Source organism: Acartia tonsa, chromosome 12 (genome assembly GCF_053477335.1).
Source record: "Acartia tonsa isolate MP-2025a chromosome 12, ASM5347733v1, whole genome shotgun sequence".
Taxonomy (NCBI): domain Eukaryota; kingdom Metazoa; phylum Arthropoda; class Copepoda; order Calanoida; family Acartiidae; genus Acartia; species Acartia tonsa.
Window position 1 is genome coordinate 46,124,230 of NC_137271.1, and position 144,179 is coordinate 46,268,408.

The following is a 144,179-nucleotide window of genomic DNA, read 5'->3' on the forward strand; positions in this document are numbered from 1 at the left end:
TCCTTCTCATTCTGCTTCACTCGCTCTGCCAGTCTCCTAGCAGCACGAAGCTCTTTCTTAATAGCACTGGCATCATAGGGAACTTTAAAAGGATTTTCCAATTCATTGCTATCATACTCATACTCTTGAGTCTTGAAAGTACTTTTGAATATTTCATCACTCAGCCACTGTGCAGGGGCACAGACAGCAGAGAGGAATTTTGTGAACAGGTTGTCAGGGATAGGATCCACTGACTTTCCCCAAGACTCAAAGATGTGATGTGCAGGTAGGCTTTCTACATGGTGGCTTATGCTATACATGGTATTACGGTTATAATTCCTTAATAACCTTGCACACCCAATTTGATCATTAGTAGGACTATCCAGAAGATTCAGCCTACTAACCTCTTCATTGAATAGGTATAGCAGATTGCACCATACAACTGCATCCTTAATATGTTTGATATGTTTGAGGCATTGGAGTTGGGAGCGGAGCTTCTTATATTCATCATACATGCGTGCATAGGGCGCCATCTCAGTGGTTAGCTGGTCCCAGTTAAACTTGGATAGTTTATATGGAGATTCTTCATAAGTGAGACTGCTATTCCAGTGGTCTTTAAAATGAGGTGACTGTCTATGATCTGCATTCTCATGAGACCATAGTTGCTGTCTGCTGTGTTGATAATCTTGAGTAGAACTTTTGTAAGTAGAAAGCTGGTGTTGAGAATTCTTCTTGCTACCCATGATAGTAATAATCTCAATGAGAAAATTAAAAATTTGAAGTTAACCAAACGGCAGGAGAGCTAAACTACATCTGATGTGTAGTAGGAAATAGGCCTAGATTATATAATCCTGACAAGATAAATTCTCAATCCTGATTGGTCCAATTGTCCAGTGAATTGTAGAGATTAAGAAACCCTAGTAATCTCTATATCAGCAGTTAACCTATTTTTGTGCTTATATAAGCCTTTTTGTCCCATTTAAGTAGAACGTGCTCACATTGGGAAAGTCCGCAATTTACAACATAAGTATCTTACTTAAATCGGAAATGTCGGACTATTTTCGTAGGTTAATTGCTTACTTTAAGAACTATTTTTTCCCTATAAACCCTTTAAAAAAAAAAAATTAAGGGTGGCTGATAAGAATCAGCAAAATCGGACACTTTTGAGGTAAATGTCTTATGGATTAAGATTTTAATTCGGATTATTTTTCCTTAAAATTTAATCCCTTCTCAGCCATTTAGGTTATATTTGTGGTTGATTGCTTACTTATATCTTTTAATTTTTGCTATAAAATTCTTACTCAATCAAGCCATTTATATGATTAATTTCCTACTTATATCTTATTTGTGGTTGATTGCTTACTTATATCTTTTAATTTTTGCTATAAAAATCTTACTTAAGTAAGCAATTTTTATGATTAATTTCCTACTTATATCTTCCATTTTTGCTATAAAATCCTTACTTAACCCTTAAAGGTCGTTTTTTTTCTATCTTATTTGCTGTGTGTGAAAGATAAAGAGCTTATATAGTCTTAAAAAGTATGTATTTGGAATGTCCATTGAATACAGATAGTTTGAGGCACATTAACTGTCCAATTTGGTCTATTTAGAGCAATATAACAGAGATTTAGATGAAGATACATGCAATTTTCTCTAAAATATCTAATTTTATGTTTCACCTTTTTGCTGTGTAAAAGATTATTTTTCAACAATTCTTTGAAATAAGATATCTCAAAAAGTATTGGAGCTAGAAAAATGTTAGAGACCTTTTTTAGAAAGCTCCAATATTTGTCAATTCAACCATAATGTGAACGAATTTACTTGATGAATATGAAAGACAATATAAGACAATAAAGGAGGTTAGGTGAAGGTACTCCATAAATAAAAGTAAAATTTGATCACCAAAAGTAATTTTAAAATTTTCTACTATGGGAAACTACTAATTCAATTTAGGGAAAGCATGTTCTGAACTCACCATAAGGTCCCAGTACATCCTGTGTAAACCGTTTCCACGGTTGTTTTTTTGTAAACTAACAAACCTTTGGGTGGGGTGTGTATAACCCCCCCCCCCCCACCCAAATAAATGAATTTTTCTATACTTTTTCTTATATTTTTTCTGTACTTTTGTTTAACCTTTTCAAATTTTTTTACAAAATTCAAAAATATTCAGAAATCTCCAATTTCCTGTAGGACGACACCCAAGAGGCTACAGACAAAGAAATGTTTAGAACATTAAAAAGGAAATATTACAATGATTACATTATCCATAAGTAGTGAAGCTCAAAATTAAGGATGGCCATCCCAAAAAAATGAATTATTAAGCAGTGTCATAAAAAAATATATATTAAATATCCCTAAAAATTTTTACCATATATCTTGAATAGGAGTCAAGAAAATAAAAAAAATCTGGGAATCGTTGCCCCACCCCTCCAGCTGGGAGTTTGTAGGGGGCCACCCACAATAAAATTGGATCAATACACTGATAATAAACGCCATGTGATAAGAAAATCCTGATTAATCAGCTTAGTTGAAGTCTAAAAATAGTGCCAGAGAAAGGGTTCAAATTGTATTGTTATCTCTCTCTTCCCTCCCTCTCTCTCTCTACCCAAGCTAGTATACTCACTCTGTAATGGGAGCGGAGCTCAGCGCCACCACTGACCGATGCAAGAAGAAAGCATGGATAGAGGAGAATTAAGCCTCAGCCTATCAGAGCGCATAGATTTAGGGCTGGCCAATTAGAGTGGGAGATGATGAAAGCTTATAGACAATTTCCTCTGTGAGAAAGGAAAAACTGTCCGTGCTATCGTGTGTGTGTGTCTACCTCCTCAATGATATTTGTCAAGAATGTTGATTTTTTAAATTTTCTTTTTTAAAAAGTCAAAACTTATAATTGTAGTTTCAACAACCTTTGTCTGCCTGTCTTTTCTTATGTATGATTTTCTCAAAATTGTAAGAGATCTCAAGCTACACTCTAATGGTTTGTTATTCATTTTTAAAATTTAGGATGATGGAAAATAATCTTAAATCTGTGGCACCTTATTTACAGTTTGAAAGAGAGATAATAGTAAAAACCTAAAGATGTAAAATTAGCATAATTTGTTAATATTTTCTTAAAGTTTCTCAATTTACCATCTTTCTAGTAACTGTCCAATATCATAGACATGTATATTGCAAGAAGGGAGAGAACATTAGGTTATTCATTACACTAGTCCCCAAGGTTTAATGATAAGGTTTTCTTATTTGTTGGCTCAGCAACTTTGGGAACATTTATTGAATTTTGATTTGTTGTTTCATTAAGTTGTGTGTCCACATGTTTCAACCAATAATTGTAATCTACAAAAGCTGCATCAATAGGGATGTACATCAATTTATTGCCTATTGTCTTATCCATTAAGATCTCTGGTATATTGGCAACAACAAAAAATTATTTTTTTATTGTCATAGGATAAGTTTTGTGATTTTATTCTAATATCTTACAATTTGATAATAGAGATGCCAATACTAATAACTTATATAGATGCATTTAATCCTTTGTTATTGCTTTCAAAAGGTCTTGACACATTGTGATATTTGTAGGCGTTCCGTTGTCAACAATTTGTAAAGATTCTGAGATATAAGACGTAAATAAACAGATGTTTTATTAAGAACAATTCTTTTGTTGTTGGTTTCATAAGGAATTGACACGTATTTTTAGTACACTTGTTTTGCTATTTTCAGAGTAAGGTTTTGTGATTTTTATCACAATTCTAGCTTTTACACTTATTAAGGGCAGAAAATAGCCTAAAACAATCCAAAGACTGGGAATTTAACTAAAATTTTAGAAAAACTTTCCTAATACCTATTTATAGAAAGTTTCCCTAGGAATTATAGTTGAACTTTACATAAGGGGCGATTTGTCGTATTTTAAAAATGGCTTTTTATAGGTTATTTTAGGTTAGGTTAGGTTATATTGGGTTAGGTGATTGTCCTACAGGGTTAGGTGATTGGCCACGCAGGGGCTAGAAATAGGAGAAAAGCTACTGTAAAAAATATGAAGAATCACCCCATAAGGTGAGATATTACGAAAGGGACTATACCCATTAATTCTTACGTGCGTTGAGCTTCTGTAAATCTTTCTCCAGTATGGATTTAAATACTTTGGGTACCTCAGTAATTTACAGTCCCCAATGTCTAATAAGATGTTGTTATAATACTTTGAACACAGTAATAGTGTCTGACTGATTATGACGTAACAAAAAAAATTAGCCAATGAGAGGCCACTTTAAATTTTACCATTGGTCAATAACGGCCTCTCATTGGCTAATTATTTTTGTTACGTCATAATCAGTCAGACACTATTACTGTGTTCTAATACTTTCTGTACCACAGTAATTCCCAGTCCCCAATGTCCAATAGGATGCTATTTTAATTTTTTGGGTACCACAGTAATTTACAGTCCCCAATGTCTAATTATATGCTGTTATAATACTTTCTGTACCACAGTAATTTTCAGTCTCAAATTTCCAATAAGATGCTATTATAATACTTTGGGTACCACCGAAATTTACAGTCCCCAATGTCTAAAAAGATGCTGTTATAATACTTTGGTAACCACATTAATTTACAGTCCCCAATGTATAATTAGATGCTGTTATAATACTTTGGGTACCACAGTAATTTTTAGTCCCAAATGTCCAATAAGATGCTATTATAATACTTTAGGTACCACCGAAATTTACAGTCCCCAATGTCTAAAAAGATGCTGTTATAATACTTTGGTAACCACATTAATTTACAGTCCCCAATGTCTAATTAGATGCTGTTATAATACTTTAGGTACCAAAGTAATTTTCAGTCCCAAATGTCCAATAAGATGCCGTTATAATACTTTGGGTACCACCGAAATTTACAGTCCCCAATGTCTAAAAAGATGCTGTTATAATACTTTGGTAACCACATTAATTTACAGTCACCAATGTCCAGTAAGATGCTGTTCAAATACTTTGGGTACCACTGTAATTTACAGTCCCCAATGTCTAATAAGATGCTGTTATAATACTTTGGGTACCGCGGAATTTTACAGTCCCCAATGTCTAGAAGCCAACGAATAAGAAAATGTTATTATAAAACTTTGTGGAAATCCATGTTTCAATTCTTTGTGTCTTATTAAAGATTTTTAAAGCATGCAATTTCAAGTTAATAATAGTTGAAATAAATTAAAGTAAAACAAGGGTGACAACATCTATAAATTCAAAGCAGATGGACAAACGAACAGTAACACTTGTAGAGTGTCAGAACTGAATAATCAGAATATAAATGTATGAGTCTAAACAAAATTGTAAGTAATTCTTTTGAAAAACTGCTTGATACAGGATAATGTTTATGGATGTACTTACATTCTTAGGATTTAATTTTACAGGTGCTTAGCTTATAACATTATACCTTGATGTAATAAGAATAATTATTACGATGCTCATTTGTATAGGGAATTCCATGCAAAAAATCATTAATAACAGCTGACAAAATTACATTTCCCCCGTAGCGTTTTGGATGGACGGACTGACAGACAGACAGACAGATTGAGATAAAGAGTAGCACAGCTCGAAGAGACAATATTCTTTCATCAAAAGACTGTATTACACTAGTCCCCAAAGTCTTAGAACATTTTCTTATTCATTGGCCTAACAACCTTGAGGACTTTTATTCAATTTTGATTAGTTGCTTCATTTAGTTGAGTATCCAAACGTTTAAACTACTAAATTTAATATACATACTATATTGGATAAATTTGTTTATCATAATTTATATCAATTCATCGCCCTTTGTCCTATCCCTTTAGCTCCATGGTTTTAAGTAGCAATATAATTCTTCAAGAATCACAAAACCCTGCATGCTCATCCTTATATAAAAGTAGCTAGATCTATGTGTGTTTGTCTGCCTTGTAAAAAAGATCTCGCTAACCGGTGAACCTATATGGCTCTCCTGTACAATGTAGCTTCTCATTGACCTTATATATATTTGTAGAAATGTAGGTATATATATGAAATGAATAATTAAAACAGTTTGACTTAATAAGAGCATTAAACTACAACCCAACAACCAACTTTTCCAAAAAGGATCTAAAGGGATAAGAAAATGAATAATAAATTATGTACATCCCCACATACACAAAATTACCCTTAAAAATAAGTGGTTTAATTGTTTGGACACTCAACTTAATGAACTAATCAATATTCAAGTCCCCAAAGTTTAAACCAACTAATAAGAAAACGTTATTATAAAACTTTGGGGACTAGTGTAACATCCAAATATCCCCTCTCTTACTTGTTAATTTGTCTAATTGTCATTGTCATCTCTCTCAATAACTATAGGCAAATTAAATTTCTTATTTCGACTACCCTACAACTAAATATAACTGTTGGTCTGTCAGAACTTCATTTTTGGTTGTGAAATGTGAAAGGACGTTTTTTCCTCTTTAGTAGTATAATAATGATTTTATAATAATAGGTCCTGAGAAGATTTTATTTCAAATTTATGTCTTGGGATATACTAACAGCTAGAATTTGGAAAAGGATAAAAATCACAAAACCTCTTAACATAGATTTAATTGAAAACTGAAGTACTTTTAATATAAACAAGTGTGCTAAAATTACGTGCTAATTTCTATTGAAAACAACAATAAATGCATTCTTCTTTTATTTATCCGAATCTTTAGAAATCATTGACAGTAGTAACGCCCAAAAACATCTAAACACTTGTAGATACTCTTATTTACGTCTTATTTCTTTACAAATAATTTAACAATAGTAAAATTATTATTATGTGTCATATCCTATTGAAAATAACAACAAAAGCTAAAATGCATCTGTAGATTTTAGTATTTACGTCTTTACTACTGTTAAAATTTGTAAGAAATTATCATTTAATCACAAAACCTATCATATCTATAAAACAAAGTAGAATGATGTTTGCCAACAATTTGTCTGTCTGACCTGTTGGTTGTACTGTACATTTCACCTGGTATCCAATACAAGCTCATTTGTGCATATAATGCTATTGAAGTTGAGAGTGTCTCCTTCACAGTCGACTTCACAGTCACAGTTTTATGTCCACAAATGCAGATAAGCCAGGTATGCTGTACTTGCATGTGTCTGCCATGGAGCAGCAGACTTCGCTGCTGAGTTTGGTTGATGTTAGTTAAATAATCACTTTCCTGGGTATAAGCAGTAACATGGGTCAGCAACTAGCAGTCCCAACTTGTCGCTACAAAAGCAGTGGCCTGGATCACGCAATTTCCAAGCAGCCAGGCTATAATTCAGGTATGGTTTCCTTCCCCCATGGGTGGACAGACAATTAGCGGTTCTGGTGGGGTGGATATAAGATGTACTGCATTTGTCCCCAGGACTGACAGACAAGTTTTTAGCTATGCTCCTAAGAACTATCTTGGGTACAAAACATAGTATAAAATATAAAATTACAGGGTCATTCAAGAGAAATGATTTTTTTTAAAACTTAATTACGCATAGAAAATAAAACAATAATGAAAATCCTTTATATATTTGGAAAACCTATTATGGGACATTTATGTTTCAAATATATGAAAAAGATTATTTCAACAAATTAAGTCCTAAAAACCGGTTTTTCCAAAGGCCTTTTTTTCGAAGATTTATTGATTTAAAGGTTGTAAAAAAATGTGTACTTTTTTGAAATTCAAATTGCGCAGCTTGTGTTAATAGTAGAAAAATGTTATGCATATCGTTAGAATCGGCATAAGCTCTAGTTTTTTAATATATAAAAACCATTCCTGTGCTACGCATAGTATAGGAGCTACGAGGTAAAATGTTCCAATTTCTTAAAACTTTTCAACCTCTTTCTTAAATTTTTCAACGTAGCTCCTAAACTATAAATAGCACAAAAACTGGTTTTATATTTTCAAAAATTAGAGCTTATGACGATTCCAACAATATGTGCAACATTTTTCTACTATTAACACAAGCCAAGCAATTTGAATTTTAAAAACGTGTTATTTTTTGCACACCCTTTAAATCCACAAATCTACTAAAAAAAGGCCTTTGGAAAAACCGGTTTTTACGGCATAATTTGTTGAAATAATCATTTTTAAATATTTGAAACATAAATGTCCCATTAAAGGTTTTCCAAATATAAAAAGCATTTTACATAATTGTTTTTATTTCTTCCCAGAGACACAACCCAATCTGTCCCGATTTTGTATTAATTTAAAAAGTGCGATTCCAGTTACGTCATATACGTTTTGGGAAAGAAAAAGAGAAGGGGGGAAGAAAATCTCTTCAAAAGAGATGGAAGAAAAGGGAAGAGATTTTCTTCCCCCCTTCCTTTTTTATATGACGTCACAGGAATCGCACTTTTCAAAAGTGATACAAAATAAGGACAGATTGGGTTGTGTCCTTCCCAGATTATCCTCTTGGGGATTATCTGCCACAGACACAGGCCCAATTGTCTCAGGTCTCATATCTTAAACCCACAGGTTCCTCCAGAATCATAGTAATGCTATGGAAACATAACTATTAGGGACTATTATAAGAATGCAGCCCTGCTAGCAGTTGATTGATCTTGGGGCATGGCCATGTTGACTTGGTGGTGACTGCTAGCCCAAGGTTGTGCCAGCTGGTATCAGCCTGCTCCCAAGTTTGGTGGCTATCAGCGTCCACATGCCCCTTCATGAAAAACCTCTCAAAGCTGCCATAGGAACTGGCAACAACAGCTGGGGCTGAGCCTCCCACTGCAGCCATTGGACAGTTGGGACAGGAACAAGACATATAGCCAGGAATTAAGGCAGGGTCTGATGTGAGATTAATCACCAAGTTCCACAACTAGACAACTTTATCTGGTGACTGTGCCCTCAATTCTTGGGCAGACTATGCACAATGCTACCACAGCTGACTACGAAAGTGTGGCTCTCTGTTCAGACAACACATCTTTATAAAGGTTGCACCACTCTGATCCAGACAGACAAAGAGTCAGAAAAACAAGAACAAAGTATTTAGACTACAAATATAATATTTTTAAAAGGGAAAATGAAAAATAAATGTGAATGATATACCAGACGATACATTACCATTAACCCATTAGTGACGAACCGGGTATTAAAACCCGGTTCCGAAAAATGGAAAAAAAAACGGTTTCCAGTCTTCAAATTTCATCATCCTTTTGTAAGCCTCCCCTTTACTCCGTTCTTTATCTATTGTCCCCAGAGAGAAGTCTCAGATATGGATCTACGATATGGATAATATGGATCTGCCGCGAAAAAACAGGTGCTTTCGCAAAACGTTAATAACTTTTTTGTTTTTATAGTTAAGTTGCTGATTTTTTTTGTGAAATCTAATGTTTATTGACAAGTACATCTATTTATGAATTCGTTTTATTCAAATTATTATTTTTTATATGATTTTTTTATCGTTTTTTTACGGCCTTTTAGGACCCGGTTCGGCATGGCCATAAATACCCGACAGTTTTAAAACCCGGATCGGTTTTGGTTTTATTACCCAGTTTTAACTTTTCAACCATTAAATATTTTTTATGATTTATTATTCTGAGCCACCCTAATCAGTATACCCTAGTAATTTCTATATATGTCCTCCAATAGTTTTATGCTCTTTTTCTGATATGTATCATCCAATTTTTATATGTTCTCTTTTTGTGTATGTCAGGTTTTAAAACTTCGACAAATGGGCCTTTTTTACCCCAAACGGCGGCCAAAACCGGCCGAAACACTAAATTGGATATAAATCGCTTCGTATATTACTTGTAGCTCTATAGATTACATGAGGTTGTGTAGTTTTCAATTACGGATCGTATCAAAGTTCTAAAAAGTGTTCATCTCACTTTGGGCGTTCAAAAATTACATTTTTCTTTTTTTTGTCGAAATAACCGGGTATTTAGGAAAAAGCGGCTTTTAATGCTGGCAGAAAACCACCCAAAACGGGTCAAAATACCCGTTGTGCATTTATGGCCATGCCAAACCGGGTTTTTTTTGCAACTTTCCTGTGCACGCCACTAGCAAAACAAAAAAATTGGAATTCCGTTTTGACCATTATAAGCTTCCCTGAGATTTTCAGCTCGATAATTATATAATGTTAATATCTTGTTATATAATGTAATTATATAAAGTAGTAAGGCATTATTTCTTTGTCTGTTAAGATTTCTCCTACCACTGAATATTATTAGATCTTTTGTAATTAGTAAAGCTTTCTATTAATAGGTACCAGGAAAGTTTTTGTATATTTTATGTAAAGTCCAGATCACTGGGTGGTTTTAGGCTATTTTCTGTCCTTCATTATGAAGATACAAGTGGAGCAGCTCTCCAGCCGTAAAAGGAAGTGTAAAAGCTTGATTATTATAGATTATGATAAAAATCACAAAACCTTACTTTGGAAATAGATTTATTTTGAATAAGAAAATAGCAAAACAAATGCATTTAAATTACGTGTCAATTCCTTATGAAATCAATAAGAATTCTTCTTAATAAAACATCTGTTTATCTAGCTACGTCTTTTATCCCAAAATCTTTACAAATTGTTTGACAGTGGAACGCCCACAAATGTTATAATGTGTCAAGTCATTTTGAAAGCAATAACAAAAATTTTATTGCATCTGTATAAGTATCTGCATCTATATTTTTTAAATTGTAAAATATTAGAATAAAATCACAAAACCTATCCTATCACAATAAAAAATAATGTTTTTTTGTTGCCAATATTCCAGAAATCTAAATGGATACGACAATGGCCATTAAATTGATGTACATCCCTATTAATGCACTATCTGTAGATTTTGGAATAAGTGGTTGAAACGTGTGGACACACAACTTAATGAACCAACCAATCAAAAATCAATAAAAAGTGCTTAGCCAACAAATAAGAAAACATTATCAGAAAACTTTGGGGACTAATGTAATGAACAACCTAATGTCCTCTCCCTTCCTGCAATATACATGGCTATTATATTGGACAGTTAATATAAAGCTGGTAAATTGAGAAAATTCAAGGAAACATTAAAAAATTATGATAATTTTACATTTTCAGATTTTCTTCCATTTTCTCTGTTTTAATGTTAAACCTTTACAGATCAGACCCCAATTTCCACCTTAATAAATCATGAGGGGGGGGGGGGGCTCTAAGAGCCCAACACCACTCTATCTCGGCTCCAGTTACAGATAGAGACATATAATTTTTTCTGGTGGTTCATGTGAACTTTTTTGAGAAAATTACTTTTTCTAGTCATAGGTGTCAGACTGCTCCATAGCCGCTTTTTAGCAACCAGTTGCTAAATACTAAAACAGCTGTAGAGCAGCCAATATTAAAGCTAGGATTACCAAATTTTAGGAAGAACTTTTATTTTTCATAACAAAAAATTACTTTTTCTGACCATCGCCGAAAAACGACCAATAATGGAAACTGCCATTTTGTAACATTCTGTAATTAATCACTACAAAAATCACCCTTAGAACTTTGTAATCCCTTCCCATATATCATTAACTGCCACCTAAATTTACACATTAGGGTTCTCAGATTGTTTATTAAATAAAAATAAACAGTAGAGTTTCTATACATGAAATGACATTTTCTTGGAAAAAAATATTTGTTCGAACCAGCCACAATAATTTTATTAAATATAATTTTTTTATGTGCTAGAAATTGTGTTAATTAGTTTTATTAATTTTTGCCTGCTACTATAATAACAAATTCAGCTTTAAATGCGCACCAGTCTCCAAAATTTTGCTAAATCCTTTATACTCACTTTAAGCTTGTACCTAAGGTTTTAGACCTCTAATAATTGAATATTTGATCAGTTGTCCCCTTCATTACTCCCTGCATTTTTCCTTGATCGTCAAAGAAATGAAATTAACTCACCTAGAACCAAATTAAGTTATTAATTAAGTTATAATTAAGTTGCCAGTAACTAATTATATTTTTACATTAAAGAACCCATATTTTTTGGTTAAAAACATTGAAAAAATTCAGTTTAACTTTGTATTGTACTAAGAGTATTCCAGAGAATTCCAGCATTTATTGTTTTTCAGCCAATCAACAAACTTATCCATGGGGTAAATCTATTAGGAGGAGCGTAATTAACCCCCCCCCCCCCCAACAAAAAAAAGATTATTGGGTTATACTCACCCCCCCCCCTATGAAATCTGGAGGGAGTAATTACCCACACCAGCAAACTTTACCCCATTGGCTAAAAATTAAGGGGAGGGGGGTAAAAAAAAGTTTCAGGACACTTTGTGGGTCATTCTACGTTCCCCTAAATAAAAAAGCTTAGACTTCCTTGAAAGGAACTCAACTAAATTTCCAAAAAAACAGAGTTACAGCTGGGATTTCATTTAGCAGTAATAATGTTGAACTATTAAGTAACAACTTAGAAAATATTCTTATTTCAAATGAAGCCTGCAAGAAATACATTGCTTTAACTGCTGAAATCCAAATATTATTTCTATACATGAAAACACAATAATCGACTTATAATTAATCTGCTTACCAATGAACTAATATGATTCTCCTTCAAAGTGTAGCTTCTCATAGGTCCTGGTGAGGTCATCAATCAGTTTTGGGGAGAGTACCTTCATCCTGGCAGCCTCCCAAGATAAAGATAAAAAATTTTGATATTTACTGAAATGTTTGAAAAGATATCTATTTCAAGAAAGCTTCACAATCACATCATAAATCTATTTCTATTCTATTTGTTAATTAAAGTTCAAATGATGGAAAAGTGGCCTAAAAAGACCATCTCTCGGGTCAGTTGGCTTCTTGAAGGCTGCTGGAATGCCAATAGACTGTCCCCTTGCTTGAAAAGGGTCCAATTTCTCGGCCAGGAACACTTCTTAGGTTGGCAGCTGACTGTCCCCTTACTTGCAAAAGGGTCGAATCAGAGATAGAATCGGCTATTTTAGCAGGGCTCGATTTAAACACGCTGACACCAAATTGTGGTAGGGTGAAGCGTTTCAACCCTACAACTTGAGTTCAATTCAAAAGAGCCCCTAGCCTTAAGGATTCTATCAATAAAGAACTACAAGTAGTTACTGTTTAAGAGATATATTTGAACTGAATACACATACAACAAAGTTAATAGCTTATATACAAAAAAGATTACAAATGGGTTAGGTAGAGAAGGGTGTGGGGGAGATGGGGGGAAGCCCCATCCAGGTGAGCAGTAGAGTGGTAGGCTCCCGTAGGGGGTAAGGTAGACGTCTCCCGGAAAAGGGAAGGTTGCTGGGGGCACGAAGTGGAGAGGGGCAGCGCCCCTCCCATTATCAGCGGTGTATAAGTTGACCGCCGTCTCTGATGTGCGCACAATGGCCAAAAATGGGCTGGGTAGAATTGTGATAAGCTGGGGATTAGCGTCTGGGTGTTATTTGGTAAACACGGAGCATCGCATACTCTGGAAAAGGCTTGTCCGTATGCCGCCTACCACAATAGTACTTGAGTTAAATCAAATCTATGTTAAGAGGTTTTGCGATTTTTTATCTTAATCCAAATTATAGCTGTTAGTATATACTACATCTAGCGGCTGCGCCCTTAGTATCTACATAATGAAGGACAGAAAATGCCATATAACCATCCAAAATCTTTAATTTATAATGAAATCTTCCCAGGACCTATTAATATGAAGCCTCCCTAATTATATGAGAATTATATTTAGTTATGTGGTTGGAAAAATCTGTTCAGACAAACATACAGAATGCCATACTACTTTACATTATAACATTTGAATAATCTGTATTTGCTTTAAGTGGCTGTAAATCATTTTGCATTATGGCTTCAAAACTTATTAATATCTGCTGGATAAGAACCAGTTCCCAGACATATTGAAAAATCATGTATTGTTTCATGTATAGCCAATTTTCCACGAGTATTAGATTCAAAATAAAATTATCTTTAATGGATATAAGGATTTTTCTGATTCAGTATCATAATTGAACAAGATTCTTTTGTTGTTGGTTTCATAAGGAATTGGCACATAATTTAAGTACACTCGTTTTGCCATTTCCTTTCTTAATATAAATTATTTTAAGTCTAAGTAAAGTTTGGTGATTTTTATGACAATCTATGAATTCTAGCTGGTTTACGCCCTCCAGCGGCTGAAGAGCTGCTCTTTATATTGAAGACAAAAGAAATGTCTTTCTACTATATAGAATAACATTAAATAACAAAAAAATTTATTGATATGATTTATTAGCAGTAAATTACAAAATTAATTTTACATTTTAAATTACATCAATTTTATAGATATATTTATTTACATTGACAAAATTCTTGACTGTCCTTCAGCCCAATTTTCATTTATTTTTAAATATATTTACAAGTTTCACAAATAATATAAAATAATACTAGCTAATTACAGGGTATGGTATTAAAGTAGCTTACTGGTTGCGATATTTAAATTATATTTAAATCAAAAACATTATAACTTTTCAAAAACTAAAGTATTTACCTTATGAATTAGATAATTTAAAGACGATTATTTATATTTAGGAATTTCTCTAGATTTGAGAATGCTACAAATACAAAAATCGGAGCATTTGTAGTAAGGTGCAGCCTTTTTCCTTCAACCACAGCGCCTCCTATGCTTCTTATCCTTCTTGTCTAAAGTGTATATATAAAACTAGTGACAACCAACTCGTGATAATTAAATAAAAGATATGCTATCACATGTTAGAAAGGCTAATAATCTCTATATGTGAGTTTTTGCTTATTTTGCATTGCTTTTCTATAAAGCTGTCCATCGTCTGAACTCATTTCTAGCTGTGCACAGCTGCAAACAGCTGCGTAGATACAGAAACAGACAGTATGATTATAGTAATATTATAACTCAAACAGTATAGGACTTGAACCAGCAGTATCATTCTAGCTGCAGATTTCGAGATTTAAAGAAAAGAATTTTTTTGGGGAGCTATTTGAGATAGATCACTGATTTATTTTATAAAAAATACAGTCTAGTGTCAACCAGTATCCCAGGAAATTTAGTAAAAAACTTTTACCTGGCTAGTACATGTTCTCAGAATGCAAGGTGGTTGGATCCTTAGACAAAGGAGAGACAAGGTAGGCTAAAGGGGACCTGGCACAGGACCCTGGTCAAAAGCTTGTAGAAGGTAAACCTGACTTGGATTGACAAGTACAGAAACAATGGATTCTCGAGATCTGAAAAAAGATGATCAATTTTCGGGGGTTTTGGGTTTTCCCACTCCACCGCCACCCCCACTACTCCCCCTTCCCCAAAATAGCTTAAAACTACTGCAGGAACAGTAACTATATTGTCTTGAAGAGTAGAGCACAGTCATTTCAGCAAATACCAAGATCTTAAGCTTCAGATGGTCAGACAGACAGACTAAGGACAGACATCACTCTGATTTGTATTATAGATATGAGAGGTTTTGTGATTGAATTATAATATCTTACAAATTTTAACAGAAGTAAAGAAAGACGTAAATACTAAGATACAGATGCATTTTAGTTTTTGTTGTTATTTTCAATGGGACTTGACACATACTGACATTTGTAGGCGTTCTGCTGTCAGTAAATTTATAAAGATTCGGCAAAGTAAAGGATGCAGTTTTCAATAGAAAAGACACGTAATTTTAACACACTTGTTTAAAGTACTATATTCATTCGTTTTAGATTAAATCTTTGATCAGAGAGAAGTTTAGTGATTTTTATCATTATCCAAATTTTAGCTGTAAGTAAATACTACATCTAGCGGCTGTGCTCCAAGTATCTATGTAATGAAGGACAGAAAATAGCCTATAACCTTTCCTAGCCATAAATTTATAATGATATCTTCCCAGGATATATTTCCCTTAACAGTCGGGCCCCTTTCCGGACCTTAATCAGTTGGGGGAGGAGCTGCGTTATTGTGAAATTTTGATATCTCACATAACATGTTAGAAAAGCTTAATTTGCATCACAGGAGTCTTTAAAAGATTTCTGGACACCTGGAGGATCAGGACCTGCAGGATTATATCTAGAAAAATTTACTTGAACACCTATGTATAATGTATATTCTATATGAGGATGTACTACTATAGGATATTTTAGTATTTTTGCAACATAAAATGCTTTTTTACCTGGATAACCCTGCCAGGTTTTCAGCCATCCTGTGCCCACCAGGATGGAGATATTCAAATAAATTTCCAACTCTCAGTTATGTATCATACCCATATTCAAAAAATTACTTAGTTATATCTCTCACACACAGAAAACGGAGGGGGGGGGGGGTTGTTCAACGCTTCCCCCTGACTGTTAGTAACTGATAATAAGCAGAATATCAAGCATAAGGCTAATCAAAATTGTAAATAAATTTGTTGCTAAACTTCAAAACTTGTGGTAATAAGGAATCAATATTCCAAAAATAGGATACTAAAACATAAGAAATTAGATGTTAAAAAGTAAAAAGCCACATCTTTTTAATTGACGTACAGACTTTCTGGTAACGATTATAGAGTTGTTATGCTTCCTATAAAATACTTATTTATTGTAGGAATCATTATGCAAACTTTGAAATCAATAGGACAATTCTAACCTTTTTAAAGTAATGAAAAAACAAAACAAAAAATGTTCCACAATAAGTTAACTTCTTTATAAAATGGGATATACAATAAGTTTTGTGACTAAATGATAATTTCATACAAATTTTAACAGAAGTAAAGACGTAAATACTAAAATACAAATGCATTTTAGCTTTTGTTGATATTTTCAATAAGTTATGCAACAATTATTTGAAAAGAAAAAAATACGTAAATAAGAGTTTATACAAGTGTGAAGATGTTTGTGGGCGTTACTGCTGTCAGATAATTTCTAAAGATTTGGAGATATAAGACGTAAATAAAACATGTGTTTTTTTAAGAAGAATCCTTTTGTTGTTGTTTTCAATAGAAATAGACACGTAAATTGTTTATAGTATATACTATTACTTTCGTTTTAGATTAAATCTTTTATTAGAGAGAGGTTTAGTGATTTTTATCATTATCCAAATTTTAGCAGTAAGTAAATACTACATCTAGCGGCTGTGCTCCAAGTATCTATGTAATGAAGGACAGAAAATAGCCTATAACCTTTCCTAGCCATAAATTTTTAATGATATCTTCCCAGGATATATTTTCCCTTAACAGTCGGGCCCCTTTCCAGACCTTAATCAGTTGGGTGAGGGGCTGTGTTATTGTGAAATTTTGATATCTCATATAGACATGTTAGAAAAGCTTAATTTGCATTTATGAGGTTCTTACATGCCTAAATTAACAATAAGCTATTTGTTACAGACGGACCTTAATTAAAGAAAAGCCTCGTTTTTAGAAAGGATAAAAGGTTAAATCTAACTGAACTGTATTATACTGAAGAGGTTATTCATATTCATTCAATATAATTCCAGTATGGCTTAGAAACTGATTAATTTCCAATGGATTAGAACCGGTCCTTATCCATACTGATAAATCTTTTATAGCCTCTTATAAGAGATAATTTTCAATGAATATTGAAATAAAAACACAAAATGTTTACTTTTTTTAATAACCACGGACAGCTGTCTATTATACGTAGCAATAATTATCTATTCTAAATTAAATTATTATGAAAGATTTGTTAATGAATCCTTCCAGATAAAGAAATGAGAAATCAATAGATATATTATTGCCCCTTGTCCCCTCCCTTCCACCAAAATCAGTCTTTGTATATTTTTATATTGGAATACGTTTCAAAAATTGTCTTTCACAAATTAAATTTTTTGGCCTAACTTCGTTATCAATAATAAAAAGTCGGGGGGAGGGGACATAGGTCTGTAAATTACATTGGTAACCAGATTTTTTTATATAACCATGTAATTTTATCGTTGAACGCCCCCCCCCGACCGATTAAGGTGCGGCAAGGGGCCCAACTTTTAAGGGTTAAATGTAAATCTTGCAAATGACTGAACCAAATGGAAGTTTGGGGGTAGAAATTGCATTTACAGTATGTTTAACCTTATTCAGGTGGCTTCAAAATAAACTCTTCTTCGAGTTTAGGGAAGGTTAAGTTGTGAGGATGATTGTAAATAATTTTAACACTGTGGCACTGTTAATGTTAATGTTTTATGTTAATGTTCTATGATAAAATTTTCTTATTTGTTAGATCATAAACTTTGGGTGCTTTTAAGGAATTTTAAAAGGTTGGTTCATTAAGTTGTGTGTTGACAAGTTCAACCACTAATATTAATCTACAAAAATTTGCAAAGATTTTGTGATTTCATTCTAATATTCTACAATTAAAAAAAATAAAGGTGCAGAAACTTATAGAGATGCAATTAATCCTTTGTTATTGCTTTCAAAAGAACTTTACACATTATGATATTTGTGGGCGTTCCATTGTCAAAGGATTTGTAAAGATTCTGAGATATAAGACATAAATAAACAGAGCTGGATCTTTAAATGTGTAGCCGTTGCCGTAACTGTAATCGTGGCTGTAGCCGTTGCCGTTGCCATAGTTGTAGTTTTAGTCGTATTTGTAGCTGTAGCTGTAGCCGTAGTTGTCGCCACAGTGCTGCTAATAAAACATGGATTTTTAAATGATTTTACAGAAGTGCAATGCCGGCTATCCTAGAATTATGGATATCTAAAATCTTTTATGGCCCACCTAAAAATAAATTATTTTCATCAAAGAAATGAAATTATATTTTATACAAAATTACTATTTTAATAGCACATTTTAAATGTTTGTAATATTTACATATTATTAAGGGCAAGATCCAATGTAGTAGGTACTACGGCTGGTATGGCCTATATCGTGCCGGGGCACGGCACACCACGACAGACAGCCACTACACACAAGACAAAGGGAGAGTCCAATAAATTCAATATAAATAAAGAAATACATTCGATTACTAAAATTTTAAAAATGTAATCATATTCCAACCTTATCAATAATATTGCAGTAATAAATCCCCAAAAGAATTTAATTTAATTTAAGTATATTTATAGTTTTATCATATTAATTTCTTAAAAACTGTCTCTTTATGTAACACAGGCAACATACTTTATTAGTATTACCCAATACCCATACGTGACGGTTCAATATTAACTAATCATTCCATGCCCGTACGTTATTTTATACATCATATAAATAAACTACATCCTAACTTTTATAATTTACTTTTATTTTATTATTTATAAAAACCACAATTAAAATATTTTTATGATAGTTTTAAAATAAAATATTCCATGCCCGTACAATTATTTATACATTCATTTAACAATTATAATTTAAGTTTTCAATGGTTTTACGTTAAAATTATCAAAAGTAGCTGTCTTTGTGGCTTTAGCAACGCTTTAGCCACACTAACAGACTGTAGCTTCTTTTAGCGTGGCCAACCACGACTACGACTACGACTACAGTTAACTAACACTCTTTAGTCAGGAAGTTTACCAAAATATTCGCCGTGAATATTCAACAAACATATGTGGCTGCAGCGCTCGGCTCCCTAGCCTATAACCTAACCTAACCTAAAATAGTTTTTTGAAATTTAGAAAATTAAAGTACACCCGACAACGAACATCTGTGGCCACAGCGCTTGGCTCCCTAGCCTATAACCTAACCTAACCTAACCTAAAATAATTTTTTGAAATTTAGGAAATTAAAGTACTCCTGACAACGAACATCTGTGGCCACAGCGCTCGGCTCCCTAGCCTATAACCTAACCTAACCTAACCTAAAATAGTTTTTTTGAAATTTAGAAAATTAAAGTACCCCCGACAACGAACATCTGTGGCCGCAGCGCTCGGCTCCCTAGCCTATAACCTAACCTAACCTAACCTAAAATAGTTTTTTGAAATTTAGAAAATTAGAGTACCCCGACATCGAACATCTGTGGCTGCAGCGCTCGGCTCCCTAGCCTATAACCTAACCTAACCTAAAATAGATTTTTTGAAATGTAGAAAATTAGAGTACCCCCGACATAGAACATCTGTGGCCGCAGCGCTCAGCTCCCTAGCCTATAACCTAACCTAACCTAACCTAAAATAGTTTTTGAAATTTAGAAAATTAGAGTACCCCGACATTGAACATCTGTGGCTGCAGCGCTCGGCTCCCTAGCCTATAACCTAACCTAAAATAGTTTTTTGAAATTTAGAAAATTAGAGTACCCCGAAATTGAACATCTGTGGCCGCAGCGCTTGGCTCCCTAGCCTATAACCTAACCTAACCTAAAATAGTTTTTTGAAATGTAGAAAATTAGAGTACCCCCAACATAGAACATCTGTGGCTGCAGCGCTCGGCTCTCTAGCCTATAACCTAACCTAACTTAACCCTTACAGATCGGGGGGGGGGGTCATATTGACCCCCCCCCTCTAGTTTTTTCAATGTCATTTTTTTTTGTAGGTAAGATGGAGAGCTGTGACTTCATGACTTTTTAAGTTTAGTAATTATACGTCGGCAAGAGTTGATTTTATTAGGATATCTGGTCTGTGTCGGTCGTGGTGTCCGGTCAAAGTCGGTTGGGTAGCACCAAAATTAAAAAAATATTCTAAATAAATCTTAATTTCTACATTATGACTTTTGTGTATAAGGTAGAAACCTAAATTTTTTTTGGTGAATACTGAGATATCAATGACCTTATGAGAAATGTGGTGTTATGACCGTTTGACCGCACCCTGACCGACTTTATGACCGATTTTTGTCCGGCTTTTACTACAGACATATATCATGAATATCGTGGCTTCTATTACAGCTAGAGACCTAAAATTTTTTTTGGTAAATCCTTGAGCAACAATAAACAGATAAAAATATTAATTGGCGCCGCCAACCGCCGTTTTACCGCCGTAACAGCCGAAAATGGCGGTTTCCGTTATTTGCCGTTTTTCGGCGATGATCAGAAAAAGTAATTTTTTTGTTATGAAAAATAAAAAATCGTCCTAAAATTTGGTCATCCTAGCTGCCAAATTGGCCGCTCTACAGCTGTTTTAAAATTTAGCGGCTGGCCGCTAAAAAGCGGCTAAGGAGCGGCCTGACCGCTATGACTAGAAAAAGTAATTTTCTCTAAAAATACACATGAACCACCAGAAAAAAAATTTACGTCTTTATCTGTAACAGAAGCCTAGATAGAGGGGGGGTCAATATGACCCCCCCCCCGATCTATTAAGTTAGGAATAGGGGCCCGATCTGTAAGGGTTAACATAAAATAGTTTTTGAAATTTAGAAAATTAGAGTACCCTGACATTGAACATCTGTGGCCGCAGCACTCGGCTCCCTAGCCTATAACCTAACCTAAAATAGTTTTTTGAAATTTAGAAAATTAGAGTACCCCGACATTGAACATCTGTGGCCGCAGCGCTTGGCTCCCTAGCCTATAACCTAACCTAACCTAACCCAAAATAGTTTTTTGAAATTTTGAAAATTTGAGTACCCAACCGACAAAAAAACATCTCTCATTAATAGCGCGAAATTTAAAATTTTTCCGCGCCCCCCCCTCCCCCTTCTTTTCTCCCCCTTTACACTAAGCCTTGCAAGTGATGTCTGGATAGAACGCTGGAGGAAAAGTTTTGGACAAGGCAAAAAGGCAAGGACTTAAATTGAATTTAAACTCTGTTGGGGGGGGGGGGGGGGGGGGAGTTCTCAAATTTTCAAAATTGGTAAAAATTTTCCTAATAGGATAATGCCAGTAAAATTTGATCACCAACAGTAATTTTAAAATTTTCTACTATGTGAAGGTACTAATTCAATTTAGGGAAAGCATGTTCTGAACTCACTGTAAGGTCCCAGTACATCAAGTTTAAACTGTTACAACGGGTTTTTTTTCTTACCTAACAAGCCTTCAGGTGGGGTGTGTATATAATATCTTTTTGTATGCATGATCTAATAACACCTGTGAATTTTTATAAAACAGGAGAAAATTTTGTCTATGAATCAGTCAATGTTTACATACAGTAGAAACAATATGGAATCAAAAGGCATGAAAATGGCTTTGTGGTTAGCCATTTTTATTCTCTCAGGTATAATTAGTTTTGATAATTATTTCATTATAACTTACTAGCAATTTTGCCCCTAGCCTCTAGAGGCTTTGCCCCAAAAGGTTTGATCAATAGATAGCAGCTACGCCCATGATAGTGGCACTTTAAGTGTTTTTTTTTTATTTCAAACAATATTATGCATGTTAACAGATTTATTTCTATGTTGCATTGATGACTCTAAGAACAAAAAAATAAAAAATTTAAGCATCTCTGTGAAGGTGCTGCTCAGAGGCCATAGAAAGGTTGCCAGTGACAACTCTGAAATATTGGTTTTGGGTGGTCTGGAGTTTAAGCCAACTGGTGTCTGATGTGATTGGGCTCCATATTGGATGGATTTGTAGGTTAGAGCAATGGCTTCAACATTATGCAGATACAATATCAATAACATGGTTGTTTTTCCCATAAATATATTTATCATTTCTTATGTGTAGGAACATGTGGAGTCACTATCCCCCCAACTACACCAGCCACTGTAACATCTACAGCAAACCCTGTAATAACAACTAGAGAAGCCCCTGTAACAACAACTACAGAGGACCTTATAGAAGTCCCTGTAACAACAACCACAGCTGCACCTGTCAGTTTTGCACAAGGTAAATTTCATTAATTTGGAAGCACACACATAGTATGATATCATTAACTAAGAGTTTATTTTTGTGAATTTGACTAATTCCTTCACAAGAGCAACATAAAGAGCGGATTAGATTCTAGTTATCCATAAAAAAGTTAATGATTCCGTCTAAAGCTTAAGATCTGGGTAACCCCTTAAAAATATTTTTTTTTAAATTTAAGATTTTTAAAGATATTTGTTCCTTTACTTCTAGATATTCCTGAAGATATTTCTGAAGATATTCCAGCATGTGTTGATGTTGATGGGGGAGAAAATTCCACTTGTCAGGTAATATTTCCTCCCACCTGCAGCTATGAAGGAAAGATCTCATGTCAAATTTCTAGTAAAGCAAGCATGGTGACTTATCACCATTATCTAGGTGTAATAAAACATGGTATATAGAGTAGAAAAGCTATTATATCCCCTCCTCTCACAAGTGCTTTGAGACCTCTAGGGGCTGAGCTGCTGTTAAGAATTAAAAAAGGTATTTTCAATTTTTATCATGCATGCAAGAATAGAAACAGTATTTAATTATTATCAGACCATTTACTAACATTTTTATTTTGTATTATAAAGTTAAACAATTTTAGATTGATTTGTTAGAGATGAATAAAATATCCCAGAATCGAATGGTAACACAAAGGAATGATATATAACAACAAATTTGGAAATAGTTGCATAGATTAACAGGAGTTTTTCTTTTCACATACAAATGTTGCTGTTTGAATTTTTGAAGCATTTTTTAAAATCAAAAATCTACTCTGACACCTGTAGAATCATATTGCAGATTTAAAAATAAGAATTAAAACCCACATTAATTTTTATTAGGATTTTAAATTTTAATTTCTTTTCAAAAATGTTTCATAACAGTTTACATTTTTTTGTTTTAAATTTCTAAACAATTTTAACAATTATTCTAAAGCAAATTCTTTTATAATGAAATTAATATTGATATATGCAGAAATATTAAATATCATCTTTAAAACAGGTCATCAATGGGTTGCCCACACCCTTCACAATTGCCAAAAGTTTATCATGGACGATTCATTGGTATACGAAATTACAGAGGTAAAGGAGGCCCACTTGCACGCCTTGCCTGTAATGGACAAGGTGTTGAAGGACTAGATGGAAGAATATTGAGTACACCTTCGGGAGCATATAGTTTTGGGTCAGTGTATGTGCATCCTGGTTGTCAAATTACCTTTTTTCAACATCCAAATTACCAAGGAAAGATGGTAACGATTAAGGGACCTGTCTTTATGTATGAAGTCAAAGATTATGGTTTTGGATATCATTGTGGTGGATATTTTTGTGCTAAATCATACAGTATAGAATGTGGTATGATTATGCCTGACTGTGTTCCGTCAGATGAATGGACTTCTGTTGCGTATTTGGATAATTCAGGTTCAAGCTTTCCAACCACATTCACTTATGAATATCAAATTGGAACAGAGTGGTCTACAGAAATATCGCAAGGTTTTAATGTTGACCTGTCAGTTACAGCAACAATGAAATTTGCCTTTTTTAAAAAATTTGAGCTTAGTGTAACATTGTCTACTGGTTATAACTGGCAGAAAACTAGCTATGAAGCCAAAAGTGAATTATCAACTTTCAACATTGCAACTGAAATTCCAGCTGGCAAAATATTGAAAATTGAGCAGGCTAGAGGAGTGTGTGGCAATTCTGCAGTAAAGACAGAGATGTTTAGAACTACTGAGATTAACACTGGTAGATCCAAAATCTTTTATCATTAATTCCTCATGACAACCATTAACAACAACTGCATCTGAAACCCGGAACAAGATACCCTGCAATCCAGTTTATCAAAAAATATCATGATATTATTTGATTTATTAATTATTTGCTAAGTCATAGTGTGTGTTTGTATATCAATATTTGTAAATATCCTCTTAGAATTTTTTTTCTTCAATTTACAAAATTTGATTACCCCAACAACCCCTCCCCCACCCCCTCTGACAGAGAACAGCTGGCTGCAGTGCTCGGCTCCCTAGCAAGCCTAGCTGCAGCTCTAAGCTCTTTAGCCTGCCTAGCCGCAGCACTCGGCTACCTAGCCTGCCTAGCAGCAGTGCTCGGCCCCCTTGCTTGCCTAGCTGCAGCGCTCGGCCCCCTTGCATGCTTAGCCAGCTCCCTTGCCTATAACCTAACCTAAAACAGTTGTGTCTGTCAGGGGTACTCAAATTTTCAAAATTGAAAAAAAAATTTCCAAGAGGTCAACACCTAATATTTTATTTGTATGGCCATATTAATAAATATGAAAGCATCAATTTCTTCTTTAATATTTTAGTTGTGAAGCTACTCTATTATTCCGAATATCTATCTTTCTGTTTAAGACAAAGTGAGCTAAACATGGTTTTCTTGGCTCCTATTTAAGGTAGAAGGCTGAAAATTGTCAACATTCCCATCCTTATATAGCATAATTAAATAAAAAAAAACATCTATGGCAGTTGGACTGCTTTTAGCAGGTTTTTGGATAATTTAAAGGGACTGTGAACAAGAAAATTTCTCATCAGATTATCAAACCTTAACATCATCTCATTCATATAATCTCAAAGATAGGGCAAAACTGTCTCTCATTTCCTTAGTAATACGATTTTTACTATATCCAAGATTGGGGGGAAAATTTCCAAGTATATAAATGTGCAGTTAATTGTCTTTTTTCCTTCTATAGCTAAAACTAAACTTTTGACATAGTTCTCTATTTTTCCTAAAGTTTAAGCTGACTTCTTGCTTTAAACCAATGTATAGTTACTTAATTAGAAATTGATAAGATAAGCAATATTTTTTTCTAATATAGAATATAATAACAAAGTTAGAAACAGGTTTTTTTATTAGTATCACAGTAACTTCAGTTGGCCCATCTCTCGCCCACCTTTAATTACAAGTTTTAAAATAATAAAGGTGCAATATTTTATTAAATAACTTTAACCTTTGTATCCCTTTATAACATTAATAAAAATAAATGCATGGGTTATTTCCCGTATTTTATAGTATTTGGGAAACAGCCTTTAATTCTTTTGAATGTGTTTTCACCTGTTCAACAGGAAATGTTTGATGAACTAGATTGCACGTCATATGTTACTTTTATAGGAAAAGTTTAGCATACTTTTAAATATTATTGATAAGGAAAAACTCTATTTGGAATATGAAAAAAGGAACAAAACAGGTAAAGAGGAATAAAGCGTAAACGATGTCGTTTATGCATTTTTTGACATCATTAAGGTGGGGCTCTCAAGAAAATTAAAAAGTTTTTATGCCAGGCCATTCATTGTAAGCTATAAATTTTAAGATGTATTAAACAAGATAACACATATTCATAATGTAAAATCAAAGCATGTCATTACTGGGGATAAGTTGAGAAAAATACACTAAAATGTAAAGGTTTGTGGTGAAAAATTGGATTTTAATGTGTATACCTTGGATCTAATAGTCCTGTCTCAAGAAATCATACAATCTTATTCTCTAAACCAATCTAACAAGTAATTTAGAATTGCAGGGATCACTTACGTCACTTAAGCTTCTCCAATCAGAGCGCAGATAGTTTTCAATCCACCAATCACAGATCTCAAAATTATTTAACTTAATTTGTATTTGCGCCTTTAAATAAAGAATTATATAAAAAACTAATTTTATAAAAAATCCTTAAAATTTTATGCAGATTTCAAATCTATTATATTGATTAAAAATCTTTAAAACTTTTATATTCTACTGTATATACCTCATTTATTAAATAAAATACAAAAATCGGAGCATAGTTCAATAGATGAATTGTCATAATGGTATGTACCATCTGGTATATCCTTCACATTTTTTTTGTATTTTTTCATTTTCCCTTTCAGGGAGAAGCAAGCAATGGAGCTGGCTAAGATCTGGTCACCCTGGAGACAGCCAACCCACCATGGTTGAACATGATGTACCATACTATGTGGAAAATCTAATGAGTAAACATAATATTATTGATAAAAATGCTGTTTATACTATGTTAGTTTAAGAAGCATAGCTTAAAACTTGTCTGGCAGTCCAGGGGATATTCCTTGTGAAGACATTAACAGATGCTGTACATCTTTTGTCCACCCCACTAGAACCGCTAAATGTCTGTCCACCCATTAGGGAGGTAAACCATACCTGGCCTTATAGCCTGGTTGCTTGGAATATGCGTGACCCTGGCAACTGCTTTTGTAGCTGTAGTTGGGACTGCTAGTTGCTGACCCATGTTACTACTTACACCCAGGAAAGTGATTATTCAACTAACATCAACCAAACTCAGCAGCAAAGACTGCTGCTCCATGGCAGACACATGCAAGTACAGCATAGCTGGCAGATCTGCATTTGTGGACATAAAACTGGGCCATCCAAACTAGATGATGCAAGAAATGGCCAGCAATCTGGTCAGCAGTAAGGAAGGAGTCGACTGTGAAGGAGACACTGTCCACCTCAATAGCCTTCTATGCACAAATATGCTCATATTGGAAGATAGAGAGCTGCTCGTAGCTGAAGAAGTATTTCTGGTGGAAGGAGACCAGGTGGAATTTACAATACAACCAACAGGTCAGAGAGACAGATTTTTGACAGACATCATTCTACTTTGTGTTATAGATATGATAGGTTTTGTGATTAAATGATAATTTCTTAAAAATTTAACATAAGTAAAGACGTAAATACTAAAATACAGATGCATTTTAGCTTTTGTTGTTACTTTCAATAGGTAATGCAACAAATATTTGAAAAGAAAAAAATACGTAAATAAGAGTGTATACAAGTGTAAAGATGTTTGTGGGCGTTACTGCTGTCAGATGATTTCTAATGATTTGGAGATATAAGACGTAAATAAAACAGACGTTTTTTAAGAAGAATCTTTTTGTTGTTGTTTTCAATAGGAATGTACGTGTAATATTAGCACACTTGTTTAGAGTACTTTTACTTTAATTCGTTTTGGATGAAATCTTTTACCAGAGAGAAGTTTTGTGATTTTTATCCTTCTCCACATACTTGATCAAACGGCTGCGCCCCTAGTATCTATATAATGAATGACAGAATATAACTTATAACCATCTCAGGACATGAACTTAAAATGAAATCTTCCCAGGACCTTTGTAATAATATAAAGTCTCTCTAATTATAGGAAAATACAGTTAGTTTAATGGTTAGACAAACAAAAAATAACTTATAATTTTACATAATAACATTCAAAATCCGTTAACTAATCCTTAAATGCATTCAGCCACTGTAAATCTTTTCCAAAATGACTGATGACTGGATTAGGACTGGTTCCTAGACATACTGAAAAAATATGTATAGCATCATATTATAGCCAAATAAGATAAATATTCAGTTTTGTGAGCCGCAGAACTCTGTCTATAATATAACGATAAAAAACTATTAAAATATCTGTTTAAAACTAGAATATCCAATATTAGCGAAGCAAAAAAACTTATCTATAATAGATTTAAGGATTATTCAGACAAGGTAGTTATAATCAAACAAGGATGACAACATCTCTGAAATGGTAGAACAAAATATTATCTACAGAATATTAAGTATAAGTCTTAATTGTAAATAAATTCACCAATACAAGATACTGTTTCATGACATACTTATATTTAAAGTACTCGATTATATAGATGCTTTGCTTAAAAGGTTATACCTTGTTGTTAAAATCAGTATTCCAAAAATCAGATTAATAGGATAACTATGACATACAACAAGGATGACAACATTCTAAAAGCAAAGTTCTGAAATGGTAGGACAAACAAACAATTAAGACTTGTCAAAACTGAATAAGCAGAATATAAATGTATATTTCTAAACAAAGTTGTAAGTACATTTGTTGCAAAACTGTTACTGAATAGTGGATACTGGCATACTTTAACTTTAACATTTTTAAAACTTGATTTTGGGATGCTTTGCTTATAAGATTATGCCTTGTGGTAATAGAAATCAGTATTTCAAAAGTCAGATGAATAGGACAAACAAACAGAAAGTGTTACACAATAAGTTCTATATAGTAACAACATTTTTGTAGCAAATATAAAATCACATTTATCCTTATTAAAAATAAGCTTTCTGTTACGGACCTACGGTCCAACCTAAATTATAGAAAAGCTTTGTGTATTAGTCATCTAAATAGTTAATTCTATATTATTATTGATTATTGTTTTTTACATTTAACTAAAATTCAAAATGTCTTTTTTGTAAATACCAAAAGGTCCCAACATTTCTACCCTTAGCAATAGAAAAAGTAAAGAATGTCATAGATTTCATAATAACTGTCATCCCAGGGAAAAAGTGTATAAACTAATAAATAAGCCCCCTAGAATTTTGGTCACTAAATTTGTTGCATTAAATGTCAATAATGTATAGATCTAATTTCTCAAATGAAACAAATACTCAATTAACTTTTTGGGGCAAAAGCTTTGAATTATTGAAAATATTATAAATTTAAATCCTATAGCAGATAAATTCAGATATATTTAATAGTTTTATAAAAAAAATTTAAAAAATAAATATATAAATCATGCAATTTTCCTACAAGCCGGAACTAATTTTTGGTCTTTGAAAAGTTTCAACTTATTTTCAGGCTTGCCAGGCAGAATCTTCTACCTGGTTTCTATTCTGTCCTTTAACTACTTTGAAAACTTTCTTATTAGATCAAATCTATGTCAAACTATAGAGAGGGGTTTGTGACTTCTATAATGATCCTAATCCTAGCAGTTAGTATTTTTTACAATTAAAAGCAGTGCCAATAAAAGGAGGAGGCCATAAAATGGCCTGAAACTATCCGAAAACATAAATTTAAAATAGAATAGCTTTTAGGAAATTATTGATAATGTTCATCCCAGAGAAAAAAAACTTTTATTTGTTGGTAAATGTAACCTTTAAGTTTGATACTTTCTTTTTATTCTAAGGTAATGGTCATATTTCTTCCAAGGTTACTTAGAATGTTCAAGAGAGTTCTTTAGGATAACAAACCCAAAGCTAAGAAAGGTGAGAAAAATTATTAAAGGGACTGTGAACGTAAATTTTTCTCATCTTGATATCAAATCTTAACATTATCTCATTCATAATATCTCACAGATAGAGCAAAACGCGCTTTTGTTTGCTTAAAAAACGGCTTTTTCCGACGATTTTTATAAGGTAAAGGGAAAGGAAGAAATTCTCCGTATTATATAAAATGTGCATTAAATTGCTTTTTTCTCGCATTATAGCTAAAATTAAACTTTTTCACATAGTTCTTGATTTTTCCTAACGGTTAAGCTAACTTTTAACATAATCCTTGCTTTAAACCAATGTATAGTTACTTAGAAATTGATAAAATAAGCAATATTTTTTATTGAAAACCAAATACAATAACAAAGCTAGAAACAGGTTTTTTTATTAGTATCCAATTAACTTTAGATGGCCCATCTCTCGCCCACCTTTAATTACAAATTTGTAAAAAATAATGACGCAATATTTCTTTATAAACAGTCTGATAAAAGTGTAAACTAATTCTCGAAAGTGGGTTATTTATTGTCCAACACAATAAAAAAAGGATATTATTATTTTAAATAACCTATGAGATTCAACCCTTTGTAGACAGTGAGGTAAAATCAGGGCATTATTCCTGGATATTTTTGTTAATAGGACGTTTTTGGTTGATCAGAGTATTGAAATGTGCTTAGAAAATGTTAAGATTTGATAATCAGATGAGAAATTTTTATGTTCACACTCCCTTTAAAGTAAAATCAGAATTTTTTGTCCGTTTCAAAATATCTCATTCCTAGCTGTAGAAATAAGTAAAAAACCTCTAAAAGTTGGTCAATTCTCAAACATAACCTAGATTGGTGTTTTTTTACTCAATTCTAAGGCTATGAAATTTCCCAATTCTACTGTTTTACTCCTATTCACAAATAGCTATACAATTGAATTTGTGTTAGAAAATGTTTTAAATTTTAAATCATCCAGAGCTGTATCATGTGCAAGTTCCCGCTATGGTCTCAGATAAAAATCAACCCTTACTAATAAACAAGTGTGTTAAAATTACGTGTGCATTTCTATTGAAATTGCCAAACCTTTAGAAAATATTTGACAGCAGTAACGCCTACAAATATCATAATGTGTCAAGTTTATTGAAAACAACAACAAAAGCTAAAAAGCATCTGTGTTTTATAGTATTTACGTCTTTAATTTTCTTAAAAATTAATATTATCCTTTATTCACAAAACCTATCATATCTATATTATTACAAAGTAGAATAATGTCTGTCCTCAGTCTGTCTGACTGACCATCTAAAGCTTAAGATCTTGTTTACACTGATTGGGCTCTATTCTTCAGGGAAATATAGCTTATAGTCCACTAGTACTTTTAAAGCTATCTATTTTAAGAGGGGGAGAGGGATTGGGAAACCCCAAACCCCTCCAAAAAATCTGTGCCAGGTCCCTATAGTCCTCCCACATCTCCTTCTCCCACCAGATTTCCAGCCAAGTGTCTTTCTATGGATACTGTTACCATGCATCTTTTTAACATGTGATCACTTGGTCTTAACTTGTACTTAATTTCCTGGGATAATGGTTGACAATAGACTATATTTCTTTATGAAATAAATTAATAATCTATCTCAAATATCTTCCAAGAAAAGAAAAAAAATCATCTGAAAATATATCAGCCATGTATCTTAAACAGCAGTCATATTTATTCCATATAATAACAAATTTTATTAGCCCTAGGGGGTTCAGGGCCCAAAAAGGGGTGACATGATTGTTTAGCTACTGATGGTAGGGATGGAGTATTCCCAATAATATTCTTGTCCCCTCTTTTTCTTGCTGTCATAGCCTGGCTGCCTAACACGTTGCTGGTGAGGTTGCTGGTCTTGACTGCCAGGTTGCAGCAGGCACAGGATATGCTTCTGTCTCTCTTTCACTTTTAACAAGGTAAGGAGAGGTGACCCTTGACATAGCAGCGGTTGCAGCCCTTAGTCACAGAACTGCCTGCAGCTGTTGACTCCTTGCTGTAACCTTTGCTGTGTAGCTTGCAAGCTACTGAAGGCTCCTTGCACTTAGGTTTCCTGGTTTGTAGCCCCAGAAGCAGGTACTGGTTTACAGAACCTTGGGAAGGTGGATAGTCTTGCTCAGGGTATTTTGCCCTTCCTGTAGCTGCAAAGGAAGGCTGCTGCTGGTGTTTGACTGGCTAGCTTTGGTCTGACAGTTAGCTGGTATCACTACTGACGGCAGCTGGGGCAGTCCAGAACTCCACCACAAGTTTAGGTACCCAGGCATCATAATCCTTTCAAAAGTTGGCAGAGGCTACATATCTCTATGCTTATTTCAATATTTAAGTTATATTTCTAAGAAAGTTATAGTATACAGTAAGCAAAGTAATAAATACAAATTAGAAAATCTGGCTTATTCTTTTTTAAAATTTTGTTAACCAACCCAACCTCTCCCCTTTCACATAGAACTAAGACTCTGGCTTAATATAATAATTTAGGTTAGGTTAGGTTATAGGCTAGCGCTCATGGCTGGGCAGGCTAAGGGGCCAATCACTCTGGCTAGGAAGATCAGGATGCAGCTCAGCAGCCGCTAGAGGGAGTCTCACAGCTAGAATGTGTAGATTGTCATAAAATCACCAAACCTTACATAACCTTAAAGTAATTTGTATTTTGTATTAAGAAAGAAAATAACAAAACAAGGGACTTAAATTACGTGTCAATTCCTTATGAAACCAACAACAAAAGAATTCTTCTTAATAAAACATATGTTTATTTACGTCTTATATCTCAGAATCTTTACAAATTGTTTGACAACGGAACGCCTACAAATAGCATAATGTGTCAAGTTCTTTTGAAAGCGATAACAAAGGATTAAATGCATCTGTATAAGTTATTAGTATCTTCATCTCTACTTTTTAAAATTGTAAGATATTAGAATAAAATCACAAAACCTATCCTAACACAATAAAGAATAATGTTTATTGTTGCCAATATACCAGAATTCTAAATAGATAAGACAATGGCCAATAAATTGATGTACATCCCTATTGATGCAGCTTTTGTAGATTGAAATTATTTGTTGGAATGTGTAGACACACAACTTATGAACCAACTAATTAAAATTCACTAAAAGTCCCCAAAGTTGCTAAGCCTTATCATTAAACCTTATAAGAAAACCTTATCATTAAACCTTATAAGAAAACCTTATCATTAAACCTCGGGGACTAGAGTAATGAACAAGCTAATGGCCTCTCCCTCATTGCAATATAAATGGCTATTATATTAAACAGTTTTTGTTAGTAAAAGATGATAAATTGTGAAATTTCAAGAAAATAATAACATTTTATGCTAATTTTACTTTTTCAGGTTTTCTACCATTATACTGTTATTTTCAATCTTCCTGAAGTTTAAAAATAAACAACTTAGTTGTAGAGTGTTGCTTGATATCTATAATACAAAATAGAATGATGTCTGTCCGTCTGTCCCTTAAGTTCTCAGTAACTTTTTTTAAAATTATTTAAAATATTGGTGGAGTGGGGTATCTCCAGGTAATAAAAGATGTAATTATACCTCTTGGGGCAAAGCCCCTAGAGGCTAGGGGCGAAGCTGCTAGTCTATTATAATTTTGGTAGGTTATATGAAGTTGGGGGGGGGGGGGTGCATTAACATCTACCAAACCTCGGATTTTGAAGCCACCAGAATAGGGAGTTCAGGACCCAAAAAAAGGGTGAAATAACTGTTTATTCACTGATGGTTAGGGTGGAATATCTCAAATGAAATGATCCACTTTCTATTTTGCTGGAGCATAGCTTCTATTTAATTGTCACTAGTTGGCTGTCACAAATTTTTTATATACACCTTTTACAAGGATGATGAGTAGCATAGTTAAAATAGAATAGAATTTATTAACTAATGCAATGCATTTTAATTAATAGATATACATATAAAATCATTTATTTTTAAATTGAATAGCAAGGAGTAATTAAGCCTTGGAGTAGGCCGTAAATTTACCCCTTTAATTGATTTCATTTATTATCTCATTTATAGTTAGAATTACAGAAATTATTTATTATATAAAGATATTTACACAAAGAACCACGTACATCAAATTTATGCATGATTAAATATAAAGATTAAGGTTGTTTCAATATGTCATTTTCTATTTTTTCCACATTTTAATATATTTTAAAGAATTACATATTAATATCAAAGTAAATGAAATAAATAATGTGGAATCAATATGTGCTTAATTTGTAAATTGTCATCTTGGTTAATTAAATAATTTAAATGACATATTGAAAAATTTGGATGCATTAAAATGATCTTATATGAATTTAAAAAGGAGATGGAACAAATAGTTACTGATTTTGACACCAGATGACAGTTGAAATCACTCATTGTTTAGCTTTGTTTTGTATTTTATGAAAACAAATTTTTTTGGTGAGACCTTCTACAAAGAATAGAACCATATATATAGGTCAAGAAACTTTTTCAGTAGGTAATGATTTAATTGAAACATATTATGTGTTTGATTCAAAATTGTTAGATTAATTTTAACCCTGAATTGTTTATAATATTTTGTTTATAAGTAAATAATATATTACCAAATTTGGTAGCCATATTGTTTTTTTTGACGTTTTATAAAAATTCGACGTCTTAATACAGCCTTAATAATTTAAATTGAATTAAATTTTATCATTTTATTTACCACAAATAATACAAAATAATAATACAATTTTAAAAGTTTGGCGGCCATCTTGTTTTTCTGGACGTTTTAAAGGAAAAATTGACGTGTCAATGCGTCTTTATTTAAGACTAGAGTTGGCTCAATAAAACTATATTGCTATTGGCTAGTTTTCTATAAGTACATATCTATTTATCTATTTCTCAATAAATCAATTCCCCCCCCCCCCCCGCCATTACTATCTAAAAGAAAGAAGTAAATATTTATTAATTTAAATGATTTTAAAAATATTTTTTTTCAATTACATTTTTTTCACATTACCATCACCAAAGGGTTAATATGATTAAAATTTTAGTTTTAATATTTTAACACAAAGAAAGTGTCGCCTCAATCGAATTCTTTTAAAATACAGTTTTCTTAGATTTACTCTATTATGAACGTATATTTATTATTTATGAAAAAAGGATTAAATACTTCAATGTAATTCAAATATCTACATAAAGTGAAAAACTTAATTCATTCCATAAACAAATAGAATAAAGGTCTTATCGCTTTGGTCAATGAGAGTTTAATGAGGATTATTGGAGCACTATGAGTTTTAAAAACTTTACCATTGGAAGACTCGAGCTCATTTATAGACGTTTATTTCCTATATAGATCTGTCATGGATCTTGATGCAATAAAGCAGGCCGTTTTGTAAATGTTAAAAATTGGAAGATTTCATTAAATAAAAGTAATCGCAAATATACTTAGTAAATAAAATGTCATTAAATTCAAAATATTGTTATTATTTATATTTTTTGTGACGTTTTTTTAAAGATAAGGACGTGTTTTTGGTACATAATACGGCCTTAAAAAAAATATAAAAAAAATATGAAACGTCATTTGTATAGTAATAAAAGATTTACGTCATTAAGGACGTATTAAGGGGAAATAACTGTTTATACACTGATGGTTGGGGTGGAAATTCTAAAATGGCAATGAATTGATTATACACATTCTCTCTCATAGCATACCTTCTATTCAATTGGCACTAGTTGGCTCTCACAATTTTTTATATACACCTTATACAAGGATGATGAGTAGCATATGCGGCACTGCCAATAGCAGTTTTGCAACAAATGCACTTACAATTTTGTTTAAAAATACACATTTATATTCTGCTTATTCAATATTAATATTCGTTTGTTCTACCATTTCAGACCTTTGCTTTTATTGCTGTTGTCATTTTTATTCTAATACTCGTGGAAAATTGGCTATAAATGATACAATACATGATTTTTCAATATGTCTAATAACTGGTTCTAATCCAGTAGATATTAATTAATCCGTTTCAAAGCCATAATTTTAAAAGATAAATGCCATCCACTTAACTAATTATAATTCTACTATAATCAGGAAGGCTTCATATTAATCCTGAGAAGATTTTATTATAAATTTAAGTCTAGGGATGGTTATATACTTTTTCCTGTCCTTCATTATATAGATACTAGGGGCGCAGCTGCTAGTTGTAGTATGCAGGAACAGCTAGAATTTGAAGTATAATAAAAACCACAAAACCTCTCTCTGGTAAAAGATTTAGTTTGAAACGAATGAAATAGGACTTTAAACAAGTGTGCTAAAATTATGTGTCTTTTTCTATTGAAAAATGCATCCTTTACTTTGCTGAATCTTTACAAATTTGCTGACAGCGGAATGCCTACATCATTATGTGTCATATCCCATTGAAAATAACAACAAAAGCTAAAATGCATCTGTAGATTCTAGTATTTACGTCTTTACTTCTGTTAAAAGAAGGCGTCTTAACTTTTTTGCTTTTTATTTAGAATAGCTAGCCGGTGCTTTTAGTAAGTAATAGATGTAAAATTTTCCAGAGAATTCAGATATGCAAGAGTATTTTTGTAGACCTCTTATTTTTGAAGTAATTTAAGTTTTAAAAAAAAAATAATTAGGTTGGTTTTAAGGTACTAAAACACAACAGAATAAAAGAAGAAAATCGCCAGTATGAACAAAAATAGTAAGATCTTTAATTTGACACCTTACTTTTAAAATTCTGTTGAGTAATTATTGAAAAAATCTATTTTTTTAACCTCGGTTTAATAAAAACTTTAAACCTAAATATTTTCTCAAGCAGACATAAAAAATATGGGTTCATATACCTAATAAAAATATTACAAATCCATTCTAAGCAAAATTGAAAAAGTTTTATAAAATTATAGTAAAAAATATAAGTTTATTTTAAGAATAATAATTTTTGGCTTTAAAGGGTTGACTTGAACAAAACCTGAACAAAACCTAAACAAATGTACATACACTGTAACAGATATTTTTTAAACACAAGAAATAATAATGCATTTTTAACTGCATTGTTTTGAAGTTTATAAACAGACTGAAGCATATTTGTTCATAATTTTTCATTCTTTACATGTTATGTAAGTATCACTATTTTTATTGTAGTGTCTATTGTATATATTGTATGAACATTATCCTTTTTTTTTGTCAATTCTATTGGTTAAGTTTTGAGGTGAAGCTTCTTGATTTGTCAATTTTTGAGATTTTTGATCGGTTAGTTTAATAGTTACACTTAAGTGTTGCCTGTAAAAATATAATATTTTAGGCCATTTTTATTTTTTAAAGTTTTTACTTTTTTTCAATTTTGCTTAGAATGGATTCGTAATATTTTTCTGACTCTAAAGGTATATATGAATCCATATTTTTTATGTCTGTTTGAGAAAATATTTAGGTTTAAAGTTTTTATTAAACCGAGGTTAAAAAAATAGATTTTTTCAATAATTACTCAACAGAATTTTAAAAGTAAGGTGTCAAATTAAAAATCTTACTATTTTTGTTCATACTGGCAATTTTCTTCTTTTATGTTGTTGCGTTTTAGTACCTTAAAACCGACTTAATTATTTTTTTTTTTAAATTAAATTACTTCAAAAATAAGAGGTCTACAAAAAAACCGATTGCATATCTTAATTCTCTGGAAAATTTTACATCTATTACTTACTAAAAGCACCGGCTAGCTATTTTAAATAAAAAGCAAAAAAGTTAAGACCCCTTCTTTGTAAGAAATTATCATTTAGTAACTAAACCTATCACATCTATAATACAAAGTAGAACGATGTCTGTCTGTCCATCTGTCCTCCTGTCTGTCCGTCTGAAGCTTAAGATCTCAGTAACTGCTGAATTGGCTCTACTTTTCAGGGAATATACATACTGGTCCTGTGGTGGTTTTAATCTATTTTCTTGGAGAGGGGGAAACATCCCCAAACCCCCCATAAAAAGAAAAAAGATTTAAACCCCTCCAAATTTTTTTATCTTTTTTTGTACGCAAAAAGTATTTGCTGAACCAATTGGGCTCTACTTTTTAGGAAACATACAATTTGGTCCTGGTTTTAAGCTATTTTCTTGGGTGTGGACCCCCCCCCCCCTGAATAAAAAACGTAGGGGATGAGGGCTCTCCCAATCTGTGAAAAAAATCTCCCCCCAATAAATATAATATAGTTATCTTATTATATACTATATACTGGAAAAGAATCAACAAGGAGGCGGGCATGGACTGGACTAAAATCGGTCAACTTACAAAGGAGAGAAAGATCTGGAGGCAGTGAAAACCAGGATGATATACCTGGAAAAATGGGAGAGAAGAAAAGGACAGAAGATACCAGAAATGAGCGGGCACAGGAACCAGCATCCAGGTACAGTCCTGTCACTTGTATGCTCATATGAAGAGTGTGGCAGAATATCACCAAAACAGGAGTGACGAACCATGAACGTAGAATACATGAAATATCTAGTCAGAAAAAAATGTTCAAATGTGATATATGTGATAGAGAATTCATAGGAAATCAAAACTAACCACTCACAAGAAGATCTGTACAGGATTAGTAGCTAGAAGTGAAAATAAGAAGAAATGTGACAAATGTTTAAAAGAAGTGTCTGCATCAAATTTTGCAAGACACAGAAAAAAAGTGTGCACCTGAAGAGTCCAAAATACAATGACGGCCAAGCCAAAGCTCCATGTCACAGGTGGGGAGCCCAAATATCATCAAACAACCTGGCCAGACAGAAAAGACTTAAACTGTTTTTAAAGTATTTTTGAATGAGGGGTCAAAAATATACTTTGCCACATTTAGAACAAGACTGCAGGGCCCAAATTTTAATTGGCCCCCAAGTTAGTTTTTTTGGGGATTTTAAAAATTATTTTTTATAGTGGATTGGGTAATTTTTACCCCAGCCGATCGATTATAGGTTATGTATTAGGTGCAGTCAATATTTTTTATTCCTTGGAATGATATTGCAGAAACTTTATTAAAGACAGTTTAATAATAATTCTTAATTAAAAAAATATTTTATTATATTAAATTGATATTAAATCACACTTTTCTTTCATCTTATCTTCCCCAATTAAGAATGTCTTATACCAGCTTTCGTCTGCTAAATTTTAAAAACAATGATATAAAATATAAATCCTCAGGGATAAATGTATGAAGAAAAAAGGATTAAAATATATTTTTGTAAAATTACAATCTTTGAGGAAAGCTAATTCATAATGCAAAATTAATAAAGTGAAAAAATTTAAAATTTACCTTAGCCTTTATTCCTGGTTCATTAATAAACAATATAGTTATTTTGATGTAATATTATTTTTTTGTATTTAGTATAATTTTTTTTGAAAGTTATTGAATATGAGACTAATTGTAGAAGACGTTTTAACCTACATTAATTTTTTTTTATTTAAATATTTCATTCTTTATTGGCAACAATGTCTGTTGAGACATGAACTTTATCTAAATACTTTTTCCTCTTTTATGTCTTAAAACGTAGATTTGTCGCAGTTTTTCATTATTTGTATTCTAATAAGACCTAAAGCTACTGTTTTAGTACAACTTATTACAAAAATTATTAGTTTTAAAAACCCGATGATTTTAGGCGTTTCATATTGAGAAAATACACTTTTAAGATAAATGGCAATTAAAATCCTTATTTGTATTATAAAAGGTAAATTCTGCACTATCATTCCAAAATTTTTATTGATTTTAATGAAAATTGACTTTTCTTATTATGTATTGTTTGTAGATTTTGGCACTATAATTGATTTTAAGAAAAAATCTATTGCTATCTCCTCAAATGCATATTTATTTTCACCTTTTCTTCCCCAAATTAAGAAAGCCTTACATAAGATATAAATCAAAACATCAAATTTTCTGTCTGTTTGTTTACAAATATTAGCATATACAAAACATAGCAAATTCTTGCAAAACATAGCAAATTCTTGCAAAACATAGCAAATTCTTGCAAAACATTTGTACAGTAAGAATTTGCTGTGTTTTGCAAGAATTTGCTATGTTTTGCAAGAATTTGCTATGTTTTGCAAGAATTAGCTATGTGAAGGACAGAAAAGCTAAGTTTTCCAAGAATTTGCTATGTTTTGCAAGAATTTGCTATGTTTTGCAAGAATTTGCTATGTTTTGTAAGAATTTGCTATGTTTTGCAAGAATTTGCTATGTTTTGTAAGAATTTGCTATGTTTTGCAAGAATTTGCTATGTTTTGTAAGAATTTGCAATGTTTTGCAAGAATTTGCTATGTTTTGTAAGAATTTGCTATGTTTTGCAAGAATTAGCTATGTGAAGGACAGAAAAGCTAAGTTTTCCAAGAATTTGCTATGTTTTGCAAGAATTTGCTATGTTTTGCAAGAATTTGCTATGTTTTGCAAGAATTAGCTGTGTGAAGGACAGAAAAGCTAAGTTTTCCAAGAATTTGCTATGTTTTGCAAGAATTTGCTATGTTTTGCAAGAATTTGCAATGTTTTGCAAGAATTTGCTGTGTTTTGCAAGAATTTGCTATGTTTTGCAAGAATTTGCTATGTTTTGCAAGAATTTGCTATGTTTTGTAAGAATTTGCAATGTTTTGCAAGAATTTGCTATGTTTTGTAAGAATTTGCTATGTTTTGCAAGAATTAGCTATGTGAAGGACAGAAAAGCTAAGTTTTCCAAGAATTTGCTATGTTTTGCAAGAATTTGCTATGTTTTGCAAGAATTTGCTATGTTTTGCAAGAATTTGCTATGTTTTGCAAGATGAAGGACATAAGCAGCCTTCCTAATGTAAGAATTTGTCAGACAAAGGACATAAGTCACCTCCCTTAAGTTAGATTTTGTTAGATGAAGGACATAAGTAGCCTTCCCTAGATCAATTTCCAGTGACTTCTGTCCTAATTAGGAATGACTTTGTTTTCTTTCCATGATCCAAATTTATTTATGTACAATTACAATAATTTGCTAAAGCTAATTCATACTTCAAAATCATTGAAGAAAAATAATTGAAGATATGCCTTACTCTTTATTCCTGGTTTAATAATAAACAATCAAATTATTTTTTGCTATATTAATTTTTCTATTAGTATCCTTTTTTTAAAAGTTGAATATGAGAATAAGGCTATTACTTATTTTTTACCTTCATTTAATTTTTTATTTAAATAAATTGTCTCTTTATTGGCATCAATGTCTGTTGAGCCATGAAATTTATTAAAATCACTTTTTCCTATTTTATGTCTTTAAAATGTATATTTTTTAGAGTTTTTCATCATTTCTCTTCTCATAAGACTAATAGCTACTGTTTTAGTTCAATTTCTTACACAAATTATCAATTTAAATAAAACAATGTTTTTAGAAGTTTTTCGGAATTATTTGGCAGAAATGGAGGTTCTGCCTGCTTTTTATAATTGCTTCATATTTGAACATTATTTTAGGTTGGCAGTTCTTGTTAAAATCATGAAAATATGAAGTTTTTGATAAAAAGCTTAAGATTAAAATTTCAAGGTCAATTTTCATTGTAGAGAGGTCTAGTTTTCACTAAAAGGTCTACATTTGAGCTGGTAACAACTTCAAGGTATCCGCAAATTGATATGGTAAAGATTTAAAAACTCATGTTTTTTTGGGCCAGTCTAATATACAGCTTTCTATGAATATAGAAATGTACAATCATAAGAATAAATCTATATCTGCGGAAAGCCGTTTATAATACGATGCGAGAAATAACTATTCTGAACAAAACAACATCTTGATTACTCATAAATGCATAGATGAAAACAATTAACAATATTTTAAGGAAGCTGCTAAAAAAATCCATATTTCTTAATAAAGTCAAATAAAAGACATCTATCCTAAAAGTTAAATGCCAGACAGATGGACAAAATAAGCTATAGAGTAGTTTTGAAACCAAATATTCAATATTTTTATAAAATTGCTTTTATTGAAGAGGAAAAATAACAATTAAAATATGATCATTAAAACAAAAAATATTTATAGTAAATACCATAATATGAAAATTTTTTGTTACAAATATCATATGTTTCTAAATTTTATGTGACTAAGAAGAACACACAGTATAATATCAGAAACATCCAATAACTCGAACAGCTTTGAATCCTGGGTTTGGTGGTTGGCCAAGTCTATAGTTTGGAGTCATCTAAAGAATTAATATTTACTGTATTATGATAATTATATTATCCCTAAATAAATATCTGCCTTTATTTAGGCATATGGAGACATAAGCTTAAACATAACAAATTGAATTTACTTGGCTGCTATATTAGATAAATTTTGTGTAATGATTTTTCTGTTTAAAAAAGCATGAGCTCTATAGCTTATCTGTTTTAATAGATGTCATTTTAGTAATTTAAATATCTATAAGCATAACTACTTAAGGCTGTGTTCTTTTTTTAAAAACTTTACAATCTATTAAAAATTTGTAATACCTCTAAAATGGTTATCTTCATTGTACTTGCAGAAAAATTGTCGTTGTTCTCAATTCTAAAAATAAAAGTCTGTTTAAAACAATCATAGATTAGATACTATAAAGTATTACATTAAAAGAAGCATGGTATTATTGTGTTAAGCATAATATTTCTGAAACAATTCATTGATTGTGCAAAGACTTACAAAACTGTTTATGGTTAATCTTAAACATGTTTTTGGATGAAGTAATAATAATATTAAATGCATATTGCCTGATATTAATCCAATTGTATGAACCAAAATAATCTAAGTACACTTCCTAAAAGAAAGAAAATCAAGTATTGCATATTTTGCATGTAAAAAAATTCTGTAAAAATATTATTTATTAAACGTAAATACTCATTTGTAGAAAGCTATGACAAAAATTTTTGTTGTGTAGGATGTTTAAAATGAATAAGTTACTTACAGAAAAATAGCTCTAATCAAAACCTTTTTTTAAGAACAAGTTCAAGTTATAAAAGTACCTGAGATCTTTGGCCGTCAAACTCAATTTTAACTTTTCTATACAAAAAAAAAGTAAATAAAAATTAGATTCTAAAGTTTTTGTATTCTGAATTTTAATAAAATGTGTGTCATTTTAATTTAAATATTATAATTAAGTACCTGATACCTTCTTGTGTTAAATATCTCTGCACCAAACGAACCATCTTAATATAAAAAAACATGTTATATACACATATTATATTCTAAACTAAATTTAGGATTATAATTCAACAGCAAAATAATTATTTTTTGTGGATTGGGCCTACCTTGACAACAATAGGAGTTGGAAAAAATAGTTCAATCCATGCTCCCACTTGTTGGTTCTGATATTATAATAGTTATTTCTCGCATCCTATTATAAACAGATCTCCGTTGATTTGAAATGTACAATTATAAGATCAAAGCCAGTTTTGTAGCCCAGAGATGCCGAAGGCATGGGCTGAAAAAAATGGTTTTAATCTAATGATTGTACATTTTTATTCATAGAAAACTGTATATAATACAATGCTAGACATAGTTTTTTCATATGGATGAAAACCGGTTCTAATCCACAGGATATGAATCAGTGTCAGAATATATAATTAATAGTAATTGATTAACATTGATATGCAAAAAAAAGTTTAAGACAGCTTTTCATATTAATTAATAAATAATTTTTTTATTAGAAATTTATAAATTAACTTACTCTGGTTGCCCAGGCTTTATAGTAATTATCATACTCTATTGGGCCGACAAGAGCATTTTGACATCCATAATGAATACTAAAAATGTTAGTTAAAAAAATTAAATAAAACTTATTGTTTGTTTTTGTATTATTGCAATAATATTACTTACTAATCCCATTGTGAAGAGGCTTTGCATGTTATTCTGTTTCCAGGAAATTCCTAAAAATTAAATTTAGTTAAACATTTTTGTATAGTTGTTATAAAAATCCCTTAAACTTAAAACTATGTTAAAAGAAGATAATAAGACAGACAGGCCTCATTTGTCTAGCATTAGATTTGTAGTTTACAAACTTAATTACCTTTATCAAACCTTGCCAATCCTCACCACATGTTGCACAGTAATTTTTATTGCAGTTTTTACATCCCAGAGTTTTACAAGCATCTATGTATTCTTGCTTATAAAAGGTCAAATAGCACAAATCATAAGTTGTTTTAGCACAAGTTCTAAAAAATATGTTTTTCGTAATTTAAATCAAAACTTAATAAACATATAAATTATAATATATAGTATAAAGTATTAATATGGCATTTGGTATTTGGTATTCATAAATTTTTTTATTAATATTTCATCCTTCCCTCCATTCACAATTATTTCTATCTCATAAGAAGACTGTATATTGGATTAAGATTTATAAAATTAGAATGTTATACATAAAACTATATCATTAAAATCTTACTTATAGCCAGGGAAATAATTACATTGTTCAGAATTACTGGTACAATCTGGTACAACTGGTATAACAAAAATACTTTAATAAATCTTAAAATTAAAAAGGCCTTTGGCATTAGTTGGTACATTTTAATTTTCAGTTAATCTATCTATTTTAATTCAATTTGATCTAAATTCATTTAAGAACAAGATTGCAGAATTTTTGATTGTGCAAACTTAAATATCTTGAGCTCATATAAAGTTATTTGGCAAGTTTTACCAACAGTATATGGGTGATTGACTAGACATGTATTTACATCTCAAGAAATTGTATATACTATGTACCTCACTTTTAATATGAAGTAACTTTTAAAATGAAAAAGAGAAACATTTTTTATAAAGAATTACTTAAGTTTTCAAAATAGACTAGAGAAAATTTCAAGGGTGTGATTTCTTGAATTTAAAATGAGCAATGTAAAATAATCCTTTGAATTGTTAAAGATTTAAGATATATTTGACTCTGTTATCAAATTAGCAATACAATTTTTAAAATTAATTTTTCATTTTTTCTAAGAAATAAGAAAAAGTAAAACTTTTCTTAACACTATGCCTATCATGTTTAACATTATTATTTCATACTATTAAAAGTTTACAAAAAATAGACTATTTATAAAATGTAATTCAATTTTATAAATGATATTGATAGATAAATAAATAACATATTTTACCTTGCCCATAGACTGGAGCCAATATGGCAAGAGCACATAACAGCAAAAACATTTTCTAAACAAAATTAATCTTATATCTACCTAGATTTGAATTTTTTTTTAAAGCAGAAAAGGAATATTTTTAACAGATAAACAATATTATCTAAACATGAACAATAGAAATTTGATATAACTTTAGTATATAATTTAGGTCATAAATGAAAAGAATTTCACTGTCAGCTTTTGATCATTTATTTAGATTTTGAATTCAGATTAAAGGATATACTTAATTTTCATACAAATGTTAATAATATGATAATCATGTTATTTGCTTATGTATATTTATTGTAATGGCATAGTGCAATTAAAAGCAAACCATATAATCTTACCAGACAACTAAAGAGTTGCCTTGAAAATGATAAATTTTTAAATTTTGCCCTACAATTTATACAAATAAACAAGTGTTTTATATTAATTTCTTCTAATAGCAATTTGTTTTGATCAATAATAGAGATACTCTAGTGATATATTGTCTAAATCAGTCAATAGGAGAATACTGACATTACATTCATTACACTCATTGGTTGAAACATTTTAAAGATCTTGGTACATAAGGGCTTAATTTTTTTATTTCATCAGCTATAGATTGTTGCATATCTTAGTATAAAGCTTTTCTTGGTTAAATTAATTCATGTAATAAATTTATATAATATGAAGCATACATGACAAAACCTAATAAGTTAGTTATACAATTCATTGAACAAAGTTAGCTTTTTTAAAAATTATACAGCATGACCCTCGAAAAAGTATTTTTAAGCATCTGCAGCCCTTATTTCTCAATGAATTATAAAAAAATGCTTATGTCCTTGTTCTCCATAGTATTCCACATAAGTAGATATAAAAATATTTTTTTTACCTCCATTAACACCAGAGATTTTTAGAGCTAAAGTTTTGAAAAAGAGACTGAGAAAAAGAATTTTTTTTGTTTCCCTTATTTTTTGGATGGTTATATTATTATGTTTTTCTGGCAACTGAATAATGATACACAAAGAAAAACAAGTTAACTAATTATTTCTTTTTTATTCCATCAAAAAATATAAATTTTTAATGGCAAAAAATACTACTGAATGAATTGATTATTTGCAAATTTTAGGTTATTTATTAACCCTTATTTGAGAAAAGGATTAATTATGACAGTTGCTCCGCCTACTTTTCTGACATCTCAATAATTTAATAGGGGGTTAATTAAGCTTTTTAGACAACAAAATCATTATGTTTTGATTTTATTTTCTTTATAACTTTTTTGTTATTAAAGTTAGGATTGCCAAACAAAAACAATTTTCCTGCTATATTCATAAAGATTTATTTGGTTTTTTAATCTTAAACAATTTTGCCTAATAAGTAAGTTTTTCAAAATATCATTAAACTAAAAAGACTCAAAAAATATGTGTAAAAAAATGCTTTTTACTCAAAAACTAAATTTTTTATTTCATTTTTGTATAAAGTTTCTGCTAGTAACAAAAATAAAAGGATTTCTACCTTAATTTTGCTAAAAAAGTCATTTCATGTTAAAAGTTACTTTTTCCTCAGTCCCTTTTTCAAAACTTTAGCTCTAAAAATCTCCGGTGTTAATGAAGGTAAAAAAAATATTTTTATAACTACTTATGTGGAATACTATGGAGAACAAGGACATATGCATTTTTTTATAATTCATTGAGAAATAAGGGCTGCAGATGCTTAAAAATACTTTTTCGAGGGTCATGCTGTATACTAGAAAAAATTTGTCTTACATATCTTATATGTGAATAACAGTTTCTGTCTTTAAAAAAGAACAATTTAAGTTTGACAAAAAATAGTGTCAGAAGGATTATCAGGATATTATATCTATTCCATAAATATATATAATTAAATAAAATGACAAAAATATACAAACATAAACTTTGCAGCTTATGTTATAATAGATATATACCATAAATACAAAAAATATTAGAGATCAAAATTTATCAATTATCTCAGCTTTTAGCTAGAAGGCTAACAATTTTTTGCATATCCCCTGTTTAACAACCATTGGTTTTAGGTCCTTTTTTACTTAAAAAAATATGAACGACTGTAATTTTCTAATAATTTGGGTTGATCCATCAATGTATGTATAATGTTATATGCGAAGAATCTCTGTATAATCAAGTTTTAAATATGCAAGGACGCCTTTAAACAATATCCTTTATCTAAGATGTTTTGCAAAAAAATTAATTACAATTTTGTTAAGACTCATACATTTATATTCTGTTTATTTGGTTCTGACACTCTACAAGTATTTATATTCGTTTGATTTCCTTAAAGGATTTGTCATCCTTGTTAGTATGAAAACAGTGGGAAGCAGAGGGTTTTACTAGGGGGGTGTTCAAAGCACACAAAAAAATGTTGACACAAAATTTTTTAACATCCTCTTAAAACCTGAGGGGGATTTAATGCAGACAACAAAAATTATGTTATTTTTTCTTCCGGGGCTGGACACCCAAAAGAGGTGTATCACCCTCACCAAGTAATTTTGCCAGGGGGTTGAATAAAACCTCCATACAACCCCCTTCTTCACGCTTCTGATTAAAACAAGTGACTAGCATAACATTGAAAGTAAAAATTGTTAAGATAAATAATGCACAAGATTTATCATATATAAAAATCATCTTTACATTGAAAATTAATGGAATTTGCGCAGCATAAAAGTTTTGATACATTTTTAGTCTTTTTATTTACATATAATATGGTGCTAAATAAAATTGCTAAAGCTTGATCAAATAGCAACTGTTTCATCAAAAGGCATCAATTACCACCAAATTAATCGACTTGGAACTTTGTACATTACCTAGTTAATTTATATGCTATTGAAGGATTTTTAAGACAACATTTAGATAACCTTAGATTTAAAGAAAATTAGTTATTTAATCAAACAAAATTACCACCATAAAATTACAATCGAATTGTACTTTATAGAGTACCATGCCTATCTTTAGAATTATAGCAATATATAACTTTTTAAAAATACTTTTTTTATAATAGACCATTATCACATTACAATTTTATGTATTATTAGTTATGATTAATTTAATTAATTTGATAACAGTTCAAGTTATTCAGTAGCAAATTTTGCGATTTGTTCTATGAAATCTCAAGCGTTACATAAGCATTTTCTACATATATTCCCCTTTCTAAAACTAAATTGAAGTATAATTTAAATATTAGAGACATTTTTTGAGAGAGTGGAGATACCCTTCCTCAAAATAGTTTAAAAACCTTCCCTGGACCTATAAGAAGCTTTAGTGTAAAAAGACAAACTATATCACATCAGCAGAGAGATCCTTCAATACAGACAAAAAAAAGCTTACTACTTTATATGTTTTGTGATAGGTTTTGTGACTAAAAGATAATTTCTTACAAATTTTAACATCGAAGTAAAGACGTAAGCAATAAAATCTACAGATGCAGTTTTGCTTTTGTTGTTATTTTCAATAGGATGTGACACATAATAATATTTTTTCTCGTATTCATTCGAATCCGGTGGATAGGAACCGGTTCTCATCCATACGAAAAAACTATGTCTAGCATCGTATTATATCCAGCTTTCTACGAATATAGAAATGTACAATCATAAGATTAAAACTAGTTTTAATCTAATAATTGTACATTCTATATCCGCGGAAAGCCGTTTATAATACGATGCGAGAAATAAATTTACTATTGTTAAATTGTGGTATCCGCCTAGGATAAATGGCAGACACCAGAGTTCAAAAAGACTACGGCAGTGTGACAGACGTGGACACCTTACTATAGAGAAGCTACGCTTCTCTAACAATCACTAAATAACAAACAGCATCTATTCAGTTGTTCCTTTATTGAAGGTCTAAGGATTACTAAAGTTATATACAACAAACAATAGCTACACAGATAGGAATAAATAATCATAACATAAAAGCACTATAATACATATACAATAGTCAGTTTGGGCAATAATGATCCCCCATCCCTGGGAAGGGTGGGGGGAATTAACAATGCAGCTTAACCATAATAAAGCTTGTCAGATTCAATCATTAATTTTAGGCATAGGGAGGGGGTCGGCAGACCCCTTCCCCAGGACTCGGGGGAGGGCCTGTGGCCCTTCCCCGAACCCCGGTCAGGGGTGCCATAGTCATGGCTCACGGTTGCCGAATACCACAACTCTCCCCTCGGAAGGCTGGGAGGGGGGTCTCCCTGCCAGACTTCCGACAGTGGTTGAGGCCTTCGGCCCGCTCCTTAGGGCTAAGATATATACAAATGATAATGATTCAATGGAATCCTAGTGGTGATTTTTTTCAGGGCTGATGGGCTCCCAACGTGGGATAGAAGGTAGAGGCTGGCTTTGGTTGGACACGTAGCTCGGCGCCGGCAGGTGTCAGGTTGGCGTGGGGCACAACCGCTGCGGGGCCGGTCAGCAGCGGGGCATTCTGGTTGTTGTTGGCAGCGGCTGGGGCACTGGCTGCCAAGTTGACCGTCTGAGCGGCAGCCTGGCCTCCCGAGGGGCCGCGGGGTCTTCCAGAGGGCGGTCCAGGCCTGCCTGGGCGGTCATGCCCGCTATCGGTCGATTGCATGGACACCATTTCCTCGGCGGCTTCCCGGCCAATGGGAATGGCATCCCAGTCTACTGAGAAGTCCCGGGACTTGGCATGGGTGAGCCGGGCTCTGGCCAAGGCCTTCCTGTACAAGGTTGGATGGTACAGGAACACTTGTGACATCGCATTCATGGCGGCCCGTACACCTCCTTGTGCGGCTGCCAGGGAAATGATGGTCAGATCCCCCAGCAGTTTGAGGATCAACAACAGTAAGCACAGTATGGCTGCGCCATCTCCCCACTCGTGAATAGCTTGTCTGAACCCAGCCCAGACATCCAGGGCGGCCTCTCCTTCCTCCGCCAGTCGGTCGATATTGTAGGACACGATCCCATGGTCTCCAGTGGCCGAACAGCTGCCTTGCTGAACGCACGAGCCATAGGACAGGCCGGTCAGCATGGCGCTTTTATACTATAAATGGCAGACACCAGAGTTCGAAAAGACTACGGCAGTGTGACAGACGTGGACACCTTACTATAGAGAAGCTACGCTTCTCTAACAATCACTAAATAACAAACAGCATCTATTCAGTTGTTCCTTTATTGAAGGTCTAAGGATTACTAAAGTTATGTACAACAAACAATAGCTACACAGATAGGAATAAATAATCATAACATAAAAGCACTATAATACATATACAATAGTCAGTTTGGGCAATAATGATCCCCCATCCCTGGGAAGGGTGGGGGGAATTAACAATGCAGCTTAACCATAATAAAGCTTGTCAGATTCAATCATTAATTTTAGGCATAGGGAGGGGGTCGGCAGACCCCTTCCCCAGGACTCGGGGGAGGGCCTGTGGCCCTTCCCGGAACCCCGGTCAGGGGTGCCATAGGCATGGCTCACGGTTGCCGAATACCACAAAATTATTTGAAAAGAAATAAGACGTAAATAAGAGTAGATCTACAAGTGTTTAGATGTTTTTGGGCGTTACTGCTGTCAATGATTTCTAAAGATTTGGATTAATAAAAGAAGAATGCATTTATTTTTCACTAGGAATTGGCACGTAATTTTAGCACACTTGATTATATTAAAAGTATTTTAGTTTTAAATTAAAACTATGTTAAGAGGTTTTGTGGTTTTTATCATTTTCCAAATTCTAGCTGTAAGTATATACTACATCTAGCGGCTGCGGCCCTAGTATCTATATAATGAAGTACAGAAAATAGCATATAACCATCCCAAGACATCTATATCACAAAGTAGAATGATACTGTCCGTCTGTCTGTCCATCTGTCCCTTAAGATCTCGGTTACCACTGAACCGATCGGATTCTACTCTTCAGGGAATATACCTACTGGTCCTGTGGTGGTTTTAGGCTATTTTCTTGGGGGGTTGGACACCACCAACCCCCCCCCCCCAAAAAAAAAATCAAAATTATCTAAAATAGTGGTGGAGTGGGGGATCTCCAGTAATAAAATATGTAATCATACCTTTTGGGGCAAAGCCCCTAGAGGCTAGAGGCGAAGCCGCTAGCAAATTTATAATGACATCATCCTAGGACCTATTAATATGAATCCTCCCTAATTATAGGAGAATTATAATTAGTTAAGTGGTAGGGGAAATCTGTATAGAAAAACAAAAAAATGCCATACTACTTTACATTATAACATTTGAAAGCTTTTGTCTAATCTTTACATGCTTTCAGCCGCTGTAAATCTTATTTCCAGTAAGACTTCAAAACTGATTAATATCTGCTGGATGAGAACCAGTTCTCAGACATACTGAAAATTATGTAAAACATCGTATGATAGCATATTTCCATCGAGTATTAAAATAAAAATCATAATATTAATACCATTTTTTTAAGCCGCAAAATACTGCCTATAATACGATGCAATAATAAACTATTAACATAGTTGTTTGAAATTAGAATATCTATTAATGCGAATTACAAAAAATCTTTTTATAACTATTTTGGGGGAGAACCGCTAAAAATAATGTAAAAAACGCCGCCTAGCAGATGTTTTGGTAAACAGCTACTAAAACAAAACAAAAAATATTAATAATCCCATCTAGCGGCTAAATAAATATTTTTGATCTTCACATAGATTGAAAAGAAAACATTTATGTGCCCCTAGAGGCCTTTAGGGGCCGAAGTCGCTAGTAATATAAATAAGAGGGATTATTCTGATTCATTTGAAAAACAAGGATGACATCAACTATTGAAGCGAAGCTCTGAAACGGTAGGAAATTAAACATTAACACAGAGTGTCAGCACTGTGGTACAGTAGGACAATTCTAACATGTCAAAAAGATCTAACGGTTACAGACGGACCAACCCTTATTGTTCTATAATAATATCTATATAGTAACTTATTTTTAGTAGCGAAGCTACTCTATAATTCACTTTGTCCGTCAGTCCGTAACGCTATGGGGGAAAAATTAATCTGGGTGCTATATCAATTCCTTAGGTTTTCGTGATTTTCTCGCCAAGCTTTGTTTTATACATTGAAAGCTACAGGGATCAAAATTTAAGATGGGGTACAAAATCACATGATGCCGGGGGGGGGGGGGATTATTTTTTCACATGGGGTTTATTCTCACTCCTTAACTGGGATGGTGCCGATAGTTAGGGCATCCTGGTAGAAAGTTAGTTAATATATCTTACTACAAAAATAAATGAGAAAACCACAGGTATTTACCGCCCTTTGTTCCTTCTTTCTCTGCAAAATAAGTCTTTGAACATTTTAGGAATACGTTTTAAAAGGTCGTCTTTTACAATTTTATATTCTTAGCATCTATAATACAAAGTCAGGGGGAACATTAGACTGTAAATTACATTGGCACCCAAGGTGTTTAGAAGCGAAGCTACTCTATAATTCACTTTGTCAATCAGTCCATCAGTCAGTCCGTAACGCTATGGGGGAAACATCAGGGAAACCAGGATTAATAATGGAAGAAAAAATAACTCATCTCCATAATTCATGGAGGGAGGAAACATTGGACTGTTAATTAAACTGATACCCAAACATGCTCTCTCATTCGTTGGCTTAGAAACTTTGGGAACTTCTATTTAATCTTGATTCATTGGTAAAAACTATAATAGCATAAAAACTTTTAAATAATAATTTTACTCTAGTTAATGGGAATTTTGTTTATCATTATTAGGGATGTTCAACAATTTATCTTCCATTGTCTTATTCCTGTAGAATGTAGATACCTGCCTTAATTATTCCATGTGCGCCAGCTTTTAATAAAAGCTTGGGTAAAGCTTAATTTATCTCTCATTGACTTATCCCCAAATCTCTGAATAATTTAGTACTTCTCAGGGATCTTAAGGGATAAGACAATTAAAGTTAAATTAATGTATATCCCCAAGTAATTTATTTTTTTTTAAATTTAGTTGGTTTTAAGGTACTAAAACGCAACAAAAAAAAAGAAAATTGCCATTATGATCAAAAATAGTACGATCTTTCATTTGATATCGTACTTTTTGAATTTAAATCTCCAGTAAGATTTTGTAAATAGCTGGCGTCCAAACTTTTTTATTTGGGGGGGGGGTAAAATTTTTTGAAGGGGGGGGTAAAATGACGCGCGAAGCGCACCGCAAATCTTTTTTACCCCCCCCCCAAAATTTTTACCCCGGGGGTAAAATTTGCTTGGGGGGGGGGAGTAATTACCCCCCGTGAAATCTGTTGGCAGAGGTAAATTTTGTTTACCCCCCCCCCACAATTTACCCCCGGAGTAAAAATGCGTGCGAAGCGCGCCAAAATTTTTTTTTTGTTAGGGATTTTTTATTTTTGGGGGATATTTCCCCCCCTAAAATTGTTTGGGGAGGGTAATCACCCCTTTACCTCCCCCCCCCCTTGGACGTCTATGGCTGAATACTTTATATATTTTAAGTAAGTTTAGTATGGAGCTGGGACTGGTTTTAGGCTACTTTGCAGAAAAGAAATCTGAAAGTCAACCCTCTCCCTCTCCTCATTGAAAAACACTACTCTCATTGATATTTCCTATATATTAAACAATTATTCTTATATGAGTTGCTATGTGGTATCCGCCGAGGATAAATGGCAGACACCGGAGTTCAATTAGATTACGGCAGTGTGACAGACGTGGACACCTTACTATAGAGAAGCTACGCTTCTCTAGCATTCACTAGATAATAATCAACATCTATTTCAGTTGTCACTTTATTGAAGGTTTAAAGGATACTAAAGCTATATACAACAAACAATAACTACATGGATAGGAATAAATAATCATAACATAAAAGCAGTATAATACATATACAATAGTCAGTTTGGGCAATAATGATCCCCCATCCCCGGAAAGGGTGGGGGGGAATTAAGAATACAGTTAACCATAATATAAATACATATGGATTAGGAATAAAGATAGTTAAAGATAAATCATACAGTAAAACATAGATAATTGCAATGGTTAGGTAGATGGCTATCCCTGTCTGGGGCAGGCAGGATAGCCCATGGAACAGCACAATAGGTAGATAAGCATAGAGGGGTTGAGTGGTAGGTCTGGGTACTAAAGAGGGAAGGTTTGATGATTACTTTGACAACAACAGTCTGTGTGGGGGTGATTCTATCAGGTGAGGGAAGGCTTAGATCCTTTATCCTCAGGGTTGAGGTGGTGCTGATAACTTGGTGGTTGAAGGGGAAGGTTCCGGTGCTTAAGATGGGAGAGGGAGGGGTAACCCCCTCCCTCCATTTGCAGGACAACTGAGAGATGAAATCAGTACCGTTATCTGCCATATTTTCAGGTGGCTTTACAATTGTAGAATAACAGGATTTAGCTGGGTTTGTTATGATAAGTCACAGCGTAGCAACTCTGTAAACTGCCTGTCCGTCTGGTTGTCGTATTACCACAACCTCCCCTTCAAGGGTTGCGTGGCTCTCGAGCCACCAGGCCTTGAACCTGGGGATACGACAACCTATGTCTGCGCAGGACAGGCTCTTCCTGGGGCACAGCTTGATGGAGGACAGCTCTGGCTACACAGGCTCCACGGGACACTCGTTGCTCGGTCTGGCGGTTGGATGTGTACCTCTGAGGCCACCCTGGCACCCTCCAGGGGTGGCACAGCACATGAGGGGGCTTGGACCAACAGCCGCCTGGTACACGCCTCTTCAGTTTTCTCTACTGGGCTGGTGGTCTCCATTGTGTTGTTCACCTTGCTGCTGGCAGGCTGGCTACTGGATACAGGCGCAGCTCCTTCGCCCTCGGGGCTGGTCAGGTTCATTCGGCTTCCAGGGTCTCTGTCAACGCGGGCAGGTGGTGGTTGCCATACTGTAGGAGCGTTGCCTCTCTCAGGCTCAGCCTGGACATTGGCAGGGTGGTGCATGGCAGTCAGACCTGCAGGGTAGGGGAAGGTAACAGTCCATCCCTTATGCCGGAGGCTGTCTTGGATCTGCAAAGGTGGCTCCGCTCTAGTTGGCTGGGAGACAGGCCCATCCACGGCCACTGCTGCTGGTGGACTGGAGGCACAAGGCTCCGGATTTCCTCCCCTAGCCTGAAGGTGTCCAGGCACATCGTCTCCATCTTGGGTAGACCTAATTGCTGGGGATCCTCTACTTCTATGGTTAGGCTCGGCACTTGGCGCCTCTAGTTGAATTACTCCCCAGGCAGCGGTCAAAGCTTCTTCAGTTTGGCTGGTAATGGCTGATATCCTGGTTCCTGGGGCAGATGCAGGGGGCGCAGGCAAGTTTGACCCAGCCCAAACTTCCAGGTACACCAGTGCAATACAATTACCCTGGCTTGGTTGAGGGAGGTAGACAGCTGGATGCAGTTGAGGGTGAGGGACAGCTGGACTCTCCCTGCTGGCTGGGGGCTCTGGCTGACTGGGGGTGACGGGTGTCACCCCTTCCTCTGGGGCTGCGGGCTCGTTCCGGGGTCCAGGTATCTCGGTGGCGGCGACGGTTGTCGCCCCAGGCACCAGTGTGGGGGCGCTGGATAGCACCCCCCAGTCTTCACAGGGGTCCAGGTCTCTCGGTGGCGGCGACGGTTGTCGCCCCAGGCACCAGCGTGGGGCGCTGGATAGCACCCCCCAGTCTTCACAGGTGGCGGCGACGGTTGTCGCCCCAGACATCAGCTTGGTGGTGCAGGGAAGCACCTCTCGTTCCTTCCAGGTGGCGACGCCGGTTGGCGTCCCATACATCGACTCAGACTCCTGGGTAGCCGCGGCCCCAGCGGCGGCAGCTAGTTGGGGTGACGGCTGGGCATCTCCCTCCAGGTGGACCTGGGTGGCAGACTGGTTGCATGCAGGTTGTTGGGCGGCCTGGTGTTTCTTCATTTCCTGGTCCCAACCGGTTCTACACTTGGCGGCTGTGTGGCCGTTGAAGCGGCAGCGCCCCTTCGTCCAGCTGGGTCCCATCAGGCCGGCTTCCCCAGGGTGTATCAATCTGCCAGGTCTCTCCTCCTCCAGTTGGGGCACCAGCTGACAAACAGGGTCTCCCCTACTAGGGGTCAGGCGGTGCTGGGCTGCTTGTGGTGGCTCCTTGGTTACATTCAGCCTCCTCCCCATACACACAGGTTCCTTCCATCCAACAGCGGCTCTCCTCCCCTGGGTGGCGAGGCCAGCCTCGGCCTTAGCTTCTGCAGGTGCTTCTCCACATGGGGGGACCAGCAAGGCCCAGAAGATGCCATACTGATGGTAGCCTGAACTGTATTCTGGACTGTCAGCAGACTGTTGGTAGCCACCTGAGTTGGGCCAGAGTTGCCAGCTGGTATTGCGTCCCTGCCAGGCTCCGTCAGCTGCTGGTGGGGAGCCCCTGCGATGGTTCTGGTTTTGGCAGGGGGTGGCCTTCTTATTGACTTCCCTAGTTGGAGCTCTGCATCCTGGTGGGCCTCCATGTTCAGCAGCATGGGGGAACTTGGCTGGGACATGTGCAGTGGTTCAACAGAGTAGAGGCATCTGGTCTTGGGGTGTGGGGGAACAGCCTCACTGCTGCTGGTCAACCCTGCTCCCTCCGTGCTGGGTAAAGTCTTCCACTGCAGCAGGTCACCAGTCCCCATCCTTAGGCCGGTCCCCAGTCGTTCCAGGCCTGGGGGCTCCCAGGGAGGCTTGGGTGGCGGCTCCCCCACCCCCAGGTACGCGTCGGGCATCTGGGTGAAGAGCCTATTCCCCTGGGACAGCTCCCCATCCTCCAGATTGGTGAGGCCAGCGCCAGGGAGGACCTTTCCACCCCAGAAACAGGTGGTACTGGCCCTAGGGCTGGGCCCCTTTGGAGTCTCAGTTCTGGTAGTAGTGTCCATCTTGGGGCTGGCCACTAAGTCTCTGAAGCTTGTCACCTTCTCATTAGGCTCAGTTGCATCGTTCAACACCCCCAGGATGACACCTACAGGTTCAGCAATCCCCAGTCCAGTATTGCTATTTCTCGTGCGTTGAGCACCAACTGAACAGGAGCTGTGCAGCGGACATTCAGTCACCCTTCCAGACAAGGGCATCTCAGGGACCAGGGGTCTGTGACCTGGCATGTGTTGGATGTTCACTGTACTCAACACAGTAGGCCAAAGTAATAACAGAAGCAGTATCGTGTATGAAGAAGCAGAGAGTGGTGGGGTACAGATGTTGGTGGTTCTGGTCCAAATGAAGACTTCTGTCCACCACAGTGCCAGCAGCAGGCCTAGGCACACAGTTAATGCCCAATCATGAATGTCTTCTATTTCCGCACGTCGGGCTAGGGGCTGCCAAGTTCTTATCTTGTAGATGTAGGAGCAGAGTAGAGTAGCCGCGCCGCAAGGAGGTTCGAGCCGGCTCACCCCTAGTATAAATACTATAGCTGTGTAATTAGGGTGGTAGTCCACGTAGCCGTAGGCTCGGTCCTCCTGGCTCAAGAGTTTCTGTGGCTGGCGCGTCCCCATGATAAGTAGCAGGGGGTTGGTCTGTTGGTGCCAGCGTCTTGTTTAACTGTTGAGCCTGAGTTGTTCTCCTTTCCAGTATAGCTCTTGATTTCTGTGATGACCAGCGGATCTTAGCTTAAAGGTAAAAAGGGATATGTTAGGTATCCACAGATGTCTCTAGGAGCGTATCCGCTAGTAGATATATGGATAGGTAGGCTAACTATGTATATATATATGGCTACACTCCCATACATATATATACGTGTATAAGAATATCCCCAGAGCTAGCTAGCTTTCCTCCTTGCTCCAAAAAAATCACGCTTCCTCTGTAGATAGTTCGCAACTATGAGGTCGATGGTCCAGGTACACACCACCACTGCCCAGTGTGGGGCATCAAGTCAGGCTATGTCCACAGGGTGGGCGTACTTTCGTTCAGTTACCATATCAGTTTCCAGTGTGGTATGGTGAGGTTAGTATTCACTTACTTGCACCCATGATACAAAAAAAACAACACCATTTGTCACTTGGGTATTTAGATATATACATATATTTGTTTCACTAACCACTCAGCTTTGAAGTAGGGTTGGCAGGGCTAGGAAGATGTTGAGGGTCTGAGCGGGTTTAAGGAACTGGTTTAGTTTTCCTTATCACACTGTAGATAGGGAGGGAGGAGCTTGCAAGTTTTTCTCCTAAAAAAATATCTCTGTTGTATGCTATAGAGTGGCCCCTCTCCTGTGTGTGTGTGTGTGTGTGTGTGTGCGTGAAATCTCCTTTCCGTGCAGCGCGCTTACGCACCGTCAATCCGCGCACACAGGTAAAACGCGCACTTATCCCTCAACTCGCTCTCTCGTTGGTCCGCTTTGTCCGTTGAACTTTAGGATATTTCCGCACTCCGTTGCGCTACCCGTAAATGGCGCTCTGTGATCCCGGTCACTAGCTCCACACCATGGGCGGACTTAGTCAAGTGTGGGTAGGAGGGGGGAAGCGCGTGAGGGGACGGGGTAAATCCGTCCGTTCCCCCTGTGAGGAAGGGGGGGAATGCCGTGGGTTTGAGGCAACTGTGTAATGAGGTAATGTTGCCCTCTCTCCTTAATCCTAGGTTTATTTTTATATCACCTTGATTGTATTCTCTTCAATGGAGAGTGAGCCCCTCCCTTTCCTCTGAAATAAGGGGTGTATTGTTGTTGTGCTGTAGGCTTGAGGTAATTAGATTGTGTATCAGGGCATTTGTTATGTTACATCTAGCTTCTATTTTTGTCCTTATCACAATTACATAACAGATTTGTTTACCAACCCTGTTCTATTTTTAGTTGTTATCACAATACACAGTAAATCCAAGCCTGTTCTATTTTTAGTTTTATCACAACACAACAAATTGTTTGCCAATCTTTGCTCATAAATCTATTGTTTAACCATCACACCAGGGTGGTAATCCCTGCAATGTGATATAATATCTGTTTTTCTAGATGGGTGGCTGCGTTGTAGCCTCTCAGGATACTTGGAGTTGACGTAGTTTTCTCTGCTTTGGTGCACTACACTCGTATGTTGGCTCGCAGCTCTCAGCTATGTGGCGTGTTTCAGCCTATCGGCGGCAGGGAATGTCCCGTCCTGCTAGCGCCGCTTGCAGCTATGTGGCGTGTTTCAGCCTATCGGCGGCAGGGAATGTCCCGTCCTGCTAGCGCCGCTGATCCAAATCCGGCTGATGGCGGCAGGGAATGTCCCGTCCTGCTAGCGCCACTGGTTCGGATCCTGCTATCTCTTGCAGTAAAGTTGGCCTATTTTCAGCCGTTTACACTTGTTTGGCTTGTTTCAGCCGGTCTGCAGGCCTGTTTCAGCCTTTTGAGCGCTCAATTCTCCGTTAGATGTCGGCGCTTCTCGCGGTTCTTCGTCAGGTTTCGCTGTCTCGCTTCCACAACTGCCGGATGCAGAGTTAGACTTTGCTGTCCAGGGTGGGTAATTCAGGTTGCTTGTGTCAGTTTTGCCAGTTTCACTGCTGGGAGTACCTTAGCCTCAGATGCGCGTCTGCTCTACACTTGTGGTTCGCCGTAATCTCACAGCTGACACCAAAAGTTGTGGTATCCGCCGAGGATAAATGGCAGACACCGGAGTTCAATTAGATTACGGCAGTGTGACAGACGTGGACACCTTACTATAGAGAAGCTACGCTTCTCTAGCATTCACTAGATAATAATCAACATCTATTTCAGTTGTCACTTTATTGAAGGTTTAAAGGATACTAAAGCTATATACAACAAACAATAACTACATGGATAGGAATAAATAATCATAACATAAAAGCAGTATAATACATATACAATAGTCAGTTTGGGCAATAATGATCCCCCATCCCCGGAAAGGGTGGGGGGGAATTAAGAATACAGTTAACCATAATATAAATACATATGGATTAGGAATAAAGATAGTTAAAGATAAATCATACAGTAAAACATAGATAATTGCAATGGTTAGGTAGATGGCTATCCCTGTCTGGGGCAGGCAGGATAGCCCATGGAACAGCACAATAGGTAGATAAGCATAGAGGGGTTGAGTGGTAGGTCTGGGTACTAAAGAGGGAAGGTTTGATGATTACTTTGACAACAACAGTCTGTGTGGGGGTGATTCTATCAGGTGAGGGAAGGCTTAGATCCTTTATCCTCAGGGTTGAGGTGGTGCTGATAACTTGGTGGTTGAAGGGGAAGGTTCCGGTGCTTAAGATGGGAGAGGGAGGGGTAACCCCCTCCCTCCATTTGCAGGACAACTGAGAGATGAAATCAGTACCGTTATCTGCCATATTTTCAGGTGGCTTTACAATTGTAGAATAACAGGATTTAGCTGGGTTTGTTATGATAAGTCACAGCGTAGCAACTCTGTAAACTGCCTGTCCGTCTGGTTGTCGTATTACCACAGCTACACTATTGATATAATGTAATTTTAATAATGTGTCAGAAATTAAACTAAAATTTTGTGCGTCTCTGTGTGTGTGTGTGTGTGTGTGGGTGAAAGGATTTTTGTGTGCTGAATTGTGAGTGTAAAATATTTTGGGGTATATGTGTGTGTCTGTGTGTGTGTTTGTGTGTGAGTGTGTATAGATTTTGCCCTATAATGACCTCGGGTAAAAACTTCAAAAACTGTAAATCACACAATTTTCTTATAGGTGTGTGTGTGTGTCCTAGTGTTATTGTAAGTGTGTGTGTGTATTTTGCGTTTTTTAGGTAGGATGTAGGTTAGTATATAAATATATATTCTAGAGTAAATTTTAAAAAAAAAACTTTGAAAACAGGAAATTATAGATTTTTTGTAAAATTTCCCTTTAAATTCCATTTCAAATTCTTATTGGTGTGTATTTTGTTTTTTTTTATAGATAGATTTTAGGTTAGTCTATAATAGTATATTCTAAAGTTAATTTTCTAACACATAAAAAAATTCACTTTTTATTTTCACAAATACAAGTTCTCATTTCTTTATTATCTGTGTATATGTTTTGCTCTATACATGACCTTGAGTAAACTTTTAAAAACTATCAAGAACTTTAAAAACTGTAATTTACAGACATTTAAAAAAATTCCACTTTCAAATTCCACAACTCCAAATTCTTAAATTCAGTTCTATATTTTCTGTGAACTTGGTAACATGGCCAGACTTAGCATATTAAGTTATCTTTTTAGTCATTCTAACCATTTGTCTGTGTATGGTTGTTAGTTAGTAATAAACAGTTTTAAGATAAACTTCCTTTTATAAAGTAGTAAGTGTCTTTTTGTCTGGAGCTTTCAGTTACTACTGAACAAGTTCTTCTTTTCAGAGTTGCTTCACATAGGTCCCAATATGGGTTTTTGGTTATTTCATTTCATATTTAAGCCTTTATATGTCCTTTTCCCCTTATTATCCATGAAAATCAATTTATTTAATTTAAAGCAGCATCATTTCTTTACTTTTTAAAAGCGAAGCTTTTCTATAATTAGGGTCGGTCCGTCCGTACGTCCGTCCGTAACGGATAGCTATTTTAGTTAACTTAGGCATGTTAGAATTGTCCTATCGATTTCAAACTTTGTATGGTGATTCCTGTAGTAGTGAGGTACGATTTAGAAAGCGTAGCAACTCTATAATCACTACCAGAATGTCCGTACGTCCATTTTAAACATGTTGTTTTTTTTACTTTTTAACAACAAATTTTTATGTGTTCTAATTATCCGATTGGTCTATTTTTTGGTATGCTGATTCTTGGACAAAAAAGTACAATATTATAAGCAAAACAACTCTATAATCAAGTCCTAAAAATGTAAGTATGTCAATTAACATTATCCTGTATCAAGCCGTTTTTCAACAAATATACTTAAAATTTTGCTTCGACTCTTTTATATTCTGATTTATTTTCTGATCATTCACTTCAGACACTATCCAAGCCTTAATGTCCGTTTGTCCTTCCATTATAGAGCTTCGCTTTTATGGATGTTGTCATCCTTGTTACAATACAAGCGTGTAAACTTGTACTATCCTAAAAACATTTAATGATTTTATTCTTATTACTTAAGCTTCCAAGAATTTTTTTAGTTTTAAAAAAGTAAATATTTAGTAAAGAAAACAATATTTATTATTTAGATTTGTGTGTTGTGTTTCACAACTTGTAGTTTTACAAAAAAAATTCAGGTAATTAAAATTGCATGCTTAGGATGCATGAAAGCAAAAGTTTTAAATTATATATCTATTTTTATTACTAACAGATAAAAGATTTGAAAACATGAATACTTTTTTTGTTAAATATTAATGTCATTTCATTAAAAATTAAATAATATACCAAATTACTTTTCAATATAACTTCAAGCATTTCTAATTTGTCTTCAATAAAATCATTTTACTTCTTGGGTCATTTATCAATTATCACAAACTTCTTTCTTCTGGAGAAAAAAATGTAACTGTATTACTAAGATATTTTTACTTATTTAGAACTATAGAGAACCAACTGATTTGGAAAAAGGTAGATATATTTTGTACATACATTATTAATGCTTATTCTATTCTAAATTTCACATGAAATTCTACATTCTCCAAGTAAGATATCATCCCAAAATCCCGAATTAATTTAAATTTTATTTTCAGAACTAATACATGAAGCCATAAATTGTCATAACAGAGATGTTTCCAGAGTAAAAGAATTGATAAAAGAAGGAGTTAACTTAGAAGCAAAGGATGCACATGGAGGTGAATTCATTAAATCCTTATGGACTAGTCAAAATCGAACTCAATGGGAGAAAGTTCTATCCAGAACTTTAACTTTTTTTCAGGGCAATTATGAGGTTTGGGGGGTAAATTTAATAAACCAACTTTTAATTTAAGATTTCTGAAAAAAATATTTATATTTTGGAGGTAGATTTTATTTTAGGGGGAGTTGACAACCACTCCCCCCACCCTCCATATTCAAGTTTAGTTTTAAAAGAAAAAATATTTTTGTATGTAGGAGTTGTTTTCTCTTGGTACTCTCCACCAAAATAGTTATAAAACCTTCCCTGAACCCATGAGAAGATACCCTGTAGTAGAGGATAAAAATATAATTTCAAAAGTTAGAGAGATCCTTTGGTACAGACAGACATTCAGACAAAGATCCTGTTACTTTATTATAGGGATTTTGATTAAAGGCAAGAGATCCTCAGGGATAAGGGATGGGAAACGTAGGAAAATATTATTAAAGGCCTATTTTAAGCCTAGGCCTAAAAAACAGTTATGGGATGGTGCATTAGTTCGTTATCAACTCTAATAATATAGCTAAATAAGCGTTAAGAATATAAAGTATAGAATAAAATTCAGGTAGCTAGTCTAAAGTAAAAATATAACTTTTTATAGAACCAATATGTCAATGGCTTTTATTTTAATTATGTTATTATTTCCTCAAAAAATTCATATTGTTTACTGTAACAATTTGAATTTTTTTGACGGTTCATTGTTAATTGGGTTGGCCTGTAACAGATTTTAGGGTGTGTTTTGTGCATTTTATTTATGAGTAAAATGGAATTTAAAAATATTTTGTTATCATTGCTTACTAAAATTCATAGTGAAAAAGTACACCTGTTACATTCTATCAATTAACTGTTCCATGCCAAGATTAAACATAAATAATTTTTTATCTTCAAAAACTTAATTTTACGTTTAAAATAAACAGAAATACTCAAATAATTGTGTAATAAATTAAGCAAATTTAATAAAAATGAAATAAAAACGCACTCTTTTATTTACATATAGAACTAGTTTTGTGTTCATATTCATTATCGTTTCTGCATGAAATTTTTAAAATTTGAATGAAACAAATACAACAGTTTCTTTATAAGCTACAAAATTAAAATTCTTAGCTACTTACATTCCAAATAAATAATTCCTCCATTTTTAATTTTTTTCTATAGGTTCCTTTTCTGATTGTGTAAAATTATTTGTAAAATTATGATTTGAAAATTAGCTGTTGTGATCTAACATCACTTTTGATCTATGTTTTATTACTTTTATTTTAGAAGCAGAAATTTGTTTGTGTTTTAAAATTTTTCTATGATGCGCACTTTGCCCCATTTTTTATATTGGCATCCGCCAGTTGTCTATTGGTTGGTACAAAACAAGCCCAAATTACCGAACACTGTTGGTTTTATTTTATATTAATTACTGTTTTGAGTGTTATAAAGACCCTGAGCCTAAAGCTAGGATTAAGAAAAAAATACATTTATCTTATCATTATGGTTTTGAATTGCTTATAACAACATTTTCATCTTTTAACTTTTACAAAGCAATGTGTCAGTTGGTAGTTTATATATTATATTTTTTCAGCGACTGCTCTTAATATTGCTTCAAGGAGATATTGCACACTATCAGTGAAAACACTGCTACAACATGGAGCAAATGTTGATTCCAAAGATATTAATGGTAAGTATTTTAAAGATATTTTATTATCTATAATACAAAGTAGAACGATGTCTGTCCGTCTGTCTGTCCGTCTGAAGCTTAAGATCTCGGTAACCGCTGAACCGAATGGGCTCTACTCTTCAGGGAATATACCTACTGGTCCTGTGGTGGTTTTAAGATATTTTCTTGGGGGGTGGGACACCCCCAACTCCCCCAAAAACAAAAATCCCCCCCCTTATTTTTTATTTTGCTCTGCTACAGACTGCCACAGGCTGCATTTTTTTTTTTTTTTTTTTTTTGTAACCTTTGTTGAAGGTTTCTTCACTTTTTTTACCATCTCTTGGGTCAAAGCCCCTAGAGGCTAGGGGTTAAGCCGCTAGTTATTTTTATATAGCATATTTATTCATGGTATTTCTATGTACTTATAAGAATAACAAAACAGTCTCATCTGATTGTTACTCTGTAAATGGAAAGCCTAATGTAGTTTAATCTAGGTTACACTAGTCTCATGCTGGCTTCCTCTTTTCTGTACTCCAGTTATACTCCACATGCACCAAGCGTAATCAAAATGCTACTAAAATATGGAGCAGATGCCAATGCTAGAAATAATAAAGGTTTGTAATACGAATAATAGCATAGATGTACAAATAATAATTGTGAATGATCATATGTCATCTAATTTTTTATAACAAAAAATCCTATGTTATTCTACATATTTTGAATCAAAATTACTTTTTACATTGAAACAATAGTTTTGAAAGAAGTTACATTTAGGAACAACTAGTATAATGCTTGCATCAGACCCAAGAGTATTCCAAATATTACTGGAACATGGAGCAGATCCCAATGCTAAAAATTATGAAGGTTTGTTACACATATATTAGCAGGTGTAAATCCTGTACTAAAAAGTAGTAAGATTTCTATGTCTAAAGCAAAAGATCTTTTCAATCCTGGAATGAAATGGTTGTATATTTCATGGAAGCTTGATGAATGTCTTGAGATTGTTTTAGGCTATTTTCCTGACCTATATCATAGAGACTAGTTAATGGATAAAGCAGCACGATTTTTTAAGCAATCAAAGTTGGTTATAATTGTTTCAATTTTGATAATTCCAAATTGAGGCGTTCCTGCAGCTCAATGGTATGGAGGATAGGGGATTGTTTATTTGTTGAAAGGTTTACATGGATTAAAAGCATCTAACTTTCAACAGTCACTACGCAGTTTCCCAGTTAAAGAGGAGATATGGAGATCCTTAAATGTTCACCTTCCCTTATAAATATTACACCTTTTCTTTTTATCTATTTGATCAACCTTCTCAATTTTTTTTGACTACAATATATTATATTTCCATCAGGTATATATATAGATGTACTAAAATTATTTTGTTTTCCTCTCTTTATTTTCTGTTTAGTGATTTTTAAAAAAATATTTAACTAATGGATTAAAATCTAGGAAGAACTGGCCTTATGTATGCAGCTTGTAATTATGACACACAGTATAACACAGTATTAACAATGTTTATTGAACATGGAGCTAATGTTAATGCAAAGGATAATAAAGGTCAGTTAAATATAGTCTTTCCCTAACCTTGAGGTTTCAAGAGTAAAACAGTTTAACAATTAAATCCAATATGACAATATTCAAAACGGAAACTTATTTCACATATTTGTGGTATCCGCCGAGGATAAATGGCAGACACCAGAGTTCAATTAGATTACGGCAGTGTGAACAGACGTGGACACCTTACTATAGAGAAGCTACGCTTCTCTAACATTCACTAAATAATAAACAACATCTATTTCAGTTGTCACTTTATTGAAGGTCTAAAGAGTACTAAAGCTATATACAACAAACAATAGTTACACAGATAGGAATAAATAATCATCAATAAAAGCAATATAATACATATACAATAGTCAGTTTGGGCAATAATGATCCCCCATCCCTGAGAAGGGTGGGGGGAATTAACAATGCAGCTTAACCATAATAAGGCTGTCAGATTCAATCATTAATTTTAGGTATAGGGAGGGGGTCGGCAGACCCCTTCCCCAGGACTCGGGGGAGGGCCGTTGGCCCTTCCCCGAACCCCGGTCAGGGGTGCCATAGGCATGGCTCACGGTTGCCGAATACCACAACTCTCCCCTCGGAAGGCTGGGAGGGAGCCTCCCTACCAGACTTCCGACAGTGGTTGAGGCCTTCGGTCCGCTCCTTAGGGCTAAGATATATACAAATGATAATGATTCAATGGAATCCTAGTGGTGATTTTCAGGGCTGATGGGCTCCCAACGTGGGGTAGAAGGTAGAGGCTGGTTTTGGTTGGACACGTAGCTCGGCGCCGGCAGGTGTCAGGTTGGCGTGTGGCACAGCTGCTGCTGGGCCGGTCAGCAGCGGGGCATTCTGGTTGTTGTTGGCAGCGGCTGGGGCACTGGCTGCCAAGTTGACCGTCTGAGCGGCAGCCTGACCTCCCGAGGGGCCGCGGGGTCTTCCAGAGGGCGGTCCAGGCCTGCCTGGGCGGTCATGCCCACTATCGGCTGATTGCATGGACACCATTTCCTCGGCTGCTTCCCGGCCGATGGGAATGGCATCCCAGTCTACTGAAAAGTCCCGGGACTTGGCATGGGTGAGCCGGGCTCTGGCCAAGGCCTTCCTGTACAAAGTTGGATGGTACAGGAACACTTGTGACATCGCATTCATGGCGGCCTGTACACCTCCTTGTGCGGCTGCCAGGGAAATGATGGTCAGGTCCCCCAGCAGTTTGAGGATTAACAACAGCAAACACAGTATGGCTGCGCGATCTCCCCACTCGTGGATAGCTTGTCTGAATCCAGCCCAGACATCCAGGGCGGCCTCTCCTTCCTCCGCCAGTCGATCGATGTTGTAGGACACTATCCCATGGTCCCCAGTGGCCGAACAGCTACCTTGCTGAACGCATGAGCCATAGGACAGGCTGGTCAGCATGGCGCTTTTATACGCTGGGAACGCCAGCAGTTGCTGCCAGTCGTTTAACTCAGCCTGCGAATACAAGCCCCCTGAACTAAAGTCATCCAAGGGTTCTGTCAGCAGCTGCTTGGGCGTATCCAGCGGGGGTGGCCTCTTCTTAGGTGCGGGGGTTAACTCTATCCAGCCTTCCTCCGCGTCACAGTCAGGGGGTAGGTGGAGGAGCAAGGAATCTTGGTGGCGTGGCCGCTATACACTCGTGTCACGGCGTCTACAAATCCTGTGGGTTCCACTGGTACTTTGTCCCAACATTCCTTGCTTTCACGGACAACGTATTTGTTGCGTTGGCAGGTAAGCTGGAGCAGGACATCTCCCCTCAGCACCGAGAACGTGCTCCCCTGGACACGCACCGGGTGGGCCGGGTCTAGTTGCTGGAGCTTCCAGCAGTTGGCCGCTACTTCTTCTGCTGCTGTGGTTTTCATGCGTGTCTCCAGAGTAAATCCAATGTAACCTGCATGTATCTGGGCCTGCAGGGGGACATCAACATCCCTGGCCAATACTCTGGGCAGCGCTGCCGCCGCCGGGTCAGCTGCCACGAACAATGCTGGGTGGTTGGTGGCATGGGCCTCAAAGTCGCAGTTCACTATTGAGGTGGGGGTGGTCATGTTGATGAAGAACTGAGCTTGATGGTCAACCAGGAACGCATCCATCACTAGGCTAGGCTGGAGGCTGCGGATCAGCCTCAAGGGGCAATCTCTCCCCAGGTGGTCCCACACGTAGGTTGCTTCCCCAGTGATGCAAGACAGCTCGGAATGGGGACATTCTAGGGTCAGGTGGTCAGATTGAGACTCCACCCTTCCATCCTCTACCACGTAGGTCTCTTCCTTGACCAGCAGCCGTCGTTCCTGGAGCACTAATTCGTTGCGGTACAGCTGGCCCTCGAAGTGGACATCCTCCCCTTCACACCCCACCCCCTCTGGGCTGTTGACCAAGGCGCCCACCATATCGAGGGTGAAGAACAGGAGGTGGTTCAGCTGAAACGTCAGTGGCTGGGTCTTGCCTGGCAGCGTGTAGACTCGGTTCCTGGCCAGGTCTCGGCACGTTTCTGGATCAATCTTGGTTGGCCTCATGAGGGTGGGGACCGAGGTCACCTTGAGGTGACCCCATACCCCACACCTAAATGTCCACTGGGACACGGTGAGCTGGCAACTGTATCCTGTTGTTTCTCTAACCTTGACTTGTTGCAGGACATGTACTTCATGGCCCAGGGGCACCTCCTGGTGTAGCGGCTCCGTGCTACACATCTTCTCCTTATTGTAGGCTGTGACGTGGGTGGGGTTGGCGCAGTCCCACCCTACCAGGACGTAGCTAGTTGTAGGCCACACGGCTGCCAGCAGTAGTCCCCACAGGACCATCCACCAGTGTGAAAAACTACCAGACAGCCATCTACCTCTCGCACGCGGCTGGGGATCTTCGGCTCGGGTCACGGCTGCTTCTTGGGGCTGGACACGGCTGGGCTGCTCCTGGCTAGATACAAATTTCCATTGAGCGTTATCTTTGTGTGTCCGGGGCACCCCGATACCCTCCCCAATGACAGACTGGCAGGCAACTGGCGCCTGCCTGGGTGTCGGCTCCCCTAGCCCCAAGTGGTCCCTTCCCTTGTCCATGGCATGCCCAGTGGCATGGGGCTGAAGTGCGGGTGGCAGGCTCGCCCTGTCTCACATCCCTCCCCTGCCCTAGGAACTCAGGTGCATGTGGCACAGGCAAGTCCTTATATCCCCAAATTTCAATCTCCCCAGCCTCTAGTGCATGAGGCACAGGCAAGGTTGGGGTTTTACAATAGTTTGGATACAATACATTTGTTAAATTTAACTTATCCTGGCTCGACTGGAGGTGCTGGGCCTCTGGGTTCCCTCGGCTGGCAGGGGGTGCTGGATGGTGTATGGCTGGGCTCTCCCTACAGGCTGGTGGCGCTGGCTGGCTGGGGGTGACGGGTGTCACCCCTTCCTCTGGGACTGCTGGCTCGTTCCAGGATCCAGGTATCTCGGTGGCGGCGACGGTTGTCGCCCCAGGCACCAGGTGGGAGGCGCTGGATAGCACCCCCCAGTCATCGCAGGTGGCGGCGCCGGGTGGCGCCCCATACATCGACTCTGATGCGCTGGCTAGCGCCTCCTGCCTCTCTCGTTCAACGGCCGCCAGGGCCTCCCCGTACACCGTCTCAGTGGCGCTGGGTAGCGCCCCTCCACTCTTGCTGGGTAGGCTCGGCCGAGCAGGCCCCATCATGTTTAGGCTAAAGGGCTGGGGCCTCAGGACTTCTGGCTCAGCAATGTTGTTGGGCTGCACAAACTCCGGCCCCAGGTGGTTGAGGCTGAAGCCCAGGCCAACCCGGTTGGGCTCAGCCGCGCCTCCCAGCACGTTGATCCTAGCTGGAACAGTTCCAAACTGCGGCATTCCATCGGCTCGGCCCGCTGCGTTGGGGGCGGCTGCTTGCTGCTGTGGTGCTGGGGGCGCGCTCCCTTCCATGTTGGCTACTCTGCTGGGCTTTCCTGGGGGAGCGCCCTTGTCGGCAGTGCGCCTCCGGCCGGCTACCTGGTCCCAGTCGGCTCTGCACTTGGCCGCCGTGTGGCCAGCATAGTGGCAACGCTCGCACTTGGCAGGACGGTCACGGCGTGGCTGGGTGCGTCTCTCCTCCTGGCTGACTTCCATAGGCGTCGGACAGTCTCGGGCTCGGTGGCCTTTCCCTTGGCAGCGGTAACAGCGGCCTACAGTCTTGTCATCTGGGGCGACCTTACCCATCTGGTGGAGACCCGGAGCCAAGGCGCCAATCTCCATTGGCTCCGACTCGTCGTAATTGGGCAACTGGACGCTGGCTGACCCTGTGAGCCCGCCGGTGGCGTCCACTAGGCACACGCCCTCCTTCAGCTGCTTGGTAATCATTGTGACGGTGAACATGGCTCGCCTCGTGTACTCAGGTACAGAGGCGATCTCATGACTCATCATTTCACGTTTCACATTAGCGTTACGAATGCCACGATTTAGTTCATCGATTAATAACTCGAGATCCTCATGGCTGTAGGCCTCCCTATACAAGGCACACTTTGTGGATATGTATGCTTGTATAGGTTCTGTCGAGTGTTGCCTGTAATCCCTGAAGGCTTGCTTCAAAGTCTGGGATTCAAAGGCTGGACGAAATAACATTTCACACTCGGCCTTGACTTGTTCATAAGTCAAGGCTTGGCCTGCCTCGCCAAACAGATGAGACGCCATTTCCGCCGCTTGCCCTACTAGTGACAGTAAAAGGGCGTTGCGGCGGTTGAGGGTGTCATGGGGCTGCACGCGGTAAGCCGCCCATGACATCTCGAGTCTGCGGATGTGGGAGCTCCAAGATTGCTTGGGCGGCCCCCTATACTCCGGCAGATTACTCAGCATCAGCTTGCGATACTCGGCTGGAGCCGGCTGAGGATCATCCTGGAGCCATCCTTGGGCCTGGTCGCCTCCTGGCGCTTGCGGCTGCTCCATCGGGTCAACGGTTCAGCGGCGGAGCACAAAGTTATAAGGCAATAAGATAAATGTCTATTCACTGGCGGCTTTCTAGCCTAGCAGCCAACACTGTTTATCACTGAATTGATAGTTTAGTTACAAAGATATAACTTAAATGTACTTGTCACTAGTTTTATTCTGAGTTTTTGTAGAGTAGGCTGGTAGGGGTAGATAGCTGTTGAGGGTCTGAACTGCTGTCAGGAACTGATTTGGTTTTCCTTTATCACACTATAGATAGGAGGGAGAAGCTTGTAATTCTTTATTTTCTAAAAATACCTCTGTTGGATGCTATGGAGTAGCTCCGCTCCTGTGTGTGTGTGTGTGCGTGAAATCTCCTGTCCTTGCAGCGCGCTTACGCACCGTCAAATCCGCGCACACAGGTAAAACGCGCACTTATCCCTCAACTCGCTCTCTCATTGGTCCGCTTTGTCCGTTGAATTTTATGATATTTCCCGAACTCCGTTGCGCGACCCGTAAATGGCGCTCTGTGTTCCCGGTCGCTAGCTCCACACCGTGGGCGGACTTAGTCAAGTGTGGGTAGGAGGGGGGAAGCGCGTGAGGGGACGGGGTAAATCCGTCCGTTCCCCCTGTGAGGAAGGGGGAGTGCTGTGGGTTTGAGGTAACTGTGTGATGAGGTAATGGTGCCCTTTCTCCTTAATCCTAGGCTTATTTGTTATGTCACCTTGATTGTATTTCCTTCAATGGAGAGTGGGCCCCTCCCTTTCCTCTGGAATAAGGGGTGTATTTTTGTTGTGCTGTAGGCTTGGGTGGTTAGATTGTTTATCAAGGCTTTGTTATATTACATCTAGATTCTATTTTTGGCCTTATCACAATACATAACAGATTTGCTTACCAAGCCTGTTCTATTTTTAGTTTTATCACAATACACAACAAATTGTTTGCCAATCCTTGCTCATAAATCTATTGTTTAGCCATCACACTAGGGTGGTAATCCCTACAATGTGATATAATATCTGCTTTTCTAGATAGGTGGCTGCGCTGTAGCCTCTCAGGATGCTTGGAGTTGGCTTAGTTTTCTCTGCTTTGGTACACTACACTCGTATGTTGGCTCGCAGCTCGCAGCTATTTGGCGTGTTTCAGCCTGTCGGCGGCAGGGAATGTCCCGTCCTACAGCGCCATATATCCGAATCCGACTGTTGGCGGCAGGGAATGTCCCGTCCTGCGGCGCCACTGGTTCGAATCCTTGGCTTGTTTCAGTCTATCGGCGGCAGGGAATGTCCCGTCCTGCAGCGCCGTGTATCCGAATCCGGCTGATGGCGGCAGGGAATGTCCCGTCCTGCTAGCACCGCTGGTTCGGATCCTGCTATCTTTTGCAGTAAATGTTGGCCTATTTTCAGCCATTTGCACTTATTTGGCTTGTTTCAGCCAGTCCGCAGGCCTGTTTCAGCCCTTTGAGCGCTCAATTCTCCGTTAGATGTCGGCGCTTCTCGCGGTTCTCCGTCAAGTTTCGCTGTTTCACTCCCACAGCTGCCGGATGCAGAGTTAGACCTTGCTGTCCAGGGTGGGTAATTCAGGTTGCTTGTGTCAGTTTTGCCAGTTTCACTGCTGGGAGTACCTTAGCCTAAGCTGCGCGTCTGCTCTACACTTGTGGTTTGCCGTAATCTCACACAGCTGTCACCAAAAGTTGTGGTATCCGCCGAGGATAAATGGCAGACACCAGAGTTCAATTAGATTACGGCAGTGTGAACAGACGTGGACACCTTACTATAGAGAAGCTACGCTTCTCTAACATTCACTAACTAATAAACAACATCTATTTCAGTTGTCACTTTATTGAAGGTCTAAAGAGTACTAAAGCTATATACAACAAACAATAGTTACACAGATAGGAATAAATAATCATCAATAAAAGCAATATAATACATATACAATAGTCAGTTTGGGCAATAATGATCCCCCATCCCTGAGAAGGGTGGGGGGAATTAACAATGCAGCTTAACCATAATAAGGCTGTCAGATTCAATCATTAATTTTAGGTATAGGGAGGGGGTCGGCAGACCCCTTCCCCAGGACTCGGGGGAGGGCCGTTGGCCCTTCCCCGAACCCCGGTCAGGGGTGCCATAGGCATGGCTCACGGTTGCCGAATACCACATATTAACTTTGTCCCTAAACCAAATTTAAACATCAATCTGATAGTTAACCAGCTAATAAATTATAAAATACTAGCGGCTACGCCCCTAGAGGCCTCTAGTGGCACTTTAAATGTTTTTGTTTGTTAAAGTTTACGATAATTCTTTATTTTACGGATACCTCTTAATGTAACGTTGAAGTCTCCCAGATTTTAAGAAAATTTTCAATTTTTTTGTCATTTCTTTTGGGAGGGTGGTAGTACCCTCCCCCCCAAATAGTTAAAGACCTTCCCAGGACATATGAGAATCTACCCTGTTAAGGAGAACCCGATCAGTTCAGCGGTTAGCAAGATCCTTCGGTACAGACACACAGACAGACAAACATCCTGTTACTTTAGTATAAGGATATGAAAAAATCCTAGAGTATTTTACAAAAGAGATATCCCCTAGTATTTGTGTCTTTATCCTCTAGAGGGTTTTGGAATGCTAGTATACTTGTTACCCTAGCAGTGATGTTGGTGTACCAATCTTTTCTTAAGATTTTACATATTTTTATTCCCTTCTTTCACTTTAGGTTTTACTGCTTTGGATTGTACTCAGAAGAAAATTTTTGAAATAGTTTCTCTTACGTATAGAAAGAAAGAAGAAATAGCAAGAATACTTCGAGACCATGGTAAATTCATTTTAATCAAACATTATTTCTGCAAATAGGAAAAATGTTAATTTTGATTTTAAACTAAAGTGAACCAAAACAAAAAAAACACTTTGCAACTTGGTTTATTTTGAACCATGATAGTGGCTTAACATGTAGCATTGTTGCTCATTGTAGGGTACTGTCAGGTGCACAGAAGCAGAAGAAGCACCATCACTAGACGTGATACTCCAAATACACTTTTTCGAATTCAATGTACAAAATTTTATATCTCTATCCCTACTGGCTAAATAGCACCAGGCCTTCTGCATATTTCAATTTAAAACCAGAAGGCTAAAGATAAAATATCTAAAATATCTTTTGTCAAAGTCTACTCTACAACTAGCACCAGTCAGTTTTCTAAAAAAATCACTGAGATTGTGAAAAAAGACATCGCCAGCACTAGTTTTGTTCAAAGTTTAACAATCTTACTTCCATTAATTTAAAAAATATGCAGAACACCTAAATTCATCTCAAAGCAATTCTCCTATGCCTTTGAAATGTTTGTATAAAATAACATGATTTATTAAATAGAAAATGTACTAAAATTTTTTTGTGCCATCTTTCAATCACAATTCATCAAACAGTGATAAATACTTTGTTGTATTAGTAAAACCAAATTCTGTTTATAATTGGAGTTTCTTAAATGCATTTTGATTTATGTTAAGGATTTTAAATCATAAATATTTTTATGTGCTGATATTTCATATTTTATATAATATTTATATCTAGGTGCTCCAAAAAAAGAAATTACAGAAGTTATTCAAGATTATGCAGCTAATGTAGTTGATATAGCATTAGATCTTTATTATTTCTTACTTATTTGGGGATCTATAATTTTTGTACCATTTTTGTCATTTTTTAATATTATTGATTGTTCCGGTAATAATTGTAACCCTGCAGGATGAAAACTAACTTTAGCTTCAATTTAATCTAGAATTAACGAATTGAATTTAGTATTTTGATAATTAGGTTTTCTAATGAGATTTCTTTATTATTTCTTATATTTTTGGAATATGTGATTTTGGTACCCTTAAATACTATCGATTGTTTGGGTAATATTTGTAATCCTGCAGGATGATAACTAACTTCAAGCTTTAATTTAATCTACAATGTAATCATCAATTAAATATAGTATGTTAATAATCCTAAATAAATAATTTACTGGTACAAGGATGTGTCACATTCGATCCGATGGCTTGTTAGGTTAGAAAAAAAAAACGTGGAAATGGTTTTCACAAAATGTACTTGGACCTCATGGTGAGTTCAGAACATGCTTTCCCTAAATTGATTTAGTAGCTTCCCATAGTTGAAAATTTTCAAATTACTTTTTTTACATGGACACTGCTATTCCAGGGCGGCTCACAACTTTGTTTCCTGCCTTGCAGTGCCTTACTTTTTGCGGTTCCTTCGCGGCCACTGTCTTTTGGCAAAGTTAAATCCTCTACCTTACAGTGCCTTGTCTTCTGCGGTTCCTTTGCGGCCACCGTCTTTTGGTCGGTTGTGTCAGTTTTGCCAGTTGCAGCTGGGAGTAATATATCAAAGAAAGAAATATTTGTAAGACTAATAAGTTTAATTTTGAATAAAGTCTGAATTTTAAATTATTATTATTGATTATTGTGTTGCACAAAGCCGTCCAATAGTTACAGAGTCTATTCTCGAATCTGATTTAACCTTGCATAATAAAAATCAACCCCAACCTCACACAATAAAGTATGTGGTGTTATAAGATAAAATCCTAGTATGTTTTACTCAAGAAATGTCCTCCTAGTACATTCGTCCGTAGTATGTTTGCCCCTTTGTACGTTTTTCCCACCTGTATGTTGTTTTAGTAGGTTTGTCAGTTATTGTCGGTTTCATGACATCGCCTCTTAAGGGGAGTATGTCGTATTTTCACAGTAGCTTTTCTCATATTTCTGATCCTTGCTGGGAGCTCAGACCCTGCGGGGCATTCAATAACATTTACCTTACCTAACCCAAAAAACCTATAAAAATTTAATGTAAAATACAACGAAACGCCCTTTAAGAATCGACGTCACGAAAGCGACAATACATGGTTTGTCTGTGTACCCACAAATACAAGGATGATAACATCCATAAATCCTAACCTAACATTTGTAGAGTTTCAAATACTTATAAGAAGAATATAAAGGACATACTTACATTTTTTGGTCAACCCACTCCCCCCCCCAAAAAAAAAAAAAAAAAAAAAAAAGTTCCCCAAAAATTTTTCTTTTTCAATCTAAAACAAAAAATGGTTGCATCGAATTCAACCTCCCCTCCCCTTCCTCAAGTGCCCCAAGACATAGCCGCTAGTAATACATAGCCTCAGCTTTATGTGCTTTGCTTAAAGTTATAGAGATATTATCGAGAAAAATTTAATCTCTGGCAAAGTTAAACCCATTTGAGGATTAGTCCAGTTCCCTGAAGAGTAGAGCCCAGCGGTTACTGAGATCTTAAGCTTCAGACGGACAGACATCATAGACTTTGTATGATAGACTAGCGGCTACGCTCTTAACATCTAGGGAATCTGAGGATAGAGGGGCTAGATAAAAAGCTAAAAACCATTACAAGACCTAAATCTGAAAATAAAATAGCCTAATACCATAAATAGAGAACCTAATTTGTAGTTATTGATAAGCTTATGACAAAAAACCTTACTACTTTATATGAAAGAATATACTAGCGGGTACCAAACTTGCGTCTAGGGAATCTGCATAAAAGTGGAAGGAAATAAAAAAAAAACCTAAACCCACACTAAAAACTTTTAAAATTAAATAAACAAAAACAATTGGAAGCCATATGTGACGCTTCCATAAAATGGAGAACTCAATCGGTTTGGTAGTTATTGAAATCCTAAGCTACAGACATAAAATAAAACATAATTTGCACTAATTGACATGTGTTATTACTTCATACTATGTTAATAATTTTATTTTTAAATATCCACAGTTTAATCCTTGTTTAATTCTAAAGATTTTTTTTTAGAGTTTTGAGAGAATAAGAGAATATAGACCCTCCCCCACTCCGGAAGAATAATTTATAATATATTGATTCATAATATATTGAATAATGATTCATGATATAATTGGCCGTGTTAAACTAATTAAATAATGAAGAGGAAACAAAGTTTGAAAACATTCACTTAACTTAAGTTGGAAGAGTAATACCCTAAAAAAAATTAAAAGCAGTTAAAATGTGGTAATACGGCAACAGACGGACGGGCAGTTTACAGAATTGCTACGCAGTGGCTTATCATAACAAGCCTTCTGCACTAATCCCATTATATCACCAATTACCTCATGACCGCCGGTGACCCCGCTGTCCAGCGGTCAAACTGGCCTGGCTAAATATGGGGAGGGGCACGGACACGCAGTTATCACGCGCCCCTCACGCAACTATACAACCGGGAGGCGCTGCCTCCCCTTTTACCACAGCTACCCCCACAGACTGTCTACCGCCGTGGGCTAAGCCCTTGTGTCCCACACCCCCTTCAAACCTAACCTATTGTTATAATCTGTTGTATATATATAGTAAACATCCATTGTAAATGTATTCAGTTAAATATATAATTTCTGTATGACTAAATCCTGCTAGTTTGTTTTGGTAGAATACTTCAAGGCTAGGGCTCGTTGGATTCGAACTCGCAACCGGTGAGCTGAAACGCTTCGGCTTACCACATCTTGGTGTCAGCGTGTTTCAATCGAGCCCTACAGAAATTAGCCTATTCTACCTCTGATTGGACCCTTTTGCAAGTAAGGGGACAGTCAGCTGCCAACTGAGAAGCCAACTGACCCGTGAGACGGCCTTTTTAGGTCGATTTTCCATCATTTGAACGCATTATGTAGGCCTCTGGCCTACGGCAAGCAGATTTAGCCTGCTAAAAGCGCCAGTTTACGGCGTTTTTTCCGTACCGTGTAGGAGTAGCGCTAGGTGTGCAGCCACGGTAATCGGATAATTTAGCTCAGACGGCTACAAAACTGAGTCTAAATTGGCAAGTGTAGCTGGGACAAGCCCCAGGACACCCAGGCCAAACCTACGAGACGGACAGCTAAGTGCTGGTCTCCCTGAGAAGGCAATGTGTGGCTGCGAAGCTTCAGCACACAAGTAAGGCCTGCTACTGCGACGGATAGCAGAAATTGAGCTAAAGGCACGGCAGGACGGGACATTCCCTGCCGCTGCCTCCCAGGATTCGAACCCGAGGCGCTGCAGGAAGGGCCATTCCCTGCCGCCATTTTTCGGGATTCGAACCAGCGGCGCTGCAGGACGGGACATTCCCTGCCGCCGCCATCCATCTGACCCTTGCAGGACGGACATTCCCCTGCTGCCAGTGCTTCCAGAATCACACCTAGAGCTCCTAGTGATAACTACACATAAGTGTGTATAAATGTCAACCAAGTGATAAAAAGAAATATAAAATTGTTGACCCAGTGATAATTGATAAGCTCTAGTGATTCGAAGCTACAGTCTAAGCCACCACCAGCGGTCTACACACCATGGTAAGCGATACTACCATAGCTGCGGTTCGGCCACCGCCGAAGTTTCTGCCGACCCCAGCCGAGCGGGAGGCCCCCCTGTCTCAAGGGCAGGACCTCCACTTCCCCTGCCACGTCAGGGTGAGGTTTCCTACTCCTGACCCTACCCAGCATGTACAGGTTGATGCCATGGTCGATTCTGGCAACCGTGTACCAGGGTCTGCCGTCATTTCTGAACACCTCATGCACGCAATGGGCGTGCAGCGCATGTTGGTTCCAGACAACACCCAAATCCTGACTGCTAACGAGGAAGGTCAGCCTCTCCAGGTAATCGGAAAATTATATGAATTATATATGGCAGTTTCACACACTCTTATACTCCATCTGTACCACGTGACTGTGGTACGGAATCTCTCACACCCTCTGAACCTAGGAGGGTATTTTCTCAAGGAGTTCGGAACTAGGCTCTGTTTCGACATGCAACCCCCCTGCTTGTGGGTGCGTGGGGAGTTCATCCCACATCGTGGCGTCCCCATCGACCGGGAGACAGCCGAGAGAGAGTTGAGTTACGAGGGGCCTCTGCCAGGCCCACTGCCAGAGCAGCCGCGTGTAGTTGAGAAGGGCACGCACTGGGTGGATGCTGCGCTAAACGCCCATAGGGGGACCAACCTGCTAGCCATGGGGTTGCCCCCAGTGCCCAAGGTGCCTCTAGAGAACCTGCCAACGACGTTTCCCGAGATTTCCAGCCCTCCAGAGCCGATCTTCTCCGCCGACACATTCATCAACGGCCAGCCGTGTCCACCTGGCCCCCTCTACCTGGGGCCCCCAGCAATTCAACTGGCCAAGTCCGAGTCCAGGCCCGTCAAGTCGCGGTCTGATGCACCCGGAGCCACGCTCAACCCCCAGGAATCAGCCTCTCCCGGCGCCGTGCCCGTCAAGTCATGGCCGGACGCCTCCGGAGCCACGCATGGCTCCGATGCCTCAGCCTCTCCTAGCGCCGAGCCCGTCAAGTCGCGGCCGAACGCCCACGGAGCCCAGGCTGGTCCCAGCGCCCCGGCCTCTCCCAGCGCCGAGCCCGTCAAATCGTGGCCGAACGCCCTCGGAGCCACGCCTGGCCCCGACACCTCAGCCCCTCCCGACGCCGAGCCCGTCAAATCGCGGCCGGTGGCTCCCGGGGCCAAAGCCGACCCCGTGCCAGCCACGTACAGGCTAAGCGCTGTCACTCCAACTGATGGCCAACCACCCCACCTCCGTACGGCCAAGAGGGTGGTCTTGCCTGGCCGCGGTGTCATGGCTGTCCCTGTTGAACTAGTGGGGCACCGTACCAAGGATGCCATCCAACTATCTGCCCCAGAACAGAGGTTCGGGGAGGATCTTGTCATCCCAGAAGGCCTGTATGCCCACAGGCCTGGCTCCGCCAGCGTGTTCCGAGTGCTGGTGGTAAATGAAGGGGAGATGCCTCTCCTGCTGGACGCCGGCCTCCCCGTGGCTGGGGAGCTGGTCAAGCCTGACATTCTGGAGGTTTCTGACAAGCCTCCCCCTCGTATTCATTCGTTCCAAGAGCCTGTTGAGCCCCCAGATATGCAGGAGCTGTGGGCAGCCCTTGAGATGGAGGAGAACGAATTTCTGCGCAAGGACCCCCTGCTCAAGAAGGAGGTCTGGACCATGTTATCAGAGTACAGGGACGTCTTCTCAAACTCTACCCCCGGCTGCACTGACGTAGTAGAGTTACAGCTGCGCCTCAAGTCAGGGACCCAGCCGATCCGCCAGAGATTTAGGGATCTGAACCCGCGGCAGGAGGCTGAGCTGGAGAAGCAACTGGACACCTGGCTGCAAGAGGGAGTCATAGAGCCTTCAGACTCCGCCTGGAGCAGCCCCCTGGTGCCCATCAAGAAGAAGGACGGGAGCACCCGCTGGGCAGTCGACTACAGGGCCCTCAACAAGTGCCTTGAGCTGGACAGCTACCCCTTGCCCAGGATCCAGCAGCTGGTAGAACGAGCGGGAGGACACCGCGTCTACAGTGCCTTAGACGCGGTGGCTGCGTACTACACCATCCGAGTGTCCGAGGACAGCCGGCCCTGCACCGCCTTCACCACCCCTAGGGGCTTGTACCAATGGAAAAGGATGCCCTTTGGCCTCGCTACAGCACCGTCTGTCTACTCCAGATTTATTGCAGGAGTCCTGAACCCATTAGGCACGGCCAACCTCCAGTCATATCTTGATGACGTCCTGACCTTTCACCAGGATACCTGGGCCCACCTGGCCAGGCTCCGGGAAGTCTTGGAAGCCCACCGCAGGGGAGGAATCCGCCTCAAGCCAGCCAAGACCAAGCTGTTTCGAGCCAAGGTGGACTATCTGGGCCACACCCTCAGCCGTGAGGGGATAGCCATGCAAGAGGATTATATTGACCGCATCCTTGACTGGCCGGCCCCCATCACCCCCAAGGACTTGCTGGCGCTCCTGGGGTTCTTTGGCTACTACCGCCTGTTCATCCCAGAGTATGCCGACCTCACCTACGAGATGAATCGGCAGAAAACGGCCAAGACACTGACCTGGACGGCTGAGATGGAAGCCCAGCTGCTACAGCTCAAGGACAAGTTTCGCCAAGCCCCCATCCGAGCGCCGCCCAGGTTTGACTTACCGGCTGTGTTCCAGCTCACCACAGACTTCAGCAGTCGCGCCATCTCTGCCATCCTCAGCCAATGCCAGGACGGCAAGGAGAGGCTTATTGCCGCCGTGGGGCGCAAGACAACCAACCCCGAGACTCGCTACCCATCCTGGAAGGGAGAGATGGCCGCCATCATGTATGGAATTCGGAAATTCCACAGCATCTTGTCCTACCGTAGTTTCCAGATCAACACTGATTCCTCAGCCTTGCTACAGATGAAGTCGCTGAACACATCCACAGGGATGGTGGCCCGCTGGCAGGAGGAGCTAGCGGCCCTAGATTTCACTGTCTGCCATCGTCCTGGCACCCAGAACACCAATGCTGACGCCCTCAGCCGCCGGGAGGACGATAATATGCCGACAGCCACCGCCGAAGAATTAGCAGAGCAAGCTGAGTACATTCACACCCTTTGCCAGCTAGGGGAGCCCGCAGCTGGCAGGCCCTCTGCAGCACGGCTGGACCCGGCTAGAGTTTTAGAGGCACAGACACAGACACAGACACAGGACCCCCTCTTGCTCCGTGTCCGCCAGTGGTTGGCCGATGGCAAAGCCCCAACTAAGGCTGAGCTGCGCGGCAAGGAACGAGACAAGCAGCAGTACGCCAGCCGCTTCGCAGCCCTGGGACTCGACGAGCATGGCTGCCTCACCACCACCGACCAGACTCTGACAGGAGAGAGAACAAGATACCTGCTGCCCTCGGCCCTCCAGCAGGACGCGTTTTTCTGGCCCATGGGACCCCCATGGCCGGGCACTTTGGAATGGACGCTACTATTGCCCGCGTCGCCTTGCATTTCTGGTGGCCCAACCTGTCCCGTGACATCCGCCTGATGGTTCAGACTTGCCCTGAGTGTGTACAGAAGGTTACCAAGGAAAGGTTGAAGTTAGGGATACACGTGCCCTCCCGCCAGGGGTATCCACAGCAAGTCCTGTTTATTGACCTGGTGGGGCCTCTGCCAGAGACCCCAGCCGGGAACCGCTACATCCTCACCTGTCAGGATGGGTTCAGCCGGTTTGTCAGCCTCTACGCCATCCCCAACACGGTGGCTGAAGCCCTTCTGCACCGCCACCTGGCCACGTTCGGATGTCCCCTGAAGATCCACTCCGACAATGGGATGGAGTTTACTGGCCAGGTATTCAAGGAACTGGCCTCCAAGCTCGAGATTGGCCTGACACATCCACCGCCCTACAACCCGCAGTCCAACCGGGTGGAGAGGTTCCATCGGACGCTCAACACAGGCATGCGACTGTTCCTAGACAGAGACGACAACAACTGGGAGCCACACTTGCCTGCCATTGTCTTCGCCTACAATACCAAGGCCTGCAGATCCACAGGCGTGACCCCGTTCCTGGCCTACTTTGGGAGAGAGGCCAAGCTTCCGGTGGACATGGTGCTCCGGCTGCCAGACACTGAGTATGCCTCGGTCCCAGCCAACGTCCAAGCTCTCCTGCAACGCTACCATGCCGTGTACGACGCAATCCAGCAGCGAGAGGAGGGAACCATCCGGAGGAGCGCGGCCGCCTACGAAGGCACGGCCAAGTACGAAGTTGGAGACCTGGTCTGGTATCTGGCCCCCCGCCTGGTGCCAGGGAAGTCAGCCAAGATTACCAAGAGATGGACTGGCCCTTGGAAGATAGTGTGACAAGCCACAGACGTCCATTATGTCATCAAACCTGCCTCTCCAACAGCCAAGATCTCGGAGATCACCGCGCATGTAGGCCGACTGCGCAAGTACACCGGAGATGTAACTGCCCATCCAACAGACATCCAAGGCGACCTGGACGGCGACGAGGACGCCACCGAGCTGCCCGCCGGAGCTGCGGCGCTGCCAGCTAGTGACCCAGGACAGTTCCCAGTGTACCAGCCAGCAGCCGCCGCCCCACAGCCCAGCACCAACCCAACGAACCACCGCCGCCGCCGCCAGCTCCAGAGCCACCTAGGGATGCCATCTGGAACCCTGATACTGACATGGAGAACCTGCCGGCCAGCAGCGAGCCTGCAGGAGGAGAAGCGGCCACTGAGATGGAAGAGGCGGCCCCAGAGGGTGAAGCTGAAGCGATGTGTCCCCTGCTGATGACAGCCGTCCCCATCCGAGTGGGAGCTAGGAGGCCAAGCAACCTGGACCAGGCAGGCGCCCCCATGGAATTTTACGCGCCTTCCTCCATCGTTATTCCCCCCTTGGGAGCCTCCAGAGTTAGCCTAGGCCTCCGTGTCCAGCTACCAGCCGAGACAGAACTAGTCCTGCAAACAAGGCAAAACTTCCAACGACGGGGCCTGGCTGTCGCCAACCCACGGCTGGAAGCCAACCGGGAGTTGACAATGCTGATATCCAACCACAGCCAGACAGAGCAGCGAGTGTCCCGCGGAGCCTGTATAGCCAGAGCTGTCCTCCACCGAGCTGTGCCCCAGGAAGATGTTGTCGTGCGCAGACAGAGGCTGCCGTATCCCCAGGTTCAAGGCCTGGTGGCTAGGGAGCCCCGCAGCCCTTGAAGGGGAGGTTGTGGTAATACGGCAACAGACGGACGGGCAGTTTACAGAATTGCTATGCAGTGGCTTATCATAACAAGCCTTCTGCACTAATCCCATTATATCACCAATTACCTCATGACTGCCGGTGACCCCGCTGTCCAGCGGTCAAACTGGCCTGGCTAAATATGGGGAGGGGCACGGACACGCAGTTATCATGCGCCCCTCACGCAACTATACAACCGGGAGGCGCTGCCTCCCCTTTTACCACAGCTACCCCCACAGACTGTCTACCGCCGTGGGCTAAGCCCTTGTGTCCCACACCCCCTTCAAACCTAACCTATTGTTATAATCTGTTGTATATATATAGTAAACATCCATTGTAAATGTATTCAGTTAAATATATAATTTCTGTATGACTAAATCCTGCTAGTTTGTTTTGGTAGAATACTTCAAGGCTAGGGCTCGTTGGATTCGAACTCGCAACCGGTGAGCTGAAACGCTTACCACAAAAAGACTTGTCTGTTCATCTAGATGTCTAAGGGATAAGAAACTGGCAGTATAAAACTTGTTGAGTGTCAGAACTGAATAAGAATAATAATTGTACGTAAATTTCTTTCAAAACTGTATAAATACAGGAAACTGATTAAGGACAGAATTTTTGACTTGATTATAAAGATTGTTTCTGTTATTATATTGTACTTTGTTGTCCTAGGAATCAGTATTCAGTATCATATGAGAATTATAACACGTGAAAAAGTAAAAACTAACATGTTTTTATTATAATTACGTACAGACATTTTGGTAACAGTAATAAGTTGCTACGCTTTTAAAATCGTACCTTTGTTTAAAATCGACAGGACGAATCTAAGATGCCTTAATTAACAATTAGAGCTCTCCGTTAAGGACAAATGGACCGACCCTTTTTATAGAAAAGTTTTGCATTTAACCCTTACAGATCGGGGGGGGGGGGGTCATATTGACCCCCCCACTCTATTTTTTCAATGTCATTTTTTTTGTAGGTAAGATAGAGAGTTGTGACTTCATGACTTTTTAAGTTTAGTAATTATACGTCGGCAAGAGTTGATTTTATTAGGATATCTGGTCTGTGTCGGTCGTGGTGTCCGGTCAAAGTCGGTTGGGTAGCACCAAAATTTTTAAAAAAATTCTAAATAATTCTTAATTTCTACATTATGACTTTGTATATAAAATAGAAACCTAAATTTTTTTTTGTTGAATACTGAGATATCAATGACCTTATGAGAAAAGTGGTGTTATGACCGTTTGACCGCACCCTGACCGACTTTATGACCGATTTTTGTCCGGCTTTTATTACAGACATATATCATGAATATCGTGGCTTCTATTACAACTAGAGACCTATAATTTTTTTTGGTAAATCCTTTAGCAATAATAAACAGATAAAAATATTAATTGGCGCTGCCAACCGCCGTTTTACCGCCGTAACCGCCGAAGATGGCGGTTTCCGTTATTTGCCGTTTTTTGGCGATGATCAGAAAAAGTATTTTTTTGTTATGAAAAATAAAAGTTCGTCCTAAAATTTGGTCATCCTAGCTGCAAAATTGGCCGCTCTACAGCTGTTTTAAAATTTAGCGGCTGGCCGCTAAAAAGCGGCTAAGGAGCGGCCTGACTGCTATGACTAGAAAAAGCAATTTTCTCTAAAAATACACATGAACCACCAGAAAAAAATTTTACGTCTTTATCTGTAACAGAAGCCGAGATAGAGGGGGGGGTCAATATGATCCCCCCCCCCTAGATATACCACACTTTTCTGGGATCTTGCTGCGTCAAGTATCAACTGTTGGGAATATCAAAGGATGACTCCATGCAAAATTTGAGCCGGATCCGGCCAAAACCGGCCGTGAATTTTATGAAAAACCGGTTTTTTCCGGTTTTTAGGGGGTATCTGTAAATCGATTCAGCTGGAGCAAAACTGGTTAGAGGTACAAAAAATTTTACTTCACATGAAATTTAGCCAATGCAATTGCCTACAAAATTGTACTTCATCATCAACTTGATTGGACAACTCTTTCCCCTCCTAAATGTCCATTAAAACCTCGGAAACGGCAAAAATCGGCAAAAATCACGCCTTCGGCGGCAAATAACGGCTAAACTGTCAGCCGGAGGCGAATGAAACATAAATAAAGAAATGTCTGCCTCACAAAGTTGTTCAACATCAAAGAGATGCTTGAAGTCTCTAAAACGACTCCTTCCCTCCTTTAAGGGGAATAACTGAAAAAACGTGATTTTCAAAAGTATGCCCACTTCGTGGGTGTGGGGGGCACTGAACCCGTCACCCCAGGGTCACCAAATATAAAGTCTAGGCGGCCCACAATGCTGAATTTTCACCAAGTGAAAGTCTTGTGTCATTATCTCTTATGAGAAAAAAGTTATTAATTAATTAAAATTTCAAATTGTGATTTTTTGATGGATTTCTTTGATGAAATGACAGGCTGGTCAATTTTTAGGCCATTTTTTGCGGTTTTTCGGCCGTCACGCCCAAACAGTTTGAGATAATCTCACGGGACCTTTTGCCCAACCTAAGTCTGGTTATTTGTGAGGTCTAGGAAAAAAAACAGACTTACACAAAAGATTATAATTATAATCTTTACACAGAAAAATGGCACGAGGTGAGGGTTTGAGGGGGCAAAATGAGCCGACCAGTGATTTTTGACGGCACGCAGCGACGTCGTGCTTCATCCAATCCGGGATTTTTTTTTTCTTAGACCATACAAATAACCAGGCTTAGGTCGGGCAAAAGGTCCCATGAGATTATCTCAAACCGTTTGGGCGTGGCGGGCCGAAAACAGCAAAAAATGGCCTAAAAATTGACCAGCCTGTCATTTCATCAAAGAAATCCATCAAAAAATCACAATTTGAAATTTTAATTAATTAATAACTTTTTTCTCATAAGAGATAATGACACAAGACTTTCACTTGGTGAAAATTCAGCATCCACAACAGTTACCTCCACAAAAAAAAAAGTAATCAGTTACCCGCAACCTAAGTTTCTGGCAAAGATAAGGTTATAATTTTGTGTCCATGCGACATAATTTAATATTGTAATTTCTATTAAGAGCAATGATATCTTTCAAAATTTTCATTGGACATAAAATGTCATTTTGAAATGCCTAGAACTTTTTTTATTATTGAAGCTAAAAGCTTCAAATTTGGGGTATTGGGTATACTTATGGAAGTCTTTCAGTAGTTAAAGCTTTGTATTTCTTACAGGGATCCTTTATATAGATTTTTAACATCACTCAAACATAGAGTAAATCTGTAGGGAAAGAAGACTAAAGTCCATAAAGATTGTTTAAAGAAATGAAAGCTAATCATTCTAATAAAGTAATAAAGTGTGTTTGTTTGTTTGTACCTAAGGATCTCGCTAACCGCTGAACCGATAGGGTTCTCCTTAACAAGGTAACTTCTCATAGGTCCTTGGAAGGTTTATTACTGTTTTGGGTGAGAGTACCACCACCACCCCAAGAGAAATCACAAAAAAATTATGAATATGAAGTGAATGCTTACCATCTTCATTTTGTGATGAGTTTTGTTTTACAGTCCAAAAAGAAATGTACCATAACAATGGCTGACAAGTCCTTTTATACCACCAAGCCGCGTCACACACACACACACACACTTACACACACACATACACACAAACACACACATACACACACACACACACATACACACACACACACACATACACACACCCACACATACACATACAGATACACACACACACACAGTCTCCTTTCTGACCCCTGATATCTACCCTTTTTTAGGAGGGTACTAATAAAACAAGGATGACAACATCCATAAAAGCGAAGCACTGAAACGGTAGGACAAACGGACATTAATACTTGTATAGTATCTGAACTGAATAATCAGAATTTAAAAGTATAAGAGCCGAAGCAAAAGTGTAAGTAAATTTGTTGAAAAACTGCTTGAAGCAGGATAATGTTTATGGACATACTTACATTTTTGGACTTGATTATAGAGTTGCTTCGCTTATAACATTGTTCTTTGTTGTCCCAGGAATCAATATACCAAAAATCAGATCAAACGGATAATTAGAACACTTGAAAATGTGTTGTTAAAAAAGTAGAAAAATCAACATGTTTAAAATGGACGTACGGACATTCTGGTAATGATTATAGAGTTGCTACGCTTTCTAAATCGTACCCAACTACTTCAGGAATCATCATGCAAAGTTTGAAATCGATAGGACAATTTTAACATGCCTAAATTAACGAATAAAAGCTATCTATCTCGGACGGACGTACGGACGGACGGACGGACGGACGTACGGACCGACCCTAAGTATAGAAAAGCTTCGCTTTTAAAAATAATCAGTACAAAACATGTGCGTGGAGTGCTATCTATAATACAAAGTAGAATGATGGCTGTCCGTCCGTGCCTGAAGATCTCGGTTACCACTGAACCGATTGGATTCTACTCTTCAGGGAATATACCTACTGGTCCTGGTACTGGTGGTTTTAGGCTTTTTTTCACAAAAAAAAATCTCCAACCCATTTGTTTAGGTAGGCTGTAGCACTTCAGTAGGTAGCCTGTAGCGGTGCCTATTTTTGTTTAACAAATTCTATAAAGGGGAGTTGACTTCCCCTTACCTCATAGGGCGAGGCCACCAGAGTATGTATAAATATTTTAAATGAAAAATTTAGAGAATAGCAAATTACTAAACGATAAAAAAATTTTATTCTTTATTTTTAGTTGGATTTATTGTATATTCGAATAACCGTATTAAAGACAACTTTCTGTAGGTATTTAAATGAAAAAAAAGTTTTTTAGCCCCGAGGGGCCGAAAGCCCGGCCCAGCGAAACAGGTATTGCTTAATGATTTAAAATTTTCATATTCATGGAAAATTATCTGTAACTCAATGCTATACATGAATTTTCAGTTTGGCTGAGAACCGGATATTAATTGGTTTCAAAGCCGTACTAGAAAAGTTTACTTGGTCTGAAAATCTGTTCAACAGCTGTTTAAAAGATCCCAAAGGACCATCACATATCTAGCTACTTTAGACGCTATTTTTTTACGGCTTTACATGAATTTCATTGATGATTTTACATAGAATAAGATAAAAGGGGGGAGAGGGATGTTAGTTTCTTTTTAAAAGTGCGTATATACAGAATACAGATAATTTTAATCAAAAATAAATTCTAGCACAAAGATTAAACATAAAAATCAAGAGAAACGGTGGTATTTTAAATAGCTTTATTGCTTGGTTAGGTTATAGGCTATTTTTTTATGAAAGGTTCGTAACATTTCTTGAAAACATCCCCCCCCCCTCCCCCAAAAAATTAGAACTTAGGTGAAATAGAAGAACAGAGAAAAAAGTTTATTTGTTCTTGAAAAAAAAACCAATAAGGTTATAAAATGTTTTCTCGTATTCATTCGAATCCGGTGGATAAGAACTGGTTCTCATCCATACGAAAAAACTATGTCTAGCATCGTATTATATCCAGATTTCTGCGGATATAAAAATGTACAATCATAAGATTAAAACCAGTTTTTTAGCCCCGAGATGCCGAAGGCCGAAGCCGTTTATAATACGATGCGAGAAATAACTATTAAAAATTTCTTTTTCTGTTTCATTGGATTTTAATTTTTCATGATAGTCCTGTTCCAGTCAATGACCCTTTACTTATATTATATACTAATGCTGTTTTTTTTCTGTCAACAAGTATGTCAACATCCATAAAAGCGAAGCTCTGAAACGGTAAGACAAACGAACATTAACGCTTGTAGAGTGTCAGAACTGAATAATCAGAATTTTAAGTTATAATTTCAAAGCAAATCTTTAAGTAAATTTGTTGTCCTAGGAATCAGTTTTCCAAAAATCATAACAATCGGATAATTTTATCACATAAAAACTTGTTGTTTAAAAAGTTGAAAATAAACATGTTTAAAATGGACGTACGGACTTTCTGGTAACGAATATAGTGTTAATTCGCTTTCTTACTCGTACCTAACCCATGTAGGAATCATCATGCAAAGTTTTAAATCGATAGGGCAATTCTAACATGCTTAAATTGACGAAAAGAGCTATTTGTAACGTACAGACGTTGGGGTTGACCCTAATTATAGAAAAAGATTCGCTTTTAAAAAGAGAAACCAGTAAAGAACTTTAATCTTGATAACTTTCAGATATTCTTGAACGTTGCCGAAACAAAAAACTTCCAACAAGTTAAAGGCTTACACCAACCCACTTGAAATTGTTATTTACGCATTGTGAAGTACATATATTAACCCCTTACAGCTAGAGGGCAAGTCCCCTGTTTGATAATGAATTTCCGACCTTAAGTGAAACGAAGTCAATTTTTGCTTCCTTCATCCTTTTATTTAACAACCTTTGTTTTTAGGTCCTTTTTCACTTAAAAATTTCAAACGGCTGTAATTTTCTTATTTTTGAAGTTAGAAGAACAATTTTTTCACAGAAAATGATTATCTTTATGTTAATTTTTATTAGAAATATCAAAACATAAATTTTAGACATGTAAGAAAATCTTAAGTTTAAAATTTGAAGTCTCTAAGTCAAAAATTGCTGTCACAGGAGCCTTTTAAAGATTTCTGGAGACCTGGAGGATCAGGACCTGCAGGATCATACCTGGAACCTGAAATTGACTTGAACACCTGTATTTCATATAAGGATTTACTACTAGAGGATAATATAATATTTTTGTAATATAAAATGCTTTGTTTAACCCATTAGTGCCGAACCGGGCATTAAAACCGGGTTCCGAAAAATGGAAAAAAATCGGTTTTCGGCTTCATAATTGCATCATTCTCAGTATGAATCCCCCCTCTACTACCCTGGCTTTCGTTTCCCCCTGGAGCAGGCAGTTTAGCTTACTTCCGTTTGTTTTTATCAAAAACAAAATTTCAAATAAATTTAGAATACTATTGACCTTGATAAATTTTAAGTGAGTGTAGAAAGAACTCGCTTAAGATTTCAAAAGTAATGTTATTAAAGCTTTCTAACCTTATTACTTTTATAATATTTGAGTACCTAAGAAAGAGATAACCAACCTAATTAGTAAAAGTAATTAAAATATAATTATATACACATAAATATGTTTATTATTCGATATGAGTGTATTTATTGTACTATTTGTATACAAATCTGTATAAATATGTATAAACGACGCTAGTGAAAATCCCAACTTGAATAATTATAAATGACGCTAGTGGAATACCCCACCTTTAAAATGATGTTAAAGCAAAATATATTCAATGAAAAAATATATTACCCTTTATAATCTAACTCTCAGTGCCGTGCCTCCATTGTACCATTTTTGATCTCTTAAACATTTTGTATAACCAAAATACCAAAATACATTTTACTATATATAAAAGATAACTCAATACCTTTATTTTCTTAACTTATTGCATGATGTTTAATACATGATAACTACATACTGACTGCTTTAAAGCAAAGCCTTGAATACCAATGTGCGCTTCACTATACGTGGAGCTGGTTGTACATTTTTGCAATGATGCAAATATATTTGCAACACTGCACAGTTCAACCCCCCCCCCCCTGCATCAATAATTTGCTTATAGTGTTGTAACTTGTCCTAGTTATCATAAAAATAGAATTGGATGAATAGGAATAGGATTGTTAGCAATATGGATAAAGAATGGATAGACAAATAAATATTGAAACACAAATAATAATAATTATATTCAGGTAATACAGCATTGATACAAGCCGCAGCATATGGACACCTCCCTGTGGTACAGTATCTTGTGGAGGAGAAAGGTGTTGATGTTAAGGAAAGAAATTATAGTGGTAAGTTTTATCATTGGTAGTATCTTTAGAAGTTATGAATTATATGTAGATATATTTATAGTTTATTTGTTTAGTATTATATTTAGGTATATTAAATTATAAATTTTAGATAGATAGAAAGATGGATAAAACATAGACAGATAAATATTGAAACACAAATGATAATGGAAATAATTATATTCAAGTTCTACAGCATTGTTAACCCATTAGTGATGAACCGGGTATTAAAACCCGGTTCCAAAAAATGTAAAAAAAAACAGTTTCCAGCTTCATAATTGCATCATTCTCAGTATGAATCCCCCCTCTACTACCCTGGCTTTCGTTTCCCCCTGGAGCAGGCAGTTTTGCTTACTTCCGTTTGAAAATCATGAAAATTCAAAATACCCCTTCTAACTTTTTTGTTTTTATAGTAACATCGCTGATTTTTTTCGTGAAATCTAATGTTTATTGACAAGTACATCTATTAGTGAATTTGTTTTATTCAAATTATTATTTTTCATATGATTTTTTTATCGTTTTTTTACGCCCTATCATGACCCGGTTCGGCTTGGCCATAAATACCCGACAGTTTTAAAACCCGGCTCAGTTTCGGTTTTTATTACCCGGTTTTAACTTTTCACCCAATAAAAATAACAGTTTACGTCATTAGTAAGGGTTTGAGCCACCCTAATAACCCTAGTAATTGGGTGTCACCCAATAGTTTTATGCTCGTTTTCTGATATGTAACACCCAAATTTTATATGTTCTTTTTTTGTAGTGTGTGTCTTTTAAAACTTCGAGCAACGGGTTTTTTTACCTGAAAACGGCGGCACCTATACCCAAAACACTAAATTTGAAATAAATCGCTTCGTATATTACTTGTAGCTCTATAGATTACATGAGGTTGTGTAGTTTTCAATTACGAATCGTATCAAAGTTCTAAAAAGTGTTCATCTCACTTTGGGCGTTCAAAAATTACATTTTTCGATTTTTGGTCGAAAAAACTGGGTTTTTACTACAAAACCGGGTTTTAATGCCCGGGGAAACTGCCCAAAACGGGTCATAATGCCTGGTTGGTATTTATGGCCAGGCCAAACAGGGTTTTTTTGCAACTTTCCTGTGCACGCCACTAGAGCAAAACAAAAAAATTAGAATTCCGTTTTTACCATTATAAAGCTTCCCTGAGATTTTCAGCTCGATCGGCCAATAAAAGTGGCGCTCGGCACTAATGGGTTAAGTCAAAAAATATTTTTGCTCTTTACCTGGATTACTCTGCCAGGTTTGCAGGCATCCTGTGCCCGCCAGGATGGAGATATTCAAAAAATTTCAACTCTTATTTATGTGTTATACCCATACTTAAAAAGTCACGCAGTTTGGGCTCTTTATCTTTCACACACAGAAAATGAGAAAGAAAAAACCGGATGGGGAAAGAATTTTAATGAATATAATAGATTTGAAATCTGCATAAAATTTTAAGGATTTTTTATAAAATTCGTTTTTTATATAGTTCATTATTTAAAAGCGCAAATCCAATTTAAGTTAATAAATTTTGACCAATAGGATAGGTACGTGGATTGGAAACTACCTGTTATCTAATTGGTTGAATGTTGTACATCACTTAAGCTTCTCCAATCAGGGCGCAGATAGTTTTCAATCCACCAATCACAGATGTCAAAATTATTTAACTTAATATGTATTTGCGCTTATAGATAAAGAATTATACAAAAAACTAATTTAATAAAAATTCCTTAAAATTTTATGCAGATTTCAAATCTATTATATTCATTAAAGGACGCCTGCAAGAAATACCACGCTTTAACTGCTGAAAGACTGCCACAAGTAGACCCAATACCCAAAATCTAAAGCCTTCAGCTTCAATAACAAAAAAGTTCTAGGCATTTCAAAATAGCATTTTATGTACAATGAAATTATTGAAAGATTTCCAATGCTCATAAAAGAAAAAACAATATTAAATTACGTCGCCTAGACACAAATTTATAACCTTATCTTTGTCAGAAACTTAGATTACCTGTAACTGATTACATTTTTATAATAAAAACACCACATTTCATAGTCAAAATCTATGAAAAAAATTCGATTTAAATTGCATTTGTAAACGAAAATCATAGCGGAAACAAAGGGGTAAACTAATACAAGCTCAGCTGTGATTGGTTGCTTAGCTGATTCTGCCTTCTGATTGGCTACAGTACACAGTACAACGCAAGTTAAACTTAATTTTTTTATTGATTTTGACTATAAAAATCGGCATTTTTATTGTAAAATATAATTAGTTATTGGCAATCTAAATTTATGACAAAAATAAGCTTATAATTTTGTTTCTAGACACCATAGTTTAATTTCAAAATTTCTAACATTAGCATTCAAATTCTTTCAAAATTTTCATTGTACATAAAATGTCATTTTAAAATGCCTAGAACTTTTTTGTTATAGAAGCTGAAGGCTTCAAATTTGGGGTATTGGGTCTACTTGTGGCAGTCTTTCAGCAGTTAAAGCGTGGTATTTCTTGCAGGCTTCCTTTAAAATTCTTTCCAATTTGTATAGCTTCTTAACATATATGGCCGGGATCTAGTCCAAGATAAAATGTAGGGTCTTTTTCAGAGACAACTAAACAACTAGTCATACTATATTAGCAACATTTAAATCTGCTTTAAAGAGGTCTCAAAAGAAATCTACAAAATGCCAAGAGGATCATTTTAATACCAACTATTTCCCAAATATCATTTTATGATTCCTACGTAAAATATGATGGATTTTCCCTGAAGATATTAAAAAAACGGCTTAACAGCTCAACGTTTATTTTCCAACTTTTTATTCGATTTAGGGAAAATAGACCTGATAAGGATTAATCATTCAATTTTTTTCCTGAAATTCGGATTCTATGTACCATTTGCGCATTGATTACGAGATGGTTGCATTAACCGCCCCCCCCCCCCGGTTATGTTCGAAAGTTGCTATGTACTGTATGGCCGCTAACAGCTTGTAATTATTGAAATGAAGACCTTACTTTGCATTTTGAACTTGATCTAATATTTGATGTTAGAAGCATGAAATTTGGTAAAACAAGTTTATATTTTTGGGGCCACGGCAACAAAAGAAAGTTGAAATGTTGGTTAGAAAATAATAAAGGGATCATTTTTAACAACAATAGTAGATTTTTATTTATGTTTTAACTTCTATAATTAGATTAAAACACTAGAGGGAGAAAGGGTTAAATAACTATATCTCCCCATCGCAACCGCCGTGTGCAACCTTTCTATTGGGTCATTGAAAATCAACCAATGGTGTCGTTTTTATTAACACAGCCACGTAGCAGAAAATATTTTAGAAGCAGACGAAAAAGGTCTTTGAAAAAGAAGGGAGGTAGTTGTCTGTATATACATCTATACTATATAGATATGTTCGTCTGTAAACTCTATAAAGCTTATATAATTAGTGCTTCTAGAGGCGTATTACTTATGACAATTAAAGGGGGCCCGTTAAAATCTATAGATACTTTTTATAGAAAGATTTTTCTTTAAAATTACAATTAATCGAAAATAGGCATTGCAATTGGAGAAAGCCTGCTTTTGATGGCAGAAACAGTGAATTACCAGACTTATAAAACCCCCATTCCCCTTATAACAGAACTATAGTATAGATGTATATACAGACAACTACCCCTCTTCCTTTTTCAATGACGTTTTTCGTCTGCTTCTAAATTACTTTCTTTTCAATTGGCTGTGTAATATAAGCGACATCATTGGTTAATTTTCAATGACCCAATAGAAAGGTTGTACAAGGTTGATGCGATGGGGAGATACAGTTATTTAACCCTTTCTCCCTCTAGTGTTTTACTCTAATCCCCTTAATATTTTATATTTATTTTTTCTATCCTCAGTAAGGGTTTTTAGATAGATAGATAGATGTATTTCAACACAAGCATACAAAATGATAATAATATTTCTTACACATATTTACATAATTTTATGCATAGTTTGGTACTTTCATAACCTGGGTTGGCCGTTGCAAAAGCTGGAAGTACCGATTTAAGACAAACATATTCAAATGATGTTTTAATATTTCTAGCTACATAGAAATTTTAATCAGATAATTATATTGGATATATACATATAACATTTAAATAGGTTTAAATAGTATAAATAAATAGTAAGGTATTAATGATGCTATTTACACTATGATACAATGGGGTTAGAGAAATTCAAATTTTTAGAGTAAATGAAGGCAAATTTTAATTATTTTTAATTAATCCCGTGAGGCTAAAAACTTGTACGCTTGTCTTTTGTACACTTTTCTGGACCTAACATCATATTGTTGGGCGGGAGCATCGAACCCTGACAACACACGGACACCACGCATAGTCAAAAATCTCAGAAATATTCTGGGGGGGTGTACAGTGTACTATACATTGGCAGCTCAGGGATGATCTGGGACAGAACGTGGAAACTGTGGGTATCTAGGGGTATGAAAGTGCAAAAAAAATATCTTAAAACCATACAACGACTATTTTTTTTATAAAAAAAAAACAGCCTAAAACCACCCCGGGACATATAAGAAGCTTCACTCTAAAGGAGAAGCTTCTTAGGAGTTATAGAGCAGATTATCTGTTATCATAACAAAGAAAAGAAAGAGAGAGAAAATGCAAAAACTCAAAACCACGAAACCTTAAAAAAGGTTTATGTCTAATAAGTGATAAACTGTGATACTTCTTCACTCTAGGTGCTAGGCGAGCTTTGAGAGAGGGGGGGGGGGGCAATGGGCCTTTAATAACACTAGTCCCCAAGGTTTTATATTAACGCTTTCTTATTCGTCGGCTTAACAACTTTAGGGACTTATAAATTTTGATTGGTAGATTTATTAGGTTGAGTGTTCAAACATTTAAACCACTAATTTTAACCTACAAAAGGGGTAGGTAATTTGCTTATCATCATTGGAGATACATCAATCTATCGTTTTTCTTTGACTAACCACTGCGGGGTCGCTAAGCCTCAGGGGCTACCCTGTGAATTGTATAAATGAGAAAGAGCATAAAAAAATAATATTCATTTATCGCATCGTATTATAGAAAGCTTTCAGGGCTAACAAAACTGGGTTTACTTTTTCATTTTAATATTCATAGGAAATTGTCTGTAATACTATGTTGTACATGATTTTTCAGTATGCCTGAGGTTCTAATCCTGCGGATATTAATCGGTTTTGAAGCCATACTGGAAAGATTGATAATGTTGAAATGATAATTTTCGTGATATTATTATTAAACTTCTTAATAAGAAAACTGCCAAAAAAAACAATGACAGAAATAATGTGAAATTGATTTGCAGAAAGTAGTTGAAATAACAAATTTAATCTGAAGTGCATCCCCAAAATTGTCCTTTCTTTAGATTACAATTAGTGGTTGAAACGTTTGGACACTCAAATAGATGAGCCAGCTACTCTAAATACAATAAACGTCCCAAAAGTTATCAAGCCAACAATTAAGAAAACGTTCCTATAAAACTTTGGGGACCAGTGTAATAAAACCCAATGTCCCTTCCCTCCCTGCAATAACTCTTTCTTCTCATATATATGGTGCATTATTTGCCAAATGTACCACTTTTCTGCACTACCTCTCCGATTTTGTTAATACTCTATATTTTGGTCCGTTGGGTCATTCAAGGATGCTGGATGGCCAAAAAAAAGTTTCAGAGTCCCTGGATGTCTAGATATCTAGCTATCTATGAAGGTAGGTAACAAAAATGTAAAAAACACCCATTTTTTCACAATTTTAAAAATTAATTTTTTCATAAATCTTACATCCAATCTATACATTTTATGCACCAAAATGATCGTTTATTCATGTAAAAAGCGCACATAATGCTATTTTGGCCAAAACTCTAATTTTACAGGGTGTCCAACAAAAAGTGTATTTTGGATATCTAGCGTAATACTCAAAATACCTGTCCGAAAAAAATCATTTTTTTTTGCTTAAATCCTGTGTTTTATCTGTGTGCATATGTGGTATATAACGGTTCGGACCACCCGGGACTATAAGGTTGTCAAATTTCACTTTGGGACACCCTGTAAATGTGATTTTTGCGTCTGTAGAGCTAAAACTTGGTCCAAATTGGCTATTTTTTCAAATTACTCTAATATGTGTCTTAGTATGTTTGGCCATAGTGTTTTCTGACCAGATCAATAATTTCATATTTTTTGGACACCCTGTATTTTCAAAAAAAGAGAAAAAAAATTTTTGTTTTTTTTTTAATTTTTTTTCTATTTTTAAGTTATATAAAACTGTCATATAGATACAGATTTTGACTAATAACAATAATATTTGCCTATTTTACAATTTTTTACACTTTTGGGACACCCTGTGCATGTTTTTGAAAAATGATGGTTTTTGCCCGTTTTTGGGGGGAAGGAGTCGTTTTAGGGCCATAGACTATTTCTTCTTTTTTGTAGAACTTTTCAAGACACATCATTTGTTATTTATGCAAAAACCGCAAAAACCAAACCGTTTTGCCGTTATTCACCGCCAAAGGCAGAATTTTTTACGTTTTTTGCCGTTCCCGAGGTTCTAATGGGCATTTGTGGTAAGAAGACGTTGATTTATCAAGATAACTGTGAAATACTTTTATTTAGGCATTTTAATTTACTAAATTTCATGTGAAGTAAATTTTTTTGTATATCCAACCGATTTTTGTCAAAAGGAATTTCAAATGCACATGATTTATGTTTCTTTTATCACTTATGTTATAGCAATTATTTATGTTATATTCACTTAATTTTCTTGTTTTAACAATTGAAATCCATCTCAACGAAAAACGGTTAGCTGCACAAAAAATTTTACTTAATATGAAATTTAGTAAATTAAATTACCTAAATAAAAGTATTTAAGAGGGATCTTGATAAATCAACGTTTTCTTACCACAAATGCCCATTACAACCTCCGGAACGGCAAAAACGTAAAAAAAATTCCGCCTTTGGCGGTGAATAACGGCAAAACGGTTCGGTTTTTGCGGTTTTTGCATAAATAACAAATGACGTGTCTTGAAAAGTTCTACAAAAATGAAGAAATAGTCTATGGCCCTAAAACGACTCCTTCCCCCAAAAAATGGGCAAAAACCATCATCTTTCAAAAACATGCACAGGGTGTCCCAAAAGTGTAAAAAATTGTAAAATAGGTCAATATTATTGTTATTAGTCAAAATCTGTATCTATATGACAGTTTTAAGTAACTTAAAAATAGAAAAAAAATTAAAAAAAAACAAAAATTTTTTTTCTCTTTTTTTGAAAATACAGGGTGTCCAAAAAATATGAAATTATTGATCTGGTCAGAAAACACTATGGCCAAACATACTAAGACACATATTAGAGTAATTTGAAAAAAATAGCCAATTTGGACCAAGTTTTAGCTCTACAGTCGCAAAAATCACATTTACAGGGTGTCCCAAAGTGAAATTTGACAACCTTATAGTCCCGGGTGGTCCGAACCGTTATATACCACATATGCACACAGATAAAACACAGGATTTAAGCTAAAAAAAATGATTTTTTTCGGACAGGTATTTTGGGTATTACGCTAGATATCCAAAATACACTTTTTGTTGGACACCCTGTAAAATTAGAGTTTTGGCCAAAATAGCATTATGTGCGCTTTTTACATGAATAAACGATCATTTTGGTGTATAAAATGTATAGATTGGATGTTAGATTTATGAAAAAATTAATTTTTAAAATTGTGAAAAAATGGGTGTTTTTTACATTTTTGTTACCTACCTTCATAGATAGCTAGATATCTAGACATCCAGGGACTCTGAAACTTTTTTTTGGCCATCCAGCATCCTTGAATGACCCAACGGACCAAAATATAGAGTATTAACAAAATCGGAGAGGTAGTGCAGAAAAGTGGTACATTTGGCAAATAATGCACCATATGTATTACAAGCTACCACAGACGAAATATCATAATTTTATGAAGATTAATCTATCTTTTAAGCATTTCCTGCTTAATTGTTTTTTTAATTACAAGAATACTAGCAAGTTTACCCTGGCGTTTATATTGCTCTCTATTAGAAGGGGTAGAAAAAGCTTATAGATAGCCAAAAACCATCCCAAGACTTAAAGCTAAAAGTAAATTAGTCTGAACCCTACCAGAACCTAAATGTAGCTTCTATAAAAAGAAAAACTCAATCGGTATCTTAATCTACAGACAAAAAAACTGCTGCATCTCTGGTCTTTAATCTTTATATGTAAAATTAAAATAGACTAAACCCATCCTAGGACCTTATAAAGCTCCCATGAAAAAAGAAGATAACTCAATAGTTCAGTAGATATTGACTTTTTTCTAGATTCTAAATCTCCTTCAAAATATAAATAAACCTTCACCGGACCAATAAAAAGCTATATTGTAAAGGGGAACGATATCGGTTTAGCGGTTAGCGAGATACGTTGGTACAAACAGACAATCACACACACACACATAGTGCTTGTAACTTTTATATAAGGATGAACATACAAGGTTTCGTGATTTTTGAAAAAGGGATAGGACAATGGGCGATGAATTGATGTACATCCCGTTATGATGATGCACTACATTACCCCTTTTGTATAATAAAACTAGTGGACAAAACGTTTGAACACTCAACTATATGAACCAACCAGTCAAATTGTTAAGCCAACGAATAAGAAAACATTGTCATTATCAAACTTTGGGGACTAGTCCATGCGAAACGCTACGGGAGAAATGTGCTATTCTCAACTGTCAAGATGAACGGCTGATTTTTTGTGAAGATTCCCTATACCTTAGAGAATCTAGTATGTAAATTATTTTGTCCGTATGACAGCCATGCTACAAAATATAAATTTTAATATGTTAAATATGTTGGGAATGTTTCGTGATCTTTTGAATTTAACATTTGTCTTTAAATCTCTTTACCATCCATGATGAGGAAAAAAGGGTTGACTTCCGCCTCCCTCCCCCAAACCAACTCAAGAGCCCCTAGAAGCCTGTAGGGGCGTATACGCTATTATTATTAAAATCTATTTATACCGATGAAAACATTTAATGTTTATTATCCCTAATAAATATTTATTAGAGATAATAAATTAATTATTGATATAAATATTTTTTTTCAAACAAATGTTACAAATCTTTAAATTGTAATGTCGGGAATGTGAGTGGCGTACATATTTACGAACGGCTAGTTATGAAGAGAAGCTTCGCTTCAACGAAATAGCACGGGATTCAATTGTAGTAGTTTATTTTAGGCAAGCAAGAACAATGCTGAATTAATTCAGGGAGGAAAGGGATATTGGGCTGTTTATTACATGTTTATTACTGTCCCCATAGTCTTTACATTTTCTTTTTCCTTGACCTAACAACTTGGGGACTTTTACTGAATTTTGATTAGTTGGTTCATTAAGATGAGTGTACATACGTCTCAACCACTAAATGTAATGTACAAAAGGAACACAGTAAAAGTGTCTGGCTGATTATGACGTAACAAAAAAATTAGCTAATGAGAGGCCACTATGAATTTTACCATTGGTCAATACCCAGGTTCTAATTAATACCATAAAAACACCTAGGTTTTACCACTTTTATGGTAAAATTTTACCAGCCTATACGATTTAAAAGGTGGTAAAATTTTACCGTAACCGTGGTAAAAACACTTTTTGTGGTACTCTGTAACGCTTTTTACCAGCGATTTTTACCACAATTATCGGTAAAATTTTACCAGATTTCCGGTAAAATATTACCATTTTAGGACGCAAATTTATACCAGATTTTGACCAATTTTTACCACTTTTTTGGTAAAATTTACCGCAAATTTCTGTAAGATTTTACCGAAAAAGTGGTAAAACTGTTCAACACCTGGTAATATTTTTGCCCTAAATTGGTAAAATTTTACCAGAAATAGGGTAAATATGGTAAAAATTTACCAAAAATTGTGGTAAAAACGGGTGGTAAAAATCACGAGAAAGTGGTAAAAAACGACTGACCTTAATTATAGAAAAACATCGCACGTATAAATCGCAAAAATAAAAAAAAAATTGTTTTCATTTTTATCTTTATTGATTGAAACAACACTTAAACATATTTTTCTTGATTCTACTGCTCTGGCCGCGAAAACTGTTGCGCAACCTCCTGGATTTGCTGGGCACCGGCCCCATTCGACCTCGTATCACTCATATTCAACCTGGAATAAAATTGCTCATTAGTTAATTAGATAATTACAGGGATATAAAGGGATAAGACAATGGCTGATAAATTGATGTTCATCTCTAATGATGATACACATCGTTACCCCTTCTGTAGATTACAATAAGTGATTGAAATGTTAGGACACTCAACTTAATGAACCAACCAATAAAAAATCAATAAAAGTACCCAAGGTTGTTAGGCCAAAGAATAAGAAAATGTTATTTGAAAACTTTGGGGGCTAGTGTAATTTACAGCCCAATGTCCCATCCCTCCCTACTAAATATCTAATCTATAATACAAAGTAGAACGATGTCTGTCCGTCCGTCCGTCCGTCCCAAAGATAAAGCCTATACTCGCTGTTTACGCAAATGTGTCAGAACTTCCCCCCCCCCCCTTACTCTCACACCTAAATTTTTTCTTTTGAAAGCAAAAATAAAAGTGTGTAGGTTCGACTCCCCCTCTCCCCCCTCATTCATTTCCTACAGGCATCTTGACACGTGGCAAAAAAATCAGCAAACTTATCTAACTAAACATCTTTGAAAACGCAGAACGAGAAAAAATAAAGGGAAAGCTTACCTGGAAAACATAAGCAGTAACAACATCCCTGGCTAACAAGAACATGCTGTGTCCATACTACTCGGCATTACTGATTATATGCTTCACGTGGCGTATGGAGTCGTGGAACGCGGGGTCCTAAGTTATGGAGGATTAAATGAAGGAAGGAAGTGGACTGTTTATTACACTAGTCCCCAAAGCTTTATTTTCTTCTTCGTTGCTTTAACAACTCTAGGGACTTTTATTGAATTTTGAATGGTTGATTAATCAAGTTAAGTGTCTAAAGCTTTCAACAACTAATTATACTCCACAGAAGGGGTAATTTTGTGTATCATCATTGCTGATGTACATCAATTTATCCGCCATTGTCTTGTCCCTTTAGATCCCTGTCCCAAACAAGTACTAATATTAGATAAATTTAGACCTAAACCCCAGGCAGGGAGGGTAAAATATGGTGTAAATATCATAATGGTATCCAAAGTTTCAGAAACAAGTTTACTTATTCGTCAACTCAAAAACTTTGAGTACCTAATTTTTATTAGGTAAATCTTGATTTAATTTCAATACTTCGTCTTTTGTCCTATCCCATAAGAACCATGTTTCCCGTTGTGTCTACAGAAACGTAAATTATTTTAGTACAATCTTTTTTTAAACTTAAACAATATTTTACTTCGTCTTAAATCATTTAATAACCCATTCCTGAATAGCCTTGGTCCCTGGTCCACGTCTACCCGGGGAGGGTGGAGGTCCCCTGCGTCCTGGAGAATAGTCACCTGGTGGCCCTTTGGATGGGGGTGGTGACATGTACCTTGAATATTCAGATTAGTTTATAATAAGTAAATGTTATGTCGTTATCTATTAAAAATGACATATATCATCAAAATTCTAAAAAATACCTATTAAAAATCAAATTAGGTAAAAAAACTAGGTACTTTATGTCATTATTGAGAGGAGACAATGAACTGTTAATTTCATCAGTCCCAAAAGTTTTATTATAACGTTTTCTTATTCATTGGCTTAGGTAACTACTTTGGGGAGTTAATTAAATTTTGATTTATTGTTTCAATAAGTTGAGTGTTCAAACGTTTTTTAACCACTAATTTTATGTATCATCGATGTTGATGTTCATCAGTTTATCGGCCATTGACTTATCCCTTTACATCCCTGATATAAATTTGATTTTACCTTGGGGGTGGCCGACCTCTTGGTTCAGGTGAGTAATCCCTGGGTGGTGGGCCCCTACCGGGAGGTCCCCTCCTGGGTGACGGGGAATATTCTCTGTGGTGGGGGGGAGGAGGTCCGCGGGGGGGTCCTCGTGGCGACATATCCCTCATTGGCGGTGGGGGGCCTCTGTAACGTTGTTGTGGAGGGGAGTAGTCGCCCCTGGGGTGTGCCTCCCTTGTGAAGTAATGTGAGGGGGGTCCGTAGCCATCTCTCCTCTCATACATGAAAAAATAAAAATAATTTACTTAAAAAGTTAAAATTCATTAAAAAAAAGGTTTTTAAAATTTTTTGATTGGTAGAAAAGGGAAGAACTAATAAAAAAGAGCATATCTAGGTAGGAAAGTTATTGTAATTTTAGAAAATCTTTAATAAAGCAATAAAAGAGATGGTAGGCATTTAAAGTTAGCAAATTTGGAAATTACACTAATATATTTTGTTTATATACTAAATTGTTTAAAGTAAAAAGGTTCTTTGTCTTTAGCTTAAGATTTCGATAACTACTAAACCGATTGAGTTCTCCTTTATAGGTAGGAAAGCTTCTCATATGACACGGAATGGTTTTAGACTATATTTCTGTCCCCTATCTATCCTTTTTAATACAGAGCCCCTAAATGCTAGGGCCGCAGCCGCTAGCAATATCTAAACTAATCTTAAAATTTAAAATTTTACCTTGGTGGAGGGGATCTACCACCCCCTCTGCCACCACGTCCTCTGAAACCACCCCTGTCCCCTCCACGGCCTCTGCCTCTAAAGCCACCCTTATCACCTCCCCTTCCTCTAGAGCCACCTCTGTTATTTTTAAATGTTTTCATTTTGAAAAAAAAAATTCGATGATTTTTAGTAAGTATTTTGGAAGATTAATTTTAAATTTTTTTATCTTAGGTACTGCTGTTTTATTAGCGCAGCAACTTTATAACAAAACTGTACGTCAGTCCATGGCGAAATTACAAAAAATGCATTGCTTTTAAACGTTACATTTAATAAATAAGCCTACCTAAAGATTTTCTAACTTTTACTTTTTAAAACAAAAACTTTCCTAGAGTAATGTGGGGGGCTGCGTCTTTCATACCTATCCCCGCCCCCACCCCGGCCTCTACCTCTGTAAGAACTGCGCCCCCTATCACCTCCGCGTCCTCTATCACCGCCTCCACGTCCCCTGCCTCGTCCCCGGGATATTTCCACTCTCAGCCGTTCACCGGCATATAATGTACCGTTCATTTCCTTAAAAAATAAAGTGAAGTAAAAATAACTTCAAGACCTGAAGTTTGTTTAATAACAATAAGGTAAAAATAAATCAAAACAATTCCCTATAACTTAAAAATACCTCCTACCCTTGTGGAATATTCTAAACCCTTCTTGATCTCCCTAAACCTAACTAAAAGCAGTAGTGAAAGTTTCAAACAAAAAATTCAAGTAATGAAAAGGTGAAGGCAAGCCTTGACTTTTAAGGGGGTGGCAACACCCAGCCATTTTGTTGTAAAGAAACCAAAATATTGTTTGTATTATTATACAGATCTACAAAGATAAATATAAGCTGCGAAACTTTTCTGTAACTTACTTCTTCAACTGCCCCCTATGTTTCAAATGCTGATCTGAGGTCTTGTTTCTTTACAATCTAAATAAAAGAATTTGTTATAATCAAAAACTATAGGTATGAAACTAAAAAAATACGACAAAAGTAGAAACCTTATACTTTTTAGCTAGACCAAAATAATCAGTAGGTAACAAGTTTGAAATAGATAGGACAATTCCTACATGCTTGAATTAATGATAATAGCTATGAGTTTCGTCCATACAGACCGGCCATCCAACACTAATTATAGAAAAGCTTCGCGTTTACAAAAAACATAATTCCCTTCCACAAAATAACAATGATAACGTTTATGAGAGTAAAGCTCTCAAATAAGACAGTGGGACAAACGGAATTTTGTTGGTAAAACTTCAAGGATTTAAAGGGATAAGGCAATCCCCGATAAATTGATCCACATCATTAATGATTATTAACAAAATTACATCTTTATAATTATAATTTTTTTTTCAATTTTTTTCAATTTTGTACCCCCCCCCCCCCCCCCCCCCCCCCGACTACCTAGGTTAGGTTTTAGGCTAGGGAGCCGAGCGCTGCGGCTAGGCAGGCAAGTGGGCCGAGCGCTGCGGCTAGGCAGGCAAGGGGGCCGAGCGCTGCGGCTAGGCAGGCTAGGGAGCCGAGCGCTACATTTCTAAAAGGATAATACCACCTACTCTAATGAATGTAGAATATACGTGGATATTACGACAGGGGGAAAAAATTGTCGTTATTTTAGCTTGCTAACATGAAATTCGTTTATTGGTCAGTTTGTTCAACCAGTAGTAGGGTAAGGATTGGGTTTAAAGAAGGGGGGTATCTTTATTTTAGCCAGCTGTGAGCATCTCCTTATCAGAGTAAATGAAAATGTGGTACAACATCCCAGTAATAATATATCGATTATTTTTATAAACTTTAATGGAAAAAACATTAAAAAAATAATATACCTGTCTAGCTAACACTCTGGTAAGGGTTTCCATAGTCTTAAACCACTCCCGGATTAATTCTTCCCATAAAGTTAGTCCACTCAAAACCTAAAACAAACGAACTTATTTTGACAAGTAGAAAAGTTGGTGGAAAAATAATTCATCTAAATTAATGAAGCAAAAATTCGTCCCCAAACTTCATTTTTAATTCTTGATACAGATTTTAAAGGGTGGGGCTTAAAGGGTGTTAACTCCACTCAACCCGTAAAACCCCTTATTTGTTTCCCTTCAAAATTAAAAAAAAAATATATTAGATTACCAACCTCAAACCTTTGAAATCCCTCATTTTATCCCTCTTAAAATTAAAAGCTTGACGTACAATCAACCATTGGTTGTCTTTAGGACGATTGGCAAATAGATCTGATTCCTGTACTGTAGAACAAATAAAACATTATGGAATGGATATAGAATATACGTGGATATTGATGACAGTTGAAAAATTGAAGTCAATTTAGGTTGCTAACATGAAACTCATTCAATGGTCAGTTTGTTTATCCAGTAGGACGGGACGGAATGGAGTAAAGGGGGCGAATTAGGGTTATCGTCATTTTAGCCCACTGGGAGTTTTACTTTATTAGAGAAAATAAAAATCTAGTGTAACATCCAAGTAATAAAATATCTATTTCTGCAGGTTATCTTAATTATAGTATAGCTAACATTACCTCTAGAAACTGATCCCAAAGTTCACAGGACACAACAACATAGAGATTAGCCTTGATCCATGTGACAATGAGGGTCTGGAAGATGGCCTGGGTCAACCTTCCTCCAAGGGTGTCCTCCCTGATAAGCATAGATAACTATTAACTAAAGATCCAAGAACAAATTAAATATAAATAGGCTATTTTTATTTAAGTGTGTAGGTAGGTATAAAGTATACTTTTTATCTAAAAATGGTATTTTTGTCTCTGATTTTATTTATCGCGTCGTATTATAGACATCTTTCCGCGACTGGTAAAATGAGAAATTTTCAGATCAATAGCAATTTTGTTAGCCCCGAGGGGCCAAAGGACTGGCCTAACAAAGCTGGTATTGATAATATAATTTCTAGACTATTGTTCATAGAAAATTGTCTGTAATACGTAATTTTTCAGTATGGCCCAGAACCATTTTTAATCCAGGGGATATTTATCGGTTTCAAAGCCATACTGGAAACTCTTTGTTTAGGTCAAAACTACATTAATATCAATTTTTCTTTATTTTAGATTTAGTGTGCTGACTAAACAAACTAATTTCATTACTTCTTCTTTACAAGCAAAATGCTAGTGAATTTGTTCTTAAATACTTAAAGAAAATCGTAACTTCTCTATAATAATTATCTATGTGCCTGCGTCTTGGTGGTGTTTCTGTGAGGGTGAGTTGAGTTATCTGCAGCAAGATAAAGAGTAACTGCTCCCATGTTCGCCCGTCCATCTTTACATTCATTACCATAAACCTGACCAAAATAAAATTATTGTTAGATTAGGAATATCTATTTCTTAAATAAAATTAACAGGATGTCTTTCTGTACCATGTGAAAAAGTTTAATTTTAGCTATAATGGGAGAAAAAATCGGCGTTATCCTCTTAGAAATTTTTTTTTCAATTTTTTTCAATTTTGTACCCCCCCCCCCCCCCCCCCCCCCCCCCCCGACTACCGACGAACAACTATTTTAGGTTAGGTTAGGTTTTAGGCTAGGGAGCCGAGCGCTGCGGCTAGGCAGGCAAGTGGGCCGAGCGCTGCGGCTAGGCAGGCAAGGGGGCAGAGCGCTGCGGCTAGGCAGGCTAGGGAGCCGAGCGCTGCGGCCAGAGTTCATAGTTCGCTGTCGGGGGGGGGGGGGGGGGGGGGGGGGTACTCAAATTTTCAATATTGAAAAAAAAATTTCTAAGAGGATAATACCAAAAAATCAATTTAATGGACATTTTATATAATACGGAAAATTTCTTCCTTTCCCTGTACCTTATAAAAATCGTCGGAAAAAGCCGTTTTTTAAGCAAACAAAAGCGCGTTTTGCTCTATCTGTGAGATATTATGAATAAGATAATGTTAAGATTTGATATTAAGATGAGAAAAATTTACGTTCACAGTCCCTTTAAAGACACAATACCTGTAATAATAATGTACAAACTTTTCAACCACTAATAATACCCTGGCCTTTCTAATTATAAGCCTAGGCAGAGCCATGCTGGTGATGCTAGCTCAAGCGTGTACCGTGGTTTCTGTAGAACTGTACTTCTGAAGCCAATACAGGGTTACGAAAGTTTAAATTGATGTTTTTTTTTTAATGTTAATATTAAATGTAATATAGTTTTGTAATGACATATAAAATATATATTCGATAGAATATAAAAAAATATAGTGCATTCAATATTAAAAAAAAATATTTAAATATATATATAGTTGTTAACCATATATGAACATATATGATTCTATTTCCGGCCGGGTTCTTAAAAGATATTGCCGCGTTTTTTCGACATTTTTTACGCTATGAATAACAAGCGCGACATTCGCGAAATCTAAAAGAGTATACAATGATTTATTTAATTATTTCGCTTTTGATGGTACGGCCTTCATAGAAAAAAAAAGATTATCTTCAATCCATTTTTGCTGCATATTAATTAATCCATCTTTTTAGAGCTGTGTTAGACATTAGAAAAATTGCTAAAAAAATAATTTAAAATTCAGTATTTTTATGTTATATACTCTGTTTGAAATTCTATCGTCAACGTTCAATCAATCAATGTCTAAAAAACGCCGAAAAAATGTGGCATTCATCTTTTAAAAACCCATCTCGGTGGTATTTCCGGTTGGCAAAGACAACATAAATATAGAAATCATGAAACATTGTTGTTCCACAATTTTGCCACATTTTTAAACATCTTGCTTAAAAAAAATCTTCCTTGTAAATTCTACAAATTTAAATATTTAGAGAAAATTGAGTAGTAATTTACTTCTTGATTCAAAATATTTGATTAAATTGAATCAAAACTAATAATTATTTTTGGCACTCTATATTCAAATAATCATAAGCTTATCAATAGTGCGCATGCGCGCACAGAGGTGCCATAAATTTCAAAACTTAAAAATATAAGTTTTGTAGCGAAATTACTCTATAATTCGAAATCTCTGTCTTTCTTTTAGAAACATTCAGGGGAATATACGAAAGCTTATATTTATATTAAAGATGAAAAATCGATAAATTCAAATGCACACGGCACATCTGCGTAAACACACCCTGGATTTTTTTTCTTTTAATTTTAATTCGTATGAAGCTAGCTCAAATAAGTAAATATTAAATTTGATATATTTTTGACGATGCGGGAGGATGTTTTAAAAGAAATGATGAAATAATTTTCAAGGTTTTAAAAAAAAGTTAGCTTCTTTTATGCGAAAAAATTCAATAAAAAGTAAAAATTTTTACCAAAAAGTTGGTCAAATTTTACCAAGTTTTTTTTTTTGTTAAAGTCCAAAAATCTGGACTTAGCCTAAAAATTTACCTTGTCAATTTTTACCAAAAAGTTGGTCAAATTTTACCAAGTTTTTTTTTTTGTTAAAGTCCAAAAATCTGGACTTAGCCTAAAAATTTACCTTGTCAATTTTTACCAAAAAGTTGGTCAAATTTTACCAAGTTTTTTTTTTTGTCAAAGTCCAAAAATCTGGACTTAGCCTAAAAATTTACCTTGTCAATTTTTACCAAAAAGTTGGTCAAATTTTACCAAGTTCATTTTTTTTGTCAGAGTCCAAAAATCTGGACTTAGCCTAAAAAAATACCTTGTCAAATTTTACCAACTTTTTGGTAAAAATTGACCAAATTGCGTTTTTTGTCTAAGTCCGAAAATTCGGACTTAACCTGAAAAATAGAGTTGTAAAATTGACCACATTTTTGGTAAAACTTCCAAAAGTGGTAAAATTTAAAAAAAAAAAAAAATTTTAAATTTAGGCTTCATTGTATAGAAGTCATTATTTTAAAGTACTACAACTGATTATGAAGAGCTGTTTTTAATTTAAAACACAAAAAACGGGTTTTTTTGTTTCGTCAAATTTTACAAAAAAAATGGTAAAATTTGACTAATTTTTTGGCTAAAATTTTTGCTGGTAAAATTTACCACGAAACTGGTATATTTTACCAGGTTGACCAGCTTTACCACTTTTCTGGTAAAACGATTTTTTTTTCTGGTATTTCGTAGAACCTGGGTAATTGCCTCTCATTGGCTAATTTTTTTTGTTACGTCATAATCAGTCAGACACTATTACTGTGTTCGTTAGAATGGGTTAAATTATATTCATTCCCTGTTTTTGTTTACCTAACTGTTATAGGAATCAAAACTCGATAAAACTTGCTTGAGTTTTTTTAATTAACCAGCTCTGCAGTAGTTTCTAAAATACTTTTCAGTTGTAATATCAAAAATCGTGGTATGTCACCGCTAAATTCACTAAAGTCCCCAAAGTTTTGAAGCCAACAAATAAGAAAATTTTATTATAAAACTTTTGGGACTAGTGTATGCCGGGCTATTAAAAAAATAATAGATTTAATCTTTTAATTCTGTATTTAGTGTTTTCAAAAGCAACAAGGATGACAAATTCCATAAAAGCGAAGCTCTGAAATGATAGGACAAACAAACTTGTAGAGTGGCAGAACTGAATAAGCTTAATTTATAAGTCTAAACAAAATTGTACGTAAATTTCTTGCAAAACCGCTTAAGTACAGGAAAATCATTAAGGACATACTTTTATTTTTAGGACTTGATTATAAAGATGTTTCTGTTATAATATTGTACTTTGTTGTCCCAGGAATCAGCATTCAGTATCATATGAATAGGATAATTATAAGTTTATTGTTTAAGTTAACAATAAGTCTTATAACATTTTCTTATTTGTTGGCTTAACAACCTTGGGGACAGTCGGACCGACCTCAATTATAGATAAGTCTTCTTTCCAGAAATCTAAAGGGATAAGACAATGGTCGATAAATTGATGTACGTCTCCAATAAGAATTATACCTTCTGTAATTTGCAAATAGTGGTTGAAACGTTTGAACTCTCAACTTATTGAACTAAACAATCAAAATTGCACAAATGTCTCCAAAGTTGCTAAGCTAACGAACAAGAAAACTTTTTAAAAACTTTGGGGACTAGTGTAATTAACAGCTCAATGTCCTTTCCCTCCATAATTTTTCTTTCAGATGCATAAACTGTCTGTCTGTTCATAACTGATTATATATTTAAGTTTTAATTTGTAATAAACATAATATAATTTCTATAACAAATAAGATTATTTTATCTTGGATCAAAGGTCGTCTTTTCTTGATTAAATTTCAAAATAATATGGAAATTTGAATTATTCTAGAATAGAGCGAGAGAAAACTGAAAGAAAATACCTTTAAGATAAGATTTATATATTTTGAAGCATCACTGCCAGATAAACAGACAAAAATAGATTACAATTATTCTATATATAAAACATACAACTTGCCAAAGAGGTTTAGACCCTTACTGTCCATATCAAATTGGTTTCAATTGGTTTTTGTTTATTTGCGCTGATTTCAAAGACCCAATATAAAATCATGATAGAAACTCCGCCCTGTGGGCAGAGTTTCAAATCAAAGCGAGAAGGGTTTATTACACTGGACCCCAAAGTTTCATAATAACGTTTTCTTATTCGTTGGCTGACCAACTTTGGCGACTCTAGTGGATTTTGATTGGTTGGTTTATTAAGTTAAGTGTTCAATCGTTTCAACCACTAATTTTCAGCTATAGAAGGAGTAATTTTTGTATCATCATAGAAGACGTACATCAATTTATCGAACATTGTCTTATCTTTAGGTCCCTGGTTGAATATAGCTCATGCCCCCTCTATTCTTGTATTTGAATCATTCTTATCATTCCTTAATTCCTGGCTAGCTGCGGACAACTATATGAATATAAATTGCATATTCCACATATTGAGTCTGGAAAAGTTTCAGAATAACTGGATATGGAAGTTCACCAAAAACATATCTCAATTTTAAAAATCAAAAAAAAATTACTGAAACGAAAGAATTTGGTATAAATAAAGTTATTCTATAATATATTAACACTTTTTTGTATGGAAATTGGATCCAATTGGATTGTACTTTACAGGGAATATGAATGTTTTTGGGTTGTTTTATGCTAAATTTTCTGATTTATCCAACCCTAGAGGCCATAGTGAAGCATTGAACTAGTATGTGCTGAAAAATGTCCTTAATTTTCAGCAAAATTCAAAAGCCTTTATGTTTATTTGCCTTATCTATAATACAAAGTAGGTTAATGTCTATCCGTCCGTCTGTCCGTCTGAAGCTTAAGATCTCAGTAACCGCTGAACCGATTGCGCTCTACTCTTTAGGGAATATACCTACTGGTCCTGTGATGGTTTTAAGTTATTTTCCTGGTGGTTATGACACCCCCATCCCCCCTAAAAACTAAAAAAAAAAAAAAAATATTTACTTTTTTTTTGTAAAATCTCATTAACTGCTGAACCAATTGAACTCTACCCTTCTGTGAATATACCTACGGGTCATCTGGTGGTTTTATGCTATTTTCTTGGGGGGTGGAACACTCTAACCCCCCCCAAAAAAAAATTAAAAAAGGCTAGGGGCGAAGCCGCTAGTAACACATAATATACAAAATACAATAACTGTATTTATTATTGATTTAAAACTTATTTGGTTTTATAACTAAAGAATAAAACATTTTTGGGCTAATTTCTTTTTCCTTTTGTTCTTTGAAAATAAATGATTTATGACCGTCTTCATATTAGAGAATCCTCTAACTTAATATGAAAAATAAAGGAATCTAAAGGGATAAGACAATGGCCAATAAATTGATGTACAACCCCAATGTTGATAAAAAAAATTGCAAAATTATTCTATAGGTTACAAGTTAATATTGAACTTAATGAACCAACCAATCAAAATACCCAAAAAGTCCCAAAACATGTTAATCAAATGAATAGGAAAACGTTATTATAAAACTTTGGGGACTAGTGTAATAAACAGCCCAATGTTTCCTACCTCCCTGATAAAAAAATGAAAGAAAATATTTTTTATGCAAACATCAAAGAAAAGTTATCTTAGGTTCTACTATAATTGCAATTGTCAAGTACAAAAAAATGCTTATGTTTTCCCCTTTATTTATGATATTGGCCGTTAGTTCATAAATAAAGAAATTAATTTACTTCTCTTGTTTATGAAATTAAATATTTATACTTGTATTAAATTCATTTATTAAAAAAAAATGCAGATCATTCTTAAAATTAGTGTTTTTTTTAATCTTATCAATTCTCAACTTCTTTATAGCTACCATAATGAAGTAAACTAAAACATACGTTTAAAAGCTATTGATCCATTTCAACCCAAGGATACTGTATCAAACCAACATCTTTGTCCAGGCCAATATATTTCAAAAACTAAGGTTTTCATTCTCAATTGTCCCATAAGGAAAAAAATATAAACAAGTAGATAATACATACAAAAGTATATTTTTAAAAATCTAAATTAGATAATTAATGTTTCTTTTTTATTTTCTGATTAAATGAATTGTAGAGTTGCATCACATCTTTCCAAAAAATAAGAGGGGGGGGGGGGAAGGTAAAAATGATATTAATACATAATTTGAATAAAACCATTCCCAAAATTGTGAAACAGTCTTCCACCTTCCTAAATAACATGTCAAAATAAATGTTGAAAAATGGTTGGATTAAAATGAGATGGATGAGAATATTTTTACAATTTTTCTTCAACAACAAGAATACGAAGTTCCAAATAAGGAAGTAAAAAAATAAGTTCGAATTACGTTGAGGTGATAGGTTTGATAATGACGTTAGAAATGTTTCATTTTGATACTATGTCAGATGCGCGATATAAAATAGTTAGAGAAAGGGGAATGCCTTGGCCCATAATTAGGCGCAACGCATTACCATGAACATGTAGTTGAGACTTCTCAGACAAAGTTCATGCAATTAATTTGTTGGCTGTAGAATTTCTACCAGTTAGGGCATCCCATAACAAGCAGAAGGTTCTCTAAATGATTACTTGAAATCAAAGGAGAATCCCCCCCGATTAAATTATAGGTAAAAACTATTTGGGTTGTCATTTTAACTAATATTCCTGGATAAATTTCATAATTCTGCAATATTCCAAGGATCTAAAGGGATAATGGCTATAAATTGATGCACAATTACATCCCCATCTATGAATTATAATTAGTGGTTGAAAAGTTCAATAAAAGTACCCAAAGTTGTTGAGCTAACAAATAAGAAAATATTAGTATAAAACTTTGTGGACTAGTGTAATAAACAGCCCAATTTCCCCTCCCTCCCTTGGTATTCCTGTATAAATTTGATAATTCTGCAATATTCTCAATTTATCATAATGTCATAAACCTCTCTGTTTTCCCTGTCTATGTCTCACATTTTAAATTTTTAAAGAAAAGTTATTTTTTGCATTATTATAAACAGCTTTCCTTGGATATTAAAATAAAAAAAATATTAAAACCAGTTTTGTTAGCCAACAAATAATAATATTTTTTTTATATATTTGTGGAAAATTGTCTGTAATTTGTTGCAATACATGGTTTCAGAATGAATGAAAACCGGTTATATTTCAGTTGATATTAATTAGATTCAAAGCCATCCTGAAAAGATTTTTAGAAAAAAAATTATAAATAAGGAAAGGTTGGTATTATATAGATAAATAGAATTTACAATTTGATATGATATAGTAAGCTAAGTATTAAAATATTTTAATGATTTTAAATTGTAACCTAGGATTTTTATCGAAAATACAAAATGAAAGAAATCTGCCAATCTATACTGCTTAACCTTAATCTTTAATCTTAATTTTATGTGTAATCAACGGGTTATGCAGGACCGTATAACCAACTCTCAAACCCCAGGTTGGAGGAGGATGCTACATATATTCATAGTAACCTAGACCTTAACATAATTTGAACCCACGTGTTTGTGACCTAAGAGTGATGCTTCTCTTTAATTCGCACTCATTCATTTGTCAAAAATCAAAATCAGCATGAAAAAATTATCAAAATGTTGCATCTTTATAAAAGTATAGTAACAATGTACAAGCTAAAGAATTCTGTATACATGTTCATGGATATGATAATCTTGTAATTTCAAGCTAAATTGAGAAGTATATTCCCTAGTTTTACATATAGGGAAAAGCATCGATCATTCAAAATGTAGAGAATTTAAAACAGATTATCATTTATAAAAGTAATAGATCTCAGTCTGTCTGTCTGTACTGATGGATCTTGCTAACCACTGAACCGATATGGTTATCCTTTACAGGATAGCTTCGCATAGGTCCTGGGAAGGATTTTAAAGTATTTTGAGCGAGGTGCCACCACCCTTCCAAAATAAAACGGCCACCCGATTTTTATAAAAAATCTATTTTCAAAACGAATTCAACTACTCTCCCCTTCATATGCCCTTAGAGGCTCCAGGGGACGAAGCCGCCAGTTATTCATAAGCCAGATACAATTTTAAGAAAGGCTCATTAAATATTTTTTAACCATTAAAAAATAAGTTTATTTTAATTAACTTGGCACAAGAAGTTAAATAGGGACTATAGATATATAACTACATAGCGGTTACGCCCCTAGAGACCTCTAGGTGCCTTGAAGGTGGGGAGGAAGGTTGAATTTGCACCCCCCCCCCAACAATTAATTTTAATTTTAAAAAGAAAAAGTTTTCTAGCAGTATTTCTTTTCTAGCGAAGATTTTTCTGGGGAGTACCCTCTCCCAAAATAGCTATAAACCTTCCAAGGACCCATGAGAAGCTACACTGTAAAGGAGAACCATATCGATACAGCGGTTAGCGAGAAACTTCGGTACACACAGGCAGACAGACACACAGAGATCCTGTAACTGTAATGTAAGGATTGCTGGGTCTGCCTGTATTTTTAAGCCTACTCCAAATAACGATAGGGGAAAAAATAATTTGTTGAAAAAAGAAAATATTCTAAATCTCGTATTCTGAGGTAATTTTGTATTATTATAAGTCTGGCTTTTTCCATGAGCGCTAATTTATCGCAGACAATTTTGCAAATAAATCTATATGATATTCAAGAAAAAATGTAAAAGATAAAAGAAGCTTAAAAGAAATATAGTAATATAGTAACTTGTCATAGACATTTGTTCTTAATTAAGAACAAACGCATAGTATAATTAAACACATAAGAACAGTTGGACCTTATAAGCGCAATTGACTATAAAAATACACGTCTTTTTTGCAGTTCTTGTAAAGATGTTGACTTCTTCTCAGGATTCTCCTTCGGTTTAAGTGATTATCTAGAGAATCCAGAGCATCATCCACGTGTAATGGGATGCGATACTCTAACACCTAAGGATATTAGGTTAAGTAACATACATCAGACAACCAACCCTTTGATTGCACGACCTTTGTCTGAGAAGTCCTATCTGTGTATGTTAGTGAGTTGCGCCTGTTCATGGCCCAAGGCATTCCCCCTACTCTTAATATTTATTTAGCGCACCTGACCTAGCAGCAGTAGGAAATATTTTAATATCTTTAGTTATGCCGCAGTGTCGGCCTGAGATTCGAACCTATCACCTCCCCGGCGACGAACGGATGCGCTACGTGTTTAGTCACGATCGCGGGTTATATTGACTTCTTACAGATTACCATAATTTTGAGATATGATTACTATTTGAATTTAAAGCTGTCAAAATCTGATACAAATCTCTGACTTTTCATTTCCCTTAAACAAAAAATGGGAGGAAAAATATATTTGAATATGAATGTAAAATATTTTCTTCTTATTCGTTGGTTTGACAACTTTGAGGACTTTTATATAATTTTGATTGGTTGGTTCATGAAGTTGAGTGTCCAAATATTTCAGACACTAAATGTAAACTACAGAAGAAGTAATTTTGTTTATTTTGGGATGTGCATCAATTTATCGGTCAGTGTCTTATCCCTTACATCTCTGGTTCATTACTACCTGTCAACCCTTCTACAATACCAACCCCATAAAAGGCATATACTTTCCAAAACATTCAGAATTACCTTTAATACATTCTTTAATTTAAGTATGTATCATATGTAATTATTAATATCTCAGTAGTCTATTTATCCATTCACAATTTACCATATAATATCATCTATCTATCTAGCCATTTATTTAGCTATCATGGCATACTTCTATCTTTTAGTAATAATAACATTATTCACCCTATAAAACCAGGGAGGGGAGGGCCATTGGGCTCACAATGATTTCGAAGGTGCTTTGACTTTTGTGTCAGAACCTAATTTGGGACATAGTGCATTTCATTATTAGAGGTTTCGTAACTTTATTTCACTTTTCAATAAAATCTAAAATGCAGCCATTATATTATCCCTTTAGATCCCTGTTATTAAAGAATGAGCTCACTAAATTCTGAAGAATCTATGAGCAAGGTGTCAATAATGCAATTTTGACTGGTTCTAAGGATATATTGGTTTCTTGAGTGTAACTGTTCTCTTACCTATCAATTATGGGATCTAAAGGGATAAGACAATGGCCGATAAATTGATGTACATCCCCAATGTCTGGAAGTCCTTACTGTGCATGGTAATGAGTTTCGCCTGTTTGTGGCCAAGGCATTCCCCACTACTCTAACTATAAACTAACATCATTTAATATGTACAGAATTATAATCCCATTCTAAAATATTCATATCCTAATTTTAAAAAAGTAATTTTTTTCCATGTAGCTTAAAATTTTGGTTGCTACTGAACCGATTAGGTTTTAAATTTTATAAATATTTACATTGATGTTAAGATAGTTTTTGGCTGTTTTATTTCCTACCTCTCTAAAATAAAAAAAAAACAAAGATTTTTGGGACATAGCTACTAGCTTATTATAAAGTTTGAATAAATATGTTTTTTATTTAACAATTTATCCATTTATTAATCCATCTATGTATAATATTTGCAATACCCAGGAATCTAAATGGATAAGACAATGTTCGACAAATTGATGTACTATACACCCCCAATTATCATACATAAAATTACTCTTTCTGTAAATTACAATTAATGGTTGAAACGTTAATGAACAAATCAATCAAAATTTAAGAAAAGTCACCAAAGTTATTACGCCAACGAATAAGAAATCGCCATAATAAACTTTGGGGACCAGTGTAATAAACAGCCCAATGTCCCCTCCCTCCCTGATTTGCTGCTCCCAAGTTACTGTGTTCACAAGTGGCTGCACACAAATTTCCATGAATTTTGCAAAAATGTTTGGCAGAGAGTATATTCAATATTATTCACTACTTTCTATCTTACTATCCACTAACGGCTACGCCCCTAGCCCTTTACAGTCGGGCCCCTTGCCGCACCTTAATCAGTCGGGGGGGGGGGGGGGCGTTCAACGCCCCCCATGTTATCTCAGTTCCTATCAGAGCTAGAGGGCTAAATTTTTTTGTGTAAGTCCCCTGTGTTATGATGAAATTCCGACCTTAAGTAAGTCAAGGTCAATTTTCGCTTTCTTCACCCTTTTATTTAACAACCTTTGTTTTTAGGTCCTTTTTTACTTAAAAATTTCAAACGGCTGTAATTTTTTTTTTTTTAAGCTAAAATAAATTTTTTTTTGCAGAAAATGTTAATCTTTATGTAAATTTTATATTTCAAATATCAAAATATAAATTTCAGCGGCCGCAGCTGTACTTGGCAGCTGCCAGCCGCCGCAGTCGGCGGTCGGCGGGAAAACGGCGGCGGATCTTTATGAAATTTTAATACGTTATGTAGACATGTAAGAAAAGCTTAAGTTTAAAATTTGAAGTCTCTAAGTCAAAAATTGAGGCCACAGGAGCCATTTAAAGATTTCTGGAGACCTGGAGGATCAGGACCTGCAGGATCATACCTGGAACCTGAAATTGACTTGAACACCTGTATTTAATATGAGGATGTACTACTAGAGGAGATTTTAGTATTTTGACAAGATAAAATGCTTTTTTTAAGTCAAAAAAAATGTTTTTGCTCTTTACCTGGATGACCCTGCCAGGTTTGCTGGCATCCTGTGCCCGCCAGGATGGAGATATTCAAAAAAATCCAACTCTCGGTTATGTGTCATACTCAAACTTAAAAAGTCACGCAGTTTGGGCTCTTTATCTTTCACACACAGAAAATGAGATAGAAAAAACCGGATGGGGGGGGGGGGGGCGTTCAACGCCTCCCCCCCCCCCCGACCGTTAAGGTCTAGAGGCCTGTAGGGACGCTTGAGATGGTGGGAGAGTTGAATTCGACCCCACCTCCATTTAAAAAAAAAGAATAGAAAAAATGGGCGATGGTATTTTCAAAAAAAGTGTCTTGTGTTTCTCTCTCCCTCAAAATAGTTATAAATCTTTCCAATGACCTATGAGAAGCTACATTGTAAAGGAGAACCTTTAGAGGCCTCTAGGGGCGCTTAGTTGTGGAGGTGGGGGAGGGGGGTGGGAATTCGAAGACCACTCCCCATTTTTATTTAAGTTTTAAAAAACAAAGTTTAAAAATGTCTCTTGTGTTTACCTCTCCTTCAAAATAGTTATAAACCTTCCCATTACCTATTAGATGCTACATAGTAAAGGAGAACCATAGTGGTTCAACGGTTTGCGAGATCTTTTGGTACAGAAAGACTCAGATCCTGTCACTTTATTATAAGGATATCATCCTATAAGTCTATCTATCTTTATTACTGCCATCTTCCTAGGGATGGATGGGACATTCGGCTGTTTATTACACTAGTTCCCAAAGTTTTATAATAACGCTTTCTCATTCGTTGGCTCATCAACTTTAATTTATTTTTGATTCGTTGTGAGTTTTTTCAACCCCTAATTTTAATCTACAGAATAGTAATATTTGTATCCTCATTTCGGACGTACATCAATTTATCGGCTATTGCCTTATCCCTTTAGATCCCTGCATTGCTACCGTTCTGCACAAATTTTCAAAAGTTTTGGTGAATAAATTTAATATTAGCATAAAATTGAATCCATACTTGAGAAAATATTATATACATAGTGTCATAGCATTAAAACAGAACTTCAACTTTTATAAGTTGCATTTTTTTTATAAAAAAAACTATGAAATTAAAAAAAAATATTTAGTAAAATAATGATTATGATGCTAATCTTTTAGTTCCTTTAAGGGGCCAAAGATCCTGGCTTTCGAATCTGGTATTGCTTTTATGATTTATATTTTATTATTCGTAGAAAATTGTCTATAATACGATTCTATACATGATTTTTCAATATTGAGAAACGGTTCTAATCAAATTACGAATCTATATTGGAAAAGAGATTATTCACCAAACCTTTCAAATTGCATTTATTTAATTTAATTGTAAAGGTTCAAAAAATACAGTGTGATAAATTTTTAGCACAGAATGAAAACATCCATAATTATTTACTATTATTTCAAAAATTTTTCATGAAATGATAATATAAAAGGACAAAATTAAAAGCTATAAATGTTTAAAATATGAAAAATAGAAAGATATTAGAGGTATGCTTTTTACCAGACATACTGACACACTATAGTGAAAGAGTAGTTGCGCTATTATTAACACGGAAAACTTTAGTGTAAACTTCTTAATAATATCTTAATGCATATGAGTAAATATAATCCTTTATTCCCCCTTCCATATCTTATTTCTCCCCTTTTAGTGTTATTTACTTAAAAGAGAATTATTAGATTAGAGGATCAAAATCCTAATTTTAGTTTTAAAAGAAACAGAAAATAAAACATATCATAGGGATTTTTCAAATGACAAATTTTCTTGGAACCCTACCCTATATCGGTAAGGAAGACAAAGTGTCTAAAAGAATCAGCCATGTGACGTCAAAAAAATGAGGGATTATCCATATCTTTTTTAGTTTTTTTTTCCCACTTCTCCTCTCATCTTCCTCATTTTTATGACATCACATAGCTGATTTTTGAGACACTTTGTCCCCCTACCTAAATCGGTTTAAAAACCTTCCTGAGACATTTAGAATGAGAGTCAATTTAGACAAGTCATGGTTGGACCCTCAGATGTAAAAACTTTATTTTAGTGTTTGGCCAAAATGACTTAGCAATTGTATCTGTAAGTACGTCTAATAACACCCTTTGCTATTTTTAAAATCCTAGAAAATTAATTTGCAAGAAAATTGCATAAATTTGCAACCTTTTTTAGAACCACTACATAACTCGAGTTTTAAAACTTTTTATATAAAATCCTTTTTACAAAAAATATCAATAATTACTTAAAATTAAACCTGAAAGAAAAAAATCTCATTACACATGTTAATTTGCATGTTTTAGGTCTTTTTTTGAGGAAAGTATAACTTCCACATTTTTGACAATAATTATATTTTTTTAACATTTCAAAGTAAAATATAATAAAACTTAAACGATTTTTCTTGAATTATCAGTTGAAAATTTCATCAAACATGCAATTTAAGTGATGAAAATTTAATAAAATCATTTTTTGAATGTTTAGAATTACCAATTTTCTACATTTAAAACAAAATGTTAACAAAATTTAAAAACATTTTAACATATAACTTCAAAAATCAATAACATTTTATAAAAAGATGTTTCAAAAAATAAATCATTAAAAGGTATTAAAATGCATTTGAAATTACTTAAAATTAAAACGAGAACATCTTTTTACACTGTATTCTGTGTAATAGAGTTTAAATGACATGATTAGTGAATGAAATATTTCCTAAACTCATTAAGCCTTTTTGTGACTATATTAAAAATATTTTATTTTGTTTTATATTGTTTTTTTATTCAAATATTTGACAAAATTTTCCCTATGTCAATAAAATAAAGTCAGTTTTTTACTGTTTCCAGGTTTTTCTTTATAATTATAACAATTTAATATAATATAAATCTTCATTATCTTTTATTTGAATTATCATACACATTAAAATGTAAAGTATAAGCTAGAATAGCACTTTTTTCACGAATATTTTAATGACATTATATCAAAATAATTCCTCTTAAATATCACACAACATATGATTGGGAAGTATAGCCATTTCTTGGAGGTATAATATTTACAAAAATACCATTAATTCTGTTTTTATCAGAAGTTAAAAAAAATTGAACAATTCTAAAACAATGGTTGGCTGTCTAGATATTGAGTACACTAAGACTACGGCTCTGTTCTATTGAAATAACGTTGCAAAAAGAGGGGTTCTGAAAGTAATCTACCTAATTTTTTTAAAGAACCAACAAGTACTGTCAGTATCTTTTTTCTTGTAATCTAGCAGACAATCAAATCATAACACAATTTTCATGATAAAATATTCAGGTTTCTACTTCACATTTTAAAAAATATACTGATCAATAAAATGTTCAAAATTTTACTTTGTACTAATTGAAAAAATATGTTGTAATTCTTATTTTAAAGTTACATTTTTATCCCTGACAAAATCATAGACGACTTTTAAAGGCATCTTATCTAAACTTTTTGAAGAAAAACTTAAAAACGTTAATTAAGTATGAAAACTATTTTCTTCAATTTTTCTGAAGTTATTATCGCATTCTATGGGTTTTTTATTATCATTTACTTATATCGAAAGTGCCAAACATTGTACCCTAACTTATTCATTTAATAAAAAACCAACCATGAAGTGGTTATAAAAAAAACTGTAAAGGCTGATAGACAGCCTGCTTCTTTTATGTAAGAATAAAATCTTGACCGCAACCTAATAAAACTTTTATGTAATGCTTTTTCCCTATGCCTGACTAACCCTTAAGGGGCTACAAAGTACCCAGGTTAACCTAACCTAATATTCAACATTTTAACAACTAAAGAAAAATATCTTGTTTTTCTAAAACACGTGCCTACAACCCTAGAGGCTTATTGGGCACTTAATTGATGACCCACCAAACTTTCAATTTTAGTTTAAAAAGAAAAAACAGTTTCAAAACTTTCTAAGGGTGATTTCTCTTAGAGGGGTGGTAGTACCATCCCCCAAAATAGTTATAAACTTTCCCAGGACCAATGAGATGGTACTTTGTAAAGGAGAATCACATCGGTTTAGTGGTTAGCAAGATTCTTCGGTACACACAGACAAACACAGATCATGTTACTTTATTATTTAATACTTATATTTGCAAGATCTTTTATTTAATAAAATCTTTTAATTTTTAACATATACAAAACAGCTTGCTTTATTGCATCAAGATCCATGACAGATCTAAATAGGAAATAAATGTCTATAAATGAGCTCAAGTTTTCCAAATGTTAAGTGTTTAAAACTCATAGTGCTCCAATAATCCATAATAAAACTCTCATTGACCAGAACAATAAGACTCATTATTTTACTGTATGAAGAATAAATTCATTTTTTTTATTTCATGTTGCTATTTGAATTATATTAAAGTATTAAATTTCTATTCATAAAACAGAAAATTTAATTTTATAATATAGTAAATAAAAGAAAACTTAGTTTTAAAATAATTTGATACTAGCAATATATGCGTAATGTGTTCAGATATTGAACTAAAATTCAACAGTTAACTAAACATTTTAACCCTTTCAGGACGATGATTTGAAATAAAAAAAATATTAGGATCCTAAATATTTAAAAGAAAGAGAGGCAAAACTATAAATACGGTTTTAAATAGAAATAAGGTCAAATAATATCTACGTAATAATATCCGGCTATTATGATGTAAAATACAATTTAAGAAAAGATTTATAGTAATATAGAGCGTTTTATATAACGTAAATCCAAAAGAAAGTAAATAAAACATTGAATAAACCTAGCCAATAGCAAGATAATTATATCGAGCTAACTCTAGTAATCTTCTATATCTAATATGTGTATCTAAAAGCATCGATCAAGAATAAGATGTTATACATATCATATTTACATTAAAGTTACTCAGGAGATAAAGAATATATAATATACGTGGATATTATGACAGGGGAAAATTGTTGTCAATTTAGATTGGTCAGTTTGTTTATCTAGTAAAAGATGGAAGGATGGAGTTTTTGTTATTTTAGCCTGCTGCAAGTATCACTTTATTAGAGAAAATGAAAATCTGGTGTAAGATCTGAGTAATAATACAAATTTTATACCGAAACCAACAAAGATTAAAACAATGTCTATCCCGTTTTATTTTTTCTTCATACTATACATAATATACTTATCTTTTGGCCCCTGTATATTTACTTTCATAAATGATTATACTATTATACTATGTGTTAACTATATTCATAGATAAATAAACAGATTAAACAAATATATCATTATAAATATTAATATCCTAATATATTAAGTTTTTATGTATGAAGCTAAAAACCTCAGAAAATCTTTTCCACCTTCTCAAGCTAGTTTAAGCTTGAAGAAAAAATTATAGATAGAGGTTTTTCTCATATCAAAGTCTATGATAAAATTAGATATATTATTACTTGGATCTTAAACCACATTTCCATGTTCTCTAATAAAGTGAAACACGCAGCGGGTTAAATTACAATTCTTCCCTTGCACTTTCATTACCCCATCCTCTTCCCTTTCATTACCCCTGCTGCTGAAAGAACGAACTGACCAAAGAATGAGTTCTATGATAGCAAGCTAAATTGACGATAATTTTTCAAAGTATATTCCACATCCATTAAAATAAAATTTAAAATGATCTCCTTTTTTGGTTTCTATTTGATTGCATGGGTTGGTCATGCATTATTCTTTTAAGAGGTAACCCCAGAAATAAAATAAGACAATGTAAAGTTTAATTTTGACCAAAACTAGTACCCAAAGTTTTTTAGCCAATGATGTCCAATAAAAAAATTAATATTAGTGTAATTTACAGTCCAATGTCTTCTCCCTCCCTGCATATATTACTCAATAATTTCTTAACACTCTTACCATTATGTGTTACCATATGGTTAGTTAATTGATTGATGGATATATTACAACTTTTATAATAAAATCTTATGTATATTCCCTTGAGACCCCCCCCCCCTTCCTCCCACCCCCTAATTTGTTTTTCTAATATAATGTGGTAATACTAGAGATCTAAAGGGACAAGGCAATGGCCGATAAATGTATGTACATCCCTAATGATGATTACTACACAAACTACCACTTCTGTAGATTACAACTAGTGGTTGATTATTTTGGACACTCAACTATATGAATTAACCATTCAAAATTCAACAAAAAGCCTCGAAAGTTGCTAAGCCAACAAATAAGAAACTCTGGGGACTAGTGTACCCCCCCCCCCCCCCTTCAAAAATGTGTAAAATTGAATATATAGTTAAACTTAAAAGACAATTTACAATGATTATTTCCCTCTTTAATTTGAACTATCAAATACAGAAGTAAACACTTTTAAAGCATCTGTATATTTATCTATCTTTTTTACTATCCAGTGCTTATGTTATCTTAATCTTAACCCTTCTATACCTTTTCTTATTCTACTGTAAACAATCAGTTGAACATAGGATCTTCTCTACCTTTTTTTTATTCCTGGCAGTTACACCCATTGTAGCCTCCAGGGGCACTTATGCGAATGGGGGGTTGTGGTTCGAATCTCCAGTCATATTTTAGATTCTAGAGGACTAGGAGAAATTGTTTTTAAAATAGCCTAAAACCTTTCTGGGGCATTTATAAAAGTACCTTACTGCTTTATAATATACAATTTATTTATTTTGATATTTTTTCTTTTGATCATAAAACACAACTGACTTCTAAAGTATACAAGTATAGGTTTCTCATTTAGGCATCTTCAGGCTAAAACAAACAAGGAAGAGAGATAGATAGACAGAAAGGCTTCTATATACTGCATAAATTTCCAATACAAAAAGGAAAATCAAATAGTTTTAACTGTTTAGTTTGTAATCATTAATTTGTAATATAAAGTAACAGGTTCTATGTGTCTATATGTCAGTCTAATGGATTTCGGTAAAGGAATGCTTTTGTTTATCATCATTTGGGATATACAGTCCTACGACAAAAGCAGGAGTCCCAAACGTCGGAGTGGACATTTAACCTAACCTAACCTATTTTAGACAATCTTATATGTTTTTTAAATGCCTAACCCCTGCGGGGGGCTTATTTGTTCATTCATATCTTAACCTAACCTAATCTGTATAGGAATACTTAATAAAATTAATATCTTAACACTCCTGCGTTTGAACACTCCGACGTTTGGGACTCCTGCGTTTGTCCTGGAACTGGATACATCAATTTATAGGCCTTTGTCTTATCCCTTTAGATCTAACGAATGTTAGAGGATAAAGCAAAAGTGAGACATTAATTAAAAAGAAAAGTTGAATTACAGTTAGATAAAAACTAAAGTAATAGAAACATACTTTATAAAAATGAAGAAGTAGAAAAAATTGAGAGAAAGATTTAATGAGTTAAAGGCATGATTATATATATGTGTTTTCTTCGATAGGAACAAATAATATGAAAAGTATAGCAAAAACATTTTAGAATGTAGTTATGATACCTAATAAAATAATATACAAAGAATTTAAAACAAACAAGGATGACAACATCCATAAAAGCGAAGCACTGAAACGGTAGGACAAACGAACATTAACACTTGTATAGTGTAAGAACTGAATAATCATAATATAAAAGTATCGAAAGAGTCGAAGCAAAATTCAAGTAAATTTGTTGGAAAACTGCTTGATACAGGATAATGTTTATTTACATTTTTAGGACTTGATTATAGAGTTGTTTCGCTTATACTATTGTTCTTTGTTGTCCCAGGAATCAATATACCAAAATGCAGATCAAACGGATAATTAGATCACATAAAAATTTGTTGTTAAAAAAGTAGAAAAATCAACATGTTTAAAATGGACGTACGGACATTCTGGTAATGATTATAGAGTTGCTACGGTTTTTAAATCGTACCTAACTACTAAAGGAATCATCATGCAAAATTTGAAATCGATAGGACAATTCTAACATGCCTAAATTAACGAATAAAAGCTATCTATCTCGGACGGACGTACGGACCGACCCTAATTATAGAAAAGCTTCGCTTAAGCTTAAGCTTAAGACGGACCTATAAACGGACTTCGTTCTACTTTGTATTACAGATAATTGTGTTATTATTGAAATATTCTTTGTGAACATTTTTATCTCTTCATGTGTATGTTTGAGTGTGTGTGTGTGTGTGTATGTATGTGTTTGTGTGTATGTTTGTGTGTATGTGTGTGTGTGTGTGTGTGCGTTTGTGTGTAAGTTAAAGAAAAGTTTGGGGATCATTTTTCATTAACACATTTTCATTCTTTGCCAACATATTTTCATATTTTTTTCCACACAATGATTACTCTATTATTCTAGTAGCACCTGCGTCCCTATCATCTAGGGACTCTGTCTTCATAGGGATAAGAAGGGGGCAAAAAGAAGCTAAGGCTTATAAATCTAAAAATAAAATAACCTAAAACCAACACAGGACCTATGTAAAGCATGCCTAGAGTAGAGGAACCATTCGGTACAGAAGATCTGAAGATCTTACGCTGAAGACAAATACTACTTACTACTTTATTTAATATACACAGACATACATATGGTTAATATCTGATTTTCATTTTTTTAATGAATATAAGATAATTTGATATTTTAGGTTTAAATCTCAATAACAATTAAAGTTTTAAAAATAAATTACAAAATAAATAATTTAAATAAATAGTAATTTATTGAAATTACAACTGGTAATTTTCAGACATTGCAATTAGATCAAAAGTTTCAATTAAAATTTTACTAATTTAGTACTCTATAAATTTTTAACAGATATTATTTATAATGATTAATGAACAAAATAAAAATCTTAAAGCACATAAACTTAAGGTATAAAATAATTAGAAAGTTGTTTCAGGTGCACCATCACAGCAGTAGAACTTGAGTTTAACCAGGGCCACATTGTCAGTGACCTCCCAGTAGCCAGCTGAGGACACTCCACATACCATGGTTCCAACAGGACACTAGCAAATACAAATGATTAGAACCTGTTCTCAGCCATATTGAAAAATCATGTATGGCATTTTCTACGAATCATTAAATGAAAAAAAAAATTATACCAATTTTTAAAAGGTCTAACAAAACTGATTTTAATGTAATAAATTTTTATTTTAATATCCGCGGAAAGCTGTCTAAATATAAATGATAAGAAATATGACTATACTGCTTAATTGTAGTTTAGTTAAGTTTTAAGAGAACAATTTACAGATCACTTTTCTATGGAAAAAACGAAGTTTACAAAAATGCTAGCTTAGAAGAAAATAGTTAAATACTAAAACTAAATTATGGTTGTAACTATATAAAAGAATTCAATAATAAGCCTTAACCCTTACAGATCGGGCCCCAATTCCCACCTTAATAGATCTCGGCTTCTGTTACAGATAAAGACGTAAAATTTTTTTCTGGTGGTTCATGTGTATTTTTAGAGAAAATTACTTTTTCTAGTCATAGCAGTCAGGCCTCCTTAGCCGCTTTTTAGCGGCCAGCCGCTAAATTTTAAAACAGCTGTAGAGCAGCCCATTTTGCATCTAGGATGACCAAATTTTAGGACGAACTTTTTTTTTCATAACAAAAAAAATACTTTTTCTGATCATCACCGAAAAACGGCAAATAACGGAAACCGTTATTTTCGGCGGTTACGGCGGTTGGCGGCGCCAACTAATATTTTTATCTGTTTATTGTTGCTCAAGGATTTACCAAAAAAATTTATAAGTCTCTAGCTGTAATAGAAGCCACGCTATTCATGATATATGTCTATAGTAAAAGCCGGACAAAAATCGGTCATAAAGTCGGTTAGGGTGCGGTCAAACGGTCATAACACCACTTTTTCCATAAGGTCATTGATATCTCAGTATTCACAAAAAAAAATTAGGTTTCTACCTTATACACAAATGTCATAATGTAGAAATTAAGATTTATTTAGAATTTTTTTTAATTTTGGTGCTACCCAACCGACTTTGACCGGACACCACGACCGACACAGACCAGATATCCTAATAAAATCAACTCTTGCCGACGTATAATTACTAAACTTAAAAAGTCATGAAGTCATAACTCTCTATCTTACTTACAAAAAAATGACATTGAAAAAACTAGAGGGGGGGGTCAATATGACCCCCCCCCCCCCGATCTGTAAGGGTTAAAGTATGTTTGAAAAACATATTATAAAATTTCTTAGGGAAAATGGAAAAACGAAATATACTATAACACCTATAATACTATATAACACCTATTTTCTTAGAGTTAAAATAAAACAAATAAGTATGTGATTTTTCTATTGTATTTATTTCTTATCTTCAACAAAAACAGCCTTTCAAAACATTAACAAACAAAAAGATGCGGACAAAGTAATTTAATTATTTGGAATCACATTTCTTAAAATTCAAATTCAAATGGAGTTTGAGTTGGTTGGGGAGCTCCTTCACAGCAGTAGAACATGAGTTTAATAAGGGCAACATTGTCCACAACTTCCCAGTAGCCAGCTGAAGCCACTCCACACACCACTGTTTCTACTGGGCACTAGAGAAAGTGATAATTTGATAACTAGGAAGTATCAAACTTTAATTTTAAAATTAGGATGGAAACACCCCAAAAAATTATGCCGAAATTGTACATTAACTACAGGAGATTATTAAAGAAAAATCTTACATTTTTCTTTAATAATAGAGATGATTTGCTTATAACATTATGCCTTAATGTCACAGACATCATTATCTAACAATTATAATTTATAAAAAAAATTTGTAAATAAATTGAAACATCAATATTTTTCAAAAAGATCTTCTGGACTTTTTGGTAACAATTATAGAGCTGCTACGCTTTCTAAATCATGCCCATTTGTTTATTATCATACCTAAAAAGCTATTAATTTTGGATTTATGGACTGACCCTATAAGATTTGTGATGATTTTAGGAATTGATAATAATCTTTAAATCAATAAAGCATCCCTTTTAACTAACTATGAATAGTTGTTTATTATTGTTTTGTTTTTTAAACTGCTTTCCGCCCAAGGTGCTAAAGGCACAGGCTAACAAAACTGGTTTTAATATTACAATTGTACATTTTTATCTTCATAGAAAACTGGATATAACATGATTTTTCAGTAGGGCTGAGAACCGGATCTAATTCAGCCGATATTAATTGGTTTTAGCCATAATGGAAAAGAAATAATGATAAACTTACAGATCTGAAGTCAGACCATTGATCTCCACTTGTGTGTCTGACATCTTCTTCATGTAGAAGTCTGTTGCCATCTGAACAGCCAACATTCAGCCCATTGGCTCCAGAGTCATCTACAATGAAAAAGTTAAAGTAAAAAAGATGCAATAGATAGTACCTTAATATATCTGGAATTTCAACAGTCTATAACTTACAATCTTTAAAAAATTGCTTGAAATTTTAATAATCCAATACAAATTATCTTAATTATCAGAAAGAAACAGTGAACAATGGGCTATTTAATACACTAGTCCCCAAAGTTTTAGAAAAAAGTTTTCTTATCCGTTGGCTTAACACTTTTGTTGACTTGTAATGTATTTTGATTGATTGGTTTATTAAGTTGAGTGAACATATATTCCAACCTACAGAAGGGATAATATTTTGTGTTAACAATGGGGATGTCATCATTTTATTGGCTATTGTCTTATCCCTTTAGATACATGCAAATTTTCCTCCTTTTAAAATTTCATAAGGGTAGAAAAATATTGCTATGCATGATTATGAGCATTAAATTATACCTCCAAAGAATCCTTGGCTAGGTTGAGCCAGTAGCTGAGCCTCATGAATAAATCCTCCTTCACACATGTGCACATATCTCCAGTTTACATCCAGACCTACACAAGAAATTATCTTAATAGTAATATTAGAAAAAAGGTTCAGAAATGTGAAATTAGACATCACTAAATTATTAGTCATACTGTTTTTTTATTAAGCCAGCTATATGCATATGTATAAATTGCTTAAATCACAAGAATACGATTTCAAGTCTTGATAGTTTTTAAACTGCGAGGTAGAAAATTTAAATTCTTTTAAATTGTATATGCCTTATAAATATAGGAACAGGATAAAATATGCAGTTTACTAAATTCAAGTTTAAATGCATTTCATGCAACTATCCATTTAAAATAGACTGAATTCCAACTATACAGGGCTATAGGTTTACCTAGAGGCACATCAACCTCAACTCTGACAGCAGCCTCATTATTAGTGCCACCAGCAGCACTGCAGACTATAGCTTACCTAGAGGCACATCAACCTCAACTCTGACAGCAGCCTCATTATTAGTGCCACCAGCAGCACTGCAGACTAGCTCAACACCATTCAGACCAGAGCATTCACCACCACCAGCACATCCTTTGTCAGTCTAAACAGAATAGATGCATTTGAAAACTCTTGATTGCAAAAAAATCTATTCTCCTAGGGATCTAAAGGGATAAGACAATGGCTAATAAATTGATGTACACCTCCAATAATGATACACAAAATTACTCGTTCTGTAGATTTTAATTAGATGTTTAAAAGTGTGAACACGCCAACTTAATGAACCAACCAATCAAAGTTCATTAAAAGTCCCCAAACTTATTGAACTAAAGTAATTAAAAGACCAATGCCCAATCCCTCCTAAATATTCTCCACCAAGAATTACCTTAACCTTTAGTAATAGTTTAAAATCAATGGTTTACCTTTTGTCTATAGCCATTAGCCCAGGTACCTTCTGGGCAGTAGGCAAATTGATCATACTCATATCCAAAGTCAATAAAGTAATCTGGCTCAAATGTTGTCTTGATATCAGCTAAAATATACATAAATTAATATACAAATAATAAATGTAATGATGTAAAAATAACCTGGCCTTTGTCTTGGGGACCTTTTTTTGTCTGCTAGCAAATTACTTTCTGCTGTTTATTGTGATTTTGAAGTGTTAGTATTTATGATGCTATTGGCTGATATTCAAAGACCCAACTGAAAGTCTGCACAGTATCCACAGGGTGGAGACATAAAGTTATTTAATTCCTTCCCCCTCTAGTCTTATACTCTAGCATACAAATAGGAATAAAAGAACTAAGATGCCAAATAAAAAAAACTTACGTCTTTCTCCTTCTCTTGCCTCCACTTCAACTACGGCAACTATGTCATTCCTTTTAGAATTGAGCTTGGGAGCTGGGTTACCAGCTACAGCACAGGTCAGTAGGACTAGACCAACAAATCTAAAATTATTTGCATTTATCATAAATTATTCTTTACAAATATAAACAAAAATTCCCATAGCAAAAGTAATATTTGTGTAAAATTGATTCAAACTATTTTTAAAAATATTTGAAATTAAAGTCACCAAAATAGTTATTCAGGTAGATTAACTAATTATGAAAAAGATTTTAATGTAGCAAATCATACAAATATGATTAAACGACCTCCATTTTTTTAATTATCATTATTGTGACTATTTAAAAGACATAATTAATCAACGATCATTAGAATTATATCATTATCAATAGGGTTGTAATATTTGTATACAATTTACTCCAACATGATGTTTAAAAAGAGATTTTAAAAAAAGTAATTAGGTTGACTTAATTAATTGTGAAAAAGAGTTAACTGGATCAAATCCTACAAATGTTATTTAATGGCCTCCAATATTTTGATTCTAAAACTAACCTTTAATGTGACTATTTCAAAGACATGATAAACAAAACCTGGAATAACTCGAGCAATATTTGATATAAATTGACCTATTTAAGCAAAAATACCTGTTCATTTTGATACTGTTAAAGTAACTGAGAGATAAAAACTGTATACAAAGTTTATATAGTGAGATAAATATGTACACAGTTGACAAATCAGTGCATGTCAAAAATGAAGTTTTTAAAGGGTGTTGTAAAATAAAAATAGATTTTAACTAAAGTCATATTTATCATTTGTATATAAAAGTGAATACTATATATTTATTTTTTTTTGTATGAAGATAAATGTATTATGATAAGGATGAAAAAGGTCAGATTAAACCTCTACTAAAATATAAGAATATTCAAAAAATATGTTTATGTTTGTTTTATATATTTGGCCAGTGCCATTTTTACATATATTATCTGGAATATTCTTTAAAGTCAACAATCATAATACAAGAGCAAATAATAGAATTTAGTACATGTGTTTAAGAATAAAGATAAAGAAAATTCAAAATATACCAACTCTGTAACTTTTATTTGATGAATGTTAATTAGAAATTAAAAGTTAAAATTTCAAAACAAGTAATGAAACACAGGAAAAATTTTTTTGGTTTAAATTAATATAATTTGTTAGTTTTTGGAATTATAAACAACCATAAAAAACATTTCATTTTTTTTGCATATATATTATATATTTTCAGTATTTTTTTCAGGGTAGGTGTAGATAAACAAAATATAGTTTTTAATATTGAATTTTTGTAGAAGTTTAATAATCATTTGCTTTATTGTCCTTGTTACAGCTAAATAAATAATACCTAATTTTTATCAAAGGACTTAATTTATAAAGAAATAAATAAGATTATTAATTGAAATTTTAAGGTTTCTAAAGTATTTTAAATTATATTTTGTATTCCAAAAGAAGATACCTACCAGATATAGGTTTGTTCTGTTAATAGTTAGTTGTCTTTTAATAATAATTTTTTATTTCATTCTAGTAATTTTTAAACAGTGTGCAACTTACTTTAAGTAAGCTTTTTTTGGCAATATGTAAAGAAATAAAAACACTTCTTTTTGTTTAATAAGGATTTAATTCTCGTTAATACAATTGTAATTTGTTTAAAACTACTTTTATCTAGACAAATTCAACTTTTTAATCTTTAAATTCATATATTAAACACGTTTTTAGAGTATGATTATGTAAAACTAAAACTAAAAAATGTTTATCTTTTTATGTCCAATTTCACTTGTCAAATTGTAAACCGTTTAGAAATTGTGAATTTCAAAAAATTTATTAATATCTCTAATTATAACAATCAAGATTTAATTGATGCCATAAAATTTATTAAGAAAATAAAACAAGTAAATTTTGATTCAAACAAATGTTCTCATATGTTTACAACTAAAGCAATTATCCATAGAAGGCCATGATTTGACAGAGGTTAGTCCCTGAAAAAAAATTTCAAACCATTAATATATGTCATACTTTATACTAGAGGCCTCAAGAAGCACTTGAGGCTGGGGAGAAATCGACCTCCCTCACTTTCAAATGTAATTTAAAAAGAAAAAGTTATAAAAAATTAAGAGGGGTAGCATATTTTACTAGGGTCGATTTTTTTAGGTAGGAAGGTGATATCCTCCCCCAAAATAGTTATAAACCTTCCCAGTACTTATGAGAAGCTACCCTGTAAAGGAGAAACATATTGGTTCAGTGGTTAGCAAGATACACACACACAAAGATAGACACACATATATCCTGTTACTTTATCAACAATTTGTCAGAAATAGCTATTTCATTTTTTTATGCTTCTTTGAAGCTGAGGCACATCAATCAAATTAAAAAAAAATATTTTAAATAAAAAAACTTACAGTATTGGCCTCTAATACAACAATTTCCATTTTCCAAGTCACATCTGATACCAATCCATCCTCCCAAAACTAAAAAATAAAAGTTTATATAAAGGGTTTGATTACACATTTGAATATCATGTTACTTATGTAATAAACTTATGGCTTTTCCTAATGGTTCACACAATAATTTGTGTTGCTGAAAAAGATGATGCTCAGGGATATAAACTACTCACATGATGTTTTACAACTAATTAACACAAGTTTAAAAGCTCCAAAACAATAGACAAATAAATAACTTACTAGAGAAATCAACATAACGGCATATCTGTCCATTACGATACAAGGCCATATAATAGGCCATGCCTTGGTTGCTGGCCAAGTTGCAAGGTCTGTAGCACAGGGGTGGGTTGTTTGGTGGTGCGGTTGTAGGAGGTGGTGGTGGAGGTGGGGTTGTTGTAGTAGTAGTTGTTGTTGTAGTAGTAGTTGTAGTGGTTGTTGTTGTAGTTGATGGTGTGGAGTTTGGATTTGAGGGAGTGGTTCCCTATAAAAGATGCATATAATCAATCTTTGTATAATTATATTCCTAGGCATAAGATTGTTTCATGTTATTGTGTGAAATTGAATACCTGAACTCTTCCGCAAGGGTTATTAAAGATACCACAAAGATCAAGTCCATTGGTAGATTGGCAGATACCTGCTGTACAGGTGGCCAAGTATCCATTTACTAAATATAAAAAATTGGGTTAAATGGATTTATATTCGCAGAGAAAAATTAGACAAGCTAATTGTTTTCATTGGTTCTATTTTATTTCATCTTAAAAGGAACCTTGGCATTAACAGGATAATATTATCTTAAAGCAATTGTCCTAAAAATATTAAAAGTAGGGAAAACACAAGAAATGAAATAAATCAATAATAATATTTAAGGTTCAGATAAGTAGGTACTTGTTGTTACAAAGCATTACTCCCTAAAATCATTACCTTTTCAAATTAATTCAGTTGTTGGTTAGAGTTAGTTGTTTTTAGATTAAGGAATAAAGAAACAAAAACTTACATATTACATGAGTATATTGCGTTCCAGGATTTAAAGTGTTTAGTTATATGCACATTTAACTTTTAAATAAAAATTATAATTATACATCAATTAAATCTTATTTACTTGCAAACCGTCCAGTGATGGGACCAAATATGCAGGACATATCACATCCTGAATCACAAATTTGATATATGAAAAAATTAAATCATGGTATCATTATTTCAATCATAAATAATATTTATTGTCTTTTACTATTGTAAATATTTTTTACTTACCTGAGACAGGGGCTGCAGTAGTGGGTGCAATTGTTGTCCCAGTATTAGGTAGACCATTACACCATCCATCCTTCAAATTTTTAAAAAAAATTATAGATTTTTTTGGTTATATATCTTATATTTCATGCATTTGAGAATCATGTTTCAATCATATAAAAATAATCGGATCTAAACTGAAAATTGACTTACAGCAACATTTGCATTGATCCAGTCAAGGAAACCAGTGACCTTAGCAAACACTTGAGAATAGCCAGTAGTAGGACAACCCTGAACTCCATGAGACACAACACCAATTAAGGTGTTTCTAACAAAAAAATTTTCATTTAGTGATATTTTTATGAGATAGTCAAAGAATATTGAAAAAGTTTCAAAAATACCAATATTAATGAAAATGTGTAGAGGAGTTATATGTCTTTCCTATGTGAAAAGACCAATTAATCTCACTTTTACTCCCTTCCTTGTCTTAAATAGATACCTTCAATTTTATAATATTTATAAATGTTAACCTGCCATCCTCTTGGACAACTAGAGGTCCACCACTATCACCACTGCAGCTGCTAACTCCAGCTTTATAGGTACACAATTCTATTCTGTCTTTTGCTCCAAGCTGAACAATTAAAAATTATAGAATACTATGTTTTTATATAAATACTATCTTACTTTAAATTTATCAAAATAAGCAGATACATATTGTCTCAAAATTGTTCAAATTCAGGTATGTTTTAAAGTTAACTAATTTATTCTTTATTTTTAAAAGATAAACAGTCATTTCTATCTATAATACAAAGTCTTATATAAAGTAAACAAATATGCATAATTTTCATTAACCAAATTTTGAAAAAAAAATTGCTTTAAAGACCCTTTAATAAAATATTATGATACTTTAAGAAAACTAACTATAATTGACTTACTCTTGAGCATGTGTTATAATTACTCGCTACCACAGTGGTAGTAGCTTGTTTCAAAACAGCACTAATGGAGGTACCAGTATATCCCCATCCTGCAATACATATAGAACAAAACAATTGCATTATTTCTCAGATATGATTGGAATACAAAATAGCTTGTGAAAGAGGGTGGAAATTACCATTGCCAAGTGATTACTACAATCAACAGAATAATTTTTATACTTATTCTTGCATGTGATACTTAATGTTGTTGTATTTTAATCAAAAAAAACTGTATTAATTATTGTTTAAAATACAATATAAAAATATATGCTGCAAATAAATTTTGTTAATTTTACATATAAATGTAAAAGTCAGGTAAGAATTTATGTTTGATTTCTTCAATTATGTCTCCAACTTTTCTATTGTTAACCTGACACAACAGCTGGTTGACCAACATAAGATGAAGAAGAGCTACTAGGAAGACAGGCTGGTTGTACATAATCATTAAATACAACATCTCTGGAAAGCTTCAATATTACAATATCATTTTCAAACCTAGATAAATCATTCTCAAACATGTTTAAGACAAAAGTGTAATTAAGTTTTATTGACTATCTAGTGAAAGTTTTATTTCATCTTAACAAAGTTGAGAGAAGGTAAATTAGCCTTTTAATTTTAGTTCAGGCTAATAGGATTAAGGTTTCATTCAGAAAACAAGTGTTAGTTTTAATTAAACAACTTTCTTGGCCTATGCCCCCATAATCAACATTAAAATATTTCTTTTCTTACGTGTTTACATTGTAGTCAGGTCTTTGAATGATATCAGAAACATAAATTCTCTGAAAAATAGGATTTTAATTCTATCAATCTTTGCTTCAATGTAGAAAGAACGAAACGAAAATATTTTCAAAGTAATTTTTTCTGGTAATTGATACCTGAACAGGTGCATTTGTTTCAAAGCTTTGGTATTGATTGTGATCACCAAGAGTCGCCTATGTTACATATATTGAAATTTAAGAAAGGAATTAATTGTTATTACAATCAAAGATATCATTTCATGGATAATTATGATACAGATGCATTTTAATTATGCAAGAAATAGTTTAATTGTGAGAATAATTTGTATCTTTCTTGTTCACAATGGGTAATTACAAACAAAATTATTTAGAATAAATATAGATATACTGTACCAAAACTGAACTAGCAATAGCTCCTGTTCTTCTGTCTTTTATACAATGCATGGCAGAGATAATATATCTCTTATTGATCAAAGTAGCTAAAACAAAATTAAAGTTATTATTTGCAGATAATTATTTTCAATATTCAAATGTTTCATTATTTAACTGTAACAAGTATTTATCATAAGTAATAAAGCACAAAAAAAAGATGGATTAACCATGGTGACTTATAGAGCAGATATCTTAAATAGTAGCTGAATAATTAAGTTTCCACACTTTGGCTTCTTACAGACTAGTGCTGCAGTAGTAATTTTATTTGAATTGGTAAGTAATGCCAGATGACCACCTAATGACTAGAAATAAAATAGCCTTAAACCTTCATTTAAATTTTTTTTGACATTTAAAGTTCAATCACTTTAGTAGTTATCAAAATCTACAGACAAAATATCATACTAATTATGTTATAAAAAAACATATTGTATTACCTCCACAAAGACCACATGCACCAAAACTATAGCAAGACTTAAAAGATAAAACATAAATTTAAAAATTATATGTATTTTAAAAAAAAATAATCTTGTAAAATATGCAAAATGTGATGTGGAATGAAGGTCTTTCAAATTAAACTTTCTAAAAGATGTTAGCATAATCAACATCCTTGACACCTATGATCTTTACCTGCAGATGAACTTGGTAAGGAAGGGAGTGTATTGGATTAACTTCAGATCCTCCAATAATTCTGCCAGTTATCACATTAGCTGGGTTAGGATTGGTCAAAGAATATCCACATCCTTGTGAATAAACAAATCTTAAGTATCCCTCATATTTAATATTTTACAATTTAAAGGAAGCTTAAAGGTTAAATTATATTTTATCGTTGAAGTTAAAGTTAAATTCTACTAAAAAAACAAGACTTGTTAGAAGAATTAGGAGAAATTTTGGTTATTTGAATAATACAAATTTTAAAAATATTGACTGAAGTTCTGGAAAATTTAATAAACACGTTTTTCAAATTTCTTAATGTTTTTCTAAATTACCACAATCACTAGTTGCTCTGTCTGATGGTAGTACAAAATCTTCTGGTACTGAAATATAATAAAATTATATTTTTTCTTAATATGTTATGTTTAAGAACATTATTTATACATTTCTTATTATTTTGAGCTTAGTTTCATGAAGATAGCATTCTTATTTTAAATTCTAAATAAACATTTACCTCCTTCACTTACAGAGACATTTATGAAGATTTTAGGGAACAACTATTCAAAGAAGATGATTCATAATTATTTAAAGCAAAATTATTACCTAAAAAGAGTTCTGGATATATTTGCTAAATTTGTTTAATATTATTCAATTAAATATATCTTTATTGGAATTATTTGCATATAATTTTTAATACATAACTATTTAGGATGAAAAGATAAATAAATGTGATAGTCAATATTGACAGATATTTTCAAATAGTGACCAATCCTATTTATGTAAAACAAATTATTACACATACAATTATTTTAAATCTAAATCAATTTTAGACTAGAATCATCAACAACCTGGGTAGGATCAACTTGGCCATTTGCCCATTGCTCAGGATTATCTAAAATAAAATAAAAAACTTTAATGTATTAATTTTATATTCATCTTTCATTTCCTTTTTAGTTTTTTATTTTATGTATATCTATTATCTAATTTTCCAATCTTTATATTTAATATTTATATCATTTCACCTACCTTGTCTGTCAGTGTCACTAATGAACTGGTCATCATCTAATGTAAGCAAATGAGGGTCAACTTGTCCATCTTCATTGGTTGGAATAGTAACAAATTCAGGAATATCTAAGATAAGATTTGTTTATATAGTTTCTATTTTAATCATTTTCATTCTATTATCATATCTTTATTCCTATCTACCCTATATTGGATAATATATAAGTAAATAGATGCACTAAAAAATATTTTACCGAAAGAATACTACAATACTTATTTACTTTCAAGTTTATCTATCAAGATGTTTATCTTTTTCTACTAAATCTAGCCATCTATCTGGAAAAATATACATTAAGTATCAATCTATCCATCTGTCTATTTATAACTTTTGTATGATCATACCTTGTCTATTTTCAATTGGCTTTTCATCCTCTAATTGAAGTTGGAGGTCTATCCCATCAAAATCAAATGCACCAGCTAGAGCCTTAAGAAAAGAAACTATATTAGTTAACTTGGATTAGTCCAATCTTTTTAAAAATCTAATACAAGATTCTTTAATTATAAGATGATATTTAAATACCTGATTAATTCATATATTATATCCTATTTAGACAAAATACTTGTGAAGGATTAAAGTAAACTTATGTAATATGCATTTTAGACATAAAGCAAGTGTTTGACTGTGTCTATTGTTAATACTATTTTTTGTTGATTAGTAGATAAATAAGATTCGTTATGTACACAAGTAAATCAGCTACAATGAACAGAAATAATGGAAAGATGTAAAAAACATGTAATAATTACATTCAAATAGCTTGAAATAAAGCAACTTGAAATGATTGTTAGACAAATAATATATGGAGTAACTGCAATACTAAAATGAATACCTGCAAGGCAAACAAAGAAATAACAGAGAGCCTTATCATCTATAAAAAGCTTATTTGTAAAATCACATAAATATAAGGAACAACAATCTATGTGCACTAATAGGAATAACTTAGTAAAGATATTTACAAACAATTTAATGTTGTTCTTTGAAGAAAATTTAAATGATTATGAACTTTAATATATCAAAACTAAAAAATAGTTAGTTTTGTGTTAAGAGCTTTATTTTGAATATTGAAGATAATTTTATTTTAAATTGATCTATTTCGTTATCCCTGAAATAGTATTTATAACAAAGTTTAAATAGATAAAAACACTTACCTCTCCAGAAGACACAATTATGTGACTACTTTTGGTTATCAAAATTATTCATTTATAAGCAAATCTTTGATCACTCTTGGTCCAAATAAAAAATGGGTTGTTAAGATAAAATTTGTATAATTACATTTGGAGATTATTATATTTTTTTGTTCCTTGATTGGTTAGAATGTAAACATAACCTCAAATAAATCTTAATTTTGCAAGAGATTTATTTAAATGTTAACTAACACAAATAAATCTCTTTTACTATTAATTAACATGCCTTCTTGATAGTGTATGACTAACAATGAATAGAAAATAATTATATCTACTGCTCCTATTTTACTGATATTGAAAATAAAATTAGAAGAAATGCCTTGAGCAATAAAAAAAGAAGAAACTTAATACCTTGGAAAGTAAGGACTTCTTAGACAAAAATGATACAATCAAGGGTTATTTGTCTGTTCCTGTTAGGTACTAATTTCCAATGTAAGGTACTTTTACTTTAAAAACCCAGATCTTGTTAAAAAGAAGTTTGTGATTATGTAACCCATCTACATCTGTGGAAAAGCAGGGAGTGAGGGGACATTTGGCTGTTTATTACACTAGTCCATAAAGTTTTATAATAACATTTGATCATTCGTTGGCTGAACTTTTTTGGGGACTTTTATTGAATTTTGATTGGTTGGTTCATAAGATTGAGTGTCCAAACCTTTCAAACTATTAAATTTATTCTTAAGAAGAATGAATTTTGTGTATAATTATCAATTTATTAGCCATTGTCTTATCCCTTTATATCCCTTGTGGAATATGAAAGATTACATCAATAAATAAATATTCTTTAGTTTGTTGTAGCAAAGCTGCTATATAATTGAAGTTTTAATATCTTTTGATAAAAATTTTATTGCTACATATCATCTCTTTTGGTTGAATTAACTCATTTAAATTTTATAATTATATTCTTATTCTATAACCCTGAATACCCTTCCTACGTTATTCTTAATGCTTAAATAAAAGTGACAGGATGTCTTTCTGTTTGTGTCTGTCTGTTTGTAATGATTGATAGGATTTTTCTTTAGGTCTAGGGAAGTTTTTATGAATTTTTTACAAATAAAAGATATATAAGATTCAGTATAGTAATAATAGAAATTTAAAATCTAAATGCAAAGGATAGCCAACAAAGTTAAATTTAGGAAATCATTGTTCTTGTTTTTTTATATTTTATACTGACACGTAGATTTAGTTTTTGGCAAAATCTTAATATATTTTATAGATTAATCATTTGAAATACTCATGAAATAATGGATTAAATCAATACCCTTTTTAAGATTTAGAAATGGGTATATTATTACATGGATCTTACATCAGCTGTTCATGTCCTCTCAAGTAAAATTTGCAGCCGGCAAAAAAAAAATCTCATCCATCCCCCTAACCTCATCCCCTCCCATCCAACTGGATGAACGAAATAACAAACAAATAACAGGGGAAATTACAACCTGAAATGAAAACAATAATATCCAGGTATATTCTACATCCATTGCTTTAGATATAAAAAAAAACAGCTAAGAATTAAACTTCTCTTAACCCTTACAGCTCGGGCCCCAATTCCCACCTTAATAGATCGGGGGGGGGGGGGGGCTTCAAGAGCCCCCCCTCTATCTCGGCTCCTGTTACAGATAAAGACGTAAAATTTTTTTCTGGTGGTTCATGTGTATTTTTAGAGAAAATTACTTTTTCAAGTCATAGCGGCCAGGACGCTACTTAGCCGCTTTTTAGCGGCCAGCCGCTAAATTTTAAAACAGCTGTAGAGCGGCCAATTTTGCAGCTAGGATGACCAAATTTTAGGATGAACTTTTATTTTTCATAACAAAAAAATTACTTTTTCTGATCATCGCCGAAAAACGGCAAATAACGGAAACCGCCATTTTCGGCGGTTACGGCGGTAAAACGGCGGTTGGCGGCGCCAATTAATATTTTTATCTGTTTGATGTTGCTCAAGGATTTACAAAAAAATGTATAGGTCTTTAGCTCTAATAGAAGCCACGATATTCATGATATATGTCTGTAGTAAAAGCCGGACAAAAATCGGTCATAAAGTCGGTCAGGGAGCGGTCAAACGGTCATAACACAACTTTTATCAGAAGGTCATTGATATCTAAGTATTCACCAAAAAAATTTTAGGTTTCTCCTTATACACAAAAGTCATAATGTAGAAATTAAGATTTATTTAGAATTTTTTTCTATTTTTTGTGCTACCCAACCGACTTTGACCGGACACCACGACCGACACAGACCAGATATCCTAATAAAATCAACTCTTGCTGACGTATAATTACTAAACTTAAAAAGTCATGAAGTCACAGCACTCCATCTTACCTACAAAAGAAATGAGATTGAAAATTCTGCCTTTTGTTTGATATAGAGTTTAGTGTTTTTTCACTTTAATTAAACCAAACAGACCAACTAAAATTTAAAATTCAAAGGTAATTCCCTGTCTTATTGTTTTAGGAATTACTATTGAAATATGAATTTATTGGGATATTTGATGTCAAAAAGCATTAAATCTTCAATTTAGGACTTTTTGATAAGGTGAATTGATCATATTTCCAGAATCAAATAAACTTAATGTCAAAAAAAGCTAACAAAACTAATTTTAATCTATAGCTAAAAGCTGTCTGTAATACGTTGCGAAAAATAACTATTACATTGACAAAATTAGAGTAATAATACAGGGCCTTTAAAGACAAATTTGACTGTCCTTCGGCCCAATTTTCATAATACAAAGTAGTAAGGTATTCTTGGCCAAGCAAAAGATCTTTAAATAGCCTTAACAATTTTTTTTTTATAATAAACATTTATATAATTGTAATGATAAAAAAAAGTTTTTTCTTAAAATTCAGCGCAATAACATTAATCTATAACAAGAATATAGTACAATATATTGACATGGATGATAACATCTATTAATAGCGAAGCACTAAAAATTCATGGGAGGACAAATAGACAAGGTGAGTTAATAAGAAGCTGTTTAGTTGATAATTATTCAGTAATTCATCGAAACCACTAAAGTTCTCAAAAAAAGGAAGTATTTTAAATATCTTTTTAAGTAACTGAGAAAACTTCATTTCCCTAATTATGATACGGACGGACAGAGTAGATTAACGAGTAGCTTCGCTACTAAAAAGAAAAAAAATGTAATAATTTTGAACATATATCAATGTATTGTATAGTCTATTTATGCTTAAAAGTTACTGAATGCCATATGAGAGATTGTCATTTGACAGTAAATTACACTAGTACCGAAAGTTTATTTAACCACGTTATATTATTCGTTGGCTTAAAAATTTAAGTGCTTTTTATGAACTTTTAATTAGTTGGTTTCAACCTAGCAGTGTTCAAACTTACAAACCTATAATTTAATCTAAGAACGGAGTTATTTAGTTTATCATCCCTGGAGATGTGCATCAATTTATCATTAATTGTCTTATCCCTAGAGATCTGATCTCTTAATATAGAGTAGCTTCGTTGCTAACAACGTATTACGTTCATTTTCTTTTCTAATAATAAGGCTTTGATAAGTTTGATAATTTCTGCCACTTGTTAAGAAATAAATATAAAGAAAATAGCAAATAATAAGATGACAATTTACGTAAATAAAATCTTATATAAAATAGGATTTCAACATCCATAAGAGTGAAGCTCTAAAAATTAAAAAAAAGTAGGACAAACGAACATTAACCCTTGTAGAGTGTCAGAACTCAAAAAGCAAAATTAAAGTTTGCAAATATATCGTTGCAAAAATGCTTACATGCAGAAGGTATAATTGTCGTTGTCTGTCATTTCGTCAGTAACGCTATGGTAGAAATGTGATTTTCACGGCTGCTATTGCAGCTAGACGTCTGATATTCTCTGTATAGCATTAATGAGCATCAAGTGTATAATAAGCTTTGTCCGTGAGTCTTGATGGTTACTTTTGAGTTTTACTAGTATCTTCACACTAATATATAGAATACAGATGTAATTATTACAATAGGTTATTGCATAATCACAAACAATTTTCTTCTTCTAAGTACGTAGAATTGTATTATAAAGGGGGAGGTAGGTTGTGCTAAAATTCCTTAAAGGTGTGAGTTTTAGGGCTTGAAAACAGTAGTAGAACGATAATATTCACTAAATATGTGTATTCTTTACTGAAAAGAACTACAGACACAATTTTATCGTTCTACTATCTTTTTAACCCTGAAAATTCACACCTTTACGGAATTTCAGCACAACCTACCTCCCGCTTT

At 35.0% G+C, this 144,179-nt stretch overlaps 8 protein-coding genes across 11 annotated transcripts; 2 read left to right on the plus strand and 6 right to left on the minus strand.

Moving 5' to 3' along the window:
* The first annotated feature begins 21,867 nt into the window (after nucleotides 1-21,867).
* On the plus strand, nucleotides 21,868-24,853 carry LOC145333926 (uncharacterized). Its single transcript, XM_080179183.1, has 5 exons — nucleotides 21,868-21,946; nucleotides 22,396-22,557; nucleotides 22,789-22,862; nucleotides 23,165-23,215; nucleotides 23,561-24,853. Exons 1-5 carry the CDS (start codon nucleotides 21,868-21,870, stop codon nucleotides 24,326-24,328), a joined length of 1,134 nt encoding a protein of 377 aa, XP_080035309.1. The 3' UTR covers nucleotides 24,329-24,853.
* Nucleotides 24,854-41,478: 16,625 nt separating this feature from the next.
* LOC145333844 (uncharacterized) lies at nucleotides 41,479-45,021 on the minus strand. The gene is made up of 12 exons (XM_080179103.1): nucleotides 44,997-45,021; nucleotides 44,629-44,683; nucleotides 43,929-43,983; nucleotides 43,551-43,695; nucleotides 43,361-43,410; nucleotides 43,212-43,287; nucleotides 42,793-42,849; nucleotides 42,647-42,690; nucleotides 42,508-42,544; nucleotides 42,256-42,302; nucleotides 42,004-42,058; nucleotides 41,479-41,714 (listed from the first exon to the last, which is right to left on the minus strand). Exons 2-12 carry the CDS (start codon nucleotides 44,678-44,680, stop codon nucleotides 41,640-41,642), a joined length of 693 nt encoding a protein of 230 aa, XP_080035229.1. The 5' UTR covers nucleotides 44,681-44,683; nucleotides 44,997-45,021; the 3' UTR covers nucleotides 41,479-41,639.
* Nucleotides 45,022-64,433: 19,412 nt separating this feature from the next.
* On the plus strand, nucleotides 64,434-90,527 carry LOC145333379 (uncharacterized). The gene is made up of 5 exons (XM_080178498.1): nucleotides 64,434-64,534; nucleotides 64,695-64,784; nucleotides 65,373-65,480; nucleotides 82,037-82,175; nucleotides 90,524-90,527. Exons 1-5 carry the CDS (start codon nucleotides 64,489-64,491, stop codon nucleotides 90,525-90,527), a joined length of 387 nt encoding a protein of 128 aa, XP_080034624.1. The 5' UTR covers nucleotides 64,434-64,488.
* A 10,777-nt stretch (nucleotides 90,528-101,304) lies between these two features.
* Nucleotides 101,305-102,828, minus strand: LOC145333419 (uncharacterized). Its single transcript, XM_080178538.1, has 3 exons — nucleotides 102,549-102,828; nucleotides 102,061-102,171; nucleotides 101,305-101,499 (listed from the first exon to the last, which is right to left on the minus strand). The coding sequence occupies exons 1-3, from the start codon at nucleotides 102,809-102,811 to the stop codon at nucleotides 101,442-101,444; spliced, it is 432 nt and encodes a 143-aa protein (XP_080034664.1). The 5' UTR covers nucleotides 102,812-102,828; the 3' UTR covers nucleotides 101,305-101,441.
* A 424-nt stretch (nucleotides 102,829-103,252) lies between these two features.
* Nucleotides 103,253-103,805, minus strand: LOC145333420 (uncharacterized). The gene is made up of 2 exons (XM_080178539.1): nucleotides 103,624-103,805; nucleotides 103,253-103,376 (listed from the first exon to the last, which is right to left on the minus strand). The coding sequence occupies exons 1-2, from the start codon at nucleotides 103,803-103,805 to the stop codon at nucleotides 103,253-103,255; spliced, it is 306 nt and encodes a 101-aa protein (XP_080034665.1).
* LOC145333418 (ral GTPase-activating protein subunit alpha-1-like) lies at nucleotides 103,668-107,353 on the minus strand. 2 transcript variants are annotated; one of them, XM_080178537.1, is made up of 6 exons: nucleotides 107,221-107,353; nucleotides 106,462-106,569; nucleotides 105,800-105,917; nucleotides 105,099-105,185; nucleotides 104,146-104,202; nucleotides 103,668-103,808 (listed from the first exon to the last, which is right to left on the minus strand). In XM_080178537.1, the coding sequence occupies exons 1-5, from the start codon at nucleotides 107,295-107,297 to the stop codon at nucleotides 104,161-104,163; spliced, it is 432 nt and encodes a 143-aa protein (XP_080034663.1). In that variant the 5' UTR covers nucleotides 107,298-107,353; the 3' UTR covers nucleotides 103,668-103,808; nucleotides 104,146-104,160. The 2 variants fall into 2 exon arrangements, with proteins under 2 accessions (XP_080034663.1, XP_080034661.1); XM_080178535.1 differs by lacking the exons at nucleotides 103,668-103,808; nucleotides 104,146-104,202 and having other exon boundaries at nucleotides 104,687-105,185; nucleotides 107,221-107,339.
* Nucleotides 107,354-126,657: 19,304 nt separating this feature from the next.
* On the minus strand, nucleotides 126,658-131,892 carry LOC145334685 (vitelline membrane outer layer protein 1 homolog). 2 transcript variants are annotated; one of them, XM_080180252.1, is made up of 7 exons: nucleotides 131,856-131,892; nucleotides 131,197-131,315; nucleotides 130,791-130,900; nucleotides 130,348-130,471; nucleotides 129,846-129,941; nucleotides 129,292-129,401; nucleotides 126,658-127,072 (listed from the first exon to the last, which is right to left on the minus strand). In XM_080180252.1, the coding sequence occupies exons 1-7, from the start codon at nucleotides 131,861-131,863 to the stop codon at nucleotides 126,950-126,952; spliced, it is 690 nt and encodes a 229-aa protein (XP_080036378.1). In that variant the 5' UTR covers nucleotides 131,864-131,892; the 3' UTR covers nucleotides 126,658-126,949. The 2 variants fall into 2 exon arrangements, with proteins under 2 accessions (XP_080036378.1, XP_080036377.1); XM_080180251.1 differs by lacking the exon at nucleotides 126,658-127,072 and adding an exon at nucleotides 128,371-128,627 and having other exon boundaries at nucleotides 131,856-131,879.
* A 1,201-nt stretch (nucleotides 131,893-133,093) lies between these two features.
* Nucleotides 133,094-139,982, minus strand: LOC145334542 (uncharacterized). Of its 2 annotated transcripts, none has more exons than XM_080180006.1 (22): nucleotides 139,912-139,982; nucleotides 139,593-139,631; nucleotides 139,108-139,189; nucleotides 138,730-138,834; nucleotides 138,552-138,595; nucleotides 138,218-138,260; nucleotides 138,039-138,080; nucleotides 137,680-137,792; nucleotides 137,487-137,523; nucleotides 137,014-137,099; nucleotides 136,759-136,815; nucleotides 136,613-136,662; nucleotides 136,254-136,378; nucleotides 135,845-135,933; nucleotides 135,440-135,540; nucleotides 135,123-135,237; nucleotides 134,934-135,003; nucleotides 134,782-134,829; nucleotides 134,249-134,346; nucleotides 133,923-134,163; nucleotides 133,641-133,709; nucleotides 133,094-133,220 (listed from the first exon to the last, which is right to left on the minus strand). In XM_080180006.1, exons 2-22 carry the CDS (start codon nucleotides 139,629-139,631, stop codon nucleotides 133,183-133,185), a joined length of 1,692 nt encoding a protein of 563 aa, XP_080036132.1. In that variant the 5' UTR covers nucleotides 139,912-139,982; the 3' UTR covers nucleotides 133,094-133,182. The 2 variants fall into 2 exon arrangements, with proteins under 2 accessions (XP_080036132.1, XP_080036131.1); XM_080180005.1 differs by having other exon boundaries at nucleotides 138,039-138,086; nucleotides 139,912-139,979.
* Between the last annotated feature and the right edge of the window lie 4,197 nt (nucleotides 139,983-144,179).

What these genes read in the sequence shown, in the direction of transcription:
- LOC145333926 (XM_080179183.1), top strand. Translation starts at nt 21,868, where the DNA reads ATGTTTACATACAGTAGAAACAATATGGAATCAAAAGGCATGAAAATG. An exon ending in GAGAAAATTCCACTTGTCAG is followed by an intron (nt 22,863 to 23,164) that starts GTAATATTTCCT and finishes AAACAATTTTAG; the next exon opens with ATTGATTTGTTAGAGATGAA. An exon ending in AGAATCGAATGGTAACACAA is followed by an intron (nt 23,216 to 23,560) that starts AGGAATGATATA and finishes CATCTTTAAAAC; the next exon opens with AGGTCATCAATGGGTTGCCC.
- LOC145333844 (XM_080179103.1), bottom strand. Translation starts at nt 44,680, where the DNA reads ATGTTTTTGCTGTTATGTGCTCTTGCCATATTGGCTCCAGTCTATGGG. An exon ending in GCCTCTTCACAATGGGATTA is followed by an intron (nt 43,288 to 43,360) that starts GTAAGTAATATT and finishes TAACATTTTTAG; the next exon opens with TATTCATTATGGATGTCAAA. An exon ending in ATAAAGCCTGGGCAACCAGA is followed by an intron (nt 42,850 to 43,211) that starts GTAAGTTAATTT and finishes TTATAATATCAG; the next exon opens with AACCAACAAGTGGGAGCATG.
- LOC145333379 (XM_080178498.1), top strand. Translation starts at nt 64,489, where the DNA reads ATGCTACTAAAATATGGAGCAGATGCCAATGCTAGAAATAATAAAG. An exon ending in CAATGCTAAAAATTATGAAG is followed by an intron (nt 64,785 to 65,372) that starts GTTTGTTACACA and finishes ATTAAAATCTAG; the next exon opens with GAAGAACTGGCCTTATGTAT. An exon ending in TAATGCAAAGGATAATAAAG is followed by an intron (nt 65,481 to 82,036) that starts GTCAGTTAAATA and finishes CCGCGCATGTAG; the next exon opens with GCCGACTGCGCAAGTACACC.
- LOC145333419 (XM_080178538.1), bottom strand. Translation starts at nt 102,811, where the DNA reads ATGTATGAGAGGAGAGATGGCTACGGACCCCCCTCACATTACTTCACA. An exon ending in AGAGGTCGGCCACCCCCAAG is followed by an intron (nt 102,172 to 102,548) that starts GTAAAATCAAAT and finishes TGAATATTCAAG; the next exon opens with GTACATGTCACCACCCCCAT. An exon ending in GGGACCAAGGCTATTCAGGA is followed by an intron (nt 101,500 to 102,060) that starts ATGGGTTATTAA and finishes CATAACTTAGGA; the next exon opens with CCCCGCGTTCCACGACTCCA.
- LOC145333420 (XM_080178539.1), bottom strand. Translation starts at nt 103,805, where the DNA reads ATGAACGGTACATTATATGCCGGTGAACGGCTGAGAGTGGAAATATCC. An exon ending in AGCCCCCCACATTACTCTAG is followed by an intron (nt 103,377 to 103,623) that starts GAAAGTTTTTGT and finishes TAAAAATAACAG; the next exon opens with AGGTGGCTCTAGAGGAAGGG.
- LOC145333418 (XM_080178535.1), bottom strand. Translation starts at nt 107,297, where the DNA reads ATGGCTCTGCCTAGGCTTATAATTAGAAAGGCCAGGGTATTATTAGTG. An exon ending in TTTGTACATTATTATTACAG is followed by an intron (nt 106,570 to 107,220) that starts GTATTGTGTCTT and finishes TATTTTGGTCAG; the next exon opens with GTTTATGGTAATGAATGTAA. An exon ending in GAAACACCACCAAGACGCAG is followed by an intron (nt 105,918 to 106,461) that starts GCACATAGATAA and finishes TATGCTTATCAG; the next exon opens with GGAGGACACCCTTGGAGGAA.
- LOC145334685 (XM_080180251.1), bottom strand. An exon ending in CTAATGGCTATAGACAAAAG is followed by an intron (nt 130,472 to 130,790) that starts GTAAACCATTGA and finishes TATTCTGTTTAG; the next exon opens with ACTGACAAAGGATGTGCTGG. An exon ending in TAGCCAAGGATTCTTTGGAG is followed by an intron (nt 129,402 to 129,845) that starts GTATAATTTAAT and finishes TTTTCATTGTAG; the next exon opens with ATGACTCTGGAGCCAATGGG.
- LOC145334542 (XM_080180005.1), bottom strand. Translation starts at nt 139,631, where the DNA reads ATGATAAGGCTCTCTGTTATTTCTTTGTTTGCCTTGCAG. An exon ending in GCCAATTGAAAATAGACAAG is followed by an intron (nt 138,835 to 139,107) that starts GTATGATCATAC and finishes ATCTTATCTTAG; the next exon opens with ATATTCCTGAATTTGTTACT. An exon ending in CATCACTGGACGGTTTGCAA is followed by an intron (nt 134,347 to 134,781) that starts GTAAATAAGATT and finishes TTTTATATTTAG; the next exon opens with TAAATGGATACTTGGCCACC.